The 144,179-nt window shown below is 34.3% G+C and overlaps 1 protein-coding gene across 1 annotated transcript; it reads right to left on the bottom strand.

Annotated features, from left to right (window-relative positions):
- Positions 1-30,271: 30,271 nt before the first annotated feature.
- On the bottom strand, positions 30,272-138,039 carry LOC123541935 (uncharacterized). Its single transcript, XM_053531249.1, has 14 exons — positions 136,603-138,039; positions 67,644-67,721; positions 63,068-63,124; positions 60,830-60,892; positions 56,909-57,044; positions 55,379-55,530; positions 50,783-50,836; positions 49,228-49,330; positions 48,100-48,245; positions 46,420-46,440; positions 44,900-45,027; positions 44,251-44,320; positions 43,767-43,903; positions 30,272-38,614 (listed from the first exon to the last, which is right to left on the bottom strand). Exons 1-13 carry the CDS (start codon positions 136,756-136,758, stop codon positions 43,781-43,783), a joined length of 1,287 nt encoding a protein of 428 aa, XP_053387224.1. The 5' UTR covers positions 136,759-138,039; the 3' UTR covers positions 30,272-38,614; positions 43,767-43,780.
- Positions 138,040-144,179: the final 6,140 nt, after the last annotated feature.

Here is a 144,179-nt window from a genome sequence, read left to right as displayed (position 1 = left end):
TTACAAATATTGAATATATTTACAGACAAAGAACCAGAAGCACCCTTTGTTAAAATGAACAGTGATATTGCTCCTCCACTAGAGGTGAGTTTCAGTTTAACTTCCAAATACATATCATTAGAGATGAATCTGTGTATAAACAGAAATACAGCATTAGCTCTCTGCTATAGGCTTCTAACTATTAAGGCTGAAAATTGAGTAACTGATATTTTTAGTTCAGAAAAAAGATTAAATTAAACTTAATATTAGAACGAAAGAAATGTTTGAATAGGCTTTATATCGTGTACTGAACAGAAAATAAAGGAATAAATCTGTTTTAGAAAAAAAAATCTATCGGGCATTTGCTAAGTAAATAATTCAGCTTTGTTTTAATGAAGGCATAAACTCTAACATAGCTGTTTTTACCAGATTTTATTCTTTTACAAATTCTTTAAGCGTAATGAATGACTGAGTGATGACTTACATATATACTATCATCTTAATGGTTTTAGGCATTTATGGTGTCCCTTCAGGGCCGTCTCCGCATATTTTAATCTCGAAACATCGAGATTCCTTCTCAGGTATAATTTGTGTCATTCACGTTAAAAAAAACAACAACAAAAAGGTGCTGGAGGCATTCTGGTTGTCAATAGATTATAATGATAGTAATTGACAATCTGTCAAATTACAGGTCTTATTTTTATATTTCTCTGTTTTTCAGCTAGCCAAGGTTCCACGACGAGACAGAGAAGGGAGCACTTTATATCATAAGTGAACAAATGGCATATATCAGCAGTTTACATCATTGCAGACAAACTGTGATCTACTCATAATTTATCATTACATTAGGTGCTTAGAACTAAAGGATTTAGTAATTTGCTAGTCATGAGTACTTTATATGACGTTAGTTTTGTTGTTATGACGTCATTATGTAAGTATAGGTTATAGGTCATTTATCGAAAGCATGAACTTTATTCCTTAGAAGGTCAATACGTGACCTATAACCTATTTATAGTTTAACAACTATATTAGCAGCGTCCATACTTGGTGGATTCTCTTAATTGGAATACTAATACTAGTATATTGATAGGTAGATCTACTTCATAACCAGGCATAAGAAACATAAGAAATGTCAATACTATTAAATCGATACTTTTGGTTATCTGTTTAAGATTTAATTCTAAAAATAACTTACTATGTCAGCACTTGGCATGAAAAGCTGTTTTGGCCATTCGCGAAGATGGCACAACAGTTTCTGTTGCATGAGCTCTTCACATAGATTTTATGTATTTCTTTCATTCCATTCAAGGTAATTATCATTCATACACAATTATTTATCCAAAATTTTTGTGATCTAGATATTATTTATTTGAAATTAATCATACTATATCATTCATTGTTGGTTTATCTATGTGGTGCGAATTGTGCGAAGCACTGTTTGCCCAGTAGAGGATCTTCTGTTGAAGAAAGCTCTCATGCATTGCATTTATACAGAGATATATTATAAATCGTGTTAAATTTGTTGTTTCTTAACTGCTACAAGTAGACACCTTCGTTTAAATGACTGAAAACATGTTAAAAAGACGTTAAACCTGAACACACACATTTATTTTTGGTGTGTGTGTGTAAACAAATCAGTTTCGTCCAGGGAACTGGTGGGATAGTCAATTTCGGAAAATTTGATTATTGATTACGACACAAGTTTGTTTACTTTATAATTGTGCAGTAAAAATGCTTTGTAAGTTTTGCATAAAAAAATCGAAAATCAATAAAAACTGCAAACTTTGGTTGGAAATTACGACATAAAAGATATTGTCCGCTTGTACATATTTATGTCAATATTGCCAAACAATTTTCCCACTAAGCATTGTGATGAGTCGGGCATAGCTTTATTTTATAACGTAGGTCTACTTTAACTCTTTTGATACAGGCTTACCTGTAAGTTTGTATTCAGTCTCCTGAAATAATGTTACAGTAAGGGATTTTTAAACAACACTGTGAACACATTTTCTTGGATTTCAGTGTTTCATAGCAAGTGCGTATTTTTATAACCTTTAACTGACTGTTCAAAATGGCTTTGTTATAATGTACGTGTAGTGTTTGAACTGTATTTAGAAGCATAGAAGCAAAACAAAACAAACAACAAATACTCCTGTTGTAATATGGACTAAGGTAGAATTAAATGCTGGATAACCAATGCCTATTGCTAGTTTACTGTAGGATTTGTTTTTAATAAACAAATGTATTACACATTATATTATAATTGTGTTTTTGAAAAAAAATAAACATTAGTAGATTAAATATTATTTGTGAAATCTATCTTTCCTTTTTATCGATTTTCAAGTTGTTTTATTTTGCTCTTGAAGGTACTTGTGCAAATTATTGTACAGAGGATATGTCCCTATCTATTACAACTATATATAGAACAAAATATGTCCTTGTGTATTACATCTATATATAGAATGAAATATGTCCCTGTACATTACAACTATATATATAGAATAAAATCTATCTCTATCTATTACAACTACATATAGAATAAAATATGTCCCTTGTGTATTACATCTTTATATGAATAAAATATGCCCATTTGTATTACATCTATATATAGAATATAATATGTCCCTGTGTGTTACAATTATATATAGAATAAAAATGTCCCACTGTATTAGAAATATATGGAATAAAATATGTCGCTGTCTATTTCATCTATATATAGAACAAAATATGTTCCTGTTTATTACATCTGTGTATTACAAATATATAGAATAAAATATGTCCCTGTGTATTACATCTGTATGTAGAACAAAATATGTCCCTGTGTATTACATCTATATATAGAATACAGTACGTCCCTTGTATTTCATCTTTATATTAAACAATGTATGTCGATGTGTATTACAACTATATATGGAATACAATATGTCCCTGTGTATCACATTTATATATAGAACAAAATATGTCGATATGTATTACAACTATATATAGAATACAATATGTCCCTTTGTATTACAACTATATATAGAACAAAATATGTTACTGTGTATTACTTAACTAAACCCTTACCTGTGCATTACAGCTATAATATATAGAACAATATATAAAATAAAATATGTCCTTGTGTATTACAACTATATGTAGAATAAAATATGTCCCTGTGTATTACAATTATATATAAATACAAGGCCACCGCCAGAAAGTGTCTCGCCCTGCCCACAGGAGATTTGATTCATGAAACAGGTGCAAATGAATTTTAAAACCATCTTCCAAAATTTCAAAGCTATATTTGTAACAAACTTTTGAAAGAAATGTCATTTGTGTGAATTTTCAAATGCAAATTTCTTCAAGGTCATGGTCACTAGGGGGCCAGGACTCACCGTGGTGGTGTAAAAGGAGGTTTTTAACCATCCTTCAAGGTGTCAAGGCAATATATCTAAAGGCTTTGTCAATTCGTGAATTTCCAAAGGCGTCAAACAATCTAAAAATGCTAATGTATTCAAGGTCAATGTCACTAGGGGGACAAGACTTGCCGTGAGGGTGTAAAATAAGTGTTTTAACCATACTACAAGGTTTCAAAGCAATATATTTAACGGTTTTTGAGAGATTGTAATTCTTGTGCATTTTCAAAGGCGTCAAAGAAATCTAAAAAATGCTATTTTCTGCAAGGTCAATGTCACTATGGGGCCAGGACTGACCATTGGGGTGTAAAATTAGTTTCTGAAACATCCTACAATGTTTAAAAGAAACATATTTAATGGGTTTTGAATTACATGTATTTCCAATTGTTGACGCCGGAATTAGGATCGCTTAGTCTCGCTTCCACTAAAAGTGGGCGAGACAAAAACGGAAATAAGACATTTGTAACATATGCCTTGCTTAGACATACATGTATTACGAGAATTAACTGACAAGGATTTCTGGGCAATCAATAGAAGTTCTAACGCCGAGTGTTCCCCTGAAGTCATATGAATCTGCTCACCAGAGAAAACATTGCTTATCATTAATTGATCGATCAATCATTGCCGAGATCATGCGGTGATATGATACACATTGTACACAGTAACTGATCTGACGCTAATGATTATTAGTAAATTAAATTATCACTGGTGAGAAATCATTAGTAGAACACATGTCAGTAAAAGTCTAGTACAATGGAATTCATCTATTAGGACCACCATTGGGTCTTAGCGAAAGTGGTCTTAATAGTGTTCTGGTCTTCTGGGTTCGAGTCCTTGGTCGACATAAAAGCAAGTGCACATGGGGTTTGATAAAGGGAACATTCAACATACTGAATAAAGAAATATGAAACAAACTATTTATTATAAAGTATAAACACATTTCCATGAAGAAATATATATGTGACGTTCGTGTTGGGTTAATAAAATTGTTGTTCTGCACGCATATAGTCTGGGCGATATTGCTTAAAACTAGATTTTATGGTTGTTTCTGTGAAATAAGCTTTGTCTGGTTTAACAGACAATATTCGAATCCTTGTAAAGCTGTCAGTATAAACACAGGAGGTTTTGCGTTTGATTTATTAAAGTTGGTATATATCCAAATTTGGAAGCTTATTCAATGCGGCTATTGGAGTTACATCAGCATCTACGAACACTTGACATAACGTATCTAGAAAGATACAGGCGTTTTGATACCCCTTGTGCTGTAATCTGTATGGCCTTCATACCCAAAAATAACATTTAGAATGCTTTTTACTTGTACGAGAAAGTACGCACTAAGTTTCCATACCAAAGGTTTACATTTGTAACAATTTATATTGCCTGTTAAATAATTCTGCTCTGCATCTTCCCATTCCCTTTGTCATTAAGTAACATTTTAAAATGAACATATACTCAGTACAACAGCAAGTAATAATATAATAGAACCCAAATTCTTTTTAGAACCACACCAATCCACGATGTTATAATTTAATTAAATATTCGACTGAATCTTAATTCTTTTCCTATTTCAAGAACAACTTGAATGAGATGTGATTAATTTCACCTACGAGAAGAAATCCCATTATGCGATTTTCTGGACATGATAGAAGTATGAATTGATAGAATATCAAGGTATACCAGACTGTTCCGCCAGTCTAGAAAAAAAATTGGCTTACATTAAATGATTCAACAGTAAAAACAACATGGAATCATGTTTATAAACTACATAAACAATACAGGGTATAAAGTTACTCTACGAGGCTGTAAAATGAAGTCATAGTTACCTAATTGGAAAAGAAAAATATTAAAAAAATACATGAAAAATCTGTTTTTACTATGGTCTTATATTGTAATTACATGGCGCTATTGGCCCTTCCCCCTGGACTTCATGCTATAGCATAAACACTATTGATATATTAACGTGTGACATAATTCCCTTGACACTTGCATCTAACCAGTCAACGACCGGAATAAAACAACTTTCAGTTGAAACTTTCACGTTAAAACTTACTTAAACCTATTATAAAAGAGTAGAAAACTACAGTTTCAAACTGCTATCATACGCTGCAGCAAACACTACTTAGCAACTATATAAATGAGAATACAAGCCACTTAAGGCAAATCCCTACAGTAGTGTATGTTACTGCAAAACCCTACAGTAGTGTATGTTACAGCAAAACCCTACAGTAGTGTATGTTACTGCAAAACCCTACAGTAGTGTATGTCACTGCAAAACCCTACAGTAGTGTATGTCACTGCAAAACCCTACAGTAGTGTATGTCACTGCAAAACCCTACAGTAGTGTATGTTACTGCAAAACCCTACATTAGTGTATGTTTGCATTCGTATATCATGGATACGTGTACATCAATATGTCAGTAAGGTAAGGGAACACCATGGGACAGTGCCTTGAACCAGCAAAACACATGTAGTCTGTTTAAGCTGTGTAAAGTGCACAGAACCTCAATCTCAATTTCCACCGGGTTTTAAAGTGTATCAACATGTAATAAATGCTACCTCAAGCAATTGTATCAAACGTAAACCGCAAGAAAACTTAACTACTCTAAGACGTTGTTCAAGGACATAATTTTGAAAGCATAGACAGTAACCAAACAACGTAATTGCAGACTACATTCGATTGGATCTGGTCATGTACATTCTTCACACCTCGTAGCTCGAACAGGATAGTAATTAGATTCCTTGCTCCCAAAGAATCAGAAAAATGATAACACCGAGCCCAAATTCAGAGCAAAATTGTACAATGGAATGATGTAGGTACAATCTGTAATGAGTTTACCATATACACTTATTGAATGACATACCGTAATTAACTGAGGTCCGAAGCAAAACCTACGGATAGGCGATTCATACATAAGCATGAAATGTACGAGTAACATAATTATATTCGGGAAATTTTAACTAAAGAAGTATGTAGCGCCGTTATCCTCTATATATGTATTAACAAATTTCTGGCCTTTGAAATATTAGTGTCGTAAATTCTACTGTTTTGTGTAATTGCAATGTTTTCAATGCTGTTAACACCTCGATGACACCTCTAATTGTCTTGCTATATATTATATTTTCTTTCCTCACTGTATAACATATCAGACATTTATTCGACACTGTTTGCCGTACTTGATTTGTCTTCCAATAACTTCAATGTTCCCATGGTACTGCGTGATCATTCTGCTCTGATAATTACATTTTCAGGATGATATATATTAACAAAGGTCGCCTGAAGGACTCTTTAAGAGGTCATTTAACATTGCCCTTGGTGCTTATTAAGCTGATATATCAAACTAGAAGCAATATTGGTAGCAATGTTCCATGATATAACTATCTATTGATGGATCTGCGAAATATCGATATATAATGCGGCATGAAAATTTTGATCTACATAATGTTTACCTACGTGTCTTCCTATCTGCAGCTGATGTATGATTTTCTGGTGGTTCTTGACTGACATCTATGCTTTCTAATATAACGCTTTCATGACAAATCTGTTTCTCCCTGACCCCATATCCCAAGCTGAAGTAAGAAATACCTAGTTTAACTGAGCTATTCTTGCATGTGCTTTTTCATGACTTTTCCGTGTAATTTCTGAACAAAAAGTTTGCAAATTCCTCAGTCTGGTATTATTGTCTACCACATGGAGAAAAATAGAGGTTAAGCCTTATTATCCCCCGCCGATGAAATCGGGAAGAGGGTATTGAAATGGCGTTGTCCGTCCGTCAGTCCATCAGTCCGTCCGTCCGTCCGTCCGCAGCCATTTCTCAGTAACTACCTGGTAGAATTTCACGAAACTTGAAATAAACATGAACCAACATACTGCGATGGTGCCCGTCAAATTTTATTTTTTTGATTGGTCAATTTCCCTTAGAGTTATTGCCCTTGATTTAATGAAAAATGTCCGTCCGCAGCCATTTCTCAGTAACTAGCAGGTAGAATTTCATCAAACTTGAAATAGACATGGACCAAGATACTGCGATGATGCCCTTCAAGTTTTTTTTTCGATTGGTCAATTTCTCTTAGAGTTTTTGCCCTTGATTTAATGAAAAGTGCACAAAAATTCCGTCTGCAGCCATTTCTCAGTAACTAGTAGGTAGAATTTCATCGAACTTGAAATAAACATGAGCCAACATACTGCAATGATGCCTGTCAAGTTGTTTTTGTTTTTTTTGACTGGTCAATTTCCCTTAGTGTTATTGCCCTTGATTCAATGAAAAATACACGTCTGCAGCCATTTCTCAGTAACAAGTTTGTAGAATTTCATGAAACTTGAAATAAATATGAACCAACATACTTTGATGATGCCCGTCATTTTCTGTTTTTATTGGTCAATTTTCCATACAGTTATTGCCCTTTAATTGTTTAAAAATCCACAGACTTGTACATAACAAACCAACCAATTGGAAGAATTTCATTAAACTTCTTTCATTCTTTTCCATGAACATTTATTATAAACATGTGAAGTTGTGTACCCACACCTGGTCGCCAAAATGCCTTGGTCACCCCCCTCCCCCTCCCAACCCCACGCCCCCAGTTTTTTTTTTTCGTTTTTTTTTTTTTTTATTTTTAATTTTCAATCAATATTTATAATCAACATGTAAAGTTTTGCACCCCCCCCCCCCCCCCCCCCCCCCCCCCCCAAAAAAAAAACATTCATTTTCTATTAATTTGATTTTGACTAATGAAATGATTTGCTTCTTTGTAACATTCTTAACTTTTTGCTGGATATATGTTTTTGCCGTTCCTTACCACAGACCCTTTCGGCGGGGGATACCAATTCATCGAATTTGCTTGTTTACCTCGGTTTGCGGCTATGTTTGTATTTTTACTTAACAATCTACGTTTTCAAAAGTCACTACATATGCCAATTTGTGAAGATACGGATTTATAGTGACTTTATAATAATTCATTGATTGTAAAACAGCATGATTATGAGGCACTCTGTCCGTTAGATTTTACTATTACAGTATTAAGCCGAAAAAAACTGAAGAACTGCAGCTTTGATTTCGTTGGATGCTCTCAGTGTTTCAAAGCATTTAAACATTAAGTTTTATTTCGAAATCCTTTTATTTTGTTTTGTCTTTTGAAAACCAAATACTGATTAGAATAAATATGTGAACCAATACAGATCGTATTAAAAAGAAAAGCTCTGAAAATTTCAACTGAATAAAGATATATGGAAGGAATAGTCGTTAAGTGCAAAATCTGAATTTTTACAGAACGTCAACGAATACGAATCATTATGTATAATAAAAAATTAGCCATCCTGTCCTCCGGTTGTGATGAGCAGAATTAGACAACTGGTGATTTTGTCTTACGATGATTACAAAGATGTTACTACAGTTATTGGTCTATTCTAGCAATGTCCCTAAAGACACATGACCAAAAGTCATATTAGCATTAGATATTGACCAGTGTCACGTATATTTCCATACTGATGTTGATAAGGAGATGAGCAGATTTTATTGATGTATCTGTGAGTTATCAAATACCAAATCAGATATACAGACATTGTAGACAGTTATCTATTCCGTCCACAGAACATACAGTTATCTCATGGGTATTTGGAAAGAATGTTAACGTTTAAAATTAATTGTAAAAAAAAGTAAAAAAGCACGGTCTCAATTAAAACGATTAATTATCGTTCATTCCAAAAGCAACATTTTCAAAGTAGCATAAAGAAATAAATGAAATTATCATACATGTAGTGGAAAACATCGCTTAAATGTTATATAATATGATTGCAACATTTTTAAATAAACATGCACCAATGAAAATAAAGCGAATAAAGGTTCTAATAGGTATTTTGATGAAATTAAAGAGGCACGTAATAAAAGAGATCATGATAAAGATTGCAAAAAACTGTTCACTACAAGTTATACAGAAATGAATACATAGAACCATAATAAATAGTTCTGTAAATGACCATATATGTAAAATATTTGTTGAACAGACTGAAACCTACAATTTTCTTGAAATTCTATGTCTTTTTAATAAAACTCGAAACAATAATTCACATAAATTCCAAAAAGCAGAAGTGATGTTCAGCAGTAAATAGGGTTGCAAGTTTCAGTTAATTATAAATGTACGCCACCGAGCGTGAACGTCGACAATATTTATCCATTTCTTTGACAGACATATTGTTTCGTAACTTTGTCAGACAACATGCCTTAAACATTTACGTCTTGGGCGAAGTATGGAAGCCCTGGAGGGACAATTGATTTCCGTACTTCCCACTTCTGACATCTAACTTTTGCACTTCTCACTTCCAACTTCTTGACTTCCTACTTCTAACTTCCACACTTCTGACTTCTAACTTCCGCACTTCTGGATTCCAACTTCCCGACTTTCGACTTCTGATTTCCAACTTCCACACTTCTTACTTCCGACTTTTGACTTCTTACTTCCTTCTTCTTACTTTCGCACTTTTGACTTCTAACTTCCGCACTTCTGACTTCCAGCTTCCTGACTTCATACTTCCGACTTCCAACTTTCACACTTCTTACTTCCGACTTCCAAAAAAGGAAAATTGGCAGTCAGATGTGCGGAAGTTGGAAGTCGGAATTCAGGAAGTTAGAAGTCAGAAGTGCGGAAGTTAGAAGTCAGAAGTGCGATAGTTAGAAGAGGGAAGTAAGAAGTCAAGAAGTCGGAAGTAAGAAGTGTGGAAGTTGGAAATCAGAAGTCGAAAGGCAGGAAGTTAGAAGTCAGAAATGAGGAAGTTAGAAGTCAGAAGTGCGGAAGTTAGAAGAGGGAAGTAAGAAGTCAAAAAGTCGGAAGTAAGAAGTGTGGAAGTTGGAAATCAGAAGTCGAAAGTCTGGAAGTTAGAAGTGCGAAAGTTAGAAGTCAGAAGTGCGGAAGTTAGAAGAAGGAAGTAAGAAGGCAAGAAGTCGGAAGTAAGAAGTGTGGAAGTTTGAAATCAGATGTCGAAAGTCAGGAAGTTGGAAGTCAGAAGTGTGGAAGTTAGAAGTCAGAAGTGCGGAAGTTAGAGGTAGGAAGTCAAGAAGTTGGAAGTGAGAAGTGCAAAAGTTAGAAGTCAGAAGTGGGAAGTACGGAAATCAATTGTCCCTCCAGGGCTTCCATACTTCGCCCATATATTAAACGATTTTCTTTGTTTTCCCTTAATTCATACATGCAACTTTTCTGCGCGAATTTATCAGTCGAACTGAAATGTGTTGCTGTTCTAACATGCAGTATGCATCATTGGTTATGTTCATTTGATTTTGAAGATAGGATGACCAATTATATGCATTGCTTTCCCAATTGATGCGATAAACTTGTACATGTACTTGTGGGGAGTTTAAATAACAGCGGAATAGGCGGGACCCTAATTAACAACTTGTCCGTATGTTTTACTGATGACCTAAATGCACACACAAAGGGCCTTAATATATATAAATAAGATGTCGTGCGCTCGAGATAAGATGTTGATCGCACAAGATAAGATGTTGATCGCTCAAGATAAGCTGTCGTGCGCACGAAATAATTTAATCTTAAAAAAAAAATAACATATGTCCTAAACATACCACCGTAGGAAGGTAAACGTAAAGCATATTTCATTTTACTGCGTACTGAACATTATATTGCCGAGGTTTCACACTGTTTTCACAGTGATTAATGTACCAGTCAATGATTGGCAATATTCTCTCCACAGAAATTGTACAGATATAGCTTCAAGAAAAATGAAGCAATTTTCGTTAACTTGTACTCGCAGTGTTAGACTAAACACCTTTCTGTTGTTATCCTGTCTGTCGAATACGATAGGATCGATGGTGATAAATTCACCTTTGTACAAAGCCTACACAACGCAAGCATTCCAAATGTTCTTGCCAAGTTTTGATTTTATGCTTGTGTTGTGTTTTATATTTTCATTGCGGCGTATGATGCCACAAACATGTTGTTCTTGAAGCAAGGACAATGCCAGAAGGGAACAACATATCCTATCCTGAACCGTAATTCTGGTTTCAATTCAACTCTCTAAAAGTATTTATTCTAATGTTGATTTCTTACAAATTATTAAACACTCCCGATTGACCCGATTTGTATGTTTTATTCTATTGTCACTATGGCAGCGCGGGATTCATTTTATTTACACACTGTTTTGTCAAACAAGTTGAATTTAGGGCAAGTGTGAGGCTGGTCAGTCTCGTCAAAGCCAAAAACAGTACTGGTGTAGGTAGTGCAGTTCTGTAAGAAGAGGAAAAGGGAAGAAAAGGAATAAGGAGCGGTTTAAAGTTTGGCCATCGATAATCTCAATTATATTAATGGTCCTATGTCTGTGCATTGTCTGATTTATAGTTCCCCTGGCTACTCTAACATGTATCATTGTCAGTCAACCAGATAGAACTGTGGAATAACAGTGGGAAGAGTTTCTTAAATTTGTCCGTTAGATGAACTGAGGTTTAGTGTAAATAAGTCCTGCACTGATTTTGTCCAAAGATATTTGTGATTTATATACATCGGACGCCACAAAGGGAAATCGAGAATATTGTTTGTTAATGCAGATTTCTCAGATATCATTTTCAGAACTTCAGAGCATTTCGATAATCTGAAAACCATGTATAGCAAATTATAATAATATAGTCAGTTATTATAACATGTCTTCTTACTATAGATAATACAGAAATCATATGTCATGTTAAAAAATTCAAAACAAGCAATAAATCAGATTAAAACTGAAAGTGGTATAAATATTTTCAAAAGAAAATCAGCAACTATGAGTCACATCATTATGACTTTTTTACAACATAGAAACATATCTTGTAAAACTTAGTAATGTTATAGAATAGTCCGTGAAAGTATATGGCAAAAACATAAACAAAGTGGATATCACAGTTAAATTTCATTAAACTGAAAGATTCAATACAAGCTGTATGAAATCTTAATTAACCCTTATCATGCTGCACACGATTGATTTTGCCTTTGCGACCAGTGCAGATCATGATCAGCCTGCACATTCAGTCAGTATTTTCTTTGTATGCACCCTTTTTAACAGTTAATGGCACTGACCCAACTGAAAGATGGACAAGTTCATTATAGAAATTAAGCAAGGTTATGGTTAAAACAATGCTTAAACTGAGACTAAACAGTCAAATATATATATATATAATCCAGCTGCTGTTTTCTCTATTAAGGCACGTAGACAAGACACAGCTGTATAACAAAACCAATTTTATTTAATTTGCTGCCGTAGGCATAAACACAGTTGTGAAAAATATTTATCTTCTGAATATATTTCAACACTTTACTTACATGCAAGCATCAGTTATAAACGATTGGGTAATTTACATACTCTATTTCAAGCGTATGGGAAGCTTAATTTTTTAGTAAGGATTTTAAAGCAAACTTTGTAGTTTCCAAGACAAGTATGTTCAAGTCCCATTTACAGTTTTTCCTAAATATATACCAATATTGCCTCTGTTATGTATTTTACCCTGTAAACATTACTATTTTCTTTTCCAAGTTACCAAACAATGTGGTCCATTGTAGACTTATGCCCCTATGAATGTTTGATACAAAAACACAATTTAATGTTAAACTGAAACTTATCTATCGAGTCAGATATTTCATAACAATGTTTATTTTTTAAAAGCATCAGAAAAAGGTGAAATCCATAAAATATTTTGTCAAGTATTTCAAGAAAATTGAGCCGCGCCACGAGAAAACCAACATAGTGGGTTTGCGACCAGCATGGATCCAGACCAGCCTGCGCATCCGCGCAGTCTGGTCAGGATCCATGCTGTTCGCTAACAGTTTCTCCAATTCCAATAGGCTTTGTAAGCGAACAGCATGGATCCTGACCAGACTGCGCGGATGCACAGGCTGGTCTGGATCCATGCTGGTCGCAAACCCACTATGTTGGTTTTCCCATGGCACGGCTCAAATGTTAAAAAGTGTGACGTTTACACAACAACTGTTTGAACAAATTATGAAATTATTTTCAGAAAGAAATGTTAAGCGTTGGTAAATTGGAAGATTGGAATGGACCATATACATATTGCATTTGCTATCATGTTGATCTCTACCACTTTTTGATTCTGCAAAATGTCACAGTTTTACAAGATATTGGTACGCAGAATAATGCGTGTGAAATTGATAATTGCAAGTAAATCAATCTCAGGAATTTTTGTTTCGCTGTCATAATTACCAAATTACGTGTGGTATTACATTTCTCATTCAATTTCCGTGCAGTCACAAGAGCCAATGTTTTCTCTTCCTTCCTTGTTTTTACATTCTATATACTCGGTACTGACTTAATTACTCGATTTGTCATAACGAAGAAGACAAAGGAAAAGCAGTTGTTTTTTGTTGTTTTTTTTTTTTTTTTTTTTTTTGACAGACAGAAGGTTTAATCAAATCTTCGATGCCCTAATTCAATGATTATTCTTATTCTGTTAGTATATGTCTTTACTTAAATTATATACCGCTAGTATTGGTCTAAACGAACGTGGAATTGGAAATTGCTAGTATAGGTCTAACGCTAGTATTGGTCTAAACGAACGTGGAATTGGAAATTGCTAGTAAAGGACTAACGCTAGTATTGGTCTAAACGAACGTGGAATTGGAAATTGCTAGTATAGGTCTAACGCTAGTATTGGTCTAAACGCACGTGGAATTGGAAATTGCTAGTAAAGGTCTAACGCTAGTATTGGTCTAAACGAACGTGAAATTGTAAATTGCTAGTAAAGGTCTAACGATAGTATTGGTCTAAACGCACGTGGAATTGGAAATTGCTAGTAAAGGTCTAACGCTAGTACTGGTCTAAACGAACGTGGAATTGGAAATTGCTAGTAAAGGTCTAACGCTAGTATTGGTCTAAACGAACGCGGAATTGGAAATTGCTAGTATAGGTCTAACGCTAGTATTGGTCTAAACGAACGTGGAATTCGAAATTGCTAGTGTAGGTCTAACACTAGTATTGGTCTAAACGAACGTGGAATCAGAAATTGCTAGTGTAGGTCTAACACTAGTACTGGTCTAAACGAACGTGGAATCAGAAATTGCTAGTGTAGGTCTAACACTAGTATTGGTCTAAACGAACGTGGAATTAGAAATTGCTTGTACAAGGGAAGTTTCTTTAATCAATATAATATTACTAATAAAATAAAGTACTAGTAGTCGAAATCACAAAATGAAATAACAAACTTTTTAATAAAACATATGCAAAATTACTAATTGATATAACTAAGTATATGAAAATTTAAATAATGTTGAAGGTTGATTAAAAAAAAAATCAATAATGCTTCGTAGTTCTCGGAATGCATAACGGTAGGTAAGTGTTTGAGTGGCGACTGGGTATGTATTGCGTAGATGAAGGTCATTGTAAGACACAACCAATGTACATTATGACCATTTAAAATGCTTAATTTATTTATTATATGAATAGTTTTGTTGTTTTTTTTCTTCTTTTGATTTTCATCTATTGCGTTACAAGGAGATTTTCTACCTGACTTGAATAATCTTGTAACAGCCCCACTCTCTGTGTGCACTTCACAGGCCACAGTCGAAATTCTATCTGTTATTTGTCCACTAGTAATTACAATAGACTAGTCTGACAATGTTCCATTAACAAAGGTCACGTGAAGGTCTGACAATGTTCTTGTTGCATACCATTTCCATAACGATGTATTAAAGAAATGTATAAGGAGTGAGTTAAAGACAAGAAGCTATTTCACCGATTTGTACAGAGTTAACCAAGCTGAGATGTATGCAATATAGCTGACAATGGCACCCTTTCTCAAAATAATCAGTTGATCGATGTTGTCTTTTTCTTTCACTTTTTGTGATTGTTTTCTTCTAATTTATGCCTTACCTCGTTTAATATGTGTTTCGTGACAGCCTGGTAGCAGTGTTTCACTCAATAATCAACATTTTTACCAACAATCTACCTGTCCAACATATATATATATTATATGTTTTGCCGTGTTGTCCCATACGAGTGGATATCCACTTTTGCCTAATAAGCGTCCACATAACTTGTCTGAACCGCAACTGAATTGAACGCAGGGACGTTCCATGACGCTACCTGTATCTGTGAAGACCATCAAAAGCTAACATTTTGGCCTCTGTAAGTCTTAAGGTATATTTTCACAAAGCGATGATGAACACTTTTGTATTGTATCAGTTGTGTAAAAAACTCATTAAATCATTTCTGTGTTATTGCTCTAAGAAAAAAGTAGTGGTGTTCAACTTATTTCTCAGGCATACTGATGTTAATTTATATACTAACAAAAGAAAGATGGACAAAAACATTGCTTTCTTACATTTGGTTCAGTTCGAAAGAGCTATAAAATTCACCGATTACGTCAGGAATATGCATATAAAATTATTGAACCAACGGCCAAGGTGGTCGATCAAATTTCTTTCTTCAGCATTATAAACATGTTTGAGTACCCAATGGAGACGTGATTCAGAGAAATTCTAGATAAGTTACTATAAAGTTCAAGTCTTTTAAAAATGTCTTTCCAATTCTGCACGTGGGCGACTTTTTAAACTTATAAAATGTATCTATAAACAGTTAAATGACTATTGCCTTCTTATAGACCTATTTAACCATTGATGAAATGTTGCTGTTATTGGTCTTGGCTTTGCATGACACAATTATTTCGCATCTCGTAATACTGATGATTCCTGGTACAGGAAGTCTTGTTTTCACGGCCCTTTAGAACGAACACCATGCATTCTCGAGTAACTGATTTGATATTTATTTTTCTTGCATGTTATAACTTCATCAACGGTTAAGGGAGTGAGTTCCGCAGTGATTAGCAGGTTGAGCTACACCGCCAGCGGTCCGGGTTCAATTCCCGGCCGCGACTGATTTCCCGACTAGTGTTCGTTCAGTGATTGGTGTTTACTGAAATTGGTACTGTTTCAAGCAGCATCGGCCTAGGGCGTAAATATGACACCTGCCGCGGGCTCGGCTGGAAATAAGTTGTTTAGTCCATTCCGGCGACTTTCCACGTTAAACAAGAAACTTTACCTTTTTATTTGTTGTCATCAAATGGATCAGTAATTTTATATCTATAATTTTACTTAGTTAAGTAAAGAAAACAGGCACGTGATGACTGTACATGATCTAAAAACTAATCGCATCTTTTTAATAGCACTATTTGATAACCTCTACCATCATTACACACTATGCGGAGCAGAATCGGACAACTGTCACAACAAGTAATTTTTGCTGAATAGATTTCGGTTATAAGAATGCTCTGCCAATGTCTTGTCTAACTAACATGCTGATTTACAAAGGTCATTTGAAGGACTAAATGTGCCCTTGGTTACACAGTCCTATGCTAGTATCACATCTTTGAACTCATTATCCTTAGGTCAATAACCTTTGCACTATTTTTTTCACGACTTTCGCCTCTTGTAAGAGTTAAAGAGTAAAGAACTTGTGCAGTTTTACACTAGGACATACAGACTGTTTCAGACAATTTTCTTATTTTTTCTCGCAAAATAGTTACGTGCAGTTTTGCCGTAAATATTATTATGTTAATTATTTACCAGACACGTATTGATCTCAAGTAGGTCTAGAAAATTAATGTTGTATTCCAGGAAAAGATGCCTGTGGTTTTTATTTGTTTCGTTTAGTGATGATTTTACTTGTTTTTACTTTTATGACTTTTGTAATCCTGTCAGCTTTAACTAACTAAACTAAACTCACCGACGATAAAAAAAAAATGTATAGGAAAAAGAGAAATAATTATAAAATATCTACAGCATTTATACTATTGAATTTTATCAAATAGCAAAAATCTTGCCACCTTTTAACAGTACCATTATGATGCTAGTTTCCTTGCAATTCTTTCTAGTGTTTTGCAATTTATACCAGCATTTTTGAAATTAATAAGAGCTTTTTGCAATTTTTACTAGCATTTCTTGCAATTTATACTAACATTTTTTATAATGAACAAGACTTTTTTGCAATTCATACTAACATGAAATTAAGTGGTTTTAGCCAAAAACAATTTCTTGGAGATATGAATTCTTAGATTTCAAGTTTCAAAGACAAAATGAATTGGAAATTTTCCTCGTGCGTTAGAATTTGATTTCATGGATTACCACAATCACGAACTCCACGAAAATGAGTCCCCGATGAATATTTATGATTTTGTAGTATTCACAAAGCTATTACATTAATGCCTTGTCGCATCAATATGCTGACTTGCGATGGTCATTTGAAGGTCACGTAATATTGTCCTTGGTATATTATATCCCTATATTCCTACGCTGATATCGTACTCGAGGAAGCGAAAGAATTATATATTGATGTATCTGTTAACTATAGGAGACGTTATCAGATTGATTCCACCGCTAAAGTTCAGACAACTGCTACGTGATTATACTCCTGAAAACGAAAGTTAAGGTTACGGCGGTAAGGCAGCTCTGACGTATACAGATATTTTCTTAGTGCTATTGAAGACAGACAGAAGGGATTGTTTTTTTCAGCTTTGTTATTTGAATACTTTTAAATACTACAGCTTTTGTTATCACCCTTTCGTCTGCGTCGGCGTTGTCGTAACAGAAGTTCAAGTTAAAGTTTTTCTCAGAAACTACAAAGCTAAATGCTTTCAAACTTCACACATGTCGTCTGCATAATAAGATGACCTCCCAGGACAAGTTACATAACTCTAGCTTTTATTTTGTCAATATTGTGCCCCTTTTGAACTTAGAATTTGCATGTAAGCAGAGTTCTCAGAAACTACTAGACCAACTTCTTTAAAACTTCACAAATGCCTTCAATATGATGAGATGACCTTACAGAATTTGTTTTTTAAGTTTTGCAGTTTCTCGGAAACTACTTGATCAGAATCAATGCATTCAACCTTACATATGCCTTTGGCATCATGGGATGAACGGACGTGGCAAGTTTCTTAACTCTAGCTCTCATTTTGGCAAAATCATACCCCTTCTTTCAACATAGAAAATGCTGCTAAAGCTTTTGTATGTAAGCTAGTATAAGGTGGAAGGGCTTCAAACAGCGCGCTGTCATTGGACAGCTCTTGTCTCAGTTGTTTTCCCTACATAAAAACAGTGTCAGGGGGTATAACCAACATCTAAATGATGTGTATGCACATTCTTTTAAAGCACAAATTAGGGAGTTCAGAGGCATGCTCATCGGAAAAAAATAGTGCATCAAATGGCGTTGGTGCATGCGACATATGGAAACATAGCATAGCCTATCGATTTCATTGAAACTATGGTTTATGGCAAGATTATTGATTTATCAACAGTCGCGTTTAGTGCAGATTGTTGGATATGTGTCGAAATTATTCATTCGACAAACGTCAAACCTTGTCTGTGAAACGCACGTGTAGTCCATGCAGGCCTTTGTGATGAAATAGGTAGCGACTCTACTGAATGTCATAGCATTTGTTATATATAGTAAGATCTTTGAATGGTTCTTGTGTAAAATCTTAAATATTTAAGATATACAAATTGTTTACCTATGGAAGGTTTATGTTACTTATTAACTCGAGTTACTAACTCTTGAGTTCCGAGATATGCAGCTCGAAATTCTTAGGTAATAAATAAAACGCACTTGGCAATAATGCTCATTCGTATTTTCCAAACACACGATATTAACGTTCTATAACAACTGTTTTTATTTCAAAATGAAAGATACCTGTGTTTTTATTTCCACCTTGATAAATGCTAGCAACAAAACATTACATTTACTACATTTTTATACTATACGTTTTACAATTTCCTAGAAGAATATTTCTATGTTGGCACACCTTGAAGCTGAGGAAGCAAAGGTTAGATGATAACAACATTGTTAGAATAGAAAGAGTACACGTAACAATACATTTACCGATATCAACAAAGCTCATAGTCATAATTTGGCCAACGATTTGAATCTCATAAAATTCCCGGATGTCCAATAGATTTATGGCAGACCCTCACTGCATTTCTTGATATCGTCAATATTCCTTGCTTTTATATCATAATATTTATTTAGTATTTTTGATCATTTGCATGCGCTGACAATGCTAGAATAATATATATTGCTAATCGGTTCGGCAATTTTTTTTTGTTAGCAAACTGTTCTGAAAAATTCTATGAATACATTGATATATATTCGCCGGAACAATAGCTAGCAAGATGTTTAATGTGTTTATACATAATATGATGGGAAGGTATTACGATAGGATTCTTGTTTGAAAACAATGGAAAAGGCCGAAGCTTCCGAATCCCATGGAGACTATTGTTACCTTGCTTTCTGTGCGTGCAAGTGTAAATGCTTTGGCAAGCTGGGAACTAGTGCAATATATATACCCATGTTTCCTTTTTGAGTAACTGGGCGATGGTAATTAGTAAATATATATGTTTCACAGATCTTTCGGTCTCAGTTATGTTAAACGGGCCGCTGACTATAGCTTTTACGAAAAAGCTAGCCTTGTTATTCGACGATGCCAGCGGTGCAACGACCATATTGTGATAAAGGTAGGTAAAGGTAAAGATAAATTTTATTTACCGTCACTTTGTGAAACAATTAACATAAGCTCTGTAGAGCTTTTGAGAGACCCTCTTTTTAAGAACAGTTAAAACCAATTATACCTTACCCCCAGTAATTTGCTGGTACCCATTTACAGCAGGGTCGACTGAGGCAATCGTGATAAAGTGCTTTGCCCAAGGACACATCGCAATGGGAGTAGCCAGGATTCGAACCAGGGGCCTTCACCTCCGTAGGAAAGCATCTTAGCCCTCTCGACCACTGCGTCCACAAGGTTAAAAATGAAAATCCATATCCCGGATATGGAATATATCTGGTCAACAGGCGAGGTCCCTTGACCATCAGAAATGCCGGAAACTTGTAGAAGGCGAGAAAAAGTCTAATATTTGTGGTCTCCTTATTTATAGTCAATGGACATGCATCTAATTGTCGAAACCTTCATGAAATATAAGTTCTGTTCTTTTTAAGAAATCTGGTTAATCTAAAAAGACAGGGATAAACTGATAATGGCAAAACGTGACAAAAATGAAATTATAATAATACATTGTAGAGAACGTACAGAACTACCTTAACTTTATTGAAACAATTGGATACTCGTATTTTAGGTATATGATACGACAGTGACGTTCCTTACGTGATTATTATCTCTTCTAAGCAATTACAGATTTAGTCTTGCTAATAACCACTTCAGACCCGCCATTGTCGTTCAATAAGTGTATACAAGTATTATCGACGTCATTTAAAGGACCTGAATCATTACTTTCAGTTTCATGTCAATTATATTCCGAGAGTAAGATAAATACAAACTTCAAAATCTTAAAAATCCCGTATTAAAGAACCACAAGTTGTTTATAAGATTTGTTTTAAAAACAATTCAAATTATTACCATACTTTATAACATTTTAGATGTAAACGCATTATAGTATATCATTCAGTCACATTTAGAAGCCTGTGTATAATCGCATTAAAAATATGTACATCAAAAGAAAAGCTTAAACATTTGTTTTACTTGTTTAAAATAAATTAGATCTTAGTTTGTATGGTATTTATCAGGGTTTCGAATTAAAATGTTTATTGATATGATATTTGGTATTTGTAGATAGTTTGATAGCGCGTGAAGTGCTCTTTTTCTCACAGTATCAGATGGCGGTTTAATTAGCTTTAAAACAACAGTACCAGACAGTCCATAGATGCTTTATCTATGAAAGATCGCGGGGACGTACACTATAAAAGTCTTCATATAAAGGTATAAATGGTAATGGTGCCTTATCTTTAATTATATACGTATATGGGATTTTAGTCACGTCTGCTGTAAGTCCAATTCAAGTGCTAATGTACTTTATGAAGTGCACATTGTAAATATAGGTTGTCAGGCTAAAACAAATTTGAAAATAATTAAGACTTTAGCATATGTATCGGCATAATCATGAAATGAGAGATATCTCGAATATTCGTAGTGAAAAATTCACTGGTAAGACACTATTATTGTGAAAATTAAAAATACCAAAAAAAGAAATGGTGTTTGATTGGCATGTTAAAGCACTCGAGGACACCGTATCTCACACTCGTGGTTACTTTATTGGTGATACTATTGCATCTGTTGTACACTCGGAGAAAATGTTTATATCTTACTCTAAATCGAACAAATACCCCTTATGGCAGTGTACATTAGTTTTACTTTTATCATAAAGTCGCCCTACTAAGGCTGCCATGTTTTATTGCTCTTACTTCTAATAAGATATTGTCTTTATACAATTATGTATTTTATCATTTTTATAAGATGCTTTATATATACTTTATTGTCCACCATGTTGAATTCAGGGTAAGTGTGTGGTTGGCAAGCAACAAACTGTTTTCATTAACTAAGGCGATGTCCTTATTTTCAAACTCACGTATATGGTAGTCTATTTATCGTGATGTATTTTTGCTGCCCCTTTGAGTACAATATTAGTTAATGAACCTTTCTGAGAACTCAGATATGCTGGTGTCTACGTTAAATGTTGTTACATGTTTAATGCGTCTGCGAAATTATTTTCTCATTGGGTCAGCTTACATGAAAATTATTCCGTCTTCCGCTAGGAATAAGTTGAATGGTATTGGTACTATAGAGGGATATCACCCATGAAACATGTATGTTCAATTATTACAGTTTCTGAAAAAAAGTTCTCCTATATACAGCTAGAGAAAATCACGCAGTCATGCTTTCAAATTGAACTAATACCATAAACTGTTATCATAAACTATCTATGTATGAAATTTCCTCTGTTTGAATTGAAATGTTAACTGTGTACTTTTGTTACGGATGTACATGCCTCCTTCAAATGTTCGCTCTTATTACAAGCCTGAACGGACAATCAGTTGATAGACGTTCTGCAATCAATGTAAAATGAATAAATTCGTTTTCCGGAATAAAAGTCACTCATAAATTTGTAATCACATTGCTACAAGCAATATATTAAATCAATAACGTCGCCAGTTTCTTATTATTGAAACATCATAAATTGAGTTATTGAACTACAAACGCGCAAGCGATGTTAGCGTTAAAGGTAGGGTACCAGTGTCCTAATTCCAGTGTTTAAAGGCCAGACAACACAGCCAGTGGTGGAAAGTTGAAGCCCACGCTCCTTCTATCAAAATACTGACATTAGGATAAGTAGTCGACAGTTCAAGTCTGGAATGGATGGAACAGCTTAGTTTCAATCGAGCCCCACGGCAGATGCAACATTTACTTCCCAAACATCCGACCCGAGCAAATACTGCAGGAAAAGGTACCAAGTCTAAGAAATCGCCCAACACTAAATACTAATTGGGATGTCCGCAGTAACCGGAAATCGAACACGGTTTGACCGTGAATGTTTTCCGCGATGCTTCATCTGTTGTTGTTGTTTCTTTTGTCCGTGTGTTCGCTATGAATACACCACCATTTCACGACAAGGAATAAAATTTACACGCTTTCTACGAACAAAAGGCAACTTTCTCACATGCACCAGGGGTTGTTGACGATCCAATCACAAAACATTACCAAACCCAGGGTTAAATTTGCGACTGCTTCGTTGGTTTTCTTGAAATCATTTTCACATAGTATTTAATCAGCTAACATGAAAAGGGAAACAATCTTCCATATAATTCAAACAGGGCCTAAATTAAGTAATGTCCCTTCCTTACCGACTCATTCGAAATGTAATCAGTCCTGGCGATAAGCTTGCATCAACAACTTCCATGTTTTAAAAAAGTCTATTTATTCCAATCTGATAAAGTTCTAAATATCTCTGTACCTAGGTAGAAATTATATCTTGGATTCGGGTAGACTGCACCAAGCAAAAGAACTTTGCAGAAATGACTTTTTATAGAATTCTAATCATTCTGTATCAAGTAGCAATTGTATTTGACATTCGGGTAGTTTGCATCAACCAAAGGGTGTTTACAGAAATGACTTCCATTTCTTATCATATTCTAATTAGCCCTGTGTTATATTTGGAATTCGGGTAGTTTAGAAAAACGACTTTCATTCTTATGACGTTCTAATAAGTTCTGTGTCAATTTGGAGTTCGGGTAGTGTGCATCAGTCGAGGCGTGTTTACAGAAAGGAAGTGTCTAGGGGTACGGATCCGTACCTCTAGAATCTGATTCTAGAGGTACGGATCCGTACCCCTAGACACTTCCTTACAGAAACAACCCCTGTGTAACAAATAGAAAGTACATACGTATCAATGAATGTGCTTAAATTCAGTGAGAATAAATACGTTTACACTAATTCGAATTTGGGTAGTTTGCATCAAGGAAAGGAACTTTAAAATACATTTGTATAGTTTTATTTTTTTATAAAATTCTAATTAGTCCTTAAATCAAGTAGGTATTATATTTAACATTCGGTAGTTTGCATTAAACAAATGGTGTATACGGAAACGACTTCCATTTTTTTTAGCTCACCTGAAGTTTGTTGACAGCAAGTGGTGAAAATAAAACTCCTCAGCGGCATCTCAAAACAAACGTTAAAAATCTAATATCCTACTAAAACATGTAGGGACGCATTTCTTTATACCATGTTTTATTGAAATCCAACAAACACGTTCTGATGAAATTACTTCGAACGGACAAAAACAATATATGTACTATTATTATACATAATTGCAAAGGGCCATAAATCTTGTCTTCCACAACCAATCTGAACAAGGCAGTCTGAAAGACAGCTAAATCCACCGCCACTGTTATGGATAGTGAAAGGGTAAATCTTTGACCTTGAGCTGTGACCTTGACCTTGAACTGACATGGCTGACTCATAAATTCTGCACATTGTCTTGATAAGGTGATCATTTGACCAAAGTTTCATGAAAATCCTTCAAGGGGTTTAGGAGATACAGAGTTGACACAAAATGGAAGGCTCAAACCTTTGACCTCAAGTTGTGACCTTGACCTTGAGCCAGCATCGCTGACTCATGAGTTCTGCATATTGTTTTGGGTAGATGATCATTTGATCCAGGTTACATATGAATCTTTCAAGGGGATTAGGAGATACAGAGTGGACACAAAACGAAATGCTCAAACCTTTGACTCCGAGTTGTGACCTTGACCTTGAGCCAACATGGCTGACTCATGAGTTCTGCACATCGCCTTGATGAGGTGATCATTTGACCTAAGTTTGATGAAAATCCTTCAAGGGGTTTAGGAGATACAGAGAGGACACAAAATGGAAGGCTCAAACCTTTGACCCAAAGTTGTGACCTTGACCTTGAGCCGGCATGGCTGTCTCATGGGTTCTGCACATCCTCTTGACGAAATGATCATTTGACCCAAGTGTAATAATCCTTCAAGGGGTTTAGGAAATACAGAGCGGACACGAAATGGAAGGCTAAAACCTTTGACCTCGAGTTGTGACCTTGACCTTGAGTTGACATGACTGACTCATGAGTTCATGATGAGGTGATCATTTGACCCAAGTTTGATGAAAATCCTCCAAGGGGTTATGGAGATACAGAGTAGACACAAAATAGAAGGCTCAAAAGTTTGACCCGAAGTTGTGACCTTGACCTTCAACCAGCATGGCTGACTTATAAGTTCTGCACATTGTCTTGGATAGGTAATGATTTGACCCAGGTTTCATATGAATCCTTCAAGGGGATCAGGAGATACAGAGTGGACACAAAATGGAAGGCTCAAACCTTTTACCCCGAGTTGTGACCTCGACCTTGAACCAACATGACCGACTCATGAGTCCTGCACATAGCCTTGATAAGGTAATTATTTGACCCAAGTTTGATGAAAATCCTTCAAGAGGTTTAGAAGATACAGAGCGGACACAAAATGGAAGGCTCAAACCTTTGACCCAAAGTTGTGACCTTGACCTTGAGCCGGCATGGCTGACTCATGGGTTCTTCACATCGTCTTGATGAAATGATCATTTGACCAAACTGTTAAAAAAATCCTTCAAGGGGTTTAGGAGATGTAGAGCGGACAAGAAATGGAAGGCTAAAACCGTTGACCTTGAGCCTACATGGCTGACTCATAAGTTCTGCACATTGTCTTGATGAGGTAATCATTTGATAGAAGTTTCATGAAAATCCTTCAAGGGGTTTAGGAGATATGGAGAGAACACGAAAGTGTTACGGATGGACAGATGGAAGGACGGAGACCATTCCTATAACCCCACACCACTCGTGGCGGGGGATTAATAAAATGTGCAGGGCCGCATTGCTCTACAGCAGTTATAATTTCCAATATGTTTTATTGAAATCCTTCCTACCATGTCTGAGATATTACTCTGGACAGACAAAAATGGATTAAAACACTATTTGTGTACAACATACATTGTATATACATGTACAAAGGGCCATAAATCGTCTTACTCATGCTATTTGGCAGAAACTTGGAGGGTGGCATTTCCATACAGCAGTTTTCATTTCTATCACTTTTTTATTTAAATACTTCACACCTTGTTATTGATATGGTTTCGGACGTACGGACAGCCAGACAACGCCAAAACTATATCCCTCCGCCTTTGGTGGGGCAAGTGGAAGGAGTAAGCAAGGTACATCTATGCTTCTTGTATCCTTCACTTCCTCTCATTGTGCTCCATCAATGTGTGATATTTAACTTCTTTGTCCGGACAAAGGTGTTAGGAGAAAATTGATAAAGGGAAATAATTCAACAAGAGGGTCATGATGACCCTGGATCGCTCACCTGAGTAATATGAGCTACATGTTTCAAATCTTACGATTTTTAGAAAAAATTTGGAAGATTTCCCTATGTACAATCAAGTAACCCCTGGGGCGGGGCCAATTTTATCCCGGGGGTCATGATTTGAACAAAGTTTGTAAAAGTCTACTAGGCAATGTTACTTATCAAATATCTAAGATCTAGGCCTTCTGGTTTATTTTTAGCAAATTTATGAAGATTTCTCTATGTACAATCAAGTAACCCCTGGGGCTGGGTCAATTTGACCTTGGGGGTCAAGATTTGAATTTTTTTTGTAGAGGTCCACTAGGCAATGCTACATGTCAAATATCTAAGCTCTAGGCCTTCTGATTTATTTTTAGAAAATTGTGAAGGTTTTTCTATGTACAATCAAGTAACCTCATGGGGTGGGGTCAATTTGACCCCGGGGGTCATGATTTGAACAGATTTTGTAGAAGTCTACTAGGTAATGCTACACGTCAAATATCTAAGATCTAGGCCTTCTGGTTTATTTTTAGAATTTTTTTTAAAGATTTTCCTGTGTAAAATCAAGTGAACCCTGGGGCGGGGTCTATTTTGACCCCGGGGGAAATGATTTGAACAAATTTTGTAGAGGTCCACTAGGCAATGCTACAAGTGAAATATCTTAGCTCTAGGCCTTCTGGTTTTTTTTTTTTTAGAAAATTTTTGAAGATTTTCCTATGTAAAATCAAGTGACCCCTGGGGCGGGGTCAATTTTGACCCAGGGGGTCATGATTTGAACATATGTTGTAGCGGTCTACTAGGCAATACTACATGTGAAATATCTAAGCTCTAGGCCTTCTGGTTTATCTTTAGAATTTTTTTGAAGATTTTCCTATGTAAAATCAAGTGACCCCTAGGGCTGGGTCAGTTTTGAACCCTGGGTCATGATTTGAACAAATTTTGTAGAGGTCCACTAGGCAATGCTACTTGTCAAATATCTAAGCTCTAGGGCTTCTGGTTTTTGAGAAGATTTTTTAAATATTTTCCTATGTAAAATCAAGTGACCCCCGGGGTCATGATTTGAACAAATTTTGTTGAGGTCCACTAGGCAATGCTACATATGAAATATCTAAGCTCTAGGCCTTCTGGTTTATTTTTAGAAAATTTTTGAAGATTTTCCTATGTAAAATCAAGTGACCCCTGGGGCAGGGTCAATTTTGACCCCTGGGTCATGATTTGAACAATTTTAGTAGAGGTCCACTAGGCAATGCTACATGTCAAATATCTAAGCTCTAGGGCTTCTGGTTTTTGAGAAGAAGAATTTTTAATATTTTATGTAAAATCAAGTGACCCCTGGGGCGGGGTCAATTTTGACCCCGGGGTCATGATTTGAACAAATTTGATAGAGGTCCACTAGGCAACGCTTCACACCAAATATCTTAGCTCTAGGGCTTCTGGTTTTTGAGAAGAAGATTTTTAAAGTTTTTCCTTTCGGTTGCCATGGCAATCAGAGTTCTGCATGGAATTAAATTCTTTGAACAATTTTGAAAGGGGGCCACCCAAGGATCATTCCTGTGAAGTTTGGTGTAATTCTGCCTAATGGTTTTCAATAAGAAGATTCTTTTACAAATTGTTGACGGACGACGCACAACGGACAACGCACGACGGACATCAAGTGGTCACAATAGCTCACCTTGTCACTTCGTGACAGGTGAGCTAAAAACGCATCAGAGTATGTCATCATGTAAAGATTTAACAAGTCCCTCGAATAGTATCAAAGTTATGGACTTGATGTGCATGTTCACAGACAGTGAGCGCAGGTACTATAGTGCTTCCATCAAAAGGAGGGACCCAGATGAAGTTTTAATGTATAGGCCTGCAGCAAAATAGGAATTCTATTTGGACTTTGGGTAGACAGTGTCCACTTCTCAACTGTGGTTGTTGGTTAGAACCCCTTGGGCTCCTGACCAAACCATCATGTGACATCAGTACAGGTATTTCAAGGAAGTGGACTCAAAAACAATTCAAGTAGGGTTCCAGCTTTTATCACAATCTAGCCAACATAAATTAGTACTAACTAGTACTAAAAGAACTGTCTGATGACAACGCGCTCGACTTTTCTCAGTGCTCGTCTCTGAATAAGAGCTTTGTCAGTAAAAACTTTAACCAAAAATTCTAAGTTAAAAAGGGGCATAACTCCATCAAAATTCAAACCTGAGTTACTGGGATTGTTTCTCCTGGTGAAAACTTTGATAGTAAATAACTATTTTAAGTTTCAAGTCAAAAGCTTTGATAGTAATAGGTATTTGATTTTATTAAAAACTTTAACCAAGCAAGTCTTAGAGCTGTCACAGGAGACGGCATGCACGACTATTTCGATGCTGGATAGTGAAACTGGGCACATCTGAGGAAACTGGAGCTGTCACTGGAGTGTTTAATGACTCCAATGGTGGACGAAGATATTGCTTGAGTCTGTGTAAATAATATTAGGTAGTAAGAAAGGTAAAGATCAAGTGTATCAAAACACTATACAAGTATAACTCCAAGCAAAAAGGGGGCATAATTCATAAAATATTGGTGCAAGAGTTACATATGATGTAGGTGATGATGTGGAACAAATACTTCAAGTCTGAATCAAATCCATTTCCTAATAACTGAGATATAGTGAAAATGCATCAAAATTAACCTCAAATTCTAAGAATAAGGGGGCATAATTCATGCAAAATTGCTGCTAGTTATGTACCTTGTGTCATATGATGCGAGTGATATAGTGGAACAACTATTTTAAGTTCGGTTCAAATCCATTTCGTAATAACTGAGATAGAGTGGAAGTATATCGAAACTTAAATGTGAAATTCTAAGTAAAAGGGGGGGATACTTCATGAAACACTGGTGCGAGAGTTATGGCCATTGTGTCATATGACGCGAGTAGAGATGTTGAACAACTATTCTAAGTTTGAATCAAATCCATTTTAATAGTAATAACAGATATAGTGACAGTGCATCAAAACTTTAACCATAAATTCTAAGTAAAAGGGGGATAATTCATTAAATATTGGTATCACAGACTGTCCACAGTTATGCGCCTTGTGTCATAATATATTATGATGTGGAACAACCGCTTTCAGTCTGAATGTACGGATTGAGAGTTTGATCCTCGGGCGGGGCGCATGTTCTCCGTGACTATTTGATAAACGACATTGTGTCTGAAATCATTAGTCCTCCACCTCTGATTCATGTGGAGAAGTTGGCAGTTACTTGCGGAGAACAGGTTTGTACTGGTACAGAGTCCAGGAACACTGGTTAGGTTAACTGCCTGCCGTTACATGACTGAAAGACTGTTGAAAAACAGCGTTCAACCCAAAACAAACAAAAATCGGTTTAGGAATAACTGAGATAGAGTGAAAGTGCATCAAAACTTTAACCTTAAATTCTAAGTTCAAGAAATATTGGTGTGAAGAGTTATGGCCCTTGTACCATATGATGTAGGTGATGACAAGGAATAATTATTTTAAGCTTAAAGCAAATCCATCAACCCCAGTAATTACAGAGATAAGCAGAAAAAAAGAGAAAGTGTAAAAAAAAAAAATTTAACCAAGGTGGGGACGCGGAAAGACGCCAACGCAGGGGTGAGTAAGATAGCTCTCCATATATTTCGTATAGTCAAGCTAAAAATTCTAAGTTTAAAAGGGGCATAACTCAAAATTCAAATCAGAATTATGGGAATTATTTCTCCTGGGGTCGACTTTGATAGTGAATAACTACTTTAAGTTTGAAGTCAATAGCTTTGATAGTAACAGAGATATTTGACTTTATCAAAAACTTAAACCAACAGCGATGCCAGGGCGAGTGCAATAGTAATAAGAGGTAAAGATCAAGTGTATCAAAACACTATACAAGTATAACTCCAAGCAAAAAGGGGGCATAATAGCTTTGATAGTAACAGAGATATTTGACTTTATCAAAAACTTAAACCAACGGCGATGCCAGGGCGAGTGCAATATTAGCTCTACTTTTTCTTCAAAAAGTCGAGCTAAAAACTGTATCATGCTGGTGTATATTGTATTTGGAATCTAAATAGCTTGCACCAAGCAAATGTCAAAGATACTTCCATCTTGAAAAAGTGCTAATCAGTTCTTTATTAAGGCAGGGTCTATATCTATTATGCAGTGGTATAAAGTTGGGCATGTATAGCCAGAGACAGAATAACATTTTGAGCCCTTATTGGGCAGACAAAGTGGAAAGGAGAAAACAACTATTTTCACAATTAAATCATTTATTAAGACATTTAAGAACACTATTTTTCTTTAGCATGATATTGTCAATACAATAATATTGCTAGTTATATATCATAAAATAACCTTACAATGGGTATGTACACTCCCCCACACTCTCCCCTGTGTTATAATATCTAAATGACAATACTTCTACAATTTTATACTGTAAATTTAGATATTTCTGCTGGGAAATCAATTTGCAAGTAAATCAACCAGGTTTAAAATCTGTGTAATTTTCATCTCATGAAAGGAGTATTTGTAACTAAATTCTAGTACCCTACAATACTTATAAACACAACATTTTTTTTTACAGATCACTGTCCACAACACCATCCACTATGGTAAGTTTACAAGATCTTTTGTTTAAAAGCAAATGAGCAACAATGCAAAAAAAACATCATTAGGGCTTTGAGACCAGAACGATCTAGATCAGTGTATATCCATACTGTGTGTTTATTCTCACAAATATACCATTTGTTTATCAATTTCAGCACTAAGTCTTGTATACAACCAATGAGTGAACAGTATGGATCCAGACTGCCTTGATATACAGGCTGATCTGAATCCATACTGGTCACAAAAGCCCTAATGCTGACTTTCATACAGTGGTGTTCAGTTAAATTTTTGGTTGTACTTGTGCATGGATTTACAGAAAAAGGAAAATGCAAAAATTCCTCCCCAACAAATAATTCTAATTTTACAATATAATACATACCCAATGTATGATCTCAACAAAATAACTTAGAGTTAATATAGCACTTCCTATATATTATTGCTTTTTAAATTATTTCACATAGTCAAAAGATAAACAAGAGATGTCCATGTACTGACAATTTACCGTTTTAGAAATATTCTTAAAGCGCTTTACATCAAGAATTTTTAGTATTTTTCTTAAACCAATTTATATGAATAGATATAAAAATCCAGAAAGTTGTTATTACGATTTTATATATAAAGTATGCTTAATTTTAAAACAGAATGTAAGTTTACCTCTGTTTACCAGGTTTAAAAATATCATGGCAACAGCGCAACCACCTTTTTAAATACGCCTGCGTTATTTTGTCTAAACATAAATTTGTCAAAAAATTTCCTTCACTAAATACAATGCTTACAATAGATGCATAACTCAAAAACGTAAAATTCAGAAAAAAAACAGGAGATCAAAAAGTTTAAATAGAATATAAAATGATTTCCCAAATTAACTGAACAATATATTCAAAGACTAACTAACTATATTTAATAAATATTTATGTACAATAAACAAAATGAGACTTTAACAGAACAACCCTTCTCAAAATGCAGTCTTTTCATTGGTCAATTTTAAAACAGTGCTCAACCAATCAGATGCTAGATATTTGAGATGGGTCCATGTTCTTCAACTAGATGAGCATTTAAATAATTGACTAATTTAGTCACAAGGTGTAAGGTAGGGGAGTGAGGACTAGATTCCCCACATGTATGGGTATTTACCGTTTTAGATATTTGAAATGTTAAAACAAAACTGCTCCTTTACAGCTAAGTGAAATATTTCAATGCCTGCATACAAAATGTTTGTCTGACAAAAAGAAATATCAAAGTAATAGAAAACCAGGAAAACCCATGCACAGCATGTTGATTCTGATTACTAAGCTTTTCTGACAATTACTCTAACCAAACCAATTTATTGTATCTTAAGTACAATGTATATGAAATTTATGCCTGCACCCATACATGTAATGAATTCTAGACCACTCTCCAAACTCCTGGGAGCAGAAGGAACAAAATTTAATATCATTTCATTGTGGATGATCAATGTTTTTTTTATATTTCGTTCTTACTTTCTGCAATACCCAAATTATAATTCAGTAACTATCAACTCCATTTCTCATAAAAACTAATAATAAATAATGTCTGTTGATTGACTGTAAAAAAATCGCTGTCTAAACGTATTGCTATAAAAGGTCTCCCTGTAAAAAAAAAAATCACGTTCCAACTTGCTTCACAACACTATTTGTTTGCATATTTAAGAAATATATACCATAACACTTATCATGATAAAATAACACACAAAATGCACAAATATAACATTTTGATATAAACTGCTTTGAGCAAAGAAAAAACCTTCACGACAATCACAAAGTGTATACCATACAGAAAAAAGATATAATAATAATTAATAATAATCTGCTAACTATTTACACCAACGTACTTTCGATTCATTTCTCTGATATTTATGTAAGTTTTATTCACTAAAATCAAACTGGTTGTAAACTATTTACAGTAGTCTACTTCGTGTGTATAATGATAACTTAGTTTAAACTGAATGAAAAGTCAATAATTTAACAATTATATACAACTCAACATTTCTCGGAAGTCCAAATTCTACTTAAATGAATCTGGACCAGCAAAGTCTTGTAACGTATGCAAGAGATTTTGCGACATTTGATGCTGTTTTCAGTTTCTCCTACGTTACATTACTGGCGAATGGTCCTGAATCTACTTGTGCTAACGACTGTTACTAATCAGTGAGCATTTATTGTTCGAACAACTGGAATGTTATTTATCACAAAAATATAAAATAAAAATGCACAAACAGACACAACACTCCCCGATGTTATTCAGTCATACATATTCTATTATGACAAGGAAATTCTTTTTGCTCTATATTCAAACACTGGGAATTAATACTGTGTTTAACTCGGGGTTTTCTCCATTCACATTTCCGGATATAACTCTTTAATGTTTAATTCCCGTTGTTCTGTATTCAAAATTTCTGGAATTTAAATTCAAGTAGTTTTATGATCACTTTTGAACCCATGTATTGTTTAAATTAGACAAAACTAACTTTTACATGCTTAAGTCCTTACTAAAGTCTATAATTCAAAAGAAAACACAGGGCAATGTTGTTTCAATAATTGCATTTTTACAACATATCTGCTGTTAGAAAAAAAAATCTGAAAAAGTGATACAACTGCGCAATTACTGTAGCAAATCAAGCAATGGTCTGTTCATTCTCTTGGGAAGAATAGCTTTATACATACATCTAGTTAGTAATTAGTAACATTTGATGAAAAAACTGCCAAAAACATATTATTCAAATGCTATTCAAAAAACTTTTTCTATGCTTCCAAGACAGAAATAAAAAATTGCGAAAGGGAATTTTATGCCGATATTTACTGGACAACCCAATTTCTATATTATCAACCGCTACAAAATCATTACATCAGTACATACCACGTGTTTTAGGGGGGAAAAACAAAGCAATGCACATGTATAGTAACACTATTTACACTCGTTGGCCATTGAAACCACAACAAAACTACTTCACAACATTTATATTAAGGAAAATAAATCAAAGATAAAAAGTTTTCTATCCATTTTCCAGCTCGAATCAGCGGAATATGGCGACATCGATGGTATTTCATGTTGTCATTTTTTAAGGTAGTGCAGCCATAATGACAATAATTTGCTGATTGGCATAATGGGTTCATCACCTTAAAATCATTATTTAATTTTCAGAGGCAATTTTGTGTTTTTCGGTTAAAGGAAAATGTCTGCGGTCCTTAACACTCTAATTATTTAAAGGTGCAAAATAGTAAATTGCATAGTCATGGTATTTCGTGTGTGGTTACATAATTTGAACACAGTAATTCAAACAAGTGAGTTTTGTGTATATACATAGCGATACATTTTGAGACGTATTAGTTCTATACCCTGAATCTGTCCTCGGTACAATTTACTGCGTTGTATTGAACAAATATGTATATCCCACTACGGCCTAGAGCATAAAATGGCACTTTCAAATTTACCAAACCAAATGCCTTTCTATGCTCTAAACCCATCAACAAATAATTTGAACACATTTTCATATTCAGGTTTTGAGTAAAGAATTTTAAATGTAAAAGTAATTATTTCAAATGCATATAATATCAGTAAGATAATATTACTATTCTACAGTCTTCTCTAGTAAGAGTGTTGAAAAGTACAATCGGGCAAGAAAATTACCTTAAAAATTTAAGCAGTTCAATTAAACAGCTCAGTAGCTAATTTGAGTTTGGTTCGAGATATGAAAATTACATCATGTTAGTGGAGAGGTTGTTATTTCATACTTGTACAGACACGTGACTACAGTAAAACCTTTCTGTTAAGACCATCCTTGGAAAATCAAAAATGTGGTCTTTGTTGACAAGTGACCTTTCTACGTAGATAAATTTACTTTAGTAACAAGTCAATTTTGTTTGTTTTGGGTTTAACACTGTTTTTCAACAATAATTCAGTTATGTAACGGTGGGCAGTTAAACTTTAAAGCAGTGTTCTGGATTCTGTACCAGTACAAACCTGTTCTTCACAAGTAACTGCCAACTTCTCCACATGAATAAGAGGTGGAGGACGAATGATTTCGGACACAATGCCTTTTTATCCAATTGTCACGGAGACCAGTGGCCCTTAAAAAGCAGGTTTAATGGTAGCAGCTTTATTCAGAGGTGGTCTTCAGCATAAGTTTTATTGTGCATGTAAGTTTTCGTATTTGTAAATGTGACTTTTTGTAAGATTTGATACTTGTACAGGAAAATGACTACGGTATATGCAAGTAATTTACTTCACTTAGCGGACAGAGCTCAACCAGTCTTCACATCAAAACCTGAACATGCATCATCAAAACACAACAATGTATACATCAATGGGGATCATGGGTCACTATAATAAAACAACCTGGTTAGGAAAAAAATGATATGTCTCCCTTAAGAGTGATAGAGTCTATAAGAAGTCTGTATCTCCACACATTGTCTTGGTATTAGATTCGATATTTCTAATTTCAGTTTTATATTTTCTCTATAATTTACATTGTTGTAATTAACCAAATTTTGCATCCTTCTGCAGCATTAAATCTTTTCAATCATTCTCTAAGACAATTGTTTGAATGTTAGAAACAGAACATTCTTATGTCATGTTATAACACTTTCCAGAGGCAATATTTGGTAAAAGAATATGTAATTTATTGTGGAATTGCTCAGCATTTTCATTTGATACAGAACTGGAGATACATTTTATACTAGCTTGTACAAATGCCTTCAAATACTTTCCAGAAAGACTTGTTGTATAGTATATAAAGGTGTTTTTTTGGGTTCAAATTTAGTGAACTGTATCAAATAAAATTGTGAAAGACAAAACAATGAATGCTAATACAGACTCCTTATACTCTTTACTTTTCAAACCACAATGTATTGATCTCACAACTTATTTTTATAATTATTATGTATTTCAAACAAAAAATCCAAAAAACTTTAATAAGATATACTAACAATTTGTTTGAAATTACTCATATTTTAAATATTTTAAAGACAATTCATAAAGAAACGAGGAAGATGTACATTTGTTTAAGGTAGTGGACTGGAAATGAAAGGCGGTCATTTCCATTTCATTATGTTTTCTATGAATGTGGTTTCAGTGTTACCCTGTTGCAACTGAATTCACGGCCCCTACGAGCTGTATCTACTTCCATAGGATGTTGAAAATAACAGAGGAGAATAGGTAATTCACTGAGAAATTGCCAAGCATCATTTAAGGCTCACTACCTTAAATAATTTCAGAAGGTAACATTTCCCACTAGGATAGCGGAAGTTCAGGTGCTACTTTAAATATTTCACAATTTCACTTGGAAAATAAAAAAGATTTTCCATTTAGCTGATTTGGTTTTGCAGGATTTTTCCATATTGTTAGTTAACCATTGCTCTTACAATATCCTGTTATACTTTTCCAATATACCATTGCCTTATGGATCTGTTCTGGAAATGAACCGTCTTTTTTTTTTAACTACACCTTGGTAAAATTGACTGATAAACAAGCATGTACCATTGATATTGGAGAGGTTTGCATTTAATACTTATACGTGTGTGTCTCTCATCTATAGGTAAGATATCATATATTATTGCAACAAGCATTTGAGTCAAAACCTTGAAATTGCAAGTCATTACATAATTTAGCCGTATATGTTCAATCCGTACTTCTTAAAGCAAAATCTGCAGTTTTGAATGTGTAGATTTACCTGTATCAAGCGACTTGATTGAATTTATGTCAATTATTCAGTAGAAGCTTATTATCATGTACAGAAATCTACTACATGTTCACATACACATACAAGATATTATTACAACCTCTTTTTGTACAAAATGTTAAAACTGTTCCTTTATCCACATTAAGGAGTATATTATACTATATTACAGATTGTACATGCAGAAAAGGCTCAATTTCTTAAGGCATTCAAGTCTGTGATTGCACGGGAAAAATTGCATATAAAAATCAGAAGGAGAGATTCTCAAAAAGGATAAGAACTCACTGATCCTAATAAAACAGTTTTCAAATTCAGAAATGAGCTTTGCAACAGCTGTAAGCCTCTGCTTTAATCTTGTTAACTTCAGATCTCACCAAATGATATTTATGCATTCTGATGGTCAGAGGGGCTTATACTTATTTACAAAACCATGAGGCAAAAGAAAAGAAATTGAAGTTGTTCTTATAATTGTTTCCTTTAAATAAAATTCTAAATGATCAATACACCTTCTGTGAGAATCTCTCCTACTGTTTATCAAAGACAAAATATTATGCTCATTTTAAAGGTAGCAAAGCCTACGGGAATTCTTTGAACAATATATAACACAAAATGCAACACATTTAACATATACCACATATGCATAACTCGTGTAAACGTAGCTTACACAATGAGACGTTCGTGTCCATAAAACCTTACTTTCCATAACAAAAAAAATTCACTATTTAACGTGTCCTTAAAAATGTAATACATGTATTGACGTTTTTGGAAAGCAGGTATGTGAAATTTTAACCAGTGATGTTACTGAGTGCAGAACGAGGAAAGTTGTGACCTTAATAAAGATATGTTTCACACGTATGGACGGAAAAACAATCCTGTTTTATAACAATAAAAGTTGGAATATTCGATTATTACTGTAACAACAAAACTTTTCTTACAGAGTATATAACCATTATTTAAATATTAATGCCCTTGTTTGCTTGTTTTTTTTTTTTTCATTTTTTTTTTCCCGAAAAGATTTGATAATTACATACTAAAATCTAAAAGTTGTTCTGAATGCACTAATTATCTGACCTCTGAATTACACTCTAAATAAAATGATGGTCATGTATTTCTCAGATAACACTTTCTTGGTACTGATATATTGTTCTGTGTTAAATTGTTCAATAATGAATATCTTAAATCGTAAATCTTTATTACACGTATTTCTGTGTTTCACATATGGCTAGATGATTAAAACACACAAACGCAGTAACGTTAGTCCATTCCTGCTTCATAGACACACATTTCCACCTGAACTGCCAAAAAATAGCTTCCAACATATAAGTTTGATAGACATCACTGATTTTTCAAAGCACAACATAAATGTTCCAATAATCAATAATATACTGATGTTTCTTTTCAATTATACTAAAAATTAAAATATATGATATTACATACCAGCTATGAGTATTTTGTTACACCTAATAGAAGGACTCTTCTGATGAAGAAAATCCATTTTCTACTTAAAAATGCTAATAATTATATGAGCCACGCCATGAGAAAACCAACATAGTGCACTCGCGACCAGCATGGATCCAGACCAGCCTGCGCATTCATGCAGTCTGGTCAGGATCCATGCTGTTCGCTTTCAAAGCCTATTGCAATTATAGAAACTGTTAGCGGACAGCATGGATCCTGACCAGACTGCGCGGATGCGCAGACTGGTCTGGATCCATGCTTGTCGCAAACCCACTATGCTGATTTTCTCATGGCACGGCTCAATTATAACATTCAAAGGAATCCAATTCTTACATGTATCTTTTGAATAAAGTTATATTCTCAATTGAATGACTGTTTGTAAGAAACAAATGCTATGCATTACTATGAAATACATAAAAAGAAAGTTCGCTGTTAACAACATGTTTCAAAACTGTAAATAACTAACAAACACACAACAAACAACCAGTCCCATATAGAGTAAAGTAAATTTTGTTCACCACATTATTTGTATAAATAACAAATATGTTTATATTACAGTCAACATTTGATCACATGACCTGATCACATGACCTGTTCACAGAAATGATCTATTAATATCATCACCAACATGCATATATAAGTCATATAACAACATAACGCACATATTGTTTGCTATAAAATGATTGTTCAATAAATAATCTTCCATTCACAGGTTCCTGATGAACGTGTTGTTCCAACACTGCTTTCGCACAAGGTGAAGGTCACATGGTCACTATGACGTCATCACAGACAATGGAGGAGACTGTGCAGGACTCATCATTTCTTCTCTCTTTGCCTGCCCGAATAAAACAACAAATATAATACATCTTGTCTGTTTACCACGATAATTAATGACTGGTGTCACGAATATGAAAGGAATTTTAAAATCAGTTTAAGTTAGTAAATAGAAGTTAATGAAAGTAAAATTAGTTTATCGGCACGTACGTTTTATTAAGTTAACAGACTTAAGAAAAAGGATGGATTAATCGCAAGCTTAATTTGCATAATTGCAGTTAATTATTTTCAGTAATTAAAGTACAAAAAAAATTATGTTACAAATAGATACAAAAGCTAGGGAATTAAAACACGATAATCAAACCCAACAAACTGATCTGCTGAAGTGAACTCTGTTACTGTTTTTATTCAACTTTATCTTTCTTTTTTGTCGTTTTTCTTGGAATGTTATCTATTGTATCATAGTCACATATCATCTTGTTTATACATCAACATTATCTTTTACATTGATTCCAGTTCAATTATTGTTTTGAGTTTGTTACAATTTTTATTTATTTGGTTTGTTTATTTTCTAGATTTTTAAGTTGTACTGTCACAATATTGGACCTATGGAGACTATTCAACCAAACTGTCATAATAAACACCTATACAATGTATCTCAGAAAATTTGTACTGACTTTTTAAAATACCCTACTGACTTGTCAGTGTTCTCAATTTCAACCAATACATGAACAAGAGCTATCCAGCTGGTTATCAAACTTGACTCAGATAATGCACATAAAGATTGTGACTGTTTGGTGAACATGCCGATATGGTCTACTCAAGTTATTAGGCAGACACTGAAATTTTACAATTATAACTGCCTTAATTAGGGTCTCCAGAGCTGTTTCGACAATCAAAACAGTTCTCAAACTTGGCCATCTGATTTACATTGTGACAAAATGTGATGAACATTGGATAAAGACACTGACACTTTTGGTAATTTTCAGTAGTTCAAGGGCCATAACTAAATTGTGTCATGGACTATCTAGCTGGTAATCAATCTTGTTTGAGATATTATGCCCATAAACGTTATGACCAAGTTTGGTGAACACTGGACAAGAACTGCTCAAGAAACAGTGCTAACATTGTTGATTTTCACATTTTTTTAATCTACGGGCTATAATTCTATAGCCACTGGATAATCCAGACAGTTACTGAACTTTCAGAATGATGTATGCTTGCCACCCATTGCAGGTGTTCTGATAATACACCCATTTCAGGACATATAAAAATGACATTGAACACTCTTGCTGACCATCTGCAATAATTTCGGACAAAGGCTGGCATCTTGATAGAACCACCAATTATTCGCAAGCCAGTTGGATAGCTAATTAAAATAAAACACTTTTCTGTCTCTAGCCAGACAACTGAACTAATATCTAGAAGGCATACAGTTTGCTTCATTCCTTCTTTTAAGAGGATACCGACTTGGATTGACATTGGGTCACTAAACAATTTCTCCAAGAAACAGGCTGGTGAAGCGGTGCTGAAAGAAACTGTAACATACAATACTAATCTTTTGCCTTAATTCTCCTTTATTACTCACACTGTGCCTACACTATGGAATTATATACCTTTCCTGTATTGCCCACAGTATGTGGATTTCTATCTCTAAAATATCCTGTTTAACAGTTTTGCTCACATGACCTTAACTGTTTTGTGTTGCCCACATCATAAAATGTGATGCCTTAACTATCAGGTACTGCTCACACGTTGTGGAATATTCTATACCACGACTGCTCTATTTTGCTCACAGTATAAAATTCTGTCTTTTTCTGTATTGCATACAATGTGTGGAATTATTTGCTTAAATTGCTTTTCTCTGTCTATACATCGAGAAATCATTTGCTTCAATTGTTTTGCACTGTCCAAGCTGGGTGGAATTACATGCCTCAATTGTTTTGCATTGTATATACTGTCTAGCATTATATGTCTTAATTGTTCCATCTTGTCCAATCTGTGTGGAATCATACGCCCAAATTGTTCTGTATAACTCAAACTGTGTGGAATTATATACTTTAATCATTCTGTAAACCCAAATTACGTTCAAATATATTTGTTTGTTTTGGGTTTTAACGCCGTTTTTCAACAGTATTTCAGTCATGTAACGGCGGGCAGTTAACCTAACCAGTATTCCTGGATTCTGTACCAGTACAAACCTGTTCTCCGCAAGTAACTGCCAACTTCCCCACATGAATCAGACGTGGAGGACTAATGATTTCAGACACAATGTCGTTTATCAAATAGTCACGGAGAACATACGCCCCGCCCGAGGATCGAACTCGCGACCCCGAGATCCGTAGACCAACGCTCTTACCTACTGAGCTAAGCGGGCGGGCTACGTTCAAATATATGCCTTAAAAGTTCTCTATTGCTCACACTGTATGGAATTACATGCCTTAATTGTTTTGAATTCTCCATATTGTGTGCAACTATATGCGTTTATTGTTAGCACATAAAATGTTTAATTATATGCATTATAGACTCTATACTGCTCATATTGTCATTATCTTTGATTTCTGTCTGAAATAATGCTAAAAATAGCAACCATCTACTATACTGGTTCAATATGGGAAATTGCGCCCTGTTTATGGAGAGATTTCAGACATCAGACATATTTGTGATGACACAATTTCATGATCTGATAGATATAACTTATAAGACTTATTTGTGATGTAACAGAATTCGTGACTTTATTGACATCATTCTGACATATTCGTGATGACATGAATTCGTGATTCGATAGATATAACACTTATTTGTGATGTAAAAGAATTCTTGACTTTATAGACATCTGACATATTTGTGATGACACGAATTAGAATTTGCGATTCAATAGATATAAGACTTACATGCAATGACAAGAATTCTTGATTCAATAGACATAGATAATATTTGGGATGAGAAGAATTCAGGATTTAATAGACTTTACATATATACTGGCAATGACTTGAATTTGTGATCGGACACAAATTAAATAAATAAATTCGCGATGATCTGATAGACATTAGATATATTTGCGATGTCCAGCATTCGTGATTTCATAGAAATCAGACATACTCCCGATGTCTAGAATTTCTGATTTGATAGACATTTCACATATTTGCGATAACAAGAAATTGTGATTTGACAGACATTCTAGACATATCTATGATGACAAGAATTCTTGTAATTTGATACACATTAGACATATCTGAGATGACAAGAATTTGTGATTTTATAGACATTTGACATATTTATGATGAAAAGAATTTGTAATTTGACAGACATTAATTTCGCGATGACATAAATTTGAGATTTTAGAGACATTAGTTTGTGATTTGAAAGACATCTGACATATTCTCGATGACAAGAATATTTAGTAGGTAACACTTCATCATATCATGCAGCTAATTATACACAACTGTTTTATATTTGTGTGTTGCTCTGTTTGCAAATATTAAGCGGAAAAAAACAAAAAAAAAAAACACTAGAAATATTTCCGTATCTACAGTAGGCTAAATCTTTTGTTATACAAACCAATTTAATCAACCAATGTGCATGTAACTTACATGATGTAAGATGCTTTCTAAATCATATACAAAAAAAGTTTGCCATTATTTTGGCCATCTGATCTCAACCGTGATTAAATAATTATCTGGATATATTTTGTACTAATTAATCAACATGGAAATTCTGATGAATTCGGAAGGCTTCTTCCGATGTATTTTGTCCCCAGACTGTGCTAGCTACTCACAAGTCAAAATTTACACTACAATGAATATACTTGTACCAAATAAATGTTATTCAAAATGCTAAGCTTTAATTTTGTCAAAAATTTACACAGAACTTTTTTTATTCACGTGATTAACTTACACCCTTATAATAGCCGATTAAATCAATGAGATACATTTCTCATTTGAAGATGTTTTTCATTTAACATTCAAAAATGCCTATTTCTAGATCTTAATAAATTTAATGTACTTTAATAGAAAATGTTGTAAATTTTATAAAACTCAAGCAAAAAAGCTCTTGGATGGCATGTTTTGTTTTAAAGTTTTAAAGGCAACTTCCCTATCAAAATATATTTCAGACTTCATCTATAACTAATTTAATCTGCACGTTTTAAATGTAAGTAATCATTTATCAATACTTTGCTTTTTTAAGGTTCATGCTTATATTATATTATATATATAATAGTGCTTTATGACTGCTTTGAACTTCACAGGTTTGGTATAGCATGTACTGGAAGTAACATGCCACTATTATATTGCTTAATTAAAACCAAATTATTTTATACATGAATTGACATGACATAGTGATACTTTAAGAATGATTGCAGCAGTGCTGATATTCTGGGATAAATATTTCAAGATGTGTAATTTATTTAACAATACTAATTGCAAACGAACAAATTGAAAATATATAACAGCACTGTCTCTGTCATCCAAAAAGGAATCCTACATAAAACATAAAGCCAATGAAAAAATGTTTATTTATAGATTGCTAGTAACTATGGTATAATACTGACCAATGAAAAACTATTTATTTATAGACTGCTAAGCAAAGTCATATTGACCAATGGAATAATGTATATTAATAGACTGCAAGGTATAATCATATAAACCAATGAAATAATATTTATTTATAGATTACTAAGATTATATAACACACAATAATATGAAAGTGTTTTGATATTTAGTACACATCATTGTTAATATGCAATGCTCTAATTATATAGAGATAATAAGAGGATGTGAAAAATACTGTGCTAGTGCAGCAAGAACTAAAGGCTAACTTCCACAGAAAATCAGGACAAAACATAGAAATTATAAAGCGGAAAGAGTTGAAGTTCATAATGCTAATGTGTAAACAAGAGTACAATCATGTGACTATGTTACTATATTTAGGCATCAAGTGCTAAACCATCCACCAGTCAGAAATTGGGATTTCACATGCAGTGTGTAGTGAAAAGTGCCTAAACTCAAAGTGTTGAAAAAAGAAACACTACAAAAAGAGAGTTCACACAAAGCACTGTGAGACACGCCCTGAAAATTTAACTTCACGAGTTTCACGCACTTCCCACCCAAAAGATTCCATGAGAGACTTCTTAAAAAGATCACACGTGAGACCAATGCCCCCACTTCACATTAAAATTCCCTGACTTCAGTAGGATAATGTGACTACCGTACCATTTTTAACCTGATTATGCAGTAACGACCTCTCCCATTTTATGCTTAGCATATTCTATACGTATACCTCCGCGGTCGGAGGATAAGAGCACAAAACCTTGTAGTCTACTCATAGCTTCCGAGGCATGCTTTACTTCCTGAATAAAGGTAAATTATTAAATAAAGAATTGTTCAAGAAATTTTTAATAAAACAAAAAAAATAATCGGTACCATTCTGATTAAAACATAACACTTAAACGAAGTTAACTTTAAAAGAAAAAGTTTTTTTAAAGAGTTTATAAAAAATTTAAGTAAAAGAATTAAATTTACCAATTAATGAATGATGCACAAACGTAATGATGTGCATAAAAATCTTGTTTTTACAGTTTCTGTTTTAGATACATGTAATATTGTTAGCCAATATAATAAAAATTTACTTTTAATGAAATTTGTAAAGCATTTTGCTTTCATGGACTTATATGTCATATAATTTTTAAGAATTTACCTGATATTCTACAAAACATACTGGCGAACCCCCTTTATTGTACATTTTTAATCTTGAGAATCCTTGAAAACTGTAAAAGAAATGTCCTTGTATAACATGGGAACAGGCACGGCGAGAGATCTATCCCGAAATGTGTCCGAGACAAACACGATGTGTGCCATGCTTGTAACAGGTAACTGCATTTTGTGCAAAACATATTTTGTCGTTTAAAACGAATTATAAATAAGTGTTGTAAAAGCAAACTGTGAAAGTGAACTACAAATATTTTATACAAAATACAAGACTTTGTAACTGGCATAAGTCTCAACAGATGGACAGACTGCAGAAATAGGTGTCTGAAGTTCATAAAACTAAACAGTGCCCATTGGTAAACCAAAATACTAGATACATAGGACCTTCTACTGCTGACTAAGGAAAATATGCTACAAAGTTGCAGAATAAAGTGTAAAGAGATATTAGAGAATTAACGACAAATTATAAAGAAATGATCAAAAGGTTTAAAGGTACAATTCTGGTAAGTTAATTATAAAAATGACATTATACGTTTCACTCCTATGTATCCGGTACAGAAAATAAAATACGTAAAAAAAAAACTTCCTGACTGCGAAGTCTGGGGATTTGGTAATAATGAATGGGAGGCAACACCTACCTGCTGAATAAATCTTTTAACTCTTGTTCTGAAGAGAACTGCCCTAGGTTTGCAACAAATAGAGTAGAACAAGGTGAATTAGTAGTTGTACCGGGGAGACCGGGGCTCGAAGCTGCTCCATTCATCGCCTAAGAGAACAGAGATAATGGTGGTTTTGTTTGTTTGTCACATACAATCATACACAGCGTGACTGACACGTGATGACAGGGTGAGATGTGCATGATAACTTCTTATATAAGCATTTAATCAATGAATCATACCAGAACACTCTTTGTCCACACTTCTTGTGTGGTTTTTTTTCTTGTTTAACATTAAAATAACAGGCAATGTAGGAATAAATTCAAAGAAATATTTGCTTTTAGTTACACAAGTTTCTAAATTTGTTTTTAAACATTTTCATGGTAATGATATGAAACTTGGCAATGTTCCAACACAAGGAAAACTGGTATGATTCATAGTATATGTAATAAGTAGCATGCATTTTCAAAGCAAGCGTACGTGCAAATGGATATGATTGTGCAAAATTGTGCATTTTTTATATACTATGTAAAATGTGCCTTTAGAAATACTATTTCTAATTAATGTTTGCTCCTAAATGACATTTGACATGTAGGAATTCAGGAATTGTGTATACTGGGGAAACAGAGGCTTGTCCACCATGCTTGACCAATCTACTGGTCAATTAATATGCTAACATATGAAAAAATATATAAAAAAAACAGGTATTCTTATTACATAAAACTTAAAATTTATACTGCAATACTATAGGAGTATTCTGGTGATTACCTAAGTAACAGGCAAATACTTGTATGGTCATCTAGTCTATGAAAGCTACCTGATTTTTTATGAATTTGAAGAGCATGATGGAAAATGTGCAAAACTAAAATGTGGTAGAAACAAGACAGAAAGTTGACCAGGCTCAAAAGTATCACTAGTGATTAATGACCAATCGTACAAAACATTAATTCATCTTAACCAGCGTAACAGTCAGGTTTTCCCCAGTCAGGTTTTCCCAAGTCATTTTCCCATAAAAACAACCAAAAGCCAATCTCTTTCCTTGGGAAAAATCAGGCTAGTTTGGTTATTTTCTCCATGGTCGGATTTCTCCTATAGATGTTTCAGTATACAGGACTTGTTAGTCACTTTTCCTCCTTAGTAAAGAAGAGACCAACTGAAAAATCCTGGCTGATGAAAACTTAGGCTGTTACACCATAAACAAACAAATAACAAACAATAATAATTATGAAATTAAACAATCTTGTCAAAACTGAAAAATGTGATTCATACACTGTCAGTTTTTAATTCTATGTCAGTTTTTAAAATGGTATCCTGGAGAAATTTTGAAATAAAATCTTGTCAATATTATTATGGCCAATAGGATACAAACTGAATCCTTTAACATGAAGAGACTTCCGTGTACACAATTCTTAACTGAATTCATGTTAGATTAAGGACGGAAAGGGACATTTCTAAGAAGTGCATTTTGATGTTTTGCAAATTGTGTTTTTAACATCGCTTACCTTGCCCATAGCTATTTGCATCTGAGTAAATAAAACACAAAATGAAAATTAAAACAATAAAACAAAGTTTTGGTTTAAGTCAATTTAGGCCATATAGTGACTTTCCTACTTTTAATGGTAGAGAAAGATGCCAGGTGCCCCTCCAGGCATTATTTCAGGCACGGGCGGGCACCTGAGCAGAACCACAGGCCTTCAGTACTAGCCGGCTTTGCGACTTCCTAACATGAAAGAATTCTTCCTGAGTTTCGAACCCACAGCTGTAAGAGGCAAGTAATTTGAAGCCAGGGACCTTACTCACTCGACAAAGGAGGCCCTTATAACTATTTACAAAGCAAAATAGATAAAAAAATTTCATTTATAATTTGAGGGTACCAGAATGATGCAGGCCGATATTTATTCTAAATAAATGCAAAAATGCTATACAAAAGTATTTGCAAAACTTCATAGTAACTTAATATATTGTTAACTAGAACTACAGCGCAAGTTACGTATTTTTTTGATAAAAGAAAATATTTTGGCCATACGTCTACAGAATATGCCGAATTATTCCGAAAATAAGTCTACATAAAATTTCAATTGCAGGCCATCAACCAATTTTTCCTTAAATTATTGGAAGAATTATATGAAATATAGGAGGTCGTCAGAATACCGGAAAAATATAGCAAGTCTTCAGAAATATGGGAAAAATATAGCAAGTCTTCAGAAATATGCAAAAAATATAGCAAGTCTTCAGAAATACAGGGAATATAGGTATTCAGAAAAACAAAAAAATATAGGAGGTTTTTAGAAATGAAGAATGTCTTAAAAATATACAGCATTTTCAGAAATATATTTTCAAAATGTCATAAGTATTTAGAACATAAAATATACAGCATTTTCAGAAATATTTTTTCAAAATGTCATAAGTATTTAAAATACAGGATATATAGGTCTGCAGAAATACAGGTTTTTAGGAATACAGAATATATAGGACTTCAGAAATTCTGGCGACATCGTTAAAATATTATATATGGCTGATAGCCTGATTCTGTCCAAATATCTAAATTTCAATATTGCACAAATTTAAGAATGCTTTAATTTCAATATATATGGTATTGTAAAAGAATCGCAGAAAACCATTTCTAATACAATGGTCAAACTAATACCTGATCACATTTGAGCTGGCCTTAATAAAATTTAGTCAAGGTGTTATTAATAAAAAATTAGAAAACCGTGCCTAAACTTATAAAGAATATATATAAAACAAAAAAGTTATATGTGTGTATAAATCTAAACTGTTAAATAATAAGGATAATTCGTGTGAATAAAATGCTAGGTTATTGTTATAAAACCTTTGATTATATAAATATGAACAGGTGGAATGTACTAATTTAGGAGGCGACCTAACTAATAGGTATGTAACATAAATAAAAAGGAAAATAGGTAAAATACATCTAAAAAAACTATGTAAGTATTTCCCCATATAATACAGCTTATAATACAGGGTTTTAACTTGCTTTAAAGCTTTACAAATATAGTTTACCATAATGACAAAAAAATAAACTCCTACAACAATGACTGTCCATTCTATGTTATACTGTTTCTAGTTTTCAGTTAATACATACAGAAACAAATATTTGTTTGGTACTGATTAATCACTATTATCAACAATGTTTCTGTCATATTGTACCACTCACAAACTGTAAACACACTGCTCCTGGATTCTGCACCAGTACCTGTTCTTTGCAAGTAACCGACAACTTCCCCAAAAGTATCAAAAAATTGAGACTGAATGACTTTGGAGGTATTGTCTTCTGTAAAATCATTTTCCACATATACACAGCTATCTGGCGGAAGCAAAGGCATCAACTTGTACTCAGGGTCTTAGTACTACAGAAACTTCAAGGAATTCCTCTAGCTGGTACAGTAGTAGTCGGCTTCCGCTCATAAACCTTGACAAGCTAACTGGTACAGTGGCAGTCAGCTTCCACTCATAAACCTTGACAAGCCACCTGGTACAGCGGTAGTCAGCTTCTGCTCATAAACCTTGACAAGCCAGCTGGTACAGCGGTAGTCGGCTTCCGCTCATAAACCTTGACAAGCCAGCTGGTACAGCGGTAGTCGGCTTCCGCTCATAAACCTTGACAAGCCAGCTGGTACAGCGGTAGTAAGCTTCCGCTCATAAACCCTGACAAGCTAGCTGGTACAGCGGTAGTCAGCTTCCGCTCATAAACCCTGACAAGCTAGCTTGTACAGCAGTAGTCAGCTTCCGCTCATAAACCGTGACAAGCTAGCTGGTACAGCAGTAGTCAGCTTCCGCTCATAAACCGTGACAAGCTAGCTTGTACAGCAGTAGTCAGCTTCCGCTCATAAACCTTGACAAGCTAGCTGGTACAGTGGTAGTCAGCTCCTGTTCATAAACCCTGACAAGCTAGCGGGTACAGCAGTAGTCAGCTTCCGCTCATAAACCCTGACAAGCTAGCTGGTACAGCGGTAGTCAGCTTCCGCTCATAAACCCTGACAAGCTAGCTGGTACAGCGGTAGTCAGCTTCCGCTCATAAACCCTGACAAGCTAGCTGGTACAGCGGTAGTCAGCTTCCGCTCATAAACCTTGAAAAAACCTTGCTGATAAAATACTTGCAAAGGATCTTCTAACAGATTTTAAGTGATACTGACTTGTAATTTTTGATATTTTACTATACAAAAATTAATGTTTAGTGACATAATTGGTTCATACCATTTAAAAAAGCTGGAGAAAATGTTTTCAACGAAATTTGTACTTACATTGTGAAACAAATGCAAGAGTATGGCTGTGTTATAAATACATACCTGTGGCAACGATGGTCGGGCTAGTGAATAAGGTGGCCCCCAAGGATGGGTGTGGCAAGGTTGCTGAAACTGAGCCCGCCCCATGCATCATGGCAGGATGAAACTATGGAGAGAAAAAACAATATGTCTAATTGGAGGAACACATGCTATACACAAATTCTAACACTTAAAATGTAAACAAATATTTTAACGTAATCAAAAACTGTCTCCCGCAGATCTACTTGCATTTCAACAAATCTTTTTCTTGACTATAGAGACAGCCATAGTTTACCTGAATCAGGTAATACTGGGTAATTACAAACTGTCGGGACTTATATTTCAAATATACTAACTGAAACTTCTAACGCTCTCTCGATATTTTTGGTGAAAATTTTCAGAATACTTACAGTGTATTGACCAAGTTTCTCACACTTTTTAACCTGTCATTTCTTGGAATAAAATGTAAATTTTGTCAGATTTTGACAGCCATTATGTATCTGCAGTAATTCAGCATCTACATATCAGTTCCTATACAAGTTGAACAAAAACTAAACATGCATTCTGTATTTTTGTGAGTTTTGACAAATGGACAGAGTTTGTAATGTTAAATGAATGAAATGATACAGAGATCTTAGCAATATTCAATTTTGTTGTCAATGATATTTTCTTATGTCCACAACAACATATCTGTCCAAATATCTGAGAAATTGTACAAATGTTCTAGTAGTATTATTAAAGATATTGCCAAAACTATCCAGGGGGCATCAGAAATTTCAGTTAGTTGAACAATCTTTCTTGGCAAATCATGGCAAATTTTTAAAATTACGGTATCTAATTTGTTAAAGAATGGCAAGTTACATCTGAACATCCAACCCACATTTCATTTTTTCCCCCCAAAAGATGCCAAAACTGCGTATGAAATATTGTAAATATTTTGGTTCTTTTTACTTAAGTAAGATTTTAATCATAATACATAAAATCATTATCACCAAGAAATGACTAATATTGTACCTATTTTTGGTGATAATGCTCCAATACTTAGAAATGACATAACCAATGTTGCTATATTTGGTGACGTTGTTTCTTAGTCTAGAGACGATGTCACCACATTTTACAATTTAAAGAACTACTTGTGCTCCCCACTCACTTAAGCTATAATGTGCAAGAATGGTCAAGTGCTTTTGTTAATAGACACAATGGTGAACCAGTGACACAAATCAGGCTCTCCACAGACAAAATGATGCCATCTTATCTTGCTGTTTCTTCTACACAAAATTTTGTCTTATTCTGCAAATATAACCACATATTCAAGAACGAAATCTGAATGTTCTGGGCATCATACTTATATATGGCAACTGTCTACAGCAAGATAGGCATCAAAATGTCTGAAGAAATCAATTGGAAAACCTACACAGCATAAACCGTCAGCTTCTTCAAAGGCATATGATGATTGTAAAATCAACATTTTTAGAGTAAGTCTTACATATAAAACATGCATTAGAGGTAATATCAAACTTCTCTCACTGTATCAATATAAATAATGTCCCCTAAATAATTGAAGAATTGTCTCCCTTACCTCATAACCTATTGGATTACCACCATGTAGGGCTAAAGTGTTCATATCAACAGCCTAGAAACAACATAATTATCTGGGTTAAATATAAAACATACAGTAGAACCTGCGTTATGGCCACCTGTATTAAACAGCCACTTGTTTTCAGCAGCCAGTCGGCTACCTTTCCAAACTGACATTTTGTTCTTATTTCAATTTGTCTTAAACACCCACTTGGCTGAAGCAGCCAGACTGTGTCAATAGCCAGACTGTGTCAATACTTTGGCTGGCTGCTTAATACAGGTTAATATTTATTGAAATAAGTTACTGAAAAGCTCTGTCAAAAATCTGGAATCAGACTAAAATTAATGTCAATGAGAAATGCCATCATGGTTGTATATACGTGTGCAACTCCATGGTCAAAATCTATACAGGAAGCAATGATTCAGACTATATGTTATAAGTGCTTAAGTTGTCTTTAATTTCTAACATAAGGTTGCATTCTAAGACTGGTGTTCAAATTCAGGTCAGGGTTTGGAAACCAGTCTTGATCTGGATGCAACTATGCCATTGGTCAATTTCAAATTTGGAAACATCCAATCAGAAACAGGTGTTTGAGACTATATATATAAGCCTTCATGACAAGACCCAACTTAGGTTTCTTCTGGAAGACCTAAATGGGAGGTGTAATTACACAAGTACTACAGATAATTTCTATGTTTTCAATATGATTTCAGGAACAGCCCCACTTTGTATGATTTTCATAAATGACAAGATGGAGTCTAGAAAGCGCAGCAGTCAGTTATCAAATACTGATTCTTGTATAGGATGACTTTTATATGTTGAATATGAATCAATAATTAAACTGTATTCTTTAATCAATCAGTAGATTTGTGTTATTCACCTACATTTTTCACTTAGCAGAAGCTGTCGGCCTTCAGATATTTAAGGGGATTTACAAAACAAACTATGAATTGCCCAACTAAAGAAGAAATATAGTACAAGATGGCATAGAGGCCAAAAATTGCTCACCTGAATATCACAAATATTTGAAAATTTGAAACTGACAATAAAATGCCCAAAAGTTTTTCAAACTCTGGTTTTGTTTTTGTCTTGATATACAAAGTACAAGATAATGATGCATGTAACAAATCTACTTTATCAGAAACATGTGAAGAAGATCACAGACAATTTACTGGCTTTCCAGTTGTAATAGCAGAAAATGGAGCTGGAGGGACCCTTTTACAACACCTCACAAGGCTCCAAGGTTATAAAACATGAGTTTGTTGACCAGTCTAATAATGCAATTCTGCCATTGGTCCATTTTGAGACTGTGCTCAGATACAGCCAATCAGTTTTGTTAGACTGGTTACCAATTTCAGCTTTATAAACTTGGAAATAGGGTCAGGATTCAGGTGAGCTTTTAAAAACAAGAAGCAGTCCTTCACCAACATAAAACTTTGGGAAACAGAAGTGAAACATAAACAAGAGGTGGGAATTGTGAAAATTGTGAATGGTAACTTTGGAATAGTTGCCAAGAGATGTTGTAATTGTTGTTGTAGCTTTCAGTACCTAAGCATTCTAACAACTGCATGCTTTTATAATAGTGTTCCCACCAAAGCCACAGACAAATTTGTTTAGTCCCCCAGCACAAATGGTTAATTTTACTCTTCAGCAGCTCATGAATTAATTCATGCTGTGATATACACTTAATGGAACAGAAAATTTATAAACTAGGATAACACTATTATGCAACAGCATGGCAGTATGGTGAATATGTAGTCAATCAAACAAAAGAGAAAGAAATATTTTTTCAAAGTTTATTTACTACAAAATTAAAATCTTAATAGATTCTATATCAAGTATGTATTACTTTTAACTTCTGTTAATAAAGGTCACTCAGATTTTAAGATTATATATTCATTGTTTTTGATCTTCCATAATTTTTCAAGGCCTGAATTTGCTATTTCGATATTCTGTTTGATATTCTAAGAACTACCATCATAATCTAGCTTACTGTAGCAATTTTACGCTCAGACTTTCAAGTGGGAATACAAGTTTTTCAGACATTCATACATTTATAGTGTTAAACTGGAGTATACCAAGGTGCAATTACTAGTCAATGCTCATTATAATACATTTAAATGCAGGTGCTCTAACTGATTTGTTTGTTGCGGTATACTGCAGTATATTTCTGATGTGACAGATCAACTTTACATAATCATGTTATCAAATATAAATTGTAGGTGGAGCAAAACTGCAGTACCAGTTATGGGCGGAGCCCAAAATGCAAGAAGTGAATTACAGGGCAGAGTCAAATGCATATTATGTGAGTTGAGTGGGCAGAGCTTTAGTTGCAATATAGTGAATTCAGTGGGTGGAGCTTAGTTGCAATATAGTGAATTCAGTGGGCGGAGCCTACTTTAATCATATACGAAAATAAAAAAGTGCTAAAATAGTTGCTAAGGTGCATTATAATAATAAAGTGGATCCACATACTTGCTGCGTCTCATTTTAATACCAACTGAACTGTGGAAATATTCATCAGTGATGTAGATTTTAGTGACTGTTTATTCAAAGTGGTTAAACTATTCAATAGTTTCACAATAATCAAGGCATAAAAACAAGATAAAATAAAACATGCAGAAATAACGGATGGGCATTTATGACTGATTATGAAAAATAAAACATAGATATTACTTCCTACAATAGTTTACTTCTTTGTATTTTCAAATTATAAGATATGGCAAAACAAATTGAAAGAATACGTGATGAAAAAAACTTAAAATGAGCCCATGTCATAATTTTTCAATATCCTAAGCAGTAATGTTTCTTTAAACCATTGAACTTCCAGCAATCTGGGGTACATGTGTAAGGTGTCAAAAAGACTGCCCCTTTCCAAAGAAAACACAGCAAAAACACACACATTTTTCCCACTATCCAGGCAAAACATGACATTCTATTTGAAGAGTGGTCACATCTGTAGACCATCATAATAAACAAGCAGGTATGATGGTCCTAGAGTGCTCACCTGAGTTTTGTAATTGGCTTTAACAATTTTGATAGAAGATCAACTAATTTTTTTGAAATTATTTCAAAATAAGGTTTGCCGTTTCCAAAAATATTATTAAGACTTCCATAAAGCCATGTTGATAAAACTAGTCAAGCTATCTGATGGCCATGTTTTTTTTATTAAATCAGCATGGTTTGAATGAATTGATAAAAAGTCACATAAGGGACATTTCAGTATCAGGCAGGGCTATCCACAGCAGCAATGTTCTTTAGCAAATCAATTTAGAAGAGGATCATCCAATGAGCATTGCTGTGAAATTATTTTGTAATCAGAACAGCTAAAAAGAAAATTTTTGAAGTTTTTTGTTTTGTTTTGGTTGCCAAGGAAACCAGAATTTATTGAAGAAATTGAGTGATGAAGACATTCAACGATCCTAAAATCTCACCATACTTTGAGCACTTTGTGCTCAGGTGAAATGCTCAGGAGAGCTAAAAAGTATACTGTCATTCTCTCTGCATTTAAAAAAATATTCAATATGATTTTTTACACTTTTTAGTGATAATGAAGTATGATAACAAAATGCATCAAAAAAGAACTGACTATCATGTTCATATTGGACCTATGTCGGGTCAGCGTGGAATGATACTGGACAGACCTATAAAAGTATACATTTTATGTTTCGGGCACTGAGAAGCAAGATTTAAGTAAAAAAGCAATAAACTAAAACGTGTTAATCTTAATGTCTAAATATCTAGATTCTTTCACTGACTCTCGATTCAAATTGTTAATACCCAAATTGGAGCAACTGTTAAGATGTTAAGGAGGTTCTGACGAGATATTACCAAAATAGTTACACAATAGCCTGATACTCCCATACCCACTTTATACCAGTGGTAAGATTCCTTCTCTTACATTTCATATTTTACACAGAACAGAAGAATTATTTAAAATGCTCAACTTTCTTATAAGCACATTCAAATGTATGAAAAGTTTATCCGCTATCTTATACAGGTACAACTGTATACAAACAACTGCATTGTGATTGCACAAGTGAAACTCTTAGAGCAAACACACTTATAATTATCACAACAAAAACAGTATTGCAGACATAAAGTATGTCATCTTTATGCAAAATTTATATACTATGTTAAAATATACTGTCTATACTCATCAGTAGTCAACAAAGAATAACTCACGGAGTGCCAATAATCTAAAGTGAAATCATTCAATTTAATGGGCTTTAAAATTTCGACTTTTCATGGAGATATCAATAAAACTGTGTGTAATGATGTATAATCCATAAAACCAAACCACAGTAAATAAAGAAAGACCCCCATTTATTTACCTAAAAAATTCGAAACCCAGGACTATAAAATATCCATATAAAATAGCGATCTTGTTCAAAACAACAAACTTTCTGTTGATCGCCAGCTCCTGAATAGCACTGCAATAAGACTAATTATTCTAAAACGCTATAAGCAATTGTACAGACAAAAAGTCGACTTCAAGATGAGTATTTACAGTAGATCTTATATAAAAGTGACAAAACTTGTACAGTGTTCTTGTTATATGTATTAAGATTATATAAAAACAAATTGAGAACTAACCCGAACAGGGAGTTGTGTAAGAGCTGGGTGCTGCATGAGTGCGGCAGTGTGGTGTAGAGCCGTGGGGGCAAGTTCCGGGTAGGCAAGGGCGTGGGGTGGTGCCCAGGCTTCTGGTCCTGCTGCAGCTGGAAAAAAGGCCGCCCCCAAGTCCTCTGTGAAAATGAAAGAAGATAAAAAAAACACGCACACGTGAGTGAATATTTGTACAAAAGATGCATACTAGATAGTACTGTACATTTCAGGTGAAGGCGAGCCTATCTATATAGATATACAGAGATAATGCACCAATTGGAGTATCTCAGCAAAACAGACTACAATATTTAGTACAAAATGCATTATTCTTTTGAAAGTGAAAGGCTTTATATGGTGTGAATACTATTACCTTTTAACCACAAACTCCAAAGTGTTTCCAAAATGCTTTCTTTTTGTGACAATTTTACAAAATATGTCACCTCAGCGCAGAAAGAGTGTAAGTGCACTGACATAAGTACTTATCTGCTTTTTGCGTCAAGGTGACGTTATGCAATTCTTATTTATTTTGCTGGAAGCAGGTGTATTTCGGTTTAAGAATCACTGTGCAGGTACATTGCATTTTTGACAGTGCTAAGATTTGAGTCATAATTGTCTTTGGTGAAGATACTGTGATTATTTATTGATCGGTGCATTACGTAAGTTCTTCAACTAGAATGCTAATATATTAGAAACAGTCCACGTGCACACATACAGTGCTCGTAATGACATATTTTACATTCTTATCAGCTTTTGGTATAAATAAATATCAACCCTTACCCTGCTAAACTTCTATAATGAACTTGTCCACTTTTAAATTTGGACAGTGCCATTAACTGTTAAATGGGGTGCTTACCAAAAAGATACTGACAGAATGGCAAACAAAATCACCTCTTTTATCTTGCATATTCAATAGTTTTATGATCAACTCTTGAAACAAACGTAAATAACAAATGAACTTAAAACGAGATATTTAAAATTTATCCAGCTATACATCAAATTGAAGTTTTTGTATGTTTATACTAGAAAAAGAACATGCAATGAAGTGCTCAAAAATGCATACACATTGCTGCACAAGGGAAATCATTAAAATTTTTTTTTTTTGCTTCATTAATATCTTAACAGACAAAATAGAAAATATTTTTCAAATTATAAAGTATCAAATTACATTAAAAATATGTAGTGCCAAAAAACTGAAACAAACCCCAGAAGATTTTAGTTATTCAAAATAATAAATATTTAAAAGAAGTATTTAAAATAAAAATACTTAATAGAAAAGAAAAACAATAAAATCCAAACAAAAAATCCTACCTTCAAACAAGACTGAATGTTTTTGATAGCCAACAGTACATGATTACATGATACATTGACCATCTAACTTTCCAAACTACAAGTAGAATACTTTTTATCAACCCCTACAAGCTTTGGTGCAAACACTTGGCAGTGAAAGGGTTTAAAAATAACAAGATACTAACAAGGTTACATATATTATGCTCATTATGTAGACAAAGTGAAACTTACGCCCAGTGAGCGGGTGTATGAGTGTCGGGTGTGTCGCCGGCTGCGGGCTCTGCTGTTTGGGCTTTGTCACCTTTGTATTACTCTTAGCAAACTCTAATCTCAATGTCTGTGGTAAATCCGGGTCAAATCGTACACCCTAGAAAAAAGTCAAAATAAAATCAGATTTATTTTACTACAAATCTGACTTTTGTGAAGTTGGCAAATCTTGATGGTTTTAAATGACATGTATTTGTGAAGAATCTAGCTCCTGAATTCTTGATAGGATTTTCACACAAATGATAAATGGTAGAGTTAAGGCTTACAGCATGGGTTGCCAACAAGTCATGACCTGGAATGGATGGAACAGCATATTTCAAGTGGATCCCATAGTAAATGTCATATTTATCTCCCAGCATCACCACCTAAACCAACAGTTGGGACCTTTAAGCTACAACCAGGAACTGACAGACAATACAATGTCATTTTTTTAAAAGCTATTTCAGAGTGTATAGTACAGGTCATTATACAGTCTTAAAACAAATTATTTTTTATTTATTTTATCTTTCAGTTCACTGATATTAAATTCTAAGGAGTAAAAAATTTCCCATTACTTTTTATCTCCACTAATGCATATCCTAACCAACAATCCATTTTGGGCTAAAACCACATTTTCTTTTTTGCAATTAAATTTCACGACTTTAAAGCTCCAAAGATAACATCTTCAATTTTAAGTGATGATCATATATTTTCCCATATTAAATTATCTACATATTGCGTCAATAAATTAATCCAATATGTATAAACTTGTTCACAGTTTGAAACGCCCAGGTTTTAATAGCCAAAATTATGGAAATTATTAAGATGTTATACATTATGTTAAATGTCGAGTTTAACATTTTAGACTGTAAATAATGGATAATTATTAAAATATATTGGCAACTGATTTTATCACATAAAAAACCATTATTACTGTTCTTTTTGAAGTTTCTTGAATTTTTTTTCCTTAGAGAATGACTATGCAGATCAAAGCTCCATTTAGATTTCATCACATATTTACTGTTCAATTTCACATTCATACAGTTAAGACTGTATGATTAAACAAGAGCTGTCAGTTGACAGCGCACTCGACTATTCTCAGTGCAAATATAAGCTATGAGTAAAACTTTAACATTACAATAAGCATATTCTCGAAAACGGGCCATAATTCAGTCAAAATGCTTGATAGAGTTGCCTCCTCCTTTTTACAGGGGTCATGATGGTAAACAAGTATGCAAAATATGAAAGCAATATCTCAATGGACTTTGAAAACATTTGGGGTGGTACACAAACTTTAACATTACAATAAGCATATTCTAAGTCGAAAAGGGGCCATAATTCACTAAAAATGCTTGATAGAGTTGCCTCCTTTTTACAGATTGGGGTCATGATGGTAAACAAGTATGCAAAATATGAAAGCAATATCTCAATGGACTTTGAAAATATTTGGGGTGGTACGCAAACTTTAACATTACAATAAGCATAGTCTAAGTCGAAAAGGGGCCATAATTCAGTCAAAATGCTTGATAGAGTTGCCTCCTCCTTTTTACAGACTGGGGTCATGATGGTAAAGAAGTATGCAAAATATGAAAGCAATATCTCAATGGACTTTGAAAATATTTGTGGTGGTACGCAAACTTTAACATTTGTGTGACGCTCACGCTAACGCTAACTCTCACGCAAATGCCGGGGCGAGTAGGATAATTCCCCTATTCTTCGAATAGTCAAGCTAAAAAAACATGATGTTTTTGAAACCAGAAATACACCCTAGTATTAACTTGGTCTAGCGGAGACTCTTGAGATGGACATTGGTCCAAGCCCATATTAGAATTATGCCTCGTCAAATTGTGTAAGCACAGGCTTTGCCCGCTGGCTGCAGAGTTTGTCTTTAGTATTATCACAAGAAGCTTCAAGTTCAGGTTATTAATGTTTAACTGTTCTTAATATTTCTTATAAGGGCTTTGCTTCTTCTATTGTAGGGGCTTATGATGCACCTTCCCTCAGAAAATTTCTTTCAAATCATGCAGTTTTTCCTTAAATCTGACTTTACATCAGAATTTTTATTCCCCGTTCGCATATTTCCCTTTACTTTTAAAGACCACCATCCTTTCTCACAAAGAACCCCATGTTTTCTGTCAAAATAAATACAGCTGTTGTGACTTCATACCTGTACAGGTATACACACCGACAGAACTGACTTCAGTAAGTGTATGAGGTGTCAATGCACACCTACAGGATTGATTTCAGTAAGTGTATGAGGTGTCAATGCACATTCACAGGACTGATTTCAGTAAGTGTATGAGGTGTCAATGCACACTCACAGGACTGATTTCAGTAAGTGTATGAGGTGTCAATGCACATTACAGGACTGATTTCAGTAAGTGTATGAGGTGTCAATGCACACTCACAGGACTGATTTCAGTAAGTGTATGAGGTGTCAATGCACATTACAGGACTGATTTCAGTAAGTGTATGTGGTGTCAATGCACATTACAGGACTGATTTCAGTAAGTGTATGAGGTGTCAATGCACATTCACAGGATTGATTTCAGTAAGTGTATGAGGTGTCAATGCACATTCACAGGACTGATTTCAGTAAGTGTATGAGGTGTCAATGCACATTCTCAGGATTGATTTCAGTAAGTGTATAAGGTGTCAATGCACATTACAGGACTGATTTCAGTAAGTGTATGAGTTGTCAATGCACATTACAGGACTGATTTCAGTAAGTGTGAGGTGTCAATGCACATTCACAGGACTGATTTCAGTAAGTGTATGAGATGTCAATGCACATTCACAGGACTGATTTCAGTAAGTGTATGAGGTGCCAATGCACACCGACAGGACTGATTTCAGTAAGTGTATGAGGTGTCAATGCACATTTACAGGACTGATTTCAGTAAGTGTATGAGGTGTCAATGCACATTACAGGACTGATTTCAGTAAGTGTGAGGTGTCAATGCACATTCACAGGATTGATTTCAGTAAGTGTATGAGGTGTCAATGCACACTCACAGGACTGATTTCAGTAAGTGTATGAGGTGTCAATGCACACTCACAAAGATTGATTTCAGTAAGTGTATGAGGTGTCAAAGTTCAGAACAGTACAATTCCCATAATTCTGCAGTACCAATTCAATATGTACTTGTGAAACCCAATATTGAAGTTTTCAATATCGGAAACGTGGTCTAAATTTGATCAAGTTTTCAATGCAACCATGACATTATTGTCTAGTCACAAAACAGCAGACCATTTAGCGAACACTTTTTATGGACATATAGGTTAAAGCTTGTTTCTGTTTTGAATTTCAATGTTAATGTATATTTGACATTTGAGTAAAACAAGAGCTGTCTGTTGACAGCGCACTTGACTATTCCAAGAATTGATGGAAGTATGGGGTCAAAATATTACCAGAGATTTTCAGACAAAAGAAAAAGAAAGTTAAAGGGGCCACAATTCAGCTAAATCCTTGATGGAGTTATGTACTCTTGCCTTAAACTGGATATGGTGATGGTACACAAGTGTTGAAAGTTTCAAAGCTTTATCTCAAAAGACATTGTCAAAATGTGGACTGGTATGAAAAAATTAACCAAGGTGTGACACCGACGCCACAGTGAGTAGGATAGCTCTACTTATTCCTTGATTAGTCCAGCTAAAAATGGACAAGGTTGTTGCATTTAGTGGTTAACAACTTGATGCCTATAATTAGTAATACCAGTTCACAGCAGTGTTATTTCAATCGGAGTCTGTACAGAAAAACTTTCTCTGCTTTATAATTATGTGAGAGGAAAGAATTTGTAACCTTAAATGAACATGGCTATGTGTGACAATACTGTGTACATTTTATATAAAATAGGTAATAATATTTGGTTCATGTTCACATTTGTCAGATGTGAACTGTGTTACCTGTAAATCTTGTTTAGCTGCCTCTGCCGCAACCCTTGAGCTGAACGTTACAAATCCTACAGGCTGAAATAATCATACAATTCCATTTAAATATTAATACATAATACATTACTCTATAAGAACATATACATATCTTCCTTTTTTGAAAATATTACTTCACATATAATACTGAGAGCAAGGTCATGATAATCTTGATTCTTTCATTTCAACATTATTTCCAAAAAAGTTTGATATAATTTTTAAAGTATTATTTCCTGACAAAGCTAGAAATATCTAATTATTAAATAGTTTCTTTAAAAAAAAAAATGAAAACATCTACCAGGAACATTTAAGAACTGATCTGACGCTAAAATTATAAAAATTATTTGAATATAGAATTTTAATTAAGGGCATACATCAACTATATTAGGTATTCTTAGAATCTTGATAACTTCAGCTAGCAATTAGATTTTCTCCATTCTCAAAACCTTCTACCAGTAACTTTTTTCAAATGTGTTGTATATTCTAACCTACTAACTAACAATGTCATTGCACAGGCATAAAACAACCAAAATGTGATTATGAGCTTGAAGGGAAAAGAAAATGAGTTTCTGAAAGATTTGACAGCAAGGATTAGCAAGTTTTAGTAGCCAATAGTCCATTTATCATGCAAGATATTTTTTCATGTGTAAACAGTATCATGTGTATAGAGTATCATGAGTAGACTGTATCGTGTTTAAACTGTATCAAATAATGTCAAAAAGAGAATTTAGGTCTAGGTTAAATGGGTTCATGCAAGAATTAAAATAATAATATCATACAAATGGAAAGTATGAAGACTCCAACAACCAAAGTAAGAATTGAAAATGGAGAAGAGACCATGACAACTTTGTTACAAAGTTAAATTACTACAATTTTTAATGTTCAATTTACCAAAACAATACATGAAATAATGCAACTACCTACTTAATTTATAGTTTCATACCTATGAACTAACTACTTCATATGGAAGGGACAGAACTGTGTATTATAGAGTGAAATCAGAATAACACATTTTTTCCCCTTGTCTTATTACGTACACACATGCAATCTCATTGCTGTATTGGTGTTTCTTCAAGTTTCCACACCCTATCCGTTCAAGTTTTCAAGTTTCCACACCCTATCCCTTCAAGTTTTCAAGTTTCCACACACTATTCCTTCAAGTTTTCAAGTTTCAACACCCTATCCCTTTAAGTTTCCACACACTATCCCTTCATCATTATGAAGTTGTTAAAGAATTAGTTCAGTTAGTAAGTAAGTTTCAAACCGTGCACATTATACTCACCGACGTATTTTTGCCGTTTTTATTTGTAACTTTTAATAGTGAACCTTCGTACCCCTGCAAGGTCAAAGGTCATAGGTGATACTAAATATAGAAACACAAACAGTGAGCGTGATAAGTGAACATGCCTGGTTACTACGACAACTGTTAATAGAAAATAATGATTGGTTAAAATGGTAAGATATAACATGTCATATTCTTTTATGTAGAATGAACAAACACATTTATTATATATATAGCAATACATTCTCGTCATCATAGAAGGAAAACATCACTTTTTCTGAAGGTTGAAGGTCATTCAAATTAATTTGTGACCTTATAAAATGAGTAGCCTTGACCCATTTTCTAATCAAAGTTAAAGTGATAATTTCCAACATGAGAATAGAGAACGTCAGCATACAACAGTCTTAACTCTTAAACACACAATATTTGAAAATAAGTCCTGAAAATGCTCTAAAATTACAATGATTTAATATTTTTTATTTCTAAAATAATGATTTTATGGCTCTAATAAGTCTAAAAATGTTGTCTGACGAATTTCAAAAGCATACATTTAGTAATGTTTGTTGGTAAAACTCAAAATTTGAAGAAAAGGTAAGCATTTTCAGGATAAAGCACACATAATGTTAATGATAAAGTGAAACATCGTACATATTCATGTGATGTTTCCATGGCAACATGTGATGGAACAGGAAGTAAAGTGATGTTACTATAGAAACAGCATTACTATGGGACACATCAACTGTCAGATACTGTCTAAATACAGAATCAAATGTAATGAAACATCATTTTTTCACTAATTTTGTTCGCTAAATGAATGGATGAGATGAGAACAGTATGAACAGCCATTTGATTCTAAATTTAGACACTGGAAAACCCAAGTATATATATATCATAAAATTGGGAATTCCAAAGAAGTCCCTAGGTTTGTTACTTACATTATTATTTTTACCAATAGCTTTGCCCATCATCTTTAACAGGGCATTCTCATACCCCTGAACAATGAAACACAGTAAATAATAATGGTTACCATGGTTACAGAGAAAATGTTACCAATCATAGAAATGTTACCATAAATATAGCAGAATCATGTTTTAATATATTTAAAAACTCTGAATCCATTATAAGCTACATAGAATAATTCACTTGGGCTACACACTCGTGGAATATTTCTGCAGATGTATAGAACTTTGGTCATTTTAACTATATACAGTTGAATATCGTTACCTCGATATCGGTTAGCTCGATAATCCGGTTAGCACGATGTGTTTGAGTCGGTCCCGATTTTCCCCTATTTATCTTAATGTAATTATTTATCATTACCTCGATATGATTAGCTCGATATTTTGTTTAGCTCGATGAGATTTTTCAGTCCCGTCAACTTACCTGTACTGTTTTTACACCTGGTTTCGTCGATATCACAGCTTGTCAAATAATATCCATGTTATTTGTAAGGTGTGAAAATCAACCTACTGTTGTCCGGCGATGTATTAATCATATTCACGTTAGTTTGTGTGTTTGTTTTGTTTGTTATTTAATCTCTAATCCAATTTAAATGTCAGGAAGTTTGCATTTAATTCCCAATAATTAGTGTTATAAAACACCGTGCAAGCATGAAAGCTGTTTTCAAATATAACAACTAATTTGGATGAAATATTTTCTGTTTGACAGAGTAAAAATCTGCCATTTAGGATTGAGTAACAGTATGCGTATTTAACTGGCAAATTTTTGTTATTAAAATGACTACTCAACTAGGAACGTTACCGCTGCATTCAGACTTGTTTAGGGAAGGAATAAAAATATTAATGTTTAAATGTATATTTTGAATAATTAAAAAGTTGTATGTATGTATTTAATTAAGATGTTTAATTTGTAAATAAAATTAAAATCGTATTTACGTTTTATATCATTTCTTGCCCCTTTCAAACCCTCTGAAAAAAAGCATTGGATATAATGACAATATAGACGTCCAACACAAGTACAAAGAAGTCCCAGATAGTCGATATCGTTACGTCGAACTTCGGATATGTCGATGTAATTTGTACAGTCCCTTGAATATCGAGGTAACGGTATTCGACTGTATTAAAATATGCTTCTGCTACATTATACTTCTGAGACGTCTTTTATGTAAACAAGAGTGGATGAAACAGGAAAGCACTATTTCCTGATGCATGTATGGCACCAAATTGTAGATCAATGTGATGTTACTGATACCAGTGTTTTAATAATACTTAAAGCTTGGAAGGTAATAATTATGTCCTGCTGAACAAATTAGGTATGTGTAGACTGACTTTTTTAATGTAGTAGCACTCTTTCTCGGCCCTTGTATAACACCAAAAACAAGAGCTGTCCGTAAGACAGCCAAGCTCGACTATTCGAAATATTGTCACAGAAGCAGGAGAAATTATTACCCAAATGTTAAATATCAAAAGATGTTTAAGTTCGAAACGGACATAATTTGACCAAAATGCATATCAAGTTATGGACTTGATGCTATCAACTATTTAATAACCCCGAAGAAACATGTTAAGTTTCAATTCCATATCTGCATTAGTTTTGGAGATAGTAACTTGCATGTAAAACTTTAACCGAATTTTCTAAGTCCAAAAGGGGCAATAATTGCTCAAAATAAAATGTTAAGAGTTATGAACTTGACCCAGTGAGTTGTAACTGACCTAGAAAAAGAATAAATAAGTTTCAAAGCTATATGCCTTTTGTAATAGCTGTATGTACTTGCACCAAAACTTTAACCAGGATTTTCTAAGTCCAAAAGGGTGCATAATTTGCCCAAAATACATGTCAAGTTATGGACTTGATTTATCAACTAGTTTTAATAACCCGAAGACACATGTGAAGTTTCAATTTAATATCTGCATTAGTTTTGGAGATAGTAACTTGCATGTAAAACTTTAACCAGGAATTTCTAAGTCCAAAAGGGGGCATAATTTGCTCAAATACATGTCAGAGTTATGGACTTGCCCAGTGAGGTAGGTAATTGATCTAGAAAAGAAAAAATAGTTTCAAATCAATATGCCTTTTAGTAATAGCTGTATGTACTTGCAACGCAAAACTTTAACCAGAATTTTCTAAGTCCAAAAGGGGCATAATTTGGCCAAAATACATGTCAGAGTTATGGGACTTGACCCATGAGGTAGGTAATTGATCTAGAAAAAGAAAAAATAAGTTTCAAATCTATATGCCTTTTAGTAATAGCTGTATGTACTTGCAACGCAAAACTTTACCAAATTTCTAATACAAAAGGGGCATAATTTGCCAAAATGAAGGTCAGAGTTATGGGACTTGGTGCTAACAACTAGTTTTAATAACCTCGAAGACACATGTGAAGTTTCAATTCAATATCTGCATTAGTTTTGGAGATAGTAACTTGCATGTAAACTTAACCAGAATTTTCTAAGTCCAAAAGGGGGCATAAATTGCTCAAAATACAGTTAGAGTTATGGAACTTGACCCAGTGAGGTTGTAATTGACCTAGAAAAAGAATAAATAAGTTTCAAAGCTAATGCCTTAAATGATAGCTGTATGTACTTGCATGCAAAACTTAACCAAGGTGTGACGCCGACGCCGACGCCGACGCCAGGGTGAGTAGAATAGCTAGACTATTCTTCGAATAGTCGAGCTAAAAATATGTTGGCATGACATCAATATTGCCATGTTTTGATGACAATGTTTTCTTCTGTTAAAAAATATAGTAATTGCTAGATTACCATCCATTATTTCTACAGGACGTTGGAGTGGGGTGGAAAGGGAAGAGAGTTAATTTATTTTTCATTTCTAATAATCAGTGCTATACTTTGTGTAAAAGCACAAAATTACAAATAAACTATGTCATCAGTCAAATACTTGCAGTCGTCTTTAATTACTGATATTTTCTTTTAAAAAGGAGACAATAACTTAGAACTGAACTTAACATGGCCTAAAATGCTTAATAGAAAACATCAAAAGGAAGAAAAAGTGCATAATTCTAAACTCTACAGAGAATAGATATTGAAATATTTTTGATCTTTGCTTTCTAGAATATGCAGGTCTGCATCGAAATGTTGTTAAACAATTTTCCTACAGCACCTCACTGCTACAGACTTGAAACATATGTATTAATTTACAGTATCATACACAAATATGTCACTCATATTTACAGACAGACTAAGTAATCCATGGCTTATGGAAATATGAATTATTTAAACCTAAATCTAGCAAATACAACTATTGTATTAAAACTGCTGTTTAGACAAAATGTATCTTTTTCCAGTCTTGACAAATTACAAAATTAACATTTAATGATATGGGGAAATATGAATACGTATTTAGAATATTTTCGTAATATCTTTTGGTATGTATCAATGATTCTCTTTGTTCCACGTGTTTCAACCAAAGTCCAAAGTTGTAAATCTAAGATTGTAGAGCAGTCTCAGTATGAAGCCTTGCTCAATTTAATATTTGTAACAGAGACAACCAAAGAAATATATAAGCCGCGCCATGGGAAAACCAACATAGTGCATTTGCGACCAGCATGGATCCAGACCAAACTGTGCATCCGTGCAGTCTGGTCATGATCCATGCTGTTCGCTAACAGTTTCTCTAATTGCAATTGGCTTTGAAAGCGAACAGCATGGATCCTGATCAGACTACGCGGATGCACAGGCTGGTCTGGATCCATGCTGGTCGTAAACACACTATGTTGGTTTTCTCATGGCGTGGCCACACCCGGGGATCGAACTCACGACCCTGAGATCCGTAGATCTGTGCTCTCCCTATTGAGCTAAGAGGGCAGGCTTGCCGTGGTGTAAGTTTTTAATTCATAAGCAAACAACAGCTACTATGAAAGAATCTGGCAAATAAAAAAACATTTTTTTGCTCAAGGTATGGTTTGCTTTAAATTGGGAAAAATGGAGTCTAGCTGGCATAGGGAATTGCAGCCATATTTGTCCCTGTGGGATCTGGTGAAAGAAAGTCCTACAATATTGTAGTCAAAGGTCTATACAAATAGAGGAGTAGACCTATCAACAGTAGGTTTGACTATATGTGCCTCACAAATCAATAGCCAATAAGGTAATTTCAAACCCTTGGCATGTATTCTCCTATTACCTATTTGACAGACAGTGCATGTGCAGCCATATCTTAATCAATTATTCATAACATCGTCTAAAAACTGTCTTCCTATATAGTAAGTTATTGATATTTAAAGATAATTTAACCAGGTTTTCTAACATATGGTCATACTTTTACCAGTAATTGTTCTGTTTCGTTGATGAAATTTGCGATAAAGGAGCTGCAAGAACATCTCAAATTGTCTCCCCTGATATGTCATCTGCCCTCGTGAGTATGTATAGAGCTTTCATATAATGTATACACAATTATCTGCCCATATGGTGTTATTAATTGCAATTATCTACCCTTATATTGTGTGAAGAGTTGCTTGCCCTTTATCTGCACTTATATGACCGTGTACAAAGATTTCTATGCCCTAAAAATGGTAAACACAGTTATCTCTCCTACCTTATATGACCTGAAGAGAAGATATAGTTCCCTGGGTTTTGCATCCATTGGCAATCCGCTCACAAACAAAGTACGAACCTGAAATGTATAATTCAAATTTATTACATGGTTTTAAATGAATTTTGTGAATATTTCACCGAGATTTATCTGGTATTTTTTATAGTGAATAGTGACAAATATATGGTCAGCAACAAAATGGGAAAATTTTGGTTTAAACACAAAGTAAAACAAATTGTTTGTTTCTCATGTATAAAAATAAGTTATCTTTGACTTGGTATTACCATATTGTACATGTTCATTTGTGAACACCGTATCATACATGTTCACAAATGTGAACATTGACTCGCACATGTTCACAATGCCATGCATGAAAAATCTGTATCAGTGTTCACTTGCAGTATTTAATTAGATATTTTGATTTACATAATGAAACAAATATATTGTCTATATCTAAATAAAGTGAAACCATTAAATTTTGTTGACCCAAAATTTTGTGTTTTTGACCAAATGGCTTTTTGGCCAAACCAGACTACATCTGTTAACAAAATTAGAAAATAGCTATAAACAGTTGGTCCACTGTTTTAAGAGAGAACAAAATTAAGTAATTTCTTCTTGAAGGAAAAAAATTATCTCCAATCTTAATCAAGCAAGTGCCCAATGTATCAGTGTTGTAGAATATCTAGTCAATTTGAAGTTGATTAGATTTTGAAAAGAATGGGGAAATTGATTTGAGGGCGGCCATCTATGATCGCGAATCCCCCAAGACGGGAACGGAAATTACTGATAATGATGCGAGCGAAGGAATTGGCCATCAATGATATTATTTAAACCTATAGTCTAATTTTCTGAAGATTACTATCAAGGAAATTGTTTTTTATTAGCAGAAAACTGAATGACCGGTATTCTCTTTCTCTATTTCATTTACCTCTATATTTATTGGAATACGTTCTATAATGTAGCTTTTATTGAAAGGATATGGCGATACAGTTGAAAATATCCTTGGCCTGAGATTCAGTTTATAAATATATAAAACTGTAACTAATTATATCAGATTTTGTATATTGAAGCAATTTGAAATTCTGTAATCATTTAGTCTACTGAATGCAGCTACCTTACGGCGTATGGAAATTGTCAGTATTACTTTAAAAGTAGAATCTGAATAACGACGCATTGAGGACTTTAATTTAATAATTAGATTTGTAAAATTAATTAACCCTTTCCCACATGGATACGTTTATCACCGTATCTATCGATTACCGAACAGAAACGTATTGACCCGAGTCTATCGGTTCCCCGATAGAAACGTATTATACCGATTAACGGCCATTTGAACAGAATCGTTTTATCCCGTGTCTCATAATCAATCGCTTTATTTTCGTTCTTTTCCTAAAGAAACAAATTCCGGATGTTTACTAACTCAAAATATGGGATTTCGTCATCATTATTTACGTACAAGATCATGTGGTTACTATTTAAATTTATCGAGTACTTTGCAAAGAAAGACACCGGGGTTTTTTCCTACATGTGCACGACGCTACGTCATGGAAAATTACTGAGAAAACTGCTTGCAACTGGCCGGTTCGCGGGCTTTCCTCGTTCTAAAAATAACAACCATTTAACATCAAAGTATTTTTAAATGTGTTAGGTCATGAAGGTCACGCGTGATACATGCGGATTTCCCCTAAACAACAATTTGTGTATACGATGGCTTGGAATTTATGGCCTTACATAACGGGAAGTGTTAATCAAAACAGAAGGACCGCGGCTTTCAAATATTTTATGACACCCCAAGAGTTAATTGCTGCGGAAGTCACCCGTGATGTACCGACGTTTGATCATCAAAATATTACGTAATATTATCTTAAAATTTTTAATTTTTAGCACAAGAATACTGTAGTCGGTTACGATTCTCGATCTCAGCGATCTTTTTGCACTTTCAGAAATTTTATGATCCGTTATTTTTGTAGTGTTATTCAGTTTGATGGTTGTTTTTTTATATAAATACTTACCGATTCCGATTCGGAAGATAAGTCTATTAACTATAAATGAAACTTTCAAACATCAAAATGAAATTGTATATGAATTTCAATGTGAAAGTAATCCAAAACAGAATTTTATGCCTAAAAATATATATTCCCGTACTTTAACACTTTATATCTTCGAAACTCAAAGAGAAACTACAATAAATTTTGTATCATCGGAAAGAGAATTTAAATTGCTACAAACTTTATATTGACAAAAATAATGTCAAACTTACAGAAAATATTAAAATAATGACATTTTTAACATAAGTGTGTGTAATCACAAAATAATGCCAACACCTCTGTTCAGATAAGACAGTCACCTTTATCAGCCATATACCGATTATTGATTATTGATTATCACTTATCAGTGTTATGTAAAAGAGGTTACTTTGGCTTCTGTTCTGTGTGGTAAAGGGTTAAAAGATTGCTTTTTTTTAGACATTAAGATATACAATTTCCCTAATATACTATATACCGCTATGTATACATCCCAGGTGCATTGTGACACTAACTCTAAAAAGCAGGCGTTTATTAAGGGATCTCAATTTAATTTTTTTTTAAATTTTTGTATGTGAAAATAATTACAAATCAAACCTTTATTGAATACATTTCAGTAACTGTTACCAAAACAACACTAAAATTCACTTGCGTCATAACAAACAAAAATATTAAGGGAGTGCTAAGGGCATTATTAAGGAGGGGAGGGAGAGCAATTTATAGTGGAAATACGGTAGTTTTCTTTATTATTTCTAAAAATACATGCTTAAGCAAGCTTAAAGATTATGATATAGTTAAGACCATGTATAATTGGACAATTTCTAAATTTTGGTCATGCAAAAATATCCGATATAACATTATCTCCAGGGCTTAAAATAGTTTGAAATATTACAATGGATCCTTTCTCTACCATTATGTAGTAATATTCCATTTATAAAAAATAAAATCATGATATTTCCATTTTATTGTCTCGGAATTAAAATGTCTGCATCTTTCAGTGTTATGCGTAATTACCTCTATTCCTTCCAGACTTAACAACCCATAGAAAACGTGTCATGTTTTTGTTTCTTATGGAAACATTTTCAATGTCTTATAATGAAATGACAGATAAAATATTGCGAAAGGTTTAAGATTGATGGTGAGTGCGTCACTAGGGAGTTACACGATAGCGCTAGAAACAAAGTATCGCAATGTGCCAGTCACAGATGTATAACTGTCGGTAGTAATTTGCTAGAACATCATTCTATAGTCGAGGGATTTCTGTTGTGCAGTAAAATTGTCCTCAATTTGCTCCGTAGAATTATTATCTTCCCCCTAGCTGATCTCTGAACAGCAGCGTTTACTTCTCTTGACCCTGCTACAACAGTTATTGCTTTAACATACTTATCTCCCTTTAACTGCAAAAAAACATATATATTTTTTTTCTAAACCAACTTGTAATTCTAGCAAGTATTGAGAATGCAAAATATGTACCCAATTGAAGCTTTCTTTGTACCAAGTTCAGGATTTCTTATTTAAGTGCAGAAGAGAGTGTTGCAACAAAAATATGTAAAAAAATATCTATTATAATTATGAGAGAATCTAGTGGTCTATGTTAAATTATAGTCTTTGCTAGAAGAATGATAAAATGTTGGATGGTAATGCAGTGTAGAGTAGATCATCAATTTCTAGAACCTTCCCTGCTTCCTTTCCTTGCCAGAAGATATAAACTTCCACAAAAGGGACTCTAACCGACAAGACAGTTAGTTCAAACTATAATGTCAAATGATGTCACATAACAAAAGAAATTTTACACCCAATAATTATGGGACGATATTTAGATGTCCTGTCAGTAAATATGATGAACAGTAAAATGATTTACACATAAGGAATGCAATATTACACATCAATTTTTAAACAAGAGGGCCATGAAGGCCCTGTATCGCTCACCTGACCTATTGACCTAAAGATCAACAAGAATAACATTCTGACCAAGTTTCATTAAGATATGGTCATAAATGTGGCCTCTAAAGTGTTAACTAGCTATTCCTTTGATTTGACCCCGTGACCTAGTTTTGACTCGACATGACCCAGATTCGAATTTGACCTAAAGATCATCAAGATTAACATTCTGACTAAGTTTCATGAAGATACAGTCATAAATTGTGGCCTCTAGAGTGTTAACAAGCTTTTCCTTTGATATGACCTAGTGACCTAGTTTTTTGACCCCATCTAACCCAGATTTAAACTTGACCTAAAGATCATCAAGATTAACATTCTGACTAAGTTTCATGAAGATACAGTCATAAATGCGGCCTCTACAGTGTTAACTAGCTTTTCCTTTGATTTGACCTGGTGACCTAGTTTTTAATCCGACATGACCCAGATTCAAATTTGTCCTAAAGACCATCAAGTTTAACATTCTGACTAAGTTTCGTGAAGATATAGTCATAAATATGGCCTCTAGAGTGTTAACAAGCTTTTCCCTTGATGTGACCTGGTGACCTAGTTTTTGACCCCACCTAACCCAGATTTGAACTTGAGCTATAGATCATCAAGATTAACATTTTGACAAAGTTTCATTAAGATAAGGTCATAAATGTGGCCTCTACAGTGTAAACTAGCTTTTCCCTTGATGTGACCTGGTGACCTAGTTTTTGACCCCACCTAACCCAGATTTGAACTTGAGCTATAGATCATCAAGATTAACATTTTGACAAAGTTTCATTAAGATAAGGTCATAAATGTGGCCTCTACAGTGTAAACTAGCTTTTCCTTTGATTTGACCTGGTAACCTAGTTTTTTAACCTACATGACCCAGATTCAAACTGGACCTTAAGATCATCAATATTAACATTCTGACCAAGTTTCATGAAGATACAGTCATAAATGCGGCCTCTACAGTGTTAACAAGCTTTTCCTTTGATTTGGCCTGGTGACCTAGTTTTTGAACCCAGATAACCCAATAGCGAACACGTCCAAGATTTTATTAAGGGTAACATTCTGACCAAGTTTCATTAAGATCGGGCCAAAATTGTGACCTCTAGAGTGTTAACAAGCTTTTTCTTTGATTTGACCTGGTGACCTAGTTTTTGACCCCAGATGACCCAATATCAAACTCGTCCAAGATTTTATTGAGGGTAACATTCTGACCAAGTTTAATTAAGATCGGGCCAAAATTGAGACCTTTAGAGTGTTAACAAGCTTTTCCATTGATTTGATCCGGTGACCTAGTTTTTGACCCCAGATGACCCAATATCGAACTCGTCCAAGATTTTATTGAGGGTAACATTCTGACCAAGTTTCATAACAAGAGGGCCAAGATGGCCCTAGGTCGCTCACCTAAGAAACACACCATAACAGTGTAAAACATGTTTGACCTTGTGATTTCATGGAAATAAATATTCTGACCAATTTTCATTAAGATTGAACCAAAAAATTGGTCTCTTGCAATAAAACAAGCATTTTCTTAGATATGACCTAGTTTTTGACCCTAGATAACCCATGTTCAAACTCGACCTAGATTTTATCAAGGCAATCATTCTGACCAAAATTCATGAAGATCAATTGAAAAATACAGCCTCTATCACATACACAAGTTTTTTCTTTGATTTGACCAAGTGACCTGTTTTTGACCTCAGATGACCCATATTCAAATTCGCTCTAGATTTCATTAAGGCAATCATCCTGACCAAATTTCATAAAAATCAATTGAAAAAAAACAGTCTCTATCGCATACACAAGATTTTTCTTTAATTTGACCTAGTGACCTAGTTTTTGACCTCAGATAACCCATATTCAAACTCGACCTAGATTTCATCAAGGCAATCACTCTGACCAAATTTCATGAAGATCAATTGAAAAATACATCCTCTATTGCATACACAATGTTTTTCTTCGATTTGACCTAGTGACCTAGTTTTTGACCCCAGATGACCCATTTTCGAACTCGGCCTAGATTTGATCAAGGTTATCATTCTGACCAATATTCATGAAGAATAATTGAAAAATACAGCCTCTATCGCATACACAAGGTTTTTCTTTGATTTGACCTAGTGACCTAGTTTTTGACCCGAGATGACCCATTTTCTAAATCGGCCTAGATTTCATCAAGGTTATCATTCTGACCAATATTCATGAAGATTAATTGAAAAATACCGCCTCTATCGCATACACAAGGTTTTTCTTTGATTTGACCTAGTGACCTAGTTTTTGACCCGAGATGACCCATTTTCGAACTCGGCCTAGATTTCATCAAGGCAATCATTCTGACCAATATTCATGAAGATCAATTGAAAAATACAGCCTCTATCGCATACACAAGGTTTTTCCTTGATTTGACCTAGTGACCTAGTTTTTGACCCGAGATGACCCATTTTCGAACTCGGCCTAGATTTCATCAAGGTTATCATTCTGACCAATATTCATGAAGATTAATTGAAAAATACCGCCTCTATCGCATACACAAGGTTTTTCTTTGATTTGACCTAGTGACCTAGTTTTTGACCCGAGATGACCCATTTTCGAACTCGGCCTAGATTTCATCAAGGCAATCATTCTGACCAATATTCATGAAGATCAATTGAAAAATACAGCCTCTATCGCATACACAAGGTTTTTCCTTGATTTGACCTAGTGACCTAGTTTTTGACCCGAGATGACCCATTTTCGAACTCGGCCTAGATTTCATCAAGGTTATCATTCTGACCAATATTCATGAACATTAATTGAAAAATACAGCCTCTATCGCATACACAAGGTTTTTCTTTGATTTGACCTAGTGACCTAGTTTTTGACCCGAGATGACCCATTTTCGAACTCGGCCTAGATTTCATCAAGGTTATCATTCTGACCAATATTCATGAAGATTAATTGAAAAATACAGCCTCTATCGCATACACAAGCTAAATGTTGACAGACGACAGACGACAGACGACAGACGACGGACGACAGACGCCGGACATCGAGCGATCAGAAAAACTCACCTGAGCATTGCTCAGGTGAGCTAAAAATATTGTCGTCTCCTGTCACACTGACAGCAACTGGAGACTGAAAATGAGAATATAATAAATATATATACTCTATAATATTTTGTACAGCCTGTATAATTTTTGTATAAAACATCATGAATGTCTGTATTGGTCAGATACAATTCACCAGAACAATTCTTAAGGGAATATCCATCCAGCTAAATTATTTTATCAAGTATAAAACATATTACGATGTCTACAGCCAAATGATTATAAAACTAGAGGGTGAAAATAGCATCTCAATGTAAATCTGACCTTGACCCTGCTTAATCTATTTAGATTCATTAGTCACTGGCGAAAATACATTTTATGTTTTACTACAAATGATGAACATATTGCTAATAATGCTCTTTTATATTATTATTGCAGATGCAATACTATTGACCATATCGACATTATAGGATAAATCCCGTTTTCCGGTATTTCCGTAAATAGGGTCAGGGGGGTTGGCGAGATAAACCGATATAATGACCGTGTACAATATTAGCGATTATTTTTGCCAGAAGATAAAGATTTAGGAAAGTTCTTACTTTCTCACAATGGAAATACTATTCTACGACCTCGGCAGCAAATTTTTTGCAAAAATAATCTGTTTACCTTGAAAAATGCCAATAATTTCACACCTTCGGTATCGAGTCACGGAACCGGCTGTGTAGAATAAAAGATAAAATTTCAAAAATAAAGTAAACTTTGAGGATATTTTTACTACATCTTAATTACAACAATGTTTAATGATAATCTGCAATACTTTTTTATTCATTTTCTTTGTTTAAAACTTGAAAAAAGGATAATCTAAACTGTGACTACCACCATTAGCATAATGGCCAATACCCCACTCACCGTAAAACCGGGAACAGGTGTTCATTGGAGGTTAATACCGGAAAACAGGATTTATCCTATGATGTCGATATCGATAATAACTTTAAATACAAAACTACAGAAAGACTAGATGTCAACGGTCAACATGTCGAGCTCGCCCTTTGACCCCTAACTGTGACATTGACCTTTGAGATAGGAACCTGGGGTTTGCACAGGACACTGTCTCATTGAGCTAAACATTCATGCCAAATATAAACATGATTGCTCTATGCATGCCAAAGTTATAGTCTGGACAAACAAATCCAGATGGACGCACACATGCACACACATACACCGAACAGCCATCAGGACAACTATGTCTTCGCTTCCACAAGCAGGCTCGACAAGAAGCATCTTGCATTTGATGGTCATCAATAATTGAGAAGAAACTTTCTGTTGTTCAAAAAGAAGAAATGCATTGGAAATGCCCAGCTGCCAGACCTTTTTTTATCAACCCTGACCCTTCATGGGGTTTGCAAGATGTGTCAATCTTCCATGTTCAAAATAGTAAATTCAGTATCTTTTGATATACAGTTGAACCTGCCTTAGCAGTCAGCTATGTTTAAGACAGCCACTTGCTTCAAGCAGCCAGTCAACTGACTTTCCAAACTAAATTTCTACTTTAATTTCAACCTGACTAACCCTTACACTAAATTTCAATAATGAACTTGTCCATCTTTCAACTTGTCTGTACCATTAACTGGGTGCTTACCAAAAAGATATTATGTCTGAATGGCAAACAATGCAAATCTTGATCAGACTGCATGGATGTGCAGGTTGATCAAGATCTACACTGGTCACAAAGGCAGAATCAATCGTGTCCAGCATGATAAGGGTTAAGTCACCCCATTGTACTGCTCCTCTGGCTGGCTGCTTAACTGAGGTCTGACTATAACCATGATCGACTTATATAATGCACTAACATTAAAACATTCTAAAATGCACTAAGTGACTGTTTGATGCAAGCAATCATTGAAACATTTATAAGCTTTTATTCATGTCCTGGCTAAGTAATAAGTCAATGGACAAAACTAATTATCTTCAAATCAAGACAAATTACTGGTCCCCAATACCAGAACAATGCAATGCCCCCAAAAAGACATATTGCCATTATCACAAACTCTCTAGTGAGTAGCTGGGTCGTATACCCATTCTGCTGTGGCATCTTGCAATATTAAATTATACAAGTCTGGTAGAAAATAACCATCCGTAGAAGGCTGGCAGAAAATTTTCAGCAACAACATGGAGAAAAGTTGGTAGTATAATTAGGGGACACTATGAAGACAGGTTGGTGGTATAATTTGAGGGACAATATGAAGACATGTTGATGGCATAATTTGGGGATGACATAAAGACAGAATTGTTAACCTGGGGGACATTATGAGGACTGGTTGGTTGAATAGTTTAGGGGGATAACATGAGGACAGGTTTGTAGTATAATTTAGGGATATGTTAGGAAGAAAATGGGGACAATAAGAAGACAGGTTTGTAGAATAATTAAGGGGGATAATATCAAGACATAACATAATTCCAGGATGCTACAAGGACAGGTTGGCAATGTAATATCTGTACGATGTACAGACATGTTGGTAGTATAACTCCAGGGACAATATGAAGCAAGGTTGGTGGAATAATTTATGAAGATAATATCACAACAGGTTGGTAGTACAATTTAGGTATGAAAAGAAGACAGGTTGGTAGTATAATTCTGGGGACAATATGAAAACTGGATGGTAATGTAGTATTGGGAACAATACCAAGACTAACAATTACTGCTGTGACCAGGGTTTGCTATCTACCACTAACAAGTGTGAACAGAACACTTCAGACCAGACCAGAAAGAAAATATGATTGTACATTGCACAAGTGAGTACTATGCCATACTACTGATAATTTATTTTCAATGGTGCACCAGTTATTTTTTCTCAATGTTTCTTATCTCAGATATATTCTGTATGATTTTTTTTCATTTTGATACGGGGAAAACTGGCAAAAATGACCGAGTATCTATTAACTAGGATTAGTCTGTTACTTCTGACTAATGACATTTTACCTTCTATTAGAAACAATGGCAAAAATACAGGGCATTATATTGGATGATATCCAATACACAATCCTGTGGGGTATTGTTGTTTGATTCTGGCATGGTGCAAGACACACCACGATAATCATTTAATTAGTGTGTGCAGAACAATTTTAAGAACAAAATACCTACCCAACCTTCTATGACAATTCGATCACAAGTGGAAACAAATATATTTAAGGTTGGCCCAACAAAATAGCAGTTTTCTCTGAAACAACAAAATTTTATGCAGAAGAAATTGCACGATTTCACAGTAGAAGAGATTGATAAGGCTATGGTTTCATTTTCTTGAAGACGGAGGAATATATTACGTAAGGAACTTGCGACCTAATAAAGGAAGGATTCATTTCTTGGGACAGAGACGGATAGTGGTAAATGAGGTAACAACAAGGACAATCAGAAGTCAGCATGTTCTCAATCATCGCTCAAGAATTTCTTTGATTGAATTTTAATAATTGATGTGTTTTCTCTGTAGTGCCTGTGAGGAAGGCAGATGTAAGAAGAGGAATGTTCAATAATGTATTACACACCACTGTGAGAATACCGACTGGAGTTCAAGTTTGAAGGTGCGCCTATGTCTGAGAGGAGATTTTTTTTTAATTTGGTCACTGCTGTTTTGTTTATACCAAAATGTTGTAAACAATTATTTTACATCCTAGGAATTAATAGATATACAAACAGAAATTTAATTTTCCCATGGACACAGAATAAGTCACTGTATGTATCGGAAAGTGCTTATTAGTTACAAACAATAATATTCATGTATTCAAGGCTATGTTTTTCTTTTTACTACATCTATGAAATATATCAAATCATCAGCTAAGTTAGCAATGTGTCTTTACTATAAGTTGGGTATAAACTGATGGTCTTTGGCTACATAATATAGAACATACTGAAGTTGTCTCCCTTCCAATTAAATTAGCATTTGCAATTTGCAAAATATGTACTTTTTAAACATCTTGCTAGGATTTCTTCTGAAATGGCAACACAAACAGAAGTATGAGTATGTATTCCTTTTTGCCAAGAGCTATTTTTTATTAGTATACGTACAATTGTTAATATGTAGTAAAACACGGCGAAATTCTACTCATCCATATTGGCTCTGACACAAGCTTGGCAAATTGGACAAGCTGGACTATTTTGTGTTTAGTGGAATGTATGGTCTTAACCAAAAGTTATTTCTGTAAAACGTTCCATGTTTAGAAATTCTTTATATAGAATATATTTCAGTGGAAAGAGTAGTGTTAATTTTGTCTGTGAGACGTCAATGGTGTGATGGATGGTAGAAATGGCTGCAGTGTTAAGGTTTACTAAGCGCACTGAACAAACACTATGTGAGCGATTCAAAGTCAATAATGTTCCTCATTGTGTATCACATAGTGATAGACTATAACATTGTTATGATGTAATACTCCGCTATATTAAGTCTATTCTATATGATGAGTGTATTGATACATCAGGGAGGTGTAGGAGGCTGACAGCTAATGATTATAAATATTCTACTCATCACACCCAAACATGCAAGTCTTCATGTACTTGTGGGCATTTTTTAATAAAGTGAGGGTATACCATAGTAGAAAACTCTCATCTATCAGACTTTGCCATAAATCTTGGTAGGTAAAACCTGAAAGGGAGCCCAACAGTGGGGATTTAGTGCTTACCAGATGCAGGGTAAGGACACACACATGGAGAGTTTTTGTCAACCAGAAAGTACTTGTTGGAATGTGGGTTCGGGGGGACAAGGGCAAAAGCTTGGTCAGTCATGCTCAATCCTTAGGGACAATGTGACAGAGGTTGTACTACACTATATCTAACAATTCCAATATGTATTAACTTAAGCAGTTTCATTGACTCAAGCTGAGATATTCATACTTGGATGAATCTCTTGTTATCATATTTTTATTAATATGCATGTAAATTTAACATAGCATAATGGTCATTTCAAACAGCAGTAAAATTCTTAAACAGTCTTTTAATACTTTTATTTCTGAATGAATTCAATACATAAAAGTGAGCTAGCACGTCTTTTCTTAGTTATTTCCTATTTGGTGTTCATACTGTTTTGACACAAAACTTTATTGCCAAAAGCTCATAACTCACACATTTACCATAAAGCCACATTTCAGGTGTGTGTGTTATATTGCAGGGTATACCGGTACGCATGCATATACACAACAAAAAGAATTTATTTCAACCATGTGTAACTAATCCGTTTGCTTAGGCCTAACAAAAAACATTACAATTTCTGTCTGCATAATATGACCTATTACACCCCTCTCTATTCAAGGTCACAAAATCATTCTCGTTTTAAATCTTGCGATCATCGATTTCCTAGTTTTTATTACATTTTCATCTACATCTTATTGCAAGTCATTTTAAAAAAAGATTCTATATTATATGTTCATTTTCTTGTTTTATGATGCATGCAAAATTAGTCATGAAAGTTTAAGTTTAGGCTAAAGATATTTAACAAATAGTTTCATTACGCAATTAGACTGAGCAAACCTTTCTCATATAAAAATTTGTTTGTCAAAAGTTGATTCTGAGCTGTTTAACAGCAGTTAATTTACCTGTCCCATGTGACTGGATTCTGAAGCAGTAACTGATAACAGTAACTATCAACTTCCCCACAAGTACCAGAGGTGGAGAGCAGATGACTTCACATATACATAAATGTCTTCTGACAAATCATCATGGAAAACATCCTCATCTTAGGGACTGAATCTGCGACTGCTCGAGTTCATAGTCGACTCATCGACTGTGCTACAATTTTGCTATAATACTGGGTGGGTTATTTTGACAACTTTAAAAGCTTTAGCTGGTATATCTGTAAGTTCTAAGATAATGGTAGCTCTTAGTTATCAGATCGAAACCAGAATTTTAACATTTCTACAATGGTTAAACAAGGACTTTGACCTTGAATATTTAATCTAACAGAGAAATATTTTTTAACAAGTGTTAAGGACAGAAAAAATATGGTGAAATATGTCTGAGAAACTAAACATTGATTTCATTTTGTATAACAAGCTGATGTGCCCTATAAAATATTGAAGTACCCACGTTATCGGCAAGTTCTATCTTAACACGTAAAATAATTTCGCTATTCCGCCTTCACAATTCAATGATCTTACAAAAACGAAGAGTTTATCATGTGAAAATATTGCCACGATGATGAACATTTAGTCAGGTACATGATTAACAGATACTGCCAAATACAAATTTAACAAAACTATGAACATAGAGAGTCAAATTGACATTTTGTATTAGAACATATTTGAAATCATGTGTCACTTATATCTAAAGCTGCTTTTTGCTTAGTGGGGTTCAAAGTTTAGAGTCTAAGATAAGAATAGTAAGTATTATTTTTTATATTGAATAATAATATAATTATTAGGCAGCAAAAAAGTCCCGACGGGTTATATAAAACCTTGGACATCTATATTTGTGATTTTTGTTGCTATAGCAACCTCACAATAGATGTTGCCTAAAATAATGAAACCACTTCTTGTACTTTTAAAGTTATTGCAAGACAAGATCAATCTTTAGTGACAAATAAACAAATAGGAAAGAAACTAATATGCATGTTCTCCAGACTGCCCGCCCCACCCATCTCTTGTACTTCTTAACTTTTCGCAGGATACACATTTGTCATATTTTTACACTACTTGTTGCCAAAGCAACCACATGACATTACTCTGACTCAATTTGGCCATAAAAACAAAGTTTCACATATTCTCCGTATTGTCATCTATTTATTGGTTTAATCATATTTCAGGATGGTATGGGTGAGAAGTCGGGAGGTGGGGCAGGGGAGAGAGAGGGATGTACAAACCATAAATCATATATATTTAATAATGTGCCAAAGACTAAAACATAAGGTGTTCAAATCTATTTGTCAGGAATGCCTGACATTCTTGAATTCTCAAATGAAATTTATAATACTTTGAACTATCAAGTCCTTCTTTTCAATAGCTTTACAATATAAGACTTGATCTAATTATTAGGCTGTCTTCAAAAAAAAAAGGACTTTCATTGACGTGAAAATACACTTACGGGAACGCAAATACGTTCTCATGAATGATGAACGTAACTCTTTCACAATGTCAATACGGATGAAGCAGTTTGCATGTTTTATGAACTTTTTTTCAGTTTCTGCTCTGTTGCTCAAATAAACCACCGTTGTCATGACGATATGGTAACATTTGATGACAACATGCAATGCTCTCATATAAAAGTCATGATATGACATGACAAATCGTAAGTACTGCTTATAACCTTCTCACAGTAATTACAAGTACAGCAGTCTGGTTCTAAGGATAAAAACTGAATAGGAAAACACGAGTCTCAAAGTGCGGCCTTGTCATTGGCTAGTTTTAGGACTATGCCCAGATTTTAACCAATCAGATGCTGGCGTGTTGAGACTAGTAGTTTCCAAATCTTTTCTAACCTTATGTCTCTGAGAAAAAAAAGAGGTGACAGATTAGAAATATAAATATTTTTGCTTAGTTTTAGGCCAAATATGACTGAAAGATAGTAAGAGAAAACTGTCTACATGTTTATCAAGAATAAACAATAGAACATAAATAATTCTGTAGTTAGTTCCAAGCACTAAATGCTTGACAGATTTGTTTCTTTTAATATTTTTGGTAGAAGTGTTGTGAAGCAGGACATTGTAGATTTTGTCCATGTCTGGTATTGATGGATGTGTTTCCTTGACAATGAATTAATTAACAAATACCAAATACCTTAAAGGGTTTGCAGATACCCTATAGGTTCAATACTTTACCAATATCCTGCCCTCGTTATAACAACAAACTGTAATTCTTACCTGAAAATAGAAAACAGAGGAAACATCAACTCAATTGCTAGAACAGATATTGGAAATAATCCTAATTTAGATATATCATCAATTTAATTTAATAATTTTAGAGTTTTTATTAAAATTTTGGTAAAGTTAGCAACAGCTGAAGCAGTTTTGAACTAGACCCTAACAGCTTTGAAGTGTGTCAAGGGTAATGTATCATGTTACAGTAAGCTAACAAATGAAGAAATTTAATAACTTAATATTACACGAATTAAACATGACTTTATAGCATATCATATCAAATTTAATTGTGTTCCACACAGAATGAAAACAACTTACCTGCCCTGTGAAACAGGAATACAGAGACCTACTGGTATAATTACTACCAATTAAAACTTTTAACTGGAATCAATTAAATGTTCTCCAGAAACATTATTTGAGTCACGTCACATTAACAGGAACCACCTTGCAGAATAATGTATTGGACTTCTGGGCTAAATGTAATATCAGCCCTGTATTTCCTTCTTTTTTAGAAAAAAAATGACCAGATACAGATACTTGAGTAGATAACATTTTAAGAATCCTTAAAAGAACTGAAATACTGAAATATTCAGAGGGATGGTAGCTTTTAATGTGACGTGTCTTCTATAGTATTACCTACCTGTAGACTGTATACCACAGAATTAGCTAGAGAATCACCGTCCATCATGGCACGCTACCTGAGGCACAGTTAATAAGTTACAAGTCTTGAATTTCCAAAGTAACAAACACTTCCCAGACTTTCAAGCTGTTTTATTTGGGTAATTAGTTAATTCACTTGCAGATTTTCTAGTAGCTTTAACTGGGTAATTAATTAATTTACTTCCAGCTATTGCTTGTACACCACTTTTCCACATGAATTATAAGCCTTCCAGCAATAAATATTATCTTATCATGTTGCACAGAAGTTTCACAGCAAGTAAATCCTTTTACACTAATTTTATTGCTATTTTAATTATGCTCACATTAAATCGTATTAAGAAATTACATCCACTTGATATGTGGTATCTCTAATAAGTAAAAGTAAAAGCCATCCAATGCTAAATTCAGCTGATCTTTTTCAAAAGTTTTGTTTTTAAAGTTCAGTTAAATGCTATATCTCTGAGCATGCATTTTTCTTGCTCATTTCTTTTATTATAAATGTCCTTGCATCATACACAGTGGCAGCGGGTAAGTACAATTCGTGCTCCTCTCTTTTTCTAATTTCAACATAGACAAAAGAAACATGTATATATACACTTAAATTTAATGTAAAAGACAAAAAGTTAAACCTTTAATTTACATGGCATCCCTTCGTTAACAATAATTGCTGTATCATTTTCTATGATATTTTTGTAAAGCTTTGAGCTTTTATGTTGGTCCAATTGAGATAATCCCAATCTTTTACATAAATAACACCATCAAATTCTCATCTTCAATTAAGCCTTAATCAATTACCTGTTCCAAGCAATTTAAAGACGTAATTCTTGAAACACAAAATGCTATATTGCAGAGGATATTTCCAGCAAAGTTCCAGTTTTAAAGTCTGAAAATTTTCTTTCTATGTCAAAATGTGATGGATCATCTACTAGTTTCAGAGAAATTCATTTTCAAGACTAATTCAATACCATCAAGAAAACAGTCCTTCACTTTTCACTGTATTTCCCAGCTATTGTTGTCAAAGCAGCATGTAATCTCCATTTAGTGCATTTTCATTTTCTCCAAAAAAAAAATGTTAAAAATTTCATAAATTCCTTACTATTTAAAGATGTTATAATCAATTCTTCTTTAAAATGTCTTTCTATTTCTAGAAACTTAAACTTTAATTATCTTCCACTTTTTAGCAACTAATCTATTTCTTCTAGTTTTTTTACTCAACCCACTTTTCTGGAAAACAGACTTTGAAATTTTGTCCCACTTGAGAAATTTTAACATCCCAAAGTGTTTCAAACAGCTGTGATGTACAGGACGTATATTGATTATTGTTCGAAACAAATAAATAATTCAGTCCAGTAAAATTGCTGTTCAATAGGAATAATATGGTTTTGAAATTGTATTGGACTATGGATATTTGAAATGGAAATAAATTTTCTCTTTTTCAAACGTTGCTTCATTAATTATTTACAAGATTACAGTGTAAACTCTAAAACCCTATCAATCTGAAGGTAATTTACAAATGAAAGTCTCTATCTGAAATACAGCAGAAAAATTTCTGGACTGTGACTCTAAATTATTCTGCTTCATCTTGATCTCGTTCACTGCGTTTATTTTTCTCTAAAATAGAGAATCTATATAGAAAACTGCATTAAAAAGAAGTATTACATTGGTATTGTTTGTAAAAAATTTCCGACAGTACAAAAAAATGTTGTTTTCATACACTGGTGGTTAATTAGAAGTGCATGTCTTTACAGTAGCTAGCAATATTATGTTAGAATACTGAAGGCCAACAATGTAACATTACTGTAGACCTTACTTTATAAATCATGTTACATAACTTCTAAGGTAGCATTAAATCATGTTAGGAAATAATCTTTCCATTTAAATTATGTTAACCTAAACTTTTACAGTAAAAATCATATTTCATAACTCTTTTTGTACAAATCATAATATCTAATTCTATAAATCATGATACACAATGTCTTTACTTTATGATTTATGTTACATAACTCTTACTTTATAATTCATGGCTTGTCTTTTACCTCTCTGACTCTATGATTCATGTTACTCAACTCACTAACAATATCAATCATGTTACTCAACTCACTAACAATATGAATCATGTTACTCAACTCACTAACAAAATGAATCATGTTACTCAACTCACTAACAATATGAATCATGTTACTCAACTCACTAACAATATGAATCACTTACTCAACTCACTAACAATATGAATCATGTTACTCAACTCACTTACAATATGAACCATGTTACTTAACTCACTTACAATATAAATAATGTTACTCAACTCACTTACAATATGAATCATGTTACTCAACTCACTAACAATATGATTCATGTTACTCAACTCACTAACAATATGAATCATGTTACTCAACTCACTAACAATATGAATCATGTTACTCAACTCACTAACAATATGAATCACTTACTCAACTCACTAACAATATGAATCATGTTACTCAACTCACTTACAATATGAACCATGTTACTTAACTCACTTACAATATAAATAATGTTACTCAACTCACTTACAATATGAATCATGTTACTCAACTTACAATATGAGTCATGTTACTCAACTCACTAACAATATGAATCATGTTACTCAACTCACGAACAATATAAATCAAGTTACTCAACTCACTTACAATATGAATCATGTTACTCAACTCATTAACAATATGAATCATGTTACTCAACTCACTATATATAAATCATGTTACTCAACTCACATACAATATGAATCATGTTACTCAACTCACTTACAATATGAATCATGTTACTCAACTCACTTACGATATGAATCATGTTACTCAACTCACTTACTATATGAATCATGTTACAGAACCCACTTGTTTTCATATAGTGAGTGAGTATGTTACTCATCTCACTTACTATATGAATCATGTTACTCAACTCACTGTAAGAATCATGTTACTCAAACTCATTACTGTATGAATCATGTTACTCAATTCACTTACTGTATGAATCATATTACATAAATCTTTTACTGTTGAAAATCATATATTCAATAATGCTCTTTACTGTATGTTACAAAACACTTGTATTTTTTCTTCATTATCCTTTTTCAAAACAACTGAGTCATTATATAGTGGACGCAACTTGACCCCGATGGTTGACCTTTGCATTATAATACATAATAAGGCACAACCTATTATTGAAAAGGAGTGTAGGTAAAACACGAGCTGCACGAGAAAAAGGAAATATGAATTTGAGTAAATATAAATTATTGTATTGGAAGGTTTTAGCTGATCAAATGTAAGTATATATACTTTGATACTGCACTGTATACAAACTAATTCCATATAAATATACACGGCTACCCTAAGCACCCTTGATTTCTATAATGAAATAATCGATATGAATAATCGGCCTAAGGTCAACCATCGCGGTCAAGTTGCGACTACTATACAGCTGCCCTATTTTTGTCATCCTGTAATATTTACATGTATTTTTTCTATCATATTTTGCTCCATCTCCAATAAGTCTAAAATCCAAATCCAAATTATAACAAATTCCATATTAATATACTGGAGTAAAATAATATCCGAAATGCAGTTCCATTCATATCCTACATTCTATTCACTCTCCACAAATGGAGGTTTTTCGCTCTCCACAAAAGGAGGTCTATATTGCCCAAATATCAATCATTGGCAGAATTCAATCATAATTTAATCACGAATTGTAACAATATATAATTTTCAATAATTCGAGAACTCATGCATCGAGACCTGGGCTGTATCACTATACAAGATAAGATAGGGGAAAACTAGTTATTGATTCCTTATTAACACAGCAATCATCATGCCTTACGACAGTTTGTGCATCAAAAAGAGGAGCGATATGACAGGTCCCCTCCTGGGTGCTAATTTCCCTATAAAATTGTGCTAAATTTCAGGAAGACAGACAAGGAATTAGAAGAAATAACAATAAATTTCTTAATAAATCAATTTAACGAGTAAGTATCACAAACGTATCATTTATAAGCATTTCTTCGCATTAATTTATTGTTATGCCAGTCTACTAAATTAAATTTTACAATATCACTTTCAAAATCATGTCATATTTCTCAATGCTTCTTCATACATTTCATAGAACATACTTTGAGCATTATTTTGCCATATTTTGTAAGAACATTTTGCACCGAGTTTTATAAAGAACAGTTTTTGAGCATTTTCAAAGTTTTACATAGCACATACTGCAAACGTTTCCCAATGCATTACAGAACACACCGTAAATATTTCCTGCACTTTACATAGAACACTCCATACGTTTTTAAAGAAGATATTGTGAGCATTTCCAGTGTTTTGTATGTATAACTCTTTAATAAAACACGATTCCCATGTTTTATACAGAACACATCACAAGGAAGACACCAGACAGACTACTAAAGCACCTTCTGCAAAAATTTAACAATCCAGTTTTCTTCTTTGCCTATAAAAAACGAGAAATTTATCTTAAAACCGCTTCACCCATTTTTTTTTTAACTCTGCAGACAGATTATGGACAGGATGACATTTCCAGAGAACAGGGGATAAATTTTTCACTACCAGAAAATAAATAAGTGGTGTCGGGTTGAGAGGCCGTACCTGGTCTCTAATTTCATTACCCATCAGAATGACTTTGCTACATGATGCAGACATTCCAGTAACCCAAGTTCATTATGAATAAGCTTATGAGGCACACTGTTTCATTTTGGATCCGTCAACTGTGCCTGTGATGGTTTTTTGCAACAAAAGTTTTGTTACTATTAATTTTACAGTTAAGGTATTTTAGTATTAAAAACTTAAGGCATAAAGAACAGCTGTTTTTAGAGAAAACAGAATTCGTAATTCTTGGTTTATTGCAAATATATAGGAAAGTGAAAAATGACGGAGAGAAAATGCACTAAATATAGCGAGAATATCCGAGATAATCTATTGATCATACAATTATTGTTGAGGCAATGTATCAATACAATGATATAAAACTATTGAGAAACTTCCGAACTCACGGGAATTCTCAGGCAATTGTCTTACACCAGAATACCAACTGCTGGGACATTTGTCTAAGTAAGAACTGATAAAGACTAGCTCCTATTGGTTTCCATTTCTTTGTTATAACAAAAATGGCTAATCCTCTAAAACTTTTAATTGGAATTTCAAACTTGAGGACTCTTAACAGGAATTTCAAACTTGAGAACTATTTAATATCCGTTATAAGTATAAAATTTCATTTTTTTTTAAAGCAATATATATGTCATATCACATTTAAGTGTTTCAAGTTGTTTTGCCTGTGCCTACTTAAGAACATGAAAATTATATTTGTTGACCAGTCTTCAAATGCAACCTTACCATTGGTCAATTCAAAAATTGTGCCAAGAATCAACCAATCAGGTGCAGTGGTTTTGAGACTGTTCACAAGATAAAGAAACTTCTGTGAGTTACTTTGCCTCTTAATACTCCCAGGTTATTCAAATATTCTATTTTTGAAAGCACTAAGTTATTTAAAATGAACCTGAATGCATTTCAATAATTTCTTAATTTAACAAAACTTTGTAATACAAGCCTCTTTTTCTCAGAAACAATATGTGCCAGACATAAAAAGACACGTTGAGACAAATACGTAACTTGCAGCTTATATTTTTGGAAAGTTAATCCATAAGATGACTTGTGAACTGTTAAAAGCTTAGCCGCCTCTATTTTTGCCCCAATTTAATATAAAATTAAATGCAGCTTTTGTGTTTCTGTATTAACCAAAATAAGTGCTCTTATTAAAGGACTAAAGAAATTAAAACAGGAATGCCCATACCCGGCTGAGCTTTCCGACAAGTTAAAAAAAGTAACCACAATGTATGAACCACAATCTTAAGACACCGATAAAGCAATATCCATATTTGAACACTGACTTTGTAATAACATATACTGACTCCAATTTCCACATCAAAACTGCGCTGTAAGTTTCACTATCTTGTATTTTACAATTTCATGTCACAGTTGTGTGATTTACAAAACCATTGTTGCGTTTGTTTCTTCATCTTTTATAATGAAATATACATAAAGTTAATTTTATCTTCATGCTCTGCTACATGTTGAAAGCTTTTGGGAATAATATCTCAATTTCTCAATTATTTTATCGTCAAGTCAACATACCTCCAATAAACTTAAAAGGTTTTTACTTTTTTACAATCGTACATATCGTTTTGCCATATAAAAACGAGCAACTTTAAATATAAAATAAACTATTTAAAGATTTCACCATGCGTGTCCGACAATGATTTGTAAATTTCAGCATCCTATACGTATTGATTTATATTCCATCGTCGTTTTTCAAACATTTTTTTACAAAAAGAACAGGTATCCGAGTTTCTCTGATCATATCACAAATTATTCACTTAACAGAACTTAATGTTTCATGCCGTAAAAGTTCATGAAATATACAGAACGTTTCTCCTGTACATTTGAAAGTGACGAATGCCTCGCTACGTTCATTAATTGATTTTGCCAGTCAGTGATCGTCAAAACTACCCTGATCTGGACAAAACACATCCTTGTCGCCGATGAATTATTTCAAACGTGCCAGTATATAGCTGCACAAGGATGTCTCTATCAATATAGTTATTGGATAATTTGAATTACGAGCCCCGTTAATTACTAAGGAATCTACGGAGACTTTCATCAATTATATCAACTGTCGATACTTGTATTACAAAGAAATTTTTTATTACCACAAACCCAATGTCTAAAATATAATTAGACTGTAGTTTACTAGATTACAAAGTATCACATATTGTAATTTCTGGCTTGTGTTAATAAAATATTAATAATTATCCGTACATAGAAATTAGTTTATTTGTAGGCTTGCATTATAGATTGTTCTGTGAGAGAAAGGGAAGGTGAATAATGGCAAACAGAAGCTTTCATTGTCGTCCAGAAAGACGGACACAACTTTAACCCTAGGGAGATCTAACAAGGGAGGCAATTATTTACAGACAAATTAAGACTGTGATGTAAAGTGACAAGCTCTCACCAGAAAGGTTAGAAAAAGAATACTTTTTGATGAAAATAATGTTTTTGATTGGAGAAGAAAGTAAATGAAAAAAAATAAAACTGATTGCACTGCAAAACATGCAACAATATGACTAATGAAGAGTTGGCCGACTTGGTGACAGAACGGTTCATAGATTTGGAGATGGCAGAGCTGGTAGCTTTGGTAATGGAACAGTTTATATACTTTGTAATGGAACACTTCATAAGCTTGGTAATGGAAGAGCGGTAGGTTCGGTGATCAAAGTGTTCATACACTAAGTGATATGGCTGGGCTAGTAGGTCTAGTGATGGAAGGATCTGTAGACTTGGTGACAGAAGAGATAAAGTCTAGCTGGAAGGGCATATCTGACTGAAGAGTATGAGGAACAGACTGACTAGCTACTTGCTAAAGTTCCGCATTTCTAACATGAAAAGGTGTAACATTTAAATTACACAACATGACAGAATAGAAACATTATTTTAACAATTAAGTGCATTTGCAACAATTAAGTGCATTTGCTTTGGTTATCTTTCAATAAAATGGATTACAAAGATTTTCTCTGAACAAACACAATCAACTGCCATGTCTTAACAATTAGCAGCTCATGCCATTACTGACAATATTGATTTTTCACGATACAGTCATTCTTACAATGTGCAGGTTATTGGCTGTCTGCTGGTATAGAAATACCCATAGATTAACTACAGGACAAAATAATTACATTACCTAGCCACGCTTCCAGAAAAATATATGGGATATTATACGAGGGATCTGGGATATAAAGAATTTCATAGAAAACAATTATTTCCTTACTTACTCTACAGCCACCCAGACTTATTTCACACGTTTCACACGCTGTTGTATTAAGCCTTGGAAGCATTGGCAAACATCCTCAGTATTATCAGTTTGTAAGGTAGTGATATTTTCTTACAGTATTATTCTGTCAGCTCCAACGCTTGATTTCTTGAGAAAAAAAATCCTTAGGCAATACTACAATTTTTAACTGAATTTCATTTTTGCCAAAAGTCAAAGGACAAGGCAACTGAAATTGTTGCTAACAGCTACACTATAACAAATAATTATATTTTTTTCAACAAATGAGCAAAAAAGGGTGGGGTGGCGGGGACATCCCGCTGCAAAACTTGGAATCTGTAAAACAGAGTTTAATGTCTGCACAGGGAAAGATAACTCTAAATTGAATCTGGTTCACAAGAAGCTTAAATATTCGAAGACAAAACATCATGACACTAGAAGCTTAATTAGGCCTAGCAAGAGCAGCTGAACTATCCTTACATTGTCTTTGAAGTTATACACATGGGAGAACATGTGCTATTTGCATGGTCTTGTATGTGCATTACTAAATAAAGTTCTGAATTTTTCCAGAGCACATGATGAAAAGGTTTCAAGTGTCCCTGGGAAATGATGAACATCCAAGTTGCTTTGAACCTCCAACATAACTTTTACATTCCTTTAACCCTTACCATGCTAAATTTCTATAATGGACTGGTCCATCTTCCAATATGGGCAGTACCATTTATCATTTGAAGGGGTGTTTACAAAAAATTTACTGACTGAATAGCTAACAGTGCAGACCATGATCAGACTGCACGGATGTGCAGGCTGATCTTGGTCTGCACTGGTCGCAAAGGCAGAATCACTTGCCGCCAGCAGGCTAAGGGTTAAAAAAAATCAATAGCTATCAGAGGACAGCAACACTCGGCTATTCAAAGACTTGTCACTTAAAAGTTAAAAGAATGAAAATGAATAACAGCTGAGGGGCTTACATTTACGAAATAGAATTCTGGAAAGTCATAACATCACAGTGAACATAATTGTGGTGAACAAGTGTATGAAGTTTCACCAGAGTATGGTGAGAGTGGTACCTCTACCTATGGTTCAAACAGCCAACCTAAAAATAAATCATAACACAAGAAATGCAGCAATGCTTTGAAAGCTGGTTTTCAACATTTGACATATGACACATTGATATAAATACAAACATGCTTGCAATTAGCAGAGGAATGAATATCACAGTTCTGAGGACTAACTGAAGTATACAACACTATCCAACATTCATCTCAAAGACAGTTTGATAACAACAGGTCTATACAATCTTATAATATTGAATTTGCCATTCTTAGTATCATGACTTTGAACTTGACCCAAGTGAATATTCTGCTGTATTTAACATTAGGATCAGCTTCCCAGTCAAACATTTCACCAGACAGAACAGCTTCCCAGTCAAACATTTCACCAGACAGAACAACTTCCCAGTCAAACATTTCACCAGACAGAACAGCTTCCCAGTCAAACATTTCACCAGACAGAACAGCTTCCCAGTCAAACATTTCACCAGACAGAACAACTTCCCAGTCAAACATTTCACCAGACAGAACAGCTTCCCAGTCAAACATTTCACCAGACAGAACAACTTCAACGTCATCTGGTCATCAGACAGAACAACTTCAATGTCAACTGGTCATCAGACAGAAAAACTTCAACGTCAACTGGTCACCAGATAGAACAACTTCAACGTCATCTGGTCATCAGATAGAACAACTTCAATGTCAACTGGTCATCAGACAGAACAACTTCAATGTCATCTGGTCATCAGACAGAACAACTTCAATGTCATCTGGTCATCAGATAGAACAACTTCAACGTCATCTGGTCATCAGATAGAACAACTTCAACGTCATCTGGTCATCAGACAGAACAACTTCAATGTCATCTGGTCATCAGACAGAACAACTTCAACGTCATCTGGTCATCAGATAGAACAACTTCAACGTCAACTGGTCATCAGATAGAACAACTTCAACGTCATCTGGTCATCAGATAGAACAACTTCAATGACAACTGGTCATCAGACAGAACAACTTCAATGTCAACTGGTCACCAGACAGAACAACTTCAATGTCATCTGGTCACCAGACAGAACAACTTCAATGTCATCTGGTCATCAGACAGAACAACTTCAATGTCAACTGGTCATCAGACAGAACAACTTCAATGTCAACTGGTCATCAGACAGAACAACTTCAACGTCATCTGGTCACCAGACAGAACAACTTCAACGTCATCTGGTCATCAGACAGAACAACTTCACTCATTGTCATCAAAAGACAACTTCAACTCATCTGGCATCAGAAAACAACTTCAACGTCATCTGGTCATCAGATAGAACAACTTCAATGTCAACTGGTCATCAGACAGAACAACTTCAACGTCATCTGGTCATCAGATAGAACAACTTCAATGTCATCTGGTCATCAGACAGAACAACTGCAATGTCATCTAGTCATCAGACAGAAAAACTTCAATGTCACCTGGTCATCAAGGACATTCTTCCTGACTGCGTTACCAAAACAGCGGCATGTAATCACTAAGTGACGTTATCGGTTATCGTAACTTTCGCACCTTTCTTTTTGTGGCTCAACATCATAAACTTTTAAAGGAACAAAAAGGGAGAATGTAAGTCACACTGTTAAGCTTAACATAACAACCTTTGTACAACGAACATATTTTAAAATGTTTTGCAGGGTGACCACTCTAGAAAGGTTGTATTGTATACAAACAGGTAGCAAACTATGACATGCAGCAAGAGGTTTTATTATCAGTTGATATGAACTACAATTTTACTATCAGTGCCTACAATCACACATCAGGAACATATGTTTTAACACCGCTAGATAAATCACTGATCACACAGCAATCAGGTACTGCTGCAAATGTTCATTAAAGCAAGATCTGATATACCAGAAAATCTGTCAAAATATTTTCCCTTGAAGAAGTATCAGGAGTCTTGTAGAAATATTTAGTACATTCACCTCTGCTAAGTCTACTGCTACTGTAAACATAAGTTTTTTTTAAATATTTCATTTGTGTTTGCTTTGTTTTTGTTGGGTTTAACGTCATGCTGACACAATCACAGGTCATATGGCAACTTTCAAGCTCTAATGGCGGAGGAAGACCCCACATGCCCCTCCATGCAATATTTCATCATGACCCGGAACCAAGATAGAACCACCGACCTTCCGTAAACAAAGTGGATGACTTCCTCACATGAAGAATTCAACGCCCCAAGTAAGGCTCAAACCCACATTGGTGAGGGGCAAGTGATTCAAAGTCACCGATTCTAACCACTCAGTCATGGGAGGACCCAGGTGTGCATGTTTGAACAAGATACTTACGATGGGTTTGAACTTTCATTTTTGGCATTTTGTTACAACTGAGCTTTTTCAGCATAGCGACTATGTCTTTTGAGAACTTTTGGTCATGCAAAATATCTTATGTCGGGTAGAAACAGGAACAAATTATCAATCAGTTTTGATTTTAGACTTGTCATGCAAAGGCGACAATTCTTACAGCTTCATCATAGCCGAGTTTGAAAATGGAGTTTTTCGTGTCACATTTCTGTAGCCCAGGATGTGAAGCTGAGTTATTGGACAATGGTGTCACTGTCAATTTGAGCTAATCTATTTCACTATGACAGACGGTAACAGCTAAGAAACATTTCCGATACTTTCTTGACAACTTCTGCTATCCAAGAGATCCGTTCTCCCCACTTTACAAACTGATAAATACAACACCTCCATAGTCAATGTCCCGCACTTTGTTTCTAGTATTTGGGTGGGATACTTATTTCATAAACAGAAACTTATGCCAAAACTTCTATCAAAAACAATGTAAGTCTGGGCAGAGAAAATAGTACCAATAATTAATGGAGACTTCACATAAATATTAAGCAGAGAAGTCAATGACTTGAACTGTGTTGATACAACTTAAAAACTCAAAACATAGGGAACCTTTTTGTACACTGAAAACCAAAAACATTAAGTGACAAATGTCTGAACTAACGTAATTATTAAAATATGATAACATCTCTTAGATGACATAAAAATTGCATCTGGACAAAAAATAAGCAAATATAGATCTATATTACTTTCCCTTCCCAGCTTAACCATAACCCTGAAAACAAAAAATACTGATAATTTAGTTAGATGAAGACCAGAAAATGTGTATACAGTTCCAATGGGACTGAAATATTGACCCCCCACTCCCCACAGGGAACTTGTTGTTGTCTGTTAGAACACTTTTTCATGATGTTCTGACAAAAATTGGCAAAAATGAATAAAATATACATCACCAGTAGGTGCTGGCATATTTTCAAGCAAATATTTTGATATACAGAAACAAAATTATGTGAAACAATACGCATGAATAATATTTCTATCTATAGTCAAATCATGTTGTGGTAACCAAATTCTTCAATGAAAATTGTGCCAAAATATAACATTGTAGGAGCCAAGGGGATCAATTTGGAAACTGCTATCAAGCATAAGTAGTTTTTCACGAATTTTTTCAGACCAAACAATGCCTATATCAGTTCTATGTAAGACAAAGCAATTCCAGATAATTATGAAAATGTAGCAGTATTAAATCATATATTAACATTTAGCCTGCTGGTAGCAAGTGATTCTGCCTTTGCGACCAGTGCAGACCAAGATCAAACCTGCACATCTGTGCAGTCTGATCATGATCTGCACTGTTTGCTCTTCAGTCAGTAAATTTTCAGTGAACACCCCTTCAAGTAATAAGTGGTACTGTCCAAATTGAATGATGGACCAGTCCATTTTAGAAATTTAGCATGGTAAGGGTTAATAATTGGGGTTGACTGTGTAGAAGACTCTACTGTAATTCTTCTTCCAACTGTATGTATATACATTATAACACACCTGAAGTTAAGCTTAATGGTAAGGACATGGCATTCTCTAAATGAATTAATTATTACAAAACCCAGATATGATATTTCATAAGGTAAGTGACACACTGAACTATGGCTGACCACTTAATTCTCTATGAGTTGGCGAAATGAAAAAGTTCATCTCGACAAAAGGACTTTGGCACCAAGTTTTGTAAAAATCGATCGAATAATAAGATAATTCCATGATCAGACATAATCAAGATTATCCAAACTTTATACGAGATTAATACAAGACCTGGTCAATGATGTCATGTTTTATATAATTTTGACAACTTTGCAAAATTATAATATGAGCCGCACCATGAGAAAACCAACATAGTGCATTTGCGACCAGCATGGATCCATGCTGTTTGCCAACATTTTCTCTAGACTCATTGCAATAGGCTTTGAAAGATGGAACCAGACCAGCCTGTTGGTCGCAAATGCACTACGTTGGTTTTCTCATGGTGCAGCTCATATGAAATACTATCACTAATCACAGCCTTTATAATAAATTTAGTTCTTTGTGAACAAGTACAGACTGTAGAAGCACTATTCATGGTGTACAAAGCATGGAATCTATTTAGCACATTCAATTACCACTTTCAGCTCTTTAGCTCAATATGCATTCAATTTTTAAAAAACAAGTGTCTAAAAAACAACAGTGAATTTATCAATAATACAAACTGATATTTTAAGTTTCCATTTATTGCTCAAGTGGAAATAAATACCTACTAAAATGTTATGTTTATTATAAATAGCCATATATGCCTCTGTCTGACATCATTCATCCTCCACCTCTGATTCATGTGGGGAAGTTGGCAGTTACTTGTTGAGAACAAGGTTTGTACTGGTACAGAAACCAGGAACACCAGTTTGGTTAACTGCCCAACATTACATAACTGAAATACTGTTAAAAAACAGCGTTAAACCCAGAACAAACAAACAAATTCCAATTTTGTAATAGACCAAAATGTAAGCTTCATGAATTTAAGTATCTCATTTTACAGTGTATTTTATCAATTAATTCATACAACCATCTTCTGTTACATAAAAACAATGAAACAAAAACAAATTCAGCATCTGAATTTTCACTACAACATACATAAAACAAACTAAATTTGCTTTCTAAATGTTTTCTTTGGCAGATGGTAGAAAACTAAATTAATCATTATTTTATCAAAGACGCATACATCAATATCAGCCACTTTATCTGGTTGGACTGGGGCACCTTGCATTACTTTCTGTTAAATTTTTGTTGTGGAAATGTTCCAACATGAAAGCTTGTGTTTTTTTGTAACATAAGCATATTAATATTGGGCATGGGGATAATACTGAAACGGTATACTGCAATTAAATGATAACAATGGTTTTAGCTGCACCAAAATATTCGCCAAATATTATAATAATTTGTGTAACTTCAAACCTTGTATTTCAGTTTTATTTCTACACAATCAGGGGTGGTGAATCAGTTGTCAGAATTACCCAGCTTGTCCCACAACCCATACAGACAAATAGAACTTCACTGTATATTACTGTATAACCATTATACCAGCAAGTAGGAAATAATTTTTGGCAAAAACAGAATAACATGTCAACATTAGACTTTACCACCCCTGCACAAACAGTACATTCTTATCACTCTTGCAGTGGGTATCTTAATTATAGTTATGTCACATACGGCAAAGGCTGTTTGTGTTATTTTTAACTTTTATCTAAATTAATAGTTGAAAAAAAAAATTGACATAAATCTAGAAAGTTTAGACTGTTCCTGGACATTGCTGTATAACCTGGTTCCTCCATGAAATATTTAGTATTTTCTAAGTGTCATTAGTATAACACTATCTAGAAATTGTGAGATAATATCTTATTGGCAAGTAACAAATTATTTTCTCTTAAATGTTTAAAGTTTATTTATTGTAAATTCATGAATGGAATGTAAGTTGATGCATTTAAATATATACATGACAAAAACTTTGTTTTTTGAAAGCACACTATAGTCATGATTTAAAGACTGTATTATAACGGAAACCGAGTATATAAAACACACAATAAAAGCACATATCGACAGGGGGTGGTAAATGTTGAAAGGCTGATGTACAACAATAAGGGCATCGTTCACCCGTATTATGTTGTCATCCTTATGTCCGCTTGACCTCACGGTAACCGTGGTAATCTATCTACCCTTGTTGAACTAAGGACATGTTTTAACCGACCAGACATTGTACCATATAATTATAACATCACCTTGGGTACTTGTATATAAAAAGCTGGTGAAAATGGTTAATTTTGAAATTTGATCTCACAATTTGTTTTGAATGTAACTGCAGTATGGACAAGCTTTGCATTTACTGTAACAGTTCAATGGTTCAATATCTTTGTTAAAAGGGGAAATTTCTATATCTTAAGGCTGTTTTCTTTTTAAGTAAAATCTCTTTTTAACCTGAAAATAAATTTTTGTACCAAAAAGAACCAGATTATTTTACACATCCAATCAGGTCATAGGTTCAAGTATAACTTATGTCCTCTAGCCAAAAGGACTGAACAAAGGCAATATCTCTTTAGGGCCATTTCGCCCTCCAATTCATGTGAAGCAGTAGTTAGTTACTTGTGGAGAACAGGATTTTATCTGTACTTAACACTGGATAATTTCAAACTGTACTGAGATCAGAAACTGAAAGGGCCAGCGATCACTGGATAATTTCAAACTGTGCTGAGATCAGAAACATAACCAGCTGTCTGCCGACCATCGGATAACTTCAAACTGTATGGAGATCAGAAAGTGAACCAGCTATCTGCCAATCAGTGGACAATTTCAAACTGTATGGAGATCAGAAAGTGAACCAGCTAGTCAACCATTGGATAATTTCAAACTGAACTGCGATCAGAAACAAAGAAATCTTCACTGTAAAAATGTTTAAGAAAAGATAACAGATAAGTCATCCGATCATTTAACAGATACCATTCAAGACAAAATGCTTTCAGCTGAAGACAAAAGCCCGTTAACTGATGTGGTAAAGGTAAACAGACAGTAAAATCAGATAGGTTTACAAATCAACACTTTGAAAAAGTGAAAACTCAAAAAATCTTTCATGGAATTTGACCTCATATAGGCAAGAAAGGCAAAATCAATGAGAAAGCTGATGTCAATCTTGCGGTTAATAAGTTTGAGAAAGATAACAATCTTTGTGATTGTAGTAACATCTTGCTTCGACAGGCACAATATGACGAACAATTTTTCTAAGCTTGTATTTTCCTATCTTTTATATGCTCAAGTAGTTCTCAGACAAATGTCTATTGGATCGCAAAGAGCAGCATTTTTTTCAAAACCCGTTTTTTAATAAAATCTGTTTCCTTATGCAATATACATTGCAAATTGCCTGATTTCTCCAAGATACTGTTATACGTTTTAAGTTTTAGAAATATCTTATCATAATTATATGAATACAAAAACAGTAAAAAATTCTGCCTTAGTGTTGTTATGTCTTAAAATGGCCTAAACATGCATTTTGTGCTACTTTCACTTGTTACAAATGTTAGTTCAAAAGCTTAACGAAGCTTATGTCGAACTGTTATCATATCTTGCCAATGTAAAATATCTTAATTAACTCGAAAAGGAAAACTTTGTGTTTGTTATAGTTTTTGATCTGCATCTTTCTCTATGACTTTACATAAAGAACAAACCTTTCCTGTATTCTTTTCTGGGCTCTGGATGTCTTCACTTACCTGACTAGTGTTCTCTACAAACTACGTTTTCCATAATAAACTTTTCAACCAAACTTTCACTTACCTGAAAATATAAAAAGAAGGCATGTAGTATAAAATAATAAACTAGCTGAGCTTTTATGATATCAAGGAAAATCTTTTTGTAACAGTTAAAACTGGTTAGAATATGATTATATGCCTTAAATTTTTTAAAACAAAAACAAGAGTGGCAGACTGTCACAAAATATGCCCGTCATCAAACTTGGCCTAATCCAAGAGTGTCTGGGGCAATTTGACTGGTTATCTAACTTGGCTGAGATATTATGCTTACAAATATTTCAGGAAGTTTGGTGAAGATTGGATGAAAACTGTTCGACTAAGAGAGCGGAAAAGGCTAAATTCACAGATTTTGAGTAATTCAAGGGCCATAATCCAAGACTGCCTGGGGCGATTTGGCTGGTTATGGAACTTGGCTGAAATATCATGCCAACAAACATTATCTGCAAGTTTGTGGAAGATCAGATGAATTGTCACCAAGTTTGGTGAAGATCAGATGAAAACTGTTCGACTTAGAGGGCGGACAAGGCTAAATTTGCAGATTTCGAGTAATTCAAGGGCCATAATCCAAGACTGCCTGGGGCGATTTGGCTGGTTATGGAACTTGGCTGAAATATCATGCCAACAAACATTATCTGCAAGTTTGTGGAAGATCAGATGAATTGTCACCAAGTTTGGTGAAGATCAGATGAAAACTGTTCGACTTAGAGGGCGGACAAGGCTAAATTTGCAGATTTCGAGTAATTCAAGAGCCATAACTGAAGAGTGCCTGGAGCGATTTGGCTGGTTATCGAACTTGGCCGGGATATTTTGCCCACAAACATTGTCATCCAAGTTTTGTGAAAATTGGATGAAAACCATTTTACTTAGAGAGCGGACATGCTTTTGGACACCACCCACCACAGGTGTCCATATAATACGACCTGCTCTTTCAGAGACGGGCGTATACAAAATCATAGCTACTGAATCTATAGACCAGTCTTGAAATGGCAGTGTTCCATTGGTCAATTTCTGGTCCATTTCAGAATTGATCAGTCAGAAGTTGGTTTTGAGACTGGTCTTCAAACTAGGGTTTTGCAGTACAGAAACCTTTGCCAAAGGTTTGAAAATTGAATTTGGAGACCAGTCTCGTTAAGTTCAGCATGGTTCCTTTGCAGCACAGATTTGAATTTGACCAATAGCAAGGCTGCAGTCTGGTACTATTCTCCAAACTCAGGTTTAATAACCTTTGACCTAGGCCATATCAGTCCATATCTCTCCTCCATTTACAGACCTGTATGTCAGTTCCTCTTATTCCCGATATGGACTGCTCTGCTTATTTATTTCTATACACAAATCTACTACTGCAGTCCATATACTGCTAAAACTCACCCTCTGACAAACAACAGGCCACCTTCAATTACTTTTACATTGCATTAAAATTGATCAGATCTGTTGGCCCATACAGATCAATGTAAACGATAAACATCAAATGTGTCCTTATAGCACCATATGGTATAAATCAAAATAATTTTCTACACATTTACAAAAAAAAAAATTGCAATTTCTTTTCCCATTGATTTTCCGTTGCAAAACTCACAAGAAATAAAGTAGAAGTGAACATACTGTATCATGAAGGATGAAATAACTGTGAAGATTTAGAATTGATAGATCATTCTTGTAATTGTAGACATATAATACTGTTATAATACCAGACTCAGCAGCCTTGGTCGGCAATATTGTATTCAACTAGAGTGTATTCTGCCGGCTCATACCACATGAGGCGTCTCTCCTGAACCTTAAAGCAAGATCGAAGCGAGCTGAGTACTTCACTGCAAATTATCTAGGTATTGTTGTATTGACCCTTACATTATGTACCTGTACCTAAATGAAATATAAATATCTTGTACTTTAAAAAACTATCACATGATCCAATTTTGGGTGACCTGACAGACGGATGGATGGATGGAGAGGGAGTAGACTATCAATCTGACAAAAGTACATCTCCTATTACGCTACGCTTAGGATCTGAGAACGAGCTACTGATAGCCTCGTTCTGACGACCCTTTTGCTAGCCAATCAGAGCTTAACTTACAACATTTTGCAAATCTATAGTTAGCCTTGATTTTTGATATTTACAATTCTTATGTTGTAATGTGTCAGATTGCCGGTTAGCTCAGTCGGTAGGCCACTTGCTCTGTGAGGGGTCCCGGGTTCAAGCCCTGGATTGTCTGCACATTTTTCTTACTCTTTGACATTTGAACAAGTCGTCTGATTGGTTTAAATAATAAAAGATTTGCAAAAATAAAAACAGCAATATTGGAAATCCAAAATATGCAGAAGACGAATATGAATGGGTCATTCTCAGATCTTCTAACGATCTTCTTTTAGAAGATCAAGTACATTAGTCAGATTGAGTAGACTTAATAAGACTATACGTTTCACCAGTACCGGACTGATATTAAAACGACCTTCACTGATCCATAAGGATTATTTATTTCACTAAAATTTTAATGTAATGGTGTGTTAGTACATGTATATAATAAGCCGCTACTTTTTGACTTGTTCGGTATTAGCCAAATCAAAGATCTTGCTCACGGCACGTGATTCTGCCTTTGCAACCAGAGCAGACCAAGATCAGACTGCACATCTGTGCAGGCTATATAACAGTCTGCTCTGTTCCCTATTCAGTCAATAAATTTTCTGTGAACCCCTTTGAAAAATAAATGGTATTACCCAAATTGACTGATGGACCAGTCCGTTTTAGAAATTTAGCAGACTAAAGGTTAAATATTTCCAAACGTATTTCAGTAGCAGAAATATCTTTTCCAGAGCATTAACATTAACATGACTGAAATATTCTATAAAATTAAATCCAACATGCAGAATATCCGTATTTACTTTACTCTCATAAAAAAAAACAACAGTAGCTTCAAATGTCTGGCTCTTTGTATAAGTTCTGCATTCTTGAAAACATAACATTGCAATTTGTTTATAGGTGCATAGAGGTGTTTAACAATGCCTGGCATATCTGTTGTATTATGACAAAATAATGTAAACTTTACATACTTTCTATAAGGTTTGGTTTAAAAGCTGTTCATTTAGGCTTCTGAGAGCAATTTCAAAGTTCCTTTTTCTGGACTCTATGAGTCCATGTTTCTGTTCAAAACAGTTCCTGATCTAGAGTGAAAAAGCGGCATGTTGCACATTTGAGCCGTGCCATGGGAAAACCAACATAGTGGGTTTGCGACCAGCATGGATCCAGACCAGCCTGCGCATCCGCGCAGTCTGGTCAGGATCCATGCTGTTCGCTTTTAAAGCCTAATGAAATCGGAGAAACTGTTAGCGAACAGCATGGATCCTGACCAGACTGCGCGGATGCGCAGGCTGGTCTGGATCCATGCTGGTCGCAAACCCACTATGTTGGTTTTCTCATGGCACGACTCATTTCATTACCTCTCATAAACAGACTAGTAACACCAAGTCTGCTTTTTCTATTTTGCTTGGTTGCTGTCAAAGCTTCGATAGATCTACTTTTAGATTTAATTTTCTACACCTGAAATATCGCAAATACATGTTTTCATATTTTGGCATTTTAAAGTAAATTAAGTGGGTTACAACTTAGTGTTTTATTTAAATTCCAATTAACTTTAATCATTCTGGTACATGTATGTTCAATTTTCATTGCTCAGTGTGGGTGACCAGTTATTACATTTTATATTTTCAGTCTTTTAGAGTAAGACCCGACTATTTTTCCACACTGACGTTAAAATTTCCAATCGGGTATGTAACATCATTTCTGACGTCATTTTAATGTGTCTTTAATGTGTCACTCAGGCAATATTTTCCGCGATACTTTTACTGCAGTCCAGGAAAAATCTATATCAAATTAATTAGAGAAGATAGTATTACTTACATAATGTAAGATTATTAGCTTAATGCATCGAAGAGTATGCACTCAACTCTTCCGTGGAATAATATATAAATTGTGCTCCACAGGTCGCACAACATTTCAGCTGCAGAACTGGTGCATATATCCCTGATACAAATCTATTACATGTAATTATTAATCATGTCCAAAATATTCCATAGTATAATAGAAGTCATGTGCTTGCCTTTCCTTAGCACTAATATCATAGACTGAATGACATATTATTTAAATGTTATTTACCTAAAAAAGGTATATTATAGTATTTAGCAGAATTAGAGATTTATATTTTCAAATTTTTCCCTTTAGGTATTAATATAACCCCTTTCAAGCCTCACATTTCGGGTACTATATTATATAAATGTGGTACATATTTAAGTAATACATCTTACAAATGCTCAGTGCCATGCAGTAATATTAATATAAATAAATGAAAATTCACCACTTTTTGCCTTCACTGTTTTCGGCAGTGATTATAAAGGTAAGGTAGAAATACTACCTATGATCAAGTTTCATCTTCATTAATTCAGGAAATTTGGGTACTTACTAATTGTTGCCTGTAAATATTAGGTACATTAATATCCCTAAAAGATGTAGTAACCTGGACAAAACACCTGCTGTATTATATATCCATGGCAAAATGTTTGTGAACCATTTTCAATGCAAATTTTTACATGTAGTAAACATATTTTGCTTCTTATTGTAACTATCGAACGTAAACATATTTTGCTGTTTAATATTGTAATTATCAAACGTAAAGATATTTTGCTGTTTTGTAATTATCAAACGTAGACGTATTTTCCTTTTTACTGCAACTATCACACTTTAATTTTCAGAAAAGTACTTGAAACGGTTAACATTTTTATTCTGCATGTATTGCTCAAAAACAACTGAAAGTCAGAATTAATTTAAGGTACAGGACCCATAATGGCAACTGGTAATTTCTGTGTGCACATATTTTCATGTATGCTATTTCGGCATTCTTCAGCCATAACAAACTCGAGGTCTTCCTTACCAGTCTTGGTTTGCTGAAGTTGCATACAAACAAAACGTAATTTGTACCAAATGTGCTAACTGCCATTAACACTTACCATGTTGGACACACTGATTCTACCTTTGCGACCAGTGTAGTCTGATCATGATCTACACTGTTCGCCATTCAGTCAGTATATATCTAGTATGCACCCCTACTAACAGTTAATGGTACTGTCAAAATTGAAAGATGGGTAAGTCCATTATAGAAATTGAGCAGGGTAAGGAGGTCCACTACCTTAAATGTTTCTGTATGTTTTGGCCTCCCTGCACATATCAGTACAGATATCAACATTACTAGAGTTAGTTTGAAGACCAATGAATCTAAGAATGCAAACTTTGCAATCTGTTAATTTAAAGGCTCTGTTCCGACACATCCAATTAGTAACATGAGCTTTCGAGAAGGGTGTGCATATCAAAAACACTTCTGGCCTTTCTATTTCTTCTAATATAGGGGTGGTTTATAGGCCTCTATCCCTCTCAAAGTTTCTTTCACTTTTTAATCAAGCAGCTTTTAAGTATAATTTTATTCCCTTTTGCCAAAATACCACAAATAATGGGTTATGACCCCTTTCCCACTCAGTGGCAAGTTGAATCTATGATATTATATACAGTCAGGTAAAATCAACACTTCCCTTTCAATAATGATTTCATTTCAAATTGAGAACCCTAATTCAAGTATGAAATAAACTGCAATGTAAAAAGATTGTTTCAATAATACCTGAATAGTCTGATCTATAATATCCATGACTAGGTTATCAAGCATCACCTAGTAAAATATTTATAATGTACAAGTTCTTTGTTTTCTATCAATCCATACAAACTGTTGAAATTTTTTCGTTACAAATCGCGACACAAACTGTTACTTTACTATAATTATATCCCCAAGTCCACTTTTTATTTCACGGTGTAATAAGATCTATTCCCTATTAGCATTTAATCTACAGTTTATTTAAATATTTCAACCGTTCAGCTTCCTCTCTTGATATATAAACAGAAATAAAACACGCTTTTAACGTTTAACAATAAACAAAGTTCAATTATTTCACAACAAATCGTTTTGTTATATACTTTTAGTTCAGTATCGTCAAAACACTTTCAGTCTAATGATTCATAACAGACCCCAAATTTCCCTATATAATAGGGGGCCAAAAAGAGAAAACTTCATGCATAAAAAAGGTCTTAATTACTTCTATTGTACAATGTTTTAGAAACAAAGGTGACAGTTTATGAGGCCCTGACTATCTCTATTAGGGATATCTAACTTTTAACTGATTTGCAGCAAACTGGTAAGAAGATGAAACATTCTGCCTTGATTTTAAAGAAATCCTTCGATGTTGCTATACAATACATACACAAAATTTATAACATTTAATGAAGCATGTATCTTCTGCTCTTAATAAAATTTATTTGTACAAGAGAGAAATATTTCACACCCAAAGAAGAGCCTTAGGTGAAGATCATATTGATATGCGGCGACAGTTTGGGTTGAAGATAGGATCGCAGTGAAAACTAGACGAGAAAATGCTATAGTTAGGTAGTCAGTGATTCGAACCAGTGATCGTCTAAAACTAGCAAAATACCGCTTCACAAATACGACTAAACGATTCAGCGACTCACATACAGATTATATAGTGATAAGAGAAAATGTAATTTAAGCGAAAACAAGAAATTAGCGATACAGGCTATTAACTGTTTGGTAATATCGAAACGAAATTTTTTTTTTGTATAATCTGTGAATTATAGCTTTTTAAAGACAGTTTAAATATTAATGCAACTTGTTAATATTCAAACGAAAACTCTTTATTTTATATAATCTGTGAATTATAGCTTTTTAAAGATAGTTTGAATATTTAAATGCAACCAATATTCATATAAAACTTCCCCAGAATTTGAAAATACTTTATTCTAAAATCTAACGCTTTTGATGTGGTATGTCTATATTATGTTACATCTTACACAATTTAAAATTAAAATACAATGTAATTGTATGCTGAACTAGAACAGTACAAAATTAATTATCTTAGTTAAACTCATTCAATGCACCATACAAATTGTAATTAAAGGAAATTGCAGATATTAATGTTTAAACGTCAGAAAACAGGATCTGATTTTTTGCAACTGAACTGACAGTTAATATGTTCTATAATTAGAACTAATCAAGGTTCCTTGTAAAAATTTAAGTTTTCATTTGTCAGACTACTACGGTAATCAGTCATTCTTCTTGGCGCAGAAAAAAACAGACAACCAGTGGTAGACCTTAACCCTGTATTTAGATGATCTACCGTTAAACTCGACAATGACTTTCTATTGTTTTCTTTGCCTTGCTTCTATCTTTGATCTGTGTACTAACATGTTTTAAGTGTAAAACAATACCTGTAAATCGATCATGAAATGACTTCAATAGAAACTGAAATGTTACATGTGAACTCACACTTAACATAAGGTGATAACAGTAAAAAAAAGACAATAATTTTGCATGCGGCCATTAAAGAAAGTGAACTGCACTAATTAAACTCTACAGTTAGAACAGAAAAGAGCAGAATATAGCAGAGAAGCAAAATGTAACAGAACTGAACTGAATTCTGAACTGAATTAAACTTAACCCTGTACCCCAGTACCATTAACTGTTTTAAAGGGGTGCTTATTGACTGGACAGTGAACAGTGTAGATCATGATCAGACTGCATGATCATGATCTACACTGGTCATAAAGGCATAACCAATCGTGTCCAACATGATAAGGGTTTAAATAAAAAAAAACCATGGGGCAGAAAAAAGAAATATAAAGCAATTTCATCTGGATCTAAGAAAGAAAATTTAATGAAACAGAATCAAATTTAATAAAATGCCCGAGAACAGAATAACTGAGTAGAAAATATAAATATAAAATGGCTATTGTTTTTGGGTTTTTTAAATGAATCACGAACTTGTGCAATATTTCATACACAGAAATACTTATATTTAAAATCAAAAGTGGAAAACGCTTGATTTCCCTAATTGCTATTTCTTAAATTTTAAAACTTTCACTAGATTATCATTTTAATATTGCTCTTAATGAATTCAATAAAATCATCAAAGTGAAAAATCTATTAAGATGCTATAAATTCTCAGTGCAAAAAAAGAGATATTATTTGTTTCCCCCATTTCTTCCAATTAAGGTATCATAATAAAATCTGACATTAAAGTGTGAACAGGACTGACAGAATTGTCTCCCTTACTTAAAGCAAATATCAATACTATCTGATAGTGAAATTAGCCAATTGAGTGCATTGTGCCGCGTTAAGTCAACGATAATATTTTCCGAAGGAGATAACAATATTTGCGGACACTTTACGACAATGACAAATATAAACACCGTTTTCAATTATTCTGCAATAATAGTCCGATAATGGGGGTTAAATTCGGCAGGTTTTCAGTCTGTAATCTAACAAATATATTTGAACATGAATATAATAGTGTTTAAATAAATCTAACATTTTACACATGGGAATAAATTGAATTTCTTATTTTACATACACATGTTATATATTTTGAAGTGCCATATTTCATAAATGTGAATGTGTGACTCAGACAGAAATAATAGATGATAAAAATTTGTTGGAGACCATGCATAATAGTCCTTCCTAATGAATTTTGCAATTCTAGAAAAAAGATTATATGAGCCGTGCCATGGGAAAACCAACATAGTGGCTTTGCGACCAGCATGGATCCAGACCAGCCTGCGCATCCGCGCAGTCTGGTCAGGATCCATGCTGTTCGCTTTCAAAGCCTATTGTAATTAGAGAAACCGTTAGCGAACAGCATGGATCCTGACCAGACTGCGCGGATGCGCAGGCTGGTCTGGATCCATGCTGGTCGCAAAGCCACTATGTTGGTTTTCCCATGGCACGGCTCATATGTAACTAAATTCAATATAATCATGAGACTCAAGGTCTTGATTTGTTATCATAAAAGCTTAGGAAACACCATATAAAAGTCCAAATTTTATATAAGAAGCACTTGCGCATACTGACAAGACTTGGGTGGGCATTAACTTAGTAGTAAAATATTTATTTGAGAGTGTTACTAGACTCTGTACCAGTACCAACCTGTTCTCCACAAGTAATTGGCAACTTCTCCCCATGAATAAGAGGAGAAATATGAAATATATAAGACAGTCTTATACCTAGCCCAGGAATTGAATTCATGATCCAATGATCCATAGATCTGACAACTATCCTTTCTGAACTTGCACCTTCGAAATTTTTATTTACTAATAGATTCTTTTACTGCCTAAAATCTAAAACTTAGCATGGCCACAGCTATTATATATCCTACTTTCAACATGATAATTCAACTGTAGCTGATAAACAACACAGAAATACTGACCGATTCACACAGCTAAATTCTGCAGAGCCACTGGAATATCTAAGTTTTTTGGTTAATTATAAGACTAATGATAAGTATATGATTTCGGTAAGTTTTCGTTTACCTGCAGATCTGCCAAATCCATCTTTTTCTTCTTTTTAATAAACTCATATATATATATAATATATTGTTATTCTATTTCTATGATCTTTTTGTATATGTCCAGTTTCCTTTCAAATAATTCCCTTATCCGGTTTAAATAATATTACAAAATTAATCTCATATCAAATACAATTAAATGAAAAGTACAAGTCAAAAAGATAACAAAACAAATATAATGTATATCATGTAGCAACTATCACTTTTTTATCAGTACTGATTGTTTATCCTTGACAGGAAAAAATCGCCATGACATTACAATCATCAGTAAACTAAATTTAGTCAGATACTTGCATTTACAAGTACCCAGGGATGCAGAGTGAGACTGTACTAATACCCAGGGATGCAGAGTGAGGCTGTTTTACAGACATCTGACTTTATGTATACTATCAAAATCTTAACAGGACATACACTCAAGACTCGTGGGCTCCCATGAAAGGACTCTCTTCTATAAAGTGTGGAAAACTGTTCCAGTTTACCTAGTGTAACATCACACCCCCACATGATTCTGAAATCTCTAGTACACCCCTGGAATCTTGTAGTATTTCTATATAACAAATCAATGGTGACATTAGGAGTGAGATATTTATATGTTATCAACTATTTGTGATTGACAGATAATTAGCTACAGATGTTGAACAGGTGTAAATACCCCAGAAACAACAGAACACTATCTACCTGATGTATGCAGTTATCATATCATATCCAATATTCTTTTACACTTTTATTTTTTCTTCGCGTTACATTTCAGAGCTTTCCAATTCCACTGCAGATGCTATGTCTTTTATTATTTAAACAGAGAAATATTTACAGTAAAAGAAGAATGACTGATAAGCCATGCCGACTGAAGTCCTAGGCATTTGGTTTTAGAAATTGTTTTTAATATAATCATACATCTTTAAGTTTTATCATTTTTAACATTATGAAATTGAATCAATTTTAAACCAGTTAGCGTTTTGTACTGAAACCTTTAACATTAATTAAGCAAGATAAAAAAAAATATGACCTTTTTTATTTTCTACCTAATTCTTGCACCTTTCTAAATGTTGTAGAGAACTTTATGACATCACAGCACAAAGACAAATAACAGGTGATTCATGAAACTGATTTCCTGGTATTAACAATGATCAATTTAGGGTAGAAATGATCAATTAACAGTATCAATGGAGAAACCTCTCTTTCAATTTGCTCTTTTTTGGGTATAGACTTCAGTAATTTTGGGTTCCATCACAGGTTTCAGACCTGAACTGTACATATTATACAGTCTCTCTGTCTAGACAATAGTGACACAGTAACATTAGTACCTTATTCGATCTATTACTTAGTATTATAAAACAATACTTGCGTCTTCGTTACTAAGATCTGATATATAGGTTTACCGGTATAGAGACACCATTTTTGGCAATGAGTATCTATGTTTTACAGATAAATCTAGGTACAGCTGTGGAATTTATTGGTGACAGTGTCTTTAAATACAGAAAAATATGGACTGAAAAAAAAAACTGTCTCTAGAATGAAGATTATAGAGTATAATGATGTCCGTTACTGCGATGGTAAATCCCACGCTCCTACGACATGAGGAACGAGCGATGGGCCATACACTCACACAAACCAATACTTACGATGTCTCATAGCCAGGAAAATAGCTGTAATTTTATCGTAACCATGCCAACGTATTTTAATTATTGATGATCCTTTGTTCTTTTGTGATTATCTGGCAAGAGTTAATTGATTTAGCCCACCGTTCAAAGTGTTACTTTTACTTTGAAGAAAAAGAAAGAATCAAGCACAGTCAAAATTCCATCACGGGTTACTGGGAGCTTTGAAAATCAAGTCTGCATCTACTTTTAAGTCTAACTTCTCTAATTCAATAAATTCTACTTTGTGTAATTTATTCAAAATTTAAATATCAGTATTTTGAATGGAAAGCAAGCAATTTAGCCATTATTATAACAAGACTATAATAAATGGCCCTATTTAGTATTATGGTCACTAAAGCCCAAGTATTATTATACCAGCATGCATGTTATTCAGTTGGTCAGTAATAACTAAACATTATGGAAATGATCTGCATGATCTCGTTTATTTCTCATGATGTGTAATTTCAATGGCACCACCACAAGAATCAGTGAGAATGCAAACCCAGAAGACATTTTTTTTCAGCCATGTGAGATTAATTCATAAACATATTCAATTTTATTCTAGAACATTTTTAATTTTTTTATTAATACTATCTCATATAATCAACATTAATAAACTTGTCAAAAACCTGGGTTTTGATCTTACGAAAATTTTCATTATTGCCATTGTAATACCATTGCATTGTCAGTGTATCATCAATTTTGTTACCAGTTAAATGTCAGTCTATTGGCATATTATTGGTTTGCCATTACCAGTTATTGATAACTGAAACCAGTGTATTACCCGCTCAATGCAAGATCTGACAACGGAATGGTAATAATCCTAACACAGAGTGAAAATAATCTGACAACAAACTGAATGTTGCAGTGCATAATGATCATGAGAAGATTATTTGATTTAAAAAAAGTTTAAAAACTTATTGATTTAAATGTAAAACAACTGACATCAAACTGATTTCACACTGCCAACAAACTGACATCACACAGGCACTAAAAAATATCTTACAACAAATACCCAATAAGCTGACAATAGGATTGATTTCGAATTTTCCAGACTATTGTCAGATTAAAACCAGATTATTGTTAGGTCTGGCAACAATCTGGCAAATAACTGGACTGAAAAAGAAAATTGCTGGTACTAAACTGGCAATATATGGCAACACACTGACAAGAATGTAGATGTTCATTACCAATGCAGAATTCTTGCAGCAGTTCATTTAATCAAAATCCATATTTATAATAAACTGACAATAATATGGCAACACACTGACAAATATACAGACTTAATCAAGTAGCCCTATGAAAAGACGAATTACATGTACATGATTTCATTGACAGTATTCATTACATCTATTTGACTTTTCATCAGATTGATGATCTAAAAGCCAAAATGACCTGATAAAATTATTCTAAATCTTAAATTGGAAGCAGAAGAAGTGCTGTTAGGTAAAATTGTTTTTTGTTTGTTTAATGTTTTGGGTTTAACGCCGTTTTTCAATAGTATTTCAGTCATGTAATGGCAGTCAGTTAATTTAACCAGTGTTCCTGGATTCTATACCAGTACTAACCAGTTCTCTACAAGTAACTGCCAACTTCCCCACATGAATTATCAGAGGTGGAGGACGAATGATTTCAGACACGTCTTTTATCAAATCGTCATGGAGAACATACGCCCTGCCCGGGGATCTAACTCGCAACCCCGCGATCTGTAGACCAACTCTCTCCCTACTGAGGTAAAATTGAATGGACATAATTATGTCAAGGGGGGCTAACAAATTTGGACAGGACAACCCAAGGACCACTCCCATAAAAGGTTTGTTTAATAACTGGCCCACTATCTTAAGGGATGTTGGTGTCTTAGTCACTGACGAACATCAAGTGGTCACAATAGCTCACCATGAGCACTTTGTGCTCTTGTGAGCCAAAAAAGCAGAGGACATCCTGACAAGTCAATTTTGAGGCATGACTTTATTACCATTGTATTGACATAGCATTGTCAGTGTACGGTAAGTTTGTTTCCAGTTTAATGCCAGTATATTGGTTCTTTTATATTCATATTTAATATGAATATTAATGTGCAGTACAGCCTGAAACTTAAAACCTTCATTTGCTTGTGAGTCAATTTTATTACAAATTAAGATTTGCAATATCTCAATTATTAGTAATATAATAGCGAAATCAAAGGAAATTTTACCAAGATTATGGTAAAACAGCATGTTTAGTTTTACAGGGTAGCGAAAGTACATGACTTTTAAATTTTCTGTATCTGTTTCGCACAAATAGTTGTTGAGGACAGATTCTGTGTTACAATAAAAACAAATAACTGTAAAATCATGAAAATGTACCTTTACAATGTGCCTATCAATGCTGAAAAACTATTTAAAACTGAAAATAATTTTGGAGGAAAAAAAAATTAATACTCATTCATTTTTATATTGGGTGTCTTGTAATATTTTTTTGTTGTGAAAACAGCTAAGATGGATATATTACCAGTGTATTGCCAGTGTGTAACCAGTGTATTATCAGTATCTGCTATAAGTAAATTTATATCCAATGTACTGTCAGACAGACAGAAAATCCATACCATTGTGAGGTCAGATGCTATTTTAAAAGAAATAGCCTGTCAATTATATCCAGTGTGTTGCCATTCTGTTTAAACCAGAAGCTGACAATACACTGACACTAGTGCCAGTTCATTGCCAGAAATGAAAATTGTAGTGCCAGTATCATATCATGTTGTTGCCAGTTTGTTGTCAGTGAGGCCATCCAATAACCAGTCTGTTTCCAGCTTCCGACCAGTGTGTTGCCATTGTCATGCCAGAAACCAGTTTGGTAAGGGTATAATAGCCTAGTAACAGCTCCCCATTTTGTCATATAAGCCAAACCCCTGCCACCTGTCTAATTCTACAGACATTTGATCTCTCACAAGGTCACTTCAAATCTGATATTGAAAAATAACCACCTATTTAAAAAGTTTCGTGTCTCCCAGCAAAAATCGAAATATTGAGTCTGCTTTCATTTCCCTATTTAAATCTGCATCAAACATTATGTCTGCAATAATACCATATGAGAAGAAAAAATATCAAAGTATTGAGTTACAAAGAGAGAAAAAAACAACAGTTTCCCAAAGTATAAAAGCTACTTCTTACAAAAAAACTAATACAAAACAGGAACACTTTCTGCACAATTTATCAGCCTCAATTACTTTTAAGATCCTGTAAAAGCTGAAATTTGTACAGCACGGTCTTGAATATTTTATGAGCTCTGCTGAACAGAATTACAGAACATAAATTTTCCCCAAACTGATGTAAAATTCCAAACTAAGTTTTTGCATGTTGGCAGTGCTGGATTTAAAAATGCATTTAGTCCAGACTCATCTAAAATCTGTCCAAATTCAGTCCAGATTAAGACCAAAACTGTATTTTTAATGACTCAATACAAATTCTTCAATTCCAATTAATATCAGAATTGATAATCATGTTAAACTCAGTCTTGATCAGATAACATATCTGTTAACATTCATCACTTAAGTGTTATTCTAATCAAAATCATCTCTTTTATTAAAGCAACCGAGAGAGCAAGATTAATATATTGCCAACACAATAAACATCATTACATGTACAGAAAAAATGACTGATCGTCATAGAAAAAGATCTGAAACTTAAACTTAACAAATGTTTTGTTTTAACAAAACTTCTTCAAAGTTAACTTAAAAGGCGGCAAGTATAAAAATATATTCTAATGAATCAAAGCGTTATAATTCTCTGTGCTGAAGTAGGTCTAATAAAGTTTAAGAGGCAAGAGTAATTATTTCTCAATAAAAAACATCTATTTTAACTTCATATAAAAACAGTTTGTTACTTCTCAAACAATCAGCATTTGCATATTACGGTAAGCTGTTTTAAAGAACCATTCTTTTTGCTTTCAGAATTAAGATGCTCTCATCACAGTTACAGCAATCTGATATAAAATATAACACAGGAGTTTTAAAATTTTCCATTTGTGTAAACAGTAATTCAGATATGTCAATTAGCAGTAGGTTAACCTAACCTTTGTCACTGGATTCTGTATACTAAACTAACTTGTTCTCTACTGGTAACACATGAATGAAGTGGCTGATTTTTAGACAGAAGTGTGGATTGTACTAAACATGGAACCTCTCATTACATTGTCTTATCTAATAAGCTAACCAGATGGACCTTTCAAAGTTCTGTTTAATTTTCTCCTTAAAACTGCCAGTTCCAAACTTCAGGCAGTTCCATTAACAGCCAGTCCTATGATACATGCTCATTAACCTACTTTATGTCCAGTACCACTGGCATTTGTTCAATCATCCTTTTGCTTTTAAGCCTATATCCTCAAACATTTTGTGTTTTCTTTGCATATTCACTTAATAGGTTCCCCCTTAATTCTTTGCCCAAATATTTCCAGACTTCTTATCAGTATTACACTAATAATTTTTAACCCTATTGCATCTCTTTAACATCTAGCAAAAAATAGGTCTCATAAGAATTTTTTTTCTATCATCAAATTGTTTTTTCTTCCCATCCATTGCCTGTAATGGTGATTTGTCACTTCTGGAATATGCTCAACCTAATAAACTTCCATTAAAGCCTCAACCTGCCTTTTTTCCAGTATGTATTCCCTCCCCTTGTGTACAATAGAAGCAGGTCCAATAATCAACAACTTTGAAGTAATCTTGTAATTGGACATTGATCCCTGCCGTCTGCTTACAATGGAAAGTAACATGCTCCACTTGATCGTCCCATAATGCATTGTTGCGTCTCACAATACAAGTTTATAGTCTTCAAACATGAAATTGCGTGTAGAATTACTTTGTATGAAAATTGATATGTTCTAAAATGAAAGAAGCTCGTCAATGAAATTAAAATGAAAATTCCTCTGCTCAATAATACAATGAAATACGTATTTGTAAAAATGTTTAATGCAGAAGGTTATTTCTTTAAAAATTTCTTTGTTTACTATTCATTATTATGACTAACCTAGGACGATTTTGTTCAGTTTGAACCAGTGCACTATGCTGCAAGTCCAAGATTCACTACGTATTATAAAACTGTTTGTAGACCTGTTTGTGGTCTCGAAACTCAAGTTCTATATCCCTGTGGCCCTAAATCCAGCCATATAATAAACAAAACTGCAAATATTGGCATTCTGAAATTTGATCATGGTGATTTTATTCAATAAAACTATTCTTCACCTATTTTTCATCAAACTTTAGCTAGTTCTGTGATCAAAATATTATATTAAGACTTTTACTTAAGGACGGTACATAAAAAGTTAAGTTCAGATTCAGATCTTCACTTGGGACATGTAGGATGACAAAGGGATTTTTCGTTTATGAATTTATAATAACAGATTACATCACACAGACTAATTAATCTTCATTTAGCATAAAGATGTTGGTTTGTTTAACTTACACATTATTCTCTTCATTATTAAGATACAAAAAGCTTAGTGGTAACCATAAAATACAACCTGCAACTCCAGGGCCCTGGTTTCAAGTTGGTTTTTTCTTGCTTATATTCAGTCTTCCTGCCCAACCTCATCAAAGAACATATCCATAGAGACATTTTGGTGGCATTTTCAAGTAGCAAGGTTCAAAACCAGACTCTCTGTATGATGCAGCCAATACCTTACCTTTTTGCAATAGGTGATGCAGAAGTTGAATATAAAGACACTGTCAAAGAACAGCCACTTTGGTAGATCATCTATGTTTCTAAGACATTTCTCAAGAGAAATATCCAGCTAGTTATTCAACTAAGACAAACAAATGTTTTGATCACCAACCTTCTAATCTTGCCACATCCAGTTCCCATCTCTGACACACATTTCTCAAAATTACACCTACTTTTTCTTTAAACACTACAGTCATAAATAGCTGTATATTTCCTTACCTGAAATTAGAAGAAAGAAACAATAACGTTATTATTATAATCATCGATTCTACCAGCTCAAAAAATACTGCAGAACAAAACAACATCCACTTGACACTATCTGATATTGACCTGATTTTTACTATATCCAGCTAAATTTTTAAAAGTATAAAAACAACTGGTAAAGCCACATTCCAAAAACACAGCCTCCCCAAAATGCAACTAATAGCATGCACCATTCTACACGCCCCCCCCCCCCCCCCCCCCCACACCACACACTGACAAAGCAATTTAAACCAGTCAGAGGACACTGCCTTGGAAGTGTCAGTGGCTAAAACGCCAAATGAGAGCTTTCACATGTTTATTATACAGTGCACCTAACCTCACTCTTAACCTCAGGACTTATCCCTGCCAGGGCAGGTGAGTAGGCCTACCTGTAAATTTATATAAAATGCTAGCTTAAATAGTTGTCACCGCTCTAAAACCTCTGCCTCCCATAAATCTTTTGTTTTAAATTAAAAAGCAACTGGAGCAAGTGCAAATAATTCGTTCTAGTAATTAAGATATTACTTTCCTACTTCCCAAACATCTATCTTTACATTTTGCGGCAAATTCTCATTGGATGCAAATGGCGTGGTTGAAACAAAGGGAAACAACTTTACATTTTTATCTATATTTATGTGTATTAAGCATTTTCGAAATGCACCGCTGAATTTGGTCTACAAAACACTGCAATGCGGTTTATTTTTTTTTTAATCTAAACAACCTTTTTGTTATATCCCATATTGATAAACTTTTAAAATAGATTATATTTGAAAATTAATCAATTTTCTATACAGATGTTTAACTCTTTGTTCACCAGCAATAAAGAACTTTTGATCACAGATCGAATCTTCCCAACCTCCTTAAAGTGTGACGCTATTTTACATTTTTCATATTTAAACATGTTCAATAGATAAAGCGTTTCTTTTCTCTGTTTTGCGTATACTTTATAAACCTATTATATATGGAATGAAAGGCTTATTTCAAATTTTCCCTCAAATTCTCAAACTTCTTTTCAATTTTTATGTATGAAATCTGAAATGCTCTATAAAATTCATCCATTCAAAACCAATAGTGTTCAATATGATATATTCATATTAAATACTCATTCAGAGTGCATATAACATGCATTCACACGAACTGAGTACCCAGTGACAAGATTTAGCCTTTCTCTACCAGCATCAACCATAAACATCGCAACTTTATGAAATTTATCACTTGAGTTAATTATTCGGTCCTTATTAATCAAAACAGTTCTCTAATGACAGCGCGATCGACTATTTGAACCCATTCCACCTAGGAAAAAGGGGCATAATTTTACCAAAATACAAGCTTTATGAACTTGCAGTGAAAAGGTCACCTCCTCCTCCCAGTGCCAAAGACATGTGTGAAATTTGAGAGAATTTCGGCCAAGTAGTTTTTGAGATACCTACTTACATGCAAAACTTTAATGATTTACATTTAAGTTAAAAAAGGGGCATAATTTTGGCAAAGTAAACGCTAGAGATTAAATGGTCAGCGCTACGACATCAACTAATTCTGTAAGTGGAACACCCAATGCGTTTGAAACGTCGCCGTGTATTGTTTTCTGTGTTTTCCGGTGCTGCACGACGAGGTGTATCTATGTTAATGACCATATGTATCTATGTTTAATGCCTCAAATATTAGTTTAGCCCAGGAATCGATTCCCATTCACAAACAACTTCTACTGAAAGCGTTTTACAACATCGGGAGAATGAAAGCATTGTAATAAACGGACAGACCATCTCCCCAAGGAATTTTATTTTATCGGTTTTACAGTGTAAAAATGGAAGGAGAAACATGAAACTAAATATTTAAACAAGACGTTTGTATATTGCCCTGCGCTGTCAGCTCCACATAAGCTTTTGTCAAAACTTGTGTTGCTATAGGTCCATTCGACGTACTATATGATATGTGTACAAACGTATAATATAGCGAAGATTTTGTATACTACCTAATGTACTGCTATTTGTATAAAGACATGGTTTTAGAAAAAGATATGTTGCTGAAACCTACCACAACGCGCCTTTCCATGCCTATTTTAGTCAAACAATGAAATAGTAAATACAGTTTAATCTCGGTATCTTGAATTCCAAGGATCGGCGTATTTAAAGTCGACTAAAATGGTCTTTTGTGCAAGTGGTTTCGAGACGGAACTTAAAAAAAATGACTTTGAGATAGCCGAAATTTTGAGATAAGCGAGTTCGAAATGACGTATCAGATAGACGCATACCGATACGGTGTTACGTTGGCAAAGGAAGGATACGTTGCAAGAGCACGACTTTCTCGTGCTCAAAAGTTGTTACGTCATTTACAAGTTAAAATAGTACCTAGATATAGGTCTTAAACGGAAATCAGTTACAGTTGACGTATTTTCAGTTTTTGCTTCGTATACAGGCGTAGAGGGCTGACAACACAAAGAACAAGCGGAAGATTCTGGTGACAGTATAAATTTCACAGAGTTGTCGTTCCTGAAATCCTGAAGCGGAAGAACACCAACTTCTTACAGAATTTGGTAAAGACTGTAGTCTGACTTTAAACAAGACATGATTTTGTGATTTTTATGCTGATGATCTTCTTGTTACGCGTTGATTTTGTACTATCTCTAACGTCGTATCGTATTTTATCATACAATCCGCGTATTTTACCATCATAACTTCGCTTCAGGTGAGCTAATAATGGAATAAACGGGACTCCGTAAAGCAATATAAAACAGGCAGATATCGCTTTTGTTTCACCGATTCTGGCGTGAAACTCGATGTGTTTTCAACAGAAGACTGGGATCACGATAACCATCAAACACTGATACCCAACACACAGACAACAAACCATCATAGAAAACACTTAATTTATATCACACTGTATTCTGACAATTTCCTGCTCACAAAATAATCGAAGATGAAATAGGAAGGGTAGACATCAATAAATACCACATTATCCACGACGGTCAATGCTAAAATGAAAATAAAATGTGCTAATATTTGTCCAACTATTGCAGTTTGTTTGGACAGTTATTGGAATCGCCTATCGTTTAATGTGAAAAGTGAGACAATATTTATATACGAATCAAAGACACGTGCACAGGAAAGGCATGGCATAATGATTGATCTATTGTGTTTAATAATTGTTAGTTACAGCTATACTGCATTTATCAATATATTTCGTATTTTAAATCAACAGAAGAAGCACATAACACTCGGGAAGAAAATCCCAGGGATTGACGAGACTTGTATCAATATAATGATCTATGATACCTCACTGTTTGACTGTTTGTTCTTGAGTTATACGGTAATTCCTTTAATATGTGTTGTCTACCTATCAGTTTAGAATAGAATGAAATGCCACTTGATAAAAAAAATGAATGAAAAAGAAAAACACATACAAGATCTGTGTCTTGTCACAACGAGTACTGGGGTCTGATCGATCGCTATTGGCGAAATTATTGTTCACTTATCAAAACGTCACTGGGATGAAGCGGCGGATACAGTCAGTTCTTCGGCTTGTCTTTTCCTCTAAATGTGCCATTTAATCAGTTTTTTCCACCCTGTATTTATGCAGATTGACAAGGAAAATTTGTTTACCGTGGATTGATATCGATACAGGGAATGATACTGTCCGCCCGGGATTGATATAGATGGAAAGTCCATCCCGAAAAGGGGTCGAGTTTATGTCTGCCCTGGACAGTGGTGAAATTATGTCCGCCTCGTATTACAAAGATGGACAAGGATCGGATAATGTCCGCTTCTAGGCTGAATTTTATATCCGTGATGGACAAGGATGAACTTGCAATGTTACTCCCTTGCTTTAATTTACTTATCTAATCTCAATAAGGAGAATTTTAAGGACCGCCACCGACTTTTATCTACATAAACTCCGCGCCAGATCTACATTACATAATGTATGAAAATTAAACAGGCACTTTGAACTTTATGTTATCGTGTAATATTGAAACAAATGTATCAAAGTCTAATTTAAATAATTTACATTTAAACATCCTCCCTCTCCTGTATACCGAACAGTTTCTACGGTAGCGAATAAGGGCAATAATTTTATTCATGCTATATACAAGACACATTGCAAAATAAAAACCAGCACGTGAGTTCAAATATCTAATTAACAATACCTAATGTTTTCAGTCGACACTTAATTCTAAATCGACCCTTGCAACACAACCTCTTTAGAATTCTCGGCTTGTAAATGATAAACAGTGTACATTATATACGTTGTACATAACGACTATACACAGTTCATTCTTCTTAAACCAATTAATCACATATACTATTAACTAAGTGCATCTGTTCACAGGTAGCCAGGAAGACAGTTGATAAAGTCAACGACCTCGGTTTGAAAACAAAAAGATACTAACATGCCCGCTGACAACTATAGTACAGTAAAGACCACCTCCAAATAACGGCCACTATACATGACCTGTTTGTAAAATAGCTACTATTTCATATTCCCGATTAAATACACATAGCATAAAATTACCTGTACCGAGAGATCACCTTCCAATAAAGGTTACACTTCATTTCCCAAAGGATGGTCTTTACAGCAGATTTGATTACATTCTGTGAACCTTTTTTTTTAAGTTTACAAGTGATAAAGTATATCTTATATGTTTAAACAACGTAAAAGCACTGCAGCTGCAGACGTTAAAACAAAAGGAACAGTGTTATAGTATGTATAAAGTACTGTGAAATCATGTATAATAGGCAATCATGAAATGTTTTCCAAAATTATCTCATGGGGGCATTCTATGCCATTTAAACCTATTAAAATTATAATAAATTTTCTGTGATATGACAGTGATAGAAAATATTGTTCTCGTTTATGTTTATGAAAATTTAACAAGACGTGTGCGAGTCATAATTCATTTTTTCATTCCATTAAACAATTGTTTTTGACTGGTTTATGGTTGCTTCAATACCAATAGCTGCGAAGAAATAATAAAATTTTAATGATTCTCTAAAGCGTGTCCCGTGAATGATTTTCTGGGTTTATTATAGGTGTGCACCTACATAATGTTTACTTTAGAATGTCATTGTATTTCAATTTATTCACTGAAAACTAGGCCGTTACAGAAAATTCAAATTCAGCAAAATTTGAAATGTTGCTTTTCTCCCCCTCTTCCGAACAATGTTTAGACAAGTGTTGTTTTATTTTTGACAGGACACATTTATTTTATGTAATCGTCGTAGGTCTCCGTACCCCTCCACCCGCCCCCATACACTCACCTACCACCCCATAAAGAAAACGCGCACAGGTGCACAGAACAACTCATACAAAACTCAAAGTTTTATATGGTTTTTGTCAGAGCAATGACTGTTATTAACATGACACAACAGCATTACTTTTACATCCGTTATAACAGCTGCCCCCAATGACCTAAAATGATGTTGTCCGGTGGTGGCAGGGGGGGGGGGGGGGGAGGGGTAAATGGAATCGCATATACGAACAACAATTAACCTCACGGAAATCAGTCTCCGAAACTGTAGGCAGTATAGATCGATAAAGGAATAGATACTAGATACAGACGCAGATCATTAATTCTTTATTGCTCCCCCACTGCCTTACAGAATTATGTTCATAAAATTCTCCTCGCTTTCAAATGACAAACTGTGAGTTTGTAGAACAATAACTATAAAAGTATAGAACTTTCTATTCCTGTCCAAAAGACACCAATAATGGAACGGTTACTGGATCACTTTAAATAGCAGTCATAGTCTCGAACAGAACGTTAGTGGAACGGTTTTCAAAAGAGAGCGTTTGTGAATAAAAGATCTGTCAGACTAAAAAGAACATTTATGCATGGAACGGTTGTTGAACCAGTCCAAAAGAGAGCGTTTGTGAATCAAATATATGTCAGACCAAAAGAGAGCATTTATGCTTGGAACGGTTGTTGAACCAGTCCAAAAGAGAGCATCTGTGAATCAAATATAAGTAAGACAAAAAGAGAGCGTTTATGTGTGGAACAGTTGTTAAACCAGTCCAAAAGAGAGCGTTTGTGAATCAAATATATGTCAGACCAAAAGAGAGCGTTTATGTGTGGAACAGTTGTTGAACCAGTCCAAAAGAGAACGTTTGTGAATCAAATATATGTCAGATCAAAAGAGAGCGTTTGTGAATCAAATATATGTCAGACCAAAAGAGAGCATTTATGCTTGGAACGGTTGTTGAACCTGTCCAAAAGAGAGCGTTTGTTAATCAAATATATGTCAGACTAAAAGAGAGCATTTATGTGTGGGACAGTTGTTGAACCAGCCCACAAGAGATCGTTTGTGAATCAAATATATGTCAGACCAAACGAGAGCATTTATGCATGGAACGGTTGTTGAACCAGTCCAAAAGACAGCGTCTATGATTTAAATAAAACCCCAAGCATTTACCAGTATAAACGAGAGCGTTTGTGAAACCAAGACCATTCAGTCAATTTGAGAACCTTAACGTAATGGTTGATGTGCAGTCAAAAAAGAGGCAGGTTTGTGAATCATATTCTGTGTCAAGCGACCGTTTATAGAAAGGTTGATGAACCAGTACACAAGAGAGATGGTGTTTTTAAAAGAATACCGCTTGTAATTCAAATTCTGTGTCAGTCTAAAAGATGTCTGTAGTTTTTATTTAACAATTGCTACCGGTGTAAGGAAAGCGTTTATGGACTGTACACCGTTCAAGTCTAGAGGAGTCATACCAGTCTAAAACTTAGATAGCAGCTGCCAAGGTCTAAAGACCGCATTTGCTTACCAAGACTGCCCCAGTCTTGTGAAACTTTCAGTCTATAACGGAGTCAAAATGAAGGTAATTAATTAAGATAGTTTGATTTGTTTTTTATCACTTTGTGAGCAAATGAACACGGACAAAATAGTCATGCAAATATTAATCTCATGTTTGCGCTTACAATTTCTCATGGTTGGCATAATTCTAACCTAACTGTGGGTGGGGAAATATGAGGATCTAGACGTCTAAGAGTCAACCAGGAAATGTGTCTGAGTGATATCTGTTTGTTTTAACTTGACAGGGCACTGTATCATACGTTATGAAAATTATTGAACAGTTTCACGTTACTAGACTTCAGATAAACATCCAAATATTAAATGATTAAACAGAAGAAAAAATCTTAAGAGATCTGAAAGTCATAGAGAGCTTAGATCAGACATAATTCGGTTAAGGGGTTTTGAGAAGGCTTAATTAAAACAGGAGTCTTAACTGAAAACCGCAACTTCATTCAAACATGAGACTTAACTAAATTGAGCCAAGAGACTTAACTTAGGTGTTGAACCAAACAATTATGTTCTTTGGTCGAAAATAAAATGGTAGTAAAATTGAAATTCGTGCATTTAACTTGTGCTGACAAAGAAATAAATCTCACGATAGAAATCATAAAGTGTAATTGGTTAATGGGCCATAGCGAACAATGTAAGCATGCCGCATCAAATATAATCCAAGACTCGCTGACTGTGTACAGGTATCCAAGAAACCAGTTTTCAGAAAAGATGTATAAAACAATGAAGGTTTAGATATATTTTGTAGATTACATATGTGAAGCTATTGTTTCATTAGTATTCTATTGATACAGGTATCATGCAGATCTATACACATGATATACCACTTGAAAACGTCTTCAAAATCGACAATCTGGTGGGACTTGCATAGCATCAAAATACTATACTTCAAAGTGGAAACCAGTTTCATGACTCAATCCTATTGGCAGTTTCTGAGCAAATTCTTGAAATTGACCAATGGCAATGTTGCTTTTAGAGACTGGCTTTTAAGCTCAGTTTAATGATTTGGAATCCTTGGTAAAGGGTTATGAAAGTAAGATCGAAGACAGTGTAGTCTAAAATCTATAGCATCTGACTGTTTTGGAGATGAGAACAGTTTTACAGTTGACTAACGGCGAGGCTAGAATCAAATCAGAAGACCTGGAAGACTTCGTGCCCTAACCTAACTCCATGACTGTAGAATTAGGCAAATTAAGCAGGTAATCATGTATGTTTTGATTCGTGAAGATAAGCTTGTTAAAGTTTTCAAGTGTTTTGATACGCTTCAATTGAATCCTAAACTCCATATCCAAATCTCTGTCTGGAAAAGCTGTTTAATCAAATAAAATAGACTAGAGCCACTAGAACAAAACAGGTCAAAATCTCACAAACAGGATATTTTAGTTTTTATTTCTGTGAACGTCAAAGACAAAATGTATGTGTCACGTTTAATATGGCTGTACGCTGTCCGTTAGTTTTAATTTTGTTCTGTCCTAAACCGTTTAAGTTCTTGAGGATAAACTTTCATTATATAAATTAATGTATATTTTTCAATTAATCGTTATTTCCAATCGGCAGCATACGAAAGATAAAATGCACCCTCATCTTTCAAAAGCATCTTTTACTGTTATTGTTAAGACTGTCAAAAACTGAAACAAATCTCGGTACGATCTCATTATGCAAATTTTGCTGTATTACATGCATGTATTAATATTCATACACGTGCATGCTAATATTCTAATTTGTTTGATTGATAAATATAATCAAAGGTCGTCAATCACACACTTGTATCTACTGTTATGCACATAATATTATCTGAGCCGTGCCATGGGAAAACCAGCATAGTGGGTATGCGACCAGCATGGATCCAGACCAGCCTGCGCATCCGCGCAGTCTGGTCAGGCTCCATGCTGTTCGCTTTTAAAGCCTATTGGAATTGGAGAAACTGTTAGCGAACAGCATGGATCCTGACCAGACTGCGCGGATGCGCAGGCTGGTCTGGATCCATGCTGGTCGCATACCCACTATGTTGGTTTTCTCATGGCACGGTTCATCTGTGCCGAAATTTATTTCCTCGTAAGAGTCCAAATTTTAATGTTTAACTTCAAAACAACAGCTTCAAGTTGAGACAGATTAAATACAGTTTAACCTTGATCATGTGACAATCGTTGATTAAGACAGTGTCAGCGTAACAGAAATACAAAATAATGCGTCCTATTACCACATTATGGCCGTCTTTTTTTTTTACTGCTCTTGAAGACAAAATATATTCGCGAGATGAACCAGCGCCAGGAAATGAAGAACATTCAAAGCGAGGTTTAGAGCCACACCGGTGAGTGACAAGTAATTTTGAAGTCCTAGAAACCAAGTGCACGGATGAAATTAGCGGATTTGTAAATCGGAAAAACGCAAAAGCGATCATAGCCCAATCTGACTAAAGTACTTGATCTTCTAAACGAAGATCTGAGAACGACCCATTCACATTCGTCTTCTGTATATTTTGGATTTCCAGTATTGCTATTTTTATTTTATCCAATCAGACGACTTGTTCGAATGTCAAAGAGTAAGAAAAATGTGCTGTCATTCCAGGGCTCGAACCCTGGACCCCTCGCTTACGAAGCAAGTAGCCTACTGACTGAGCTAGCCGGCTATCTGATACATTACGACATAAGAATTGTAAATATCAAAAGTCAAGGCTACATGTAGATTTGCAAGATGTTGTAAGTTAGGCTCTGATTGGCTAGCGAAAGGGTCGTCAGAACGAGGCTATGAATAGGTCGTTCTCAGATCCTATGCGTAGCGTTATAGGAGATGTACTTTAGTCAGATTGGATCATAGCCGTTCGTACTTTCACTGTCATAGAGATTTAAAACAGTTTTGATTATGGAGATTCAACTGTGCAGTCGGATGCGACTTTTTTACTCCCAAACATGACTAAAACAAACATTTTACACGAGACACATTAATTAGTAATCAATTTTGAACTTTTTTTTTCATTCCTGTGTTTTATTTAACGACCTAAGGCAAAAGAAATAAACATTTAAATACTCATCAATTCACAAATTTTACATGACTAAACGAAATGTACATAAACTGCTTTATTAAACAGTTCAGTTTTATCTATATGTGACACAGGTGTTATTTGACTTATTTCTGATTTTTTTTTATTACTTTAAAAAAACTGTAAATGGTCTTTACTGCAGTTTAGTTATTACCTACGGAGACATACGAGAGTAAAGACCACACTGGTTTGGGACAATCTGAAAACAAGTTTCTTCTTAAAAATCTATCTTTAGCCATAAACAAATTAAGTGAAAACATTTCCGAATAAAAAGATGATAGTGCATTTACAGTACGCATTGTACTTGTCGGTCTTTAGGTCAGTGGTGACAATGTTAATGACTATATGGTAATTTGGTAAATGAAGAGGTTGTCAAATTGTGCTTTAATGAAGACATGTGTTTTTTCTTCATCTGTCTGATATTAGACTGGTTATGCAGACAGTCTACGTAAGCTTAAAAGGGTGGTCAATTTGGTATTGAATTATTATGGGTAAAATATTTAATCTTTCAATCATTTTACACCACATAAAATGTCTGTTCTATTGTATTTATGTCATAAATTGGCTGGCCTCTTTGAAAAGCCGATTTAATGTATCCAAAAGTTCAAATATACAAAACCATCTCTAATCACTATATTTCCCCCAAATCGGATCTAAATGGATTATCGCATAAACTTAGGTAATACCGTTTCGTCTACATTATAACTACAAAAATGTTGATGTAAGACAAATATTCCGTGTCCTTATAAATACTGTTCTATAGACTAGTTCTAAAAGACGAATTTTCCCAAATGTATTTACAACTGTTTTAAATGTACGTTAGTTTGTTTTGCTAACTAGATTTCCCAACATAAAGTAAGCCAGGAAACCAAACAAGAGCTGTTGGAGGACACTGCGGCTACGCTCGACTGAAGTAAAGTCCAGCAAATTCAACAGCCTTGTCAATTAAATGAATATACAACGCCTAAAAGGGTCATAATTTTGTAAAAATGCAAATTAAAGTTAAAGAACCTATGCACTGCATGTCAGATTATCACAGTGAACAAGTGTGTGAAGTTTCAGTCCATTTCCTATTAGTGGGTACTGAGACCAATTGCTAAGTCGAAAAAGGCGCATAATTTTATAAAATTGCAGAGCTGTGGAACCTATGCGCTGCATGTCAGACCATCTCAATGAACAAGTGATCCATTCCCATTAGTGGATACTGAAATACCAGCTTACATACAATATACAAAAACATAACCAAATCCGTACGCCCACGCCAACGCACGGGCGAGCCCAATAGTATTAACTATACTTCGAATAGTCGAGCTAAAAGTAACAATTTTTTTTTTCGAAATGCATTCTTGATAAAGTATGAATGATTGAATTTAAGACCAACGAAACCTTCTTTCACATATCTACAAATCAAACTACGACATTGTGCCAATCGCCTTGATTTTGTACAGTCACATCAAAACAAACGACTGCACTCTGCAGGAATGCATATAAACAATAGTAAGTGACAGTTGAAATGTCTAATTGCTTCGTTTTGAGACACCTAAGGAAAGTTTAATTACGAAGAAATTCAAAAATGTGTTCGCAACTCATTCCCACGTCAAAGTGTAGGCTATTGTTAAAGTAATAAATGTCAATTTAAAACCACACATATCATTATTACAGAGCGTTATACTTTGGGTCCTCTAAAATATTCCCAAAAGATTAGGTTGTATAGCTACCGGAACGCATTCTTCAAAAACTCGAGCAGTCAGCATCACGGGGGACTCTGTGAAACTTTGCAGACATCTGCCTTTAAATATTTTATAAGGCAAGGAGAAAAAGAGAGGATTGACACAAATCAATGACACAGGAAAGATCGAAAACAGTCTTGGAATTATACGTAGAAGGGAAGAATGCATTGCGATCGGTTCTCTTCCCCTATTTACGGTACTTTAATTCCTGAAATCGCTCGCATATAAACCCAAAGCCGAACCAAGAGCGACACATGGAGACTGGTTTGGGTACATGTTTTATTTTTTTATTTTTTTTTTGTTTTTGAATATCCGAGAGAAGATATTTTTGCAAATGTGTTGACATGAATCCGTTCTAACAGGGTTTACAAGTTATAGAAAAGTCGTACCCAAGTCTAGAAAATTCGTAATTAGTTGTCTGTGTGTGAACTGACTTTCCAGTTAGTAACAAGAGTAAGTGGTGAAAATGATCTCTACATAATGTTATCATTGCGTGATAGCATTGCCATCACTCACGCGCTGCAACCTAATCCTGAATTAAGCAGACCAGTCTCAAAACTCCAGCATCTAATTGGCTGTTTCTGAGCACATATTTGAAACTGACCAATAGCAATGCAACATTCTGAAACTGGTCTCAATTCCCCCAACTCTGGTTCCAATTTTTCTCCACTCATACCACCATCACGTTCAGCGCGTGACGAAAAAAAGGCGGGAAATCGTACGAATGTTTTCCAGCTGTTTTATATATAATGATAAGAAGACGAACTGTTGTTTTTACTGCAAAATTACTTCGAAGACTGTAACAATTATCCATAATTCAGCAGGAAGTTCGGGCTACTGCAAACAAGATACGACTGTTTCTACACTAAAGTAAATGTTTCGGCCTGAAACAACAGTTCGAGAAACAGGTAGGCACGAGAACATGTCTGCTATCTCGACATATGTTTGATACACGCATGAGATAATTGTAGATTTCATCAATGATAAAAATCTGCAGGATACAGGGCTTAAAAGTTATACGAAATGCTTCAACAGCCTAGAAAATTTTGCAAGTAGGTTTCTGCTCATGTCCATTTTGTAACTTACGGAGTTTATAATAATAAAAAAAAGTATGGGATAGAGGCTAAGAAGGGAAATCTTCAGCAATAAAACTAAGAAACCGAAAGTGAGGAACCGTAGCGGAATCGGCCGCGGATTCTCGACGCTGAAGATTGAATCTATTCATTCTCTGCAGCCATGCCAGTCTTTTAATAACACTCCTTGTGGTGAAGGGACTTATTATTTATATGAGGTGCACTCTACATGGAAAAAGTCTTAAACAATTTTGAAAATGCCTAGAATGCAATTGGTTGATAAAGTCGGTCAGACATTACGCGTATTTTGTTACATGTCCCTTAGAAATCGAAAACATAAAGTGGCCTATTTACATATCTCTGTAAAATAACCGATCTTCTTCCAAAGTTATAACAAACCCAGTCTCAGCATGTAACCTTGCAACTGGTCAGATTCAAGTAGTCCAACTTATGTTGGAGTTTACAGACTGAATTTTTCATACTAGAACCTAATATTATAAGACAATCGTCAAAATAAAAAAAACAGTTTCTGACTTTAGACGCTCATTTGAATGATAATGGACGTATGTTGCGTCTTTTTTTTTTCGTTCAAACGTTTCTTTCTTATTTCTTACAAGGACAAAGTAACATACTTCTGTCAAAATCGTTTAGCAAGAGGGAGAGAATTAAACATATGTCAGTAATTAGGTAATTGATCAATTATTGCAATAATAACGGAGGATTTGTCCATATGGCACGACCTTCTGTGAAATGAAGACATCTTCTGCCTGTTTGATCTCATAATTTTTACTTTCTCCAAGACAGGTGGGCACATTAAATTATTCATAACTTCAGTTTTATGACCAGGTTAATTACCTTTAATTACCCAGAAGAAAGAATGGAGGGGGGCCATTTGACCGTTTCTTCAGTTATACATAGATAAATAGCAAAATGAAATGATATGAATACATGTGAAAGTGCCGAAGAGGTTTGTTAACATTCAAAAATCAAATGTTTAACTATTGAACACTCCGTCAGGAACACGGAGCGGTGTTTCAGCTACTGTTTGTAACTAAAATGAGCACGGCTGAAATGCGAGGCAAAAAGTGGCGGGAAAAGGTGATATTCACTGATGTGCATTCACTTTTTTTCAATCATTAATGATACAATATATATTTTCTGCTTTTAGCAGGTTTACCAGGCTTTCATGAACTCATCCTCTAGAAAAACAGACACACGGTAGCAAAGTTTATCTGCAATGCTTGATTAAAATATCAGATCCAGAGATCTTCAATTTCAATGGGAAACGCGATAAAATTCCTCATGAGGTCAACCGACCGTTTCATACTCTACACTATAAAACTTCTCCTGGTATATATTCCGTAAACTTTGCATCTTTGTGTACAAAGAAATTCAACTGAGAAAAACTCTCAAACTATAGCTTTGTACATGCCACACTTAACCTCTTAAACTATAGCTTTTTACATGCACACACTTTTATCTCTCAAACTATAGCTTTGCACATAGCATGAGATTCGCTTCTCGTCCCCGTCACCCCAGTCTTAACTGGGGTTTGCAGGTGGCCATTAACTTTAACGTCTTTAACTTATAACATTGGGACATTTTACGCAATACAATCATAAGCTAACAAAGCCTGAACCTAACGGTAGCGCGGGGAATTGCTATAGGATCAAACTCACAAAATGAGGGGTTAACGAGCCAATCATGTATCAGATTACTGCATTTTTTCTCAAATACGGAATAACAAATATCAGAATAAAAAAACAACAAACTTGACAACAACCGCACCCTTAATAGCATACAATCGTGTATGGGAATCAAATTTATGGCCGGTTTTATTTCTTTTTAATTTATCAACAAAGTGTGCTCTCCCTTTTTTATTGCTGGTACATTAATGGCTCATTAATGGAATCATCTTGAAACGTCGTTTGTTAAATATGATTTCATTAACCCAACACTGATCAATCGTTATAATTAATCGGATTTTGGTGGGTAAAAACGTGCCGTCGTCGCTGTGTCTAATTTCATACATGGCAGTATAAAGAAATGCATTTTCTTTAATTACTGGGAAAGAACAGCTCATATTTAGATATTTACTAGTATAACATTGCAGACAGACGGTGTGGTATAGAACAAAACCGGTCTATGGACCTCGCTGACCATGTGGTTAAGGTCGCTGGCTTTCAAACCTTGCCTTTGAGTGTAGAGTTCTACATGTGAGGAAGCCATCCGGCCTGGTGGTTCTCGGATCTTCCTCCATCATCGAAAGCAGAAAATGTCCTTTTTACCTCGCCCTCTTCCGATGTAAAAGTAAGTTTAGTCTGACACCTTCAGTATCGCAATTTACTTTAAATGCATGTGATCGAATTAAAGCACGAAAATCAAGTAAAAATCGACTTTACATAAAAGTATTTCTGTCAACCTAACAATTCGCGGAGTAATTAACATATCATAAAATCTTTGAAACAAAGACATTTTAACGCCTTTTTAATTTAAAACAAATGGGGTGTCGTCAACTGGAGAACTTTAACAGAGGTTTATGTTACAATAACTGATAAAAGACAAAAACGTGAAATATTGATTGTTTTATGCAAATATGATTAACAGATCAGATAACTCCACCATTACAGTAATAATGTAACATATCTTAGTACGATCTGCTGCGCTGGCGCGCGCAAATGTCAATCAAAAATTATGTTACATCCGAGGTGTTACGAATAGTTATCGGTATGCTACTCGAACTGTAAAATTCAGATTTATTTTTTGTTTTAAATTATTTCAAAGACCAAATGCGTGCTCTCCAGGTCTAAGAAAATGCACTTCACGTTTTTTTCTTCTCGAAAAGCCCTTAAAAACTGGATATAAAACAGTCTCGTTTACTTTACGGTTATGTCAGACTACAGAAGTTTTTAAAGAAATTACTAGATTTACGGAGACTGTAGGGCATGAAACGTCGAAAAATGTAACAATTACAGCCGAGGAAGAATCAAGAAAATTAAAGTGTTCTTACAAACAAAATTTGATATAAATCTTGTTACTCTCACTGACTGTAATCAATTGCGGGAACAGAATCTTTATGCTTGTCATAACCAGTAGTCAACTTCGTGAAGAATCAAAACGATCAGAGCAAAAACAAGAGAATCAGAAATCTTTCTATTAATTGAATAAACAGAAAATTTCCAAATTACACGCTTAAGATAGTTCTGTCACAGAGACGTTTTCCTTTTCCTCTGAAAGGGATACGATTAGTGTAATTTGCTAGGGGAACATTAAAGCTATTTGCATTACCGTGTAAAAAAGTTTTCGAAGATTTCTTACATTTTATATAATCCTGAAATACCGCTCGCAGATGATTTCAAATGTAAAAACACTCTCTAATTTGTGTTAGTATTGTCAGGACCAGTCCCAGAAAGCAGCCATGCCATTGGCTAACTTCAAAAACGTGCCAAAAATCAGCAAAACAGATTCTAGTGTTTTGATACTGGTCTTCAAATTTTATGATATTTGCAAAGTTTGATTTATAAACGTTTATTCATGACATCATTGATTAAGAATCAATGAAAGTAATGGAGGAGTGACGTGTTCATTACTGGCAAACGACAGTTTGAAGTTCTAATGTGGATTGCAGCATTGAAAATGGTGGGTGGAATGATGGAGATTCCTTTTACAACGCCCGGTAAAAATTAAAAAAGAAACTTTATAATCATGACCTAAAGCTTTAGAATTGATGACGGAGACGAGTCTCCAAATTCTGATTAGCCATTGGTCAATTTAAAAAATGACTGAAACAGCAGGTGCTTTAGCTTTGTGACTGGTTTCCAAACTCAGTTTTGTAAGCTTGGCCCAATGATCTAAAGACTTGAAACCAGTCTTAGAGTGCTGTTTTACCATTGGTCAATTAAAACGGTATCTAGGACCAACCAATCAGATGCTTGTGTTTTTAGCTTCATCCTCACGGGTTTCCTTCAACTCGCTGTTAGAGTAGTTGACAAGACGAAACAAAGGTTTTCAATTTTTCAGAATGATGAGATCTACGGCAAAAAAATCAAGATTATCAAAGACAAACATTTGGGCGGATAGACATGGACACAAGGTAAAACGCAAGAGTGTTTATCATGCCCTTGGTCTGAATCAAACTTGAAATCTCTGCCTACATGAAACACACACGTTCTCCTAAACAAAAATTCTCTTAACAATTCAAAAGGAAAAAGCAAAATGTTAACTACGAGAAGAAATGAAAGGAATAGTCTGCATATACTAAGAAAGGAACTAAACTAACAATAGACCGATTGTATTCGTGGAGTAGCCTGCTCTAATCAGACATTTATTGATAGATTCTGTCAGCTGGGCAGATTTCTTTCGTTCCATAACGCACGCTCTCCTATCAAACAATATCATTAACACATTCAATAATTCGCCCAGCCAGAATAAGGCTTATCAGTACATTGAGTACATACCATAAATATTTATTTTCATGTCTTTTGTGCGGTAAATTAATAAAAACCAGGTAAACAAAAACCTCCAATAAATGTTCTGGCAAAAATGAAGCATACTGGGTCCGTATTTATCAATGTTTAAAGTATAAAACTTGTTGACTTAAGAATTTTCGTAGCTACAGATAGGTCTGCAATATGTCGTCAGTGTAAGAATGCTATAAACTAAGTTATGACAATTTCAATATTTGAATCGCACCATGAGGAAACCAACTTTGTGCATGTGCGACCAGCATGGATCCAGACCAGCCTGCACATCCGCGCAGTCTGGTCAGGATCCATGCTATGTTAGTTTTCTCATGGTGCGGCTCATTTGTAATTCTAAAGACTAAGTCAAGTTTCCGTCATTATACGTTGACGAATACTAGGGACCCAGTGCATCTAGAGGGTTTTTAGGCTTAGTAGGCTTAACTAATTCAATAAATGAATACAAAACATGCATCCTTCGGCCAGAACTGACTTCTGTCTGACAACCAGTCCCTCTTAAAATAAATTGCCAAAGTTCACCAATCTGTTTTTAACTGGTTCATCGCGTTTAACTTAATTCATTTATGATAAATTTAATTTCAAAACATGTAAATTGACAAAGTTATTCAGAATTTTGAATGTGCAAATGGGCATATGTTAGGGTTTCGCCGTCTTAAAAATTATTTCGGTTTTTAACAATACGATCGCCATATGTGGTGATTTTCAATTATCGAGATCTTATTCAATCGGTGTTATAACTATTAACACATTATCTAAAGAAATAGTGAATAGAGGTCGGGTAACAAGTGGAAGCGTACAATTAGCCCCTCTTTTCTAACTTTAAATTGCTCTTGATATTTCAACAACCATTTGTAATGGGAAAACGTTTTGTGTACTTTTACACAGATAAAATGTTCAAGTTTGAAGTCTTGATCAAAATATGCATTTTTCTGCCAACAGTATTACAAATTATACAAAAACATGTACATGTACTGAAGTATATTAAGTAAAGATACCCAATATTAGGGTTGTTTTGAACCAAAAAGTCCAAATTCATGAAATTATGTAATATCATGGGCCTAGAAAAGAAAAACTACTTTTACTATATACCTATATAAATTGTCAAAAATACTGCCTGCATGTTACATGTACATGTATGTTTTTGTGGTTGGGATGTTTGCAACTAGTCTATCAAAATCTGATAAAAGGTGTTAGCAAATTTATAACCTTGGAGTCAGACAATATTACACACATAAAAAGGTGTTATTTTGACAAACGTAATGCTTACAGAGTAAAAACAATCAACTTCAAGGCATAAATGTAAATCATTTAAGATATACCTTGTTTAATACAGCGTTATATGCATAAATGACTGAGGTATGAATAATTAGAAAGAATAATAAATATATCCAGTTTACATTCTCTCAAACGAACGAATGTAGTTTATCACCAAGTTTGACAGCGACAAGTCTTTCAACATAATGTTTGAAGTCAATAATAAAAAAAACTGCTGTCAATTTTACTTTGTAAAAGTTCAATATTACAACGGGCATGAGAAAATATCTCCCCCCTGAAGAAATACTGTAATATCGGCTATCTATTGCCTAAACGTACTGGCGTATTTATTGATTTGATTTCTGTTTAAGTGTTTTAACAGTCAAGTTTATAATACTTGTACGTTCACTTAAATGAAATATTGAAATGAAACGTTCAGTGAATACATGTATTTTACACTCGTGTTTTATATTTTCGTCTGTCAATGGTTTACCAAATCAATCATTCACTTTGTCATATAAATTGGTTAAACAAAGTCTCGTTAAATGTAATTAGCCATCAATATTAAAACTCATCCTGATCTTTATTCTCCTTTGTTTTACATGAAATAGCATATATATATATATATAAATAAATTATTTTTTAGCATAACTTCTGCTGAAAACACCTGCATTTTGTTTATATTGATTCCAGACGAGTTACAATAGGATAGAGCGGTAGTCTGACCTTAGATTTGAGTATCATTTTACACAATTAAATGCCTTTAAGAGTCATTTTTATTAAGTGTACAAATAGGCCGTAATCAATATGTAAGGAGTTGGTAATTTATTCCCTTATTAATTCTTTATTTCGATTTCATATGCAATTCGTGCTTCCATTCTGAAGTTCATATTTTAATTCCTCATGTACAGAATACGTTTAAAGATGGGTATTTTACACTGACAATTTATATATCATATCTTGTGAAGTGCAGATTAAATGTTTAACTAAATACGCCAGATAAAACTCAGTAGATTATTTTGTCGATAAAGTGTGTGAGAAATCAATTTATCATTTTTATGAACTTGAAATATCTAAACATTGCAATTTACAGCGATTTGTAAATATGCTACCACATTTTGTATGATCAAATATAATAAGCGTGTACAATGATGGGGTAACACAATACATGTTGAGTCAAACTAAATAGGCCTTTTAAAATAAGATGTTATAGTTTTCACGTTCTATCATTTCGTAGGTAACACAACTTCTCAAAATATGGAGGTTGTTTTCAGTATCACACAGAAGTACAACGCCACACCCTAGGTCAGATCAAAGAGTGAGTTTATTTTACAGAAGCATTTGTTAAATAATTAAACTATTCCGATCTCACCATCAAGTCTGAAAAAATAGGGACTTTGAACCATACAGTTTTATATATTCTATCAAGTGATAAACTAAAGAAATACATGTACCAAATATGCAGCAGAATCATATGTGAATGCTAAGGAAGAATTTAGATGTATACTTTTGTTTAAATAATCGTTAATACTGCGTATCCTTACCTCATCCTCAGGTGTCGTGTTCACAGAGTCCATGCTCTGGCTCAGGGCTATCGTTGTCTCCGAGTTGAGGCTCGAACCCTCACTGCTCACTGGCGGTGTCTTTATATCACCGTTATACATGATAGGGTCTATAGCGTACTGCTCTCCGGGATTCATGGAGACGGTTGTTTTTGAGTGCTAACAGTTCAAGATTTGGATATATAAACTATTCGCCTTTTCCCCCTCCAAATTACACACTTTATAAACGTATAGGAAAATCGATCTAAAGATGTTTGCTTTGCATGCAATAGAAATTTCCCAGAATAAAGATATCTTAACAAAGAATTAAGAAGTCCAAGTATCACACGAAATCGGTTAGTATAAAATGTATCCAAATATCAGACAATCACTGAATTACATCCTTACTCATTATTTCAAACGCTAACGGTATCTTCAAAAATCCTCGTGTATATATGAACTTATCTGATATACTTCTGATAAAAATTAATCTCCTTGAACCATCCCAAGTGCACACTGCTCAGAAATTTCCAGTTTTTTCCTATTTATACACTGAATAAATCTACATGTACATGTAATCGACAGAAAAACACGTCTATTTCATCTGTCGATGTTTTATTTTTACTCGCAAGAACCACGGCACGTATCTGACACGGATCAATGTTTATTTCACTTAATTGATTTCAAATCTTTGTTTATCTCGGGAAATGGAGAAAATATTCAAATATTCAACCAAAACCTCAATTTTATCGATAAAACATCAACTGTCCCAGTTAGAGTTTATTATATCAATCTTAGCTAAAATATGAACGAATATATCCAAAGTGCCATAAAATACACGTGCAGTTTGTAAACGTATATATAGTGTATTCCGTTCGTGCGTGCGTGCGCGTGCGTTTGAAAGACGTTGGGTTGTTTCTGAAACAAACTGTCACAAAATCCTTATGTGTTCCATGCTGTTAACAGAACTAAACTATTTCCAAGTTGCTCACTGTAAGCTTATTCGATAATACCGAATATTCTCCTCTCTTTTCATTTTGTTATTCAAATTAGCACAATTTTCTCATTGACATATGTCATGAATTAGCGAATCGTGGAATCTGATTGGTTCTCACGCTACAATGCTCCTCCCATATGTTTCCCAGTCTTATTTTCCAAAGAACCGTTATTTTTAAATTGCCGTATGTTTCCTTTTGGATGCGAAGATAAAAGTTCGTGTAGATATTTCACTCGCGGCTTAGAAGGCGAATACACTAAATAAAATATGACGGGTCAATATTTGAATACTGCACGTAGAATTAAATTTAAATCTTTAGAATTTATCGGATTAATGTTGGTTTTTAGTACAAAAGACGGCTTAGAGCCACTGTTGCATAAATAATCATCAAGTACACTAAAATTTCTTTTATATCACTTTTTGATCGAGTAGATCCTTATTGTTGTAGCGTATATATTTATCGTTTTATGTGTAACTAAATAAAATATTCAATAATGCGGAACGTAAGTTGAAAGGCAATAAAAACTGTTTTACACTTTTCATTGTCGCCCAATAACGGTGAAACGGTAGTTTAAACCATGATGTTCAATGCATATCTTCTCCCAATCTGTCTAGGCCACAGAGAAAAAATATAAGTTTCAGATAAGTATATACATATACAAGTAATGCGGAAGTATCTTCTATGCATATTAGTACTATTCACTGTTCAAACTTATAACACTATAACACGCCATGTCGGGACTTTTCTGTGTTATTAGCCGCAGCATATTAAAAAGAAAATATTAGCATAGAATGAAATCATTGAAAAACGTGTCTGGTCACGCAAAATAAACCGTCCTGCTGAGTGGCGTAAACTAATGGAATAGCTTGCAGGTCAATACTTAAAACTGTTGCCCAAGAACCGAAAAAAAAAAACAGTTTTATTACGTGACACCATCTTCTTATAAATGTCATAAATGTTCATACTTCTTCTTCAAGTTTTGATATAATCCCAGCACAATCTAGTGTTGAACTATAGACCGGTTAACAGCACAACTTATGGACCGTGGTTAATATTATACACTTATTGCATCGCTTACTGGTTGATAGTCTAAACTACTTCCCGGGATCAGAAAGGGAAATGGCTCCGTGGCCGATTGGTTAAAGTCCTCGAATACGAATAACTTTCTCCTCACTGATGTAGATGAGGGGCAGAGTATTATTATGTGAGGAAGCCATCCTGGTGGCTTGTAGAAAGTCGTTTATTTTACAAAGGTGCCCATTCAATCCTAAAATGATGCTCTGACGGGCACCTGAGATGTTCCTCCCACTAAAAGCTGGAAAGTAACCTAAGTTAAACCCAGCAACAATAGTTGGGGACAGTGTAGTTAACTCAGCATTGTCATAAAGTATATGTACCGTAGAGTGTCAAATATTAGAATACATTTAAGTTATTTTAATCTATCAAATTGTCTTTAAACACTAATAACTTGCACATCGAAAGAAACAAACATTTTAACTTGCGACATTACTTTGTCAACGCGACAAAACATAATCTTATGTGCGTTTTTTTAATGTGAGAGTGACTGTATGAACATACAATTTCTTCTGAAAACGGATTTCGAAGAACGGACGGATACAATCGAAATGACATGTATAGCGGAACCATGTTTCGAGTATATTTAAACGTGACGAAGATACGGTATCCTCTGAACCATGTCGATGTCGTCCGTCGCGCTTTGAGGTCGACGCACGACAATGCGATGCGACATCGTGACAATGCGACACGATACACGGCAATAATATCGTAGTGTCTTGTCACATTGTCGTCTTTCAAAAGTGCGATATTTCGCATTGTCTTGTCGCATTGTCGTGTCGCATTGTCGCGATGTCGCGTCGCATTTCATGTCGCGATATCGTTGTCGCATTGTTGTACGTCGACCTCAAAGCGCAACGGACGACTCACGACATGGTCCAAACAGGATTCCGTAGAGGTTATTGGTGTGTGCAATAATATCAAGTAGTTAGTCGATATGATGTTGACGTGCAAAGATAATACATGTCTTGCGGAATGATTGTGGAGTGCAAAAACGTCTAATGAATATTCTAACATGGCTCGAATTTCTAGTTAAACAAAGAAGGAAATCAAGCTCTGTATATTTTGTGATAAACAACGGCTGACGCGCGGACCGGTAAGAGAGCATTATGACTTCAATTATGACGTAAAATTGCCGCATGCCGCCCGATACATTACTACTCGGGTAAAATGAAGTCCAGCATAATATTCATTAAATATGTCAATGAGCATGTCAGAATGAAAACAATCAATGCCTTCTTGTGATTTGTCGTCTAATTTACCACGGTTTATCGTTCAGATGCTTCAGTATTTAACTGAGTTCAATTCCTATTCATCTGAACTCTGAACCATGGTAAATTAGACGATAAACCACTCGAAGACCTTGATTATTTGTTAAATAACCACTACTTAGTTGGCTGATTTCTGCCAGTTGGCGCATTTAAATAGCGCCAAGACACCACCACTATCCGCAAATTTCTCGTACTGATGTGTCTGTGCGGTGTGTTGGCGCTTTTGTAGGACGCCGGTGCACGCGAGAACGACCAGTATGCACGCCGATATGACAATTTAGGTATTCATGGTACTGGTGCGCTAGTTTGTCGTTCTGGTATGTTAGCGTTCTTCAAATGCGGCAACACCCAAAACGAAATGGCAAAAATCAGCAACCACACAATGCAGAGTGTGTGATATATTTCCATCCATTATAGGTATAAGTTAGATAATACATACAAGTGTGTTACCGGCTGGTATCATCATGCGCGGGGAAATCTCAGAGAACGTAATTTGGGTAGTAAACGAGCCTCGGAGAGTCGAGAGGCGAGTTTGCTGTCAGATTACGTTCCATGACATTCTCCCAGGCATGATGATACTGGTGATACTTGCCGGTAACACACGCGTGTGTATTGTCTAACTGATTTATCGCATGATTTAAAACAGTAAACTGAAGTCATTAATTTTTAAATACATGTATCTTAACTCTAAAATATTAAAAATATTTTCCCTCTATTGAGCCTCCCTAAGCACGAACTTGGAACACGGAAAAGATTCTCCCAAATAGAAGTTAAAGTTTAATCTGAACTATCAAGTTTAATTATTAGTAAAGCAGTTGGGATAGGAAAAACTTTTTTGACAACTGTAGTTTTTTCAAGTGGGAAGAATGTGAACTTTAACTCAAGAACGTTAGACTGATATGTATGTTTGTTTTGACTCATGCTTTTTTCTTAGAAAGATGTAATTATTTTATAATGTTGTTTGAATAGGTAGTATTTGAATGTTTAGTTGATAATGTATATAATGTTCAACTTTCCTTGGCCTAATTGTATTTACTATCAATGTAGTTATTGCTAAAGCGGCCAAAAGTGCCCACTTGTATAAATGTATTTAATGTAATTAGATAGCTGGTGATAATAAACTTGTTGCTTTTAAACAATCAACTATACCTCCCTGGTAATTTTATATAATTTTTATTTTGATTATGGATAAATATCTATTTTTATGATAATTAAAAGAATCAATGTGAAAAAAGATAGTTAACTGACTGATAGGCGGCACCGAAATAACACGTGACCTCTAGCTGTGACCTCATCACGGTTTGACGTCAAAACAATGCGACGTCGTACAAAATTTACCACAAAAAATGACCAAATGCTGCAGATATTTGTATTTTAAGTTTATACTTATAAGTAGGCTGGATTTAATAATAAAACAACTGTTGCCTTTTAAGTTCGGTGGATATCGCTTTTATCAGGTCGATAAATCCACATATCGACCTCATCAAAAGACAATAATTGTATATTAAAATATATCTATTTGTTTGAATTATGCATACATAGATCTTTTAGAGTATACATATGTAATAAGGAAATCCTATAATGTGTTTTAGTAAAAACACACGTGCCTTAAAATGTGAGCGATACCTGAGTGCAACGGAATTTAGAGCACGGCTAATCGTGGCGATACCAGCATTTAGTAAACACAAAACTTAAAAGGAAAATGCCGCAACATGCGAAAAAATGATATAAAAATGTAGCAACATTTTGGCTATTCGGACGCGACCGAGTTAGGACCAATTTAATTAATTTTTTTTACAACAAAGAATTTTTATTACATTCACGTTGATCGATGGTTATACACTTTATTAATTAAAATCATATTTTACAACGGATAGAAATACCGAGCACTGCGCATTGGGGTAATGGGCTAGCCGAATTACCGCATGGAAGGCAGAACGGGTATTTCCATCGAAGAAGGGCAAAAAACATGACTCAGTATTTCTTCACACGTATAAGTTAGCAAAAATCTGAGCGTATACTTTTCTGCAACCGAAATATGACCAAGAAGCAGTAGAATTAATTTTAGTACTTATAAGTAGGCGTAATAAATTAACGACAATAGTGCCTTTGGTCGAGTCGATATGTTTGGATTACGACCTATAAACAATTCCACTAAGTTCTTGTACACATATCGTACTAAACTGTATATGATCAAAAAATATAAGGAACGGCGAAATTCTTTTCAAAGGGCGATAATTCATATTCAGAACATATTACCAAAGGAAATCATATTGTATTACGTCATATTTTAAGACATAGGGTGAACATGAGTTGCCCGCATTCAGTATAAAACTCGGCAAATATACTAAAGAACGGCAAAGAAATCAAGTTACTATCGCATTTACTAATGTGATAAAACAAATAATTAGTGTCTTTCGAGATCCATGTTCATTACTAGAATCAACTCTTCAAAAATTGAGTGCAAAGGTTTCATGTAAATCACCAGATAACCCCTTCGTGTCAGAAACTCCATGGCTGTTCAACGAAACATTTTGCTCGGCGTATTTCGAAGTGCGGAGACCGGTTCATTTAGCGTATCAAGGAATGAAGAGTTCTATTTGCCCGACGGGAAATATTGTAAAAAATTCAGTCTGTACTCGCGTCGTATCTTCGTTGATGGAACAACGATAATAGTCGAATTCAGTAGCTCACACTTCCGTGTATCTTTGGTGAACTTATCGAATCTTATCTGCTCATTAGCGAGATGCAACCGAAAGTACAGCTGAATCGATTCGTTGTGGGGACCGGTTCCGGTCGAGTCACGAGGGATATGTAGTACAGATTTGACATAGCAGAATTCAACATTTTAGAGTTATATGTATCGTTATTCAAGTGTTAGACCAGAGTGGACTATGTTGTCATTAGTTGCAGAACGCCGTGCGTAATTTTAGTTGGATGAAATTCAGAGGCATTCAAGTACAAAAGAATTAAAAGTAAAAGTCGTTGTAGAAACGTAGATGGAGAAACAATGGGTTTTCAAGGACGAATTCATTGACTAAACCTAAGTTTATGATCTAGTTTTTGAAATACAAGGGATAGTTCAGATGTTTTCCCACTTGTGTCCGCTAAGATTTTGTAAACTTTTTGAAGGGTGACCATAGTGGGACATTCAGGTAAAAATTCATTGGAAATTCCGTTGTATGGTTGTCGAGTGGTTTACGAAGGGAATATTTAGAATAAAAATAAATTTCAGAACTAAAAATTGTTGATTGAATGCGTCTTATCTGTTTTTTGTTTGTAAGTATACACCTTGTACAAAACGTTCGAAGTTTAATTTAAACTTGACACAATACAAAAGTGTTTGAAAGTAATCGGTTTCAGAACGCAACAGAAGAAAAACGTTTTTGGATTTTTAACAACAAATTAATTTATAGAAATTTTAGTACCTATTTTCAAACTGAAAGCATGTGTCATGACTGACAAGTTGACGACTATGCAGTTGTCATGAAAAGAGCAATTGTAAAGACTGGCCCTGACTTTCTAATAAAATACGTTATAAGCATAAGCACTTACACATTTCACATTATGTGACATAATGTATAAAAAAGTGATAAGAGAAAAACTTAAAACTTACTGCTTCACCTAAAGTGATCATAGATTTCTTTGAAAACTGTACTTGTTTTAACCATGACACCTTTTGCAAATTTACGAAAACTAAGATTTGAAATTTAAACATTTGACACAAGATTAATCAAAACGAGTTCTTGAACCGGACTTCGGAACGCAGTTCTGACAGTCAAGACAAACCGTTACATTTGTCCTATCCCCAACACTTTAATATTAAATTCGTCTTCGAATTTCTGTAGTAACTATAAACTGAAAGCATGTGTCATAACACTAACCAAGTGACGATAGCGTTCAGTTCAGCAAAATGTGTAACCAGACTGTGGCCCTAGCACGGCGCTTCGAATCTATACCTACTAAGCCATCGAGGCACTTACACATTTCTTCACAAGATCAAATCGCGACGTATACATATTAAGCTGTACTTCACCAGTGAGGCATGCGGATGTGGTCGTGGATACACACGCAGTACTAGACTTTTAACCCTTGACAATTATTTACTCAGAATTTAATCGGAAATACTACAGAATTTGAAAAGGACCTACACATTGCTTTTGTGAAAAAAGCAAAAAGCAAAATTCTTGACATAATAGCGCTCTGTCTTTGGAAGTTGCTTTTGGACCGCCGTCAC

Source organism: Mercenaria mercenaria, chromosome 19, assembly GCF_021730395.1.
Source record: "Mercenaria mercenaria strain notata chromosome 19, MADL_Memer_1, whole genome shotgun sequence".
Taxonomy (NCBI): domain Eukaryota; kingdom Metazoa; phylum Mollusca; class Bivalvia; order Venerida; family Veneridae; genus Mercenaria; species Mercenaria mercenaria.
This window is presented reverse-complemented; position numbering and strand designations above follow the sequence as displayed.

Coding starts and splice junctions, on each gene's coding strand:
- LOC123541935 (XM_053531249.1), bottom strand. CDS start 136,758: ATGAATCCCGGAGAGCAGTACGCTATAGACCCTATCATGTATAACGGT. Junction 57,045..60,829: donor CAGCTAAACAAGATTTACAG/GTAACACAGTTC, acceptor ACTTTTTTCTAG/GGTGTACGATTTGACCCGGA. Junction 44,321..44,899: donor TTAAAAGATTTATTCAGCAG/GTAGGTGTTGCC, acceptor TTTCTTTTACAG/TTTTCAAGGATTCTCAAGAT.